Genomic DNA, 122065 nt, shown 5'->3' with positions numbered 1-122065 from the left:
GAAGCTTGCCGATATATTGCATCAGTTCAGCTTTTAAGAAGCTTTTAGCAACTGCACTTATTGAGGCATGCCGTTGAAGGATTGCATAAATGATATATCATACACCATCATTTATAAAAGACAGCCATGCTGTATCTAGATGACAAGTGTCTTCTAGTGGCACCTGTGATTGATGTTGAAAATAGGGTTAAGGGTTTTAAAGGCCATTCATCATCCTATTTGATGGTTAAATTGATTCTTATTTGATAGGCACATTGTTGTTTTAGATTATAATGTGTTTTAGACTTCTTAGTTTCAGTTCTCATGAAGTCCCAAACCACTTTCTGAGACATTAAAGTCTGAGCAAACACTGATGTGTGTTTGTTAGGATATTTTGTGGCATTCACACACACACACACAGGTGGAGCTGGTAGAACATTATGGTTGTGTGTCTGTGACAGGTATAGATGAAGCTTACTGACAGATGAATAAATGGGTGGCCATTTCAGTTTCTTTCAATCTCACAGGGCTTTTTTTAATGCTGATCGTGGTCTTCAGTCATCACAACACTCCAGAGTGCAATAACCCTGTTTAAACTAAAAGGTTTTTAAGGGATTATTGCGTACATTTTTACCTTTTCCTTGTGGTCTATTTTTTTATGTTTTGCACCAAAAATGGACAAGATTTACTGTAGTTTTTCCTTGATCATCAGACTTTAGTATTAAACATGCATTTTTTCGGTCTTGTGCCTTAAGGACTTATGTAAATGTGAAATCAGTAAAAAGACTTTCTTAAAGTAACACCCACTTTTTTAAATATTCAAATTTCCCAGCTCCCCTAGAGTTAAACATTTGATTTGTACCGTTTTGGAATCTATTCAGCTGATCTTTGGGTCTGGGAAACCACTTTTAGCATAGTTTAGCATAATCCATTGAATCTGATTAGACCATTAGCATCGTGCAAAAAAATTACCAAATAATTTCTATATTCTATAAATATATATTGGCCATATATAGAAAAAATATTAAAACTCTTTAGTTATTTTTAGCATGATGCTAATGGTCTAATCAGATTCAATGGATTGTGCTAAGCTATGCTAAAAGTGGTACCGCCAGACCTAAAGATCTGCTGAATGGATTCCAAAACTGTAAAAATCAAATGTTTAACTCTAGGGGAACTGGAAAATGAGTATATTCAGATAAGTCACAGCTAAGTAATTTGCAAAAAATACCACAATATTCCAAAACAAATTACAGTTTTTCATTTCAATTTCATTGCGACTTGAACAGCTGAAGAACCAATAGTTTCTATCCTTCAGTTTTATCCAAGTGTATAAAACGCAGTGTCATTCTCGCTCTTCTCTGTCTGTTATGCTTTTAAGGGCCTCAATGGGGCAGCGTGTTTCCCATTAATCTTAGCTGACAGCTTGACCAGAGATCTACTGTAGTGTGGTGATTAAGTTTGGAAAGGGTCTCGCTTGGGAAGTTAAAGCATTCCATTTTGCCTCCTCTCCGAATCACACAAGCTTCATCGTTTCACCGGTTCGAGTTTAAAATTTATTGAACATCTGGGACTTTTGACAGACAGCCGTGATTAGAGCCATTCCTTGAATTTCTGAGGTGAAGTTTTAAAAATGAATCAAAAGCTCTAGTGAGAGATGTTTCAAGGTTTTTAAGGTGCACTTCACAGTGTCTGTCAATGTATCGATTAAACAGCACACAAACCTGAGCAGGATAGATGGTTAAAGTGCTCATTCGTATGCAGAGTATGTCACATACATTTAAAGAGTGCCATAAATGTTGCCATCTCCTAATAAACTGACTGGTAATGGATTGCGTGTCATTAGACGTTCTGTTCATTTTTAGCATCTGGCCCATGAAAGCCATATTTCTATATTTTATTAAACCTTGGTTTATATTTAAAAATAGAGACGTCATTTTGTGAGAACATTATTAACAGTCTGCTCGAGAAAAATTGGAACAGTAAACATTGATGCAATGATCTAGATTTGATTTTAAATTAGGATATGTTGACATGGTGTCAGTCAATACACTAGGCTCGTTTTAGATGAGTAAATTATGTGCATCAATCACCGGTGTTCACCGCCAGATGCATGCTGGTTAGAAAAATTTTAGATTTACGTCAGACTTGCTCTGATGTCACGCTGACGTGTGCCAAAAAACTCTCGGGATGGCAAAAAGCATGGTCATCGGAATCTGGATGCAGGTGCAGTTGCTCTCTGCGTTGACACAAAGCACAATAGGAAACGACTTGACACCGCTTAATGCTCATTGGCCCGGGGATCTCAGCTGATGACTTCTTAATTCTAAAAACTCCACTTCCTGTAGTAGTTTAGATATTTAATATAAGTTGTTCTTGACGTATGACATTTATATTTTTAATGAATTCCTTTAAATTTTTGTATTGGTGTTGAATTATTTGTACTGGGAGCTGTTTATATTTCACACAGCAGAAAATCATTTGTATTACCACCAGACTTATACCAGATTTATACATGCCAACATTTACAAAGTAGCCTTTTCCAGTAATGAACAGTTCACCTTCATTGATTCTCCTTATAAACATCTTCATGTAAATGAATTTATTGGTATTTCAGTTGCATCTATTTCATCCGCGATAAAATACGTGAACGCTGACATTTGTGGCTGCCTTTAAAGATTTTTTTCACTCCTCCCCTCAATGCAGCCACCTGCTCTTGTCTAAATTTCAGGCGAGGCGAGCCGCATCTCAAACAAGCCTAAAGAATGGCCCCTAGCTGTCACTGGGGTGGTACCCTTTCCAAAAATACCTTACTCCTTTGCACCCAAAGATCTCAGAGTACTTATTGGTACCAAGGGGTGGATATTTCTACCTCAAAGAGTACATACTGATACCAAATGTTTGCACATACACTGTCAGAAAAAAAGGTACAAAACTACCTGTTTTTATGTCGCTGGGGTGGTACCCCAAGGTACCGTTTTGTACCTTTACAGATATATAAACATAATATAATGTTGTACCTTTTTAGGTACATTACTGTTCCTTAAGGATCTATTGTGTACCTTTAAATGTACAGTTAACTGTTTTGTACCCCTAAAGTTTTGACTGGTAAAAAAATGGTTCCTTAAGATACACAATTGGTCCTTAGGTCATAATATTGTACCTCATAAGGTACTACATTTTAATGTGTTGTATACCCATAAAGGTACAAAAAGGTACCTTTTAGGGTACCACCCCAGCGACAGAAAAAGAAACAACTTCGTACCTTTTTTCTGACATTGTATGTACCTAAATGGTAGAACATTTACAGGGGCGGAATGGGGGTGGCTTCTGTCCCGAATGTTTTTTCAAAAGCCCTGAATCTTTTCAGATTTGTAAAAAAAATTCATCCAGTACGCTAGGTGGTGGCATTCAGCTTTAAAGAGTAACTAAACCCCTGGTCAGAGCCTGACTCCACCCACTGGCAATATATGAAAAATGCAAGAAAAGTGGGCAGACCCCAACGGAGATAGAGGGGACGAACTGAGCTCGTACCAAAGGTGTGGTGAGATCGTAACAAGGGCGTGGTGAGCTTGAACCTGCTTACGTAGGGTCGTATCGCTTACATCACGCATTACCGTAACATCCAACAGGAAAATTTAACTGCAGTAGCCACAGTTCAACCTGAAGAAGGCAGCACTCAGATGTTTTACTAGGGTTTGCACTGAATCCAGATTTTTTGGGTGCGGCCTAATACCGAATCCACGTAAGATTCTGCTGAATACCGAATCCTACTCGCATCCTTATTCCATTAACACAGTAAAGCACATTAATGAAGTAAACAACGTCCACAGCAGTGTATATTTCATTTTATTTGATTTTAACTGTAAAAAAAAAGGATAACAAGTGGGTAAAACTATTTTGACAATTACCATAAGCCTATGAATAATGAAAGCGGTGCGATGCGCAAGTTTTTTCCAGGTCCGTCCACAAAATGTGAACCACCCCTTAGACTCACCAAAAAAAAAAACGCTTATCTCCACATCAGCACCAGATGTGGGTAATCAACGGCCACATGACGTCGACCAGCCTAGGGTTCGGTTCGGTAGAAAAAAAATCTACGATTCGGCCGAACCCCGTCAAAAGCCCAGTATTCGTCCGAATATGAATTCTGAATTCGGTGCATCCCTAGTTTTTACACCATATATTGTAGCATTGAAAGACTTTATACCCAAATGTAAAAAAGTTACTCAAATCAATAAACAGCACTAATAAAGCCCCATTCTTACAGATCATTAACTAAAAAAAGTTAGTTTGGGGTTTAGTTACTCTTTAAATTCTGCAGTCCCCACTACAGTAAAACGAATGAGACATTGAAGTTGAAACTAAGGTAAATTATAATGTGTGTAAATTAATATACTGAATCTCCCCACAGTAAATGCTGTTCATTATTACACTGCCTTCGTTATTACTGTAAAAGTGGATATTTATAGTTATGTGATGTAAATACTTTGTCTTTCAGTTTTTAAACAAAATCCATAGGGCCTATGGGACAAGCCATTATATTGCCATTAAAAGTTATTAAAGTATAGCCAAAAAGCTCTTTCTTTCTCACTGTTTCTTCTCTCTATACTTGAACCTTTTCTGAAAAGCCCCCATAGACTTCAATAGCTGCATGCTATTATTCTCTCTCTCTTTCTCTCTCTCTCTCTCTTTCTCTCTCTCTCTCTCTCTCGTGCTCGCTCGCTCGCTTTTGTAAGCTTCTATTGCTTCTATTGTAAATGCAATACTGTAAGGTGTTTTTGTTTTATCCTTACAAACGGGACTGTTTAAAACCGTTTAGTTTTTGAACTGTAATATATACTGTAAATAAAAGGTAGAAGGCTACAGAGTGCCTGGGGTTGAGCTTCTTTTTGTTCCTCAGGCTCTTATAAGCAAGTGTTTGGGCCATAAATGTGTCTTAGTCATATCATCAAATGAGCCACTTGTGTATAGAGTGTTCTGGTGAGGTCTGCCTGATGTTCAGCTCAGGTACAAAGTGTCTTTTTGTGTCCTTAGGAGATTAACCCCGATCTGTCCTGTTTTTTTCTGTACCAATACACTTAGTGTATTTGTATTGTGTGGTAAAAAATGCTGACTTTACTTTTGCTGTCTCTCTGTCTGACTTAACTTTTGCAGGCTATAATGAAACTCACTAAGCACACAGATGGTGTGTCTGCATTTAGTAGCCATCATCCAATCAACATCTGTTCTACCACATTGCTCTTTCAGAGGACATAGACAGTAGAGATGAAAATAGATGAAAGAGACAATGAATTATGCCAATAAATACTAGAAAGGAAACTGTTCAGTGTAATTACTGCTAAGTCAGTTCACTGCATTGCGACATCATTTTGGTAACTCATCTCTAGTGCTCTGGGAAATGCACAGATTAAAATACTAACATAGTGCTGATTATAAATCCTAGTATACATACAGGTCCACACAGCGTTTCAGCCATATTAAAATCTATAAAAATAGCAGATGGGTTGTAGGCCTATAGTAAGAGAAGACACTCAAGGCTGTGTTATATGGTAGATACATTTGTGACCCTCCCCTGTGAAATCCCGGCTCAAGTCTTATATCTCATAATAATGGCAGCAAAGTTTGATTTCCGTCATTGATTTTGCATTGATTCCAATCTTTGACATGGCCTTACTCAGTCAATATTAAAAAAAATCAAGGTTATATTTTCACAGAATGTTATTTACATTCTGTTGGATGATTTGTGTAGAAATCAATAAATCACAACAAATGACTTTATGTGGGTTTTCACTGACTGTGTCACATATAGTCATGGCTATATGAGTTTTACTGCACACTGTATGACTCATATCCTAAAAATGCTATTTAGTACTATATTCTCAATATAGCAAGGCATGACCCATGCCTCATTATGCTTACATATGCAAGATTTTATACGTCACACACTGAAAAATACACTGGTTCCAGATAATTGAATGAAGTTCTTAAAATTAAATAAAAAAACATTGTTGGATCTACGTAATTTAATTATGGACACCGGTTCAACATTATTGATTTAAGTTTTGTTAAAATGAAATTAATGTTAATTTTTCACAAGTTTTGTTTTCCAGCAGTATACAGTGTCTAATAAAAGTTGGCCAGCTTTATAGAATGTGCTAAATATTTAAAGCATAAAATGAAACTAAAATATGTAATAAAAATATAAGATAAAGCCAAACTGAAGTATGTAAGAAAATCTAAAATATAAATGAAAAATTATCATTTTTATTGTATATTTATACTTATATACTTATATTAAAATAGATACTTACAACTGAAGAAATAAAAATATATATACTAAATACATAAATATTTTTAATACATCATACATTACATATTATAAATTGATAATGTTTTATACAGTGCAATTCTTCACATGTGTTGCAAAACTGAGTTGTATTGCTTTTCAGCATTATTTTAAATCCAGTTTTGTGTAAAATGTTTTAACTTTTGCTGTCTGATTATTATAAATTATTTGACAGCAAAATCTGCTTTGGGAAGTGTACTTTTTTGTTTTAATGTCCATCCATACTGTATTTATTTTTCACTCTTTTTAAAGATACAAACAGAAATACAGAAAATACGTACACAAAATTAAAAACAAAACAATTTTCAGAACTAAATGTCTTCTTCAGGCATCAGTCAGTATTTAGTGTGACCTCTCTTGGCACGAAACACATCTTGAGTCATTCGATTAGAATTAGAAATTAGGATTTAATTTAATTTAGGTTTAAGAGATCCTGCAGCTGCCTGCTATTGCTCAAGTGGAAGGGGAGTTTAAATACTTGACACTTCTGCTTATACTTTTATACAGTTTTTAATACTACATACACATTTCCTGTATTTTCTGGTTGTATTCTAATAAAGAGACTGAGAAATAATTATATATGATGATCACTATACAATACAACAAAATCTAATCGTAGCATGGTGGCCTAAGACTTTTGCACAGTACTGTATTTAAAAAGTGCTGGGTTGTTTTTACTTAACCAGCATTGGGTCGTTTTTAACTCAGCTGTGTGTTCTATCCAATATTGATCCAGCCCTGGGTTCAAACAAAACAACCCAGTACTATTTATCATGTAAAATCCTGCAGAAAGATTGAGTACATCATTGCCATTCATGTCCATATATTATGTAATTTGTGTTCTCATAGACAGTGATCTGATTTACTTTAATGACTATAATGATTCAGATTTGTTCTGATGTGTTCTGCAGATGATGCTATTATCACAAATGAACAAAAGATCAAAGACAGACAGGTGAGAAGAGATGAAAGCTGTGCATGAAGAGGAAGTTAAGATGAAGCAGGTAGATAAAAGACTGATACAGGACACTAATGATTGCTGTCTTTAAGGGCCGGTTAATCATCTCATCAATGTGTGTAACTATTTTCAACTTCTAATGTCCTAGAACCGATCCATCAAAGCCCACCCTAAATAGCCAACAGACAGGGATGAGCTATTCCTGTGGCCATGGCGACCAGACCAAAGTAATGTCAGGGAAGGAAAAAATGTCCCTGAATCAGTCGTGCAACTGTAAATGTATTAATGAGCTTCATCCAACCTCACGAAGGGTGGTGATGAATCTATAACATGTCCATGGAGAAATGGTTTGATGAGTTCATTTATGATTTATAATCTTCTTACCGAGGTCTTGATTCACACACTCACAAATTCTCCAACCCTTTTTTCTCAGAAGCATACGATGAATCTTAAAAGGTAACGGGTTCGTTCATGAATATTAATTTTAGGATGTAGGACTATTCCTTCCAGATTTCCTGAAATGGCAATTGTAGGTAGAAAAGTTTTTGCATACTTGCAGGAAATTTTGCATGTTTGCAACAGCCCTGATTTTCAGACTTTCGGATGATGAATTTTACTGCTTTTGTAAAGCGGTTTCTACACAATATAAATATTAACTCTTTCCCTGCCATTGACAAGTTATCCCATCAATTAAGAAAAACCATTTGCATTAAAAGGTGTTCCTAATGAGGTTTTATGTTAATCTGTAATACCGCGATTACTTACCCAATTTATAAAAAAACTGAAGCAAAATTTTTTTTTACAATTTTAAACTCTCTGTATGTTTTGATAATCGTTCTAAATCGGATCCCTAACTTAATTCCTTAAAAAATGCAATTATTTACGCTTTTTGCAAAAAAAACAAAAAATATTTTTTAAGAAAAATACCCATATTTAAAAGTTTATAAGCAGGGAAAAAAATAAAGATATGATTTTCCCATTTGGTTAGTTTGTTTATTGTTTGTTTGAAAGCAGAGGGTCTGTTCTTTCATTTGATATATTTGTATGTTTATATAATTTTATTAAAAAAATAAATAAACAGTAGATGTGTTTTATTATAAAACACATCTACTGACCAATCATTATCAAGGACCGGACCTAACTATTTTAAATGACATGTTTAACAGTTTTACACAGGCAGTTTAATTTGGTCACGTTAGTCTGATGTCATGTTTGTAAAACTGGCTTTCATTTCCTCACCCTCATCTCTTCTGCTCAGCACCAGCAGATATCATCACTGCCACATGTTAGCTTACCTAAAACCAAGAAATCGATCATCCCAAAACAAGTACATTTGTCCACAGTGATCTCCATGTGTCACATGAATCAATCATGCCACCAATTTGACTGCCCCATGATTTAAATCCAATTGAAATTGGTCTTCTTTCTCCCTGCATGCCCACGCAGTATATTAGATATACAGTGTAATTTGGATCACTGCTGGGATAGAAAAATGGTACAAAAAAGTCTCTGTATCCTCTCAACTGTGGCAGGGCTGGATTGAGTCTTAATCAGCCAAACTATGAGCACAGACTGTGAATAAGCCCCTGATGGGCCCTTCATTTTGCTCGGCTGGAAATTCTGAGAAAACCATCATCTTGCGTTAGTCCCCCAGTGCATGCATATATGCATGTGTGTGTGCGCCGCACATACACACTCTTGACACTTTGATTGGCTATATGGTACATTTGGTGGTGACTAAATCACTCTGTGCTCTTGTAAATTAGACTGCCTCAGGCTTCAGATGCTATCTGTGCTGCTAAGCAGATGGTGAGGTTAAACTCGGGAGTGGTGAATCGATTGCAAAAATTTTGATTGATGAATCACTGCAGCTCAAGGGTTATATAAACAAAGAATTATAATAAATGATACCATTTTGAGCATTGACGTTTGATTTAATTGATTACATTATTATTTCAATTTTTGACATGACCTTACTCAGTCAATATTGAAGATATTTTTCACAAAATCTTTACAGTATGTATCTGTATCTATCTGTACTTTATGTAGGATTATTTTATAGAAAACAGTAATCACAAAAAATTACTTTAGCTGGTTTTTCACACACAGAGTCAGGCATATTTGGGTTTGGGTTGTGGTAGGGCATATCTGTCAACCCCTCTGTTTTTACTGTGAATCTCCTGTATTTTACCATTTTTTTCCCGCCATCATCCCGTTTAAATAATTTTCTGTATTTCTCCCGCATTTTTAGGCTTTCTATAAAAAATCTCATATTCGCATATTTGATGTTTGTTTCATTCACCTCCGGTAAAGCAGGCGGCAGTATATCTGTAACATATCACTCAAATGACACCCGCCAATCTAAAAAGAATCAGAAGCGAGGATGAGTAGAGGATGACGAGCCACCAGAAAGCTTCAACTTAATTAAATTGAGTGTGTTCAATACTTATTCCCTGTGTCATTTCACTTTATTTATTATGACTCAACTTGTATACTTAAATGTTCTGATTTCTTTGTATGAATTCAATATTTGGCTTGATGGCTACATCTGGTTGAAAGTTTGTGTCAATAGCCCACTTGGACATCCCATTACTGATAAAAATGCTGATGTCTATTTTCCCTGCTGTATTTTTTATAAAATTAAACTTGTTTCAAGATTTTTTTGTTACCCTGTTGGCAGTTGTTGTTGCTTGTATTAAGCACAAATTCACTTAAATTTGATATTTTTGTCCAAAAAGTAGACTTATTTTCTTAGGTCATTAGAAAATATATCTTGATTTAAGATTTGTTAGATATTTGTGCTGAAAACAAGACAACAGTACTAAGTAAAAAAGTCACTTTTTGCAATGTATTTATCCATTCCCTTGTGTAGTAATAAAATGGGGGGGGGGCTTTATTTTCAAATCCCAATGTTGACAGGTATTGGTTAGAGATGTAATTTACTGTATGACTACACATCACTTCATCATTATAAAGACATGCAAAAATATATGCTAACCTAAGCCTATACTTGTACTGTCAATTTAATTAATCTTTTATTGTTATTGTTAAGAGATATAGGATGAAATTATAAACTTTCCAACGTATACAATAAAAATAAATAAGTGATAGATGCAAAATAAAGTAGAGTTCACAGATGTTCTTATCATTAATGTATGCTCGTGAATGTGTTTTGGTGTATTTTTTTCTTCATTTCAGAGATCAGGTTGGTAACAGCTTTTGGATAAAATCTATTCATGAATCTTGCGGTGCAGGGTTTAATAGACCTGTTGGATTTTCCAGAAGGTAGCAGTTCAAACGTGAACGATGATGCATCACTTATTGTTATAAATATACAGCCATAATAACTCCCAGGTGATACAGTCTCATTTACATAAGCTCCACCCCTTCCATAGCTCTTTCTTTGTTTAAGCAGTGGAGTTTGACATCATCAAAGTAGACCAGAGGCTTAGTGCTACTGTCTGACCCTGAAGGTAAGAATTAATGTTTTTAGTTTACTATACTCTATTACAGTATATATAATGTGATGATGCACTGTTGCTCAATTTATAGGATCTTTATGGTTCCATAAGTTTGTAATGTTAAGCTGTAATAGACCAAGAGGAAGACATGTTTTTGGTGCTGTGACACCGGATCCTCTCGAGGACCCAAGTCGGTCACCATGGACACCTAAACATAACCATGACGATGTCAGGAAGGCACCTGCGGAGTCACACCTCAATGGTACAAATGACAAACTAGAATCAGTGCTAATAAGCACATGTGCAATACAATATTGTCAGCACCTTGCTAAAGTTTAAAATATCTTTCGGCAGTTTTATTCATTTTTAGAAGGAAAGAAAATGTATGCAAAGGGTGCTTTTAATTTTATAGGTTGGACTATGCATAAAAATGACTGAATTTAATTAGTTGCAAATTAAAAAAGCTAAACACAGTAACATAACAGGAAGTTTTATTATTCTAACCATTTTTTGACATGGTGACATTGTTGCTATAGGATGCTGATGTGTATTGAATTAGTAAGATTTGTGTACTGTAGGTACAAACAGATAATACATATTGTGTATATTTATATAAATATATAATAAAACAATTATAAATGTTTTCCGTATGGTATACACTGCATAAAATGACATTTTAACTTAGTATTTTTGTTTGTTTTCAGTAGAAATATATAAAAATTCTTAAATTAAGATGCTTTTTCTTGATGAGCAAAATGACCTAAGACAATAAGTATAGTTGTTAGACAAAAAACATACAATTTAAGTGAATTTGTGCTTAAAAAAAAAAAGAGAAAATCTGTCAATGAGATAAAAAAACGTGATTTTTTTTTTTAAACACTTAATTCAAGCAAAATTTTCTCACCCCATTGGCAAATATTTTTGCTTGTTTTAAGCACAAATTCATTTAAATTGTATAGTTTTTGTCTAAAAACTAGACTTGTTTTCTTAGGTCATTTTGCCCATCAAGAGAATACATCTTGATTTAAGAATTTTTTTGACATTTCAATACAAAAATACTAAGTAAGAAAGTCATTTTTGCAGTGTATAATTTTAGCTAGACCACTATGTATCCTCTGCTTCTATCTGTTTTAGAAAAATTTAAAACTAAAAAAACACTTTGGTTTGTCTCAGACGTTGCCCAATCGCTTCGTGAAAAATGGTAAACTGTGTCCATTTTATTATTCTGGATGAATGCGCATTGACAATACAAAGCCTTCTGAGAGTGCAATCCAACAGCAATTTCAGTGGCATTTTAATTTAGATGTTTTGTGTTCCAATATTTTTCTCTGATACCCAGGTTTTGCAATCAACAGCAAAGCCATCTGGGTAAGTGCAGAGACACCTGTGTTTTCTGGGTGATGGCCACCGATGTGGAAGGACTGCCAGAGGAGGACGCCCCTCTAGCAACGACAATGTAAACTTACTGCACTTAACCAGATGGCTTTATAGTTCAATGTCACAACATGTTATTCCGCTATGCACGTTAAGAGTCATAGGTCTATACCTTTTCAGAGCCAATATAAGGATTAATGCTTATCTTGGTCAGAGGTTACAGATATAGTTTGGCCAAACAGGAAATTTTTAAGAATATTCTGCATTTCCTATATACAGATCGTTTTTGATCATTTAATAAAGACAAATGGTGACAGGGGTTATCCATTTGTGACCCTGCCTGTGAAAACAAGCTCAAGTATTTTTTGTGATTTACTGTTTTCTACCAAAAACATAATGTAAAGAACATTTTGTAAATATATCCTTTATATTGATTTAAGGATATTAGATATACAGTGTAATTTGGATCACTGCTGGGATAGAAAAATAGTACAGAAACATCTCTGTATCCTTTCAACTGTAGCAGGGCTGGATTGAAACTTTATCCCGAACATTTAACTAACCCAAAATGTGTATTCTATAAGATGTGTTGCATTAATACAAGTCTTACATAAACAAGTTTCTGCTTTTTGGTCTTCATAATGGAAGCATTGAGGGACTTCAAGCAACATATTCTCCATATTGAGTTTTATAGACCCGCTGTGTCTTTCTATAATGAATTGTTTAGGTCCCTATCCAGGGGCCAAAAATTATAACCGTATGAATATGAAAATGGTTATTTTTATGCACATTTGACAGTTTAACCTCCCTTTAAGAAAAACACGCTACACTTTATATGCATAAAGGGTGAGAGAAGACATCAAATGAAACAAGTTCATTTTACTGGCCCCAGAGGTCATGTTACTATTCTGTCCTTTCGATTTGTTTTTCAAAATACTTTTTAGGTTTTTACCCCAAGCGGTGAAGATTAAACATCAAAGCAATTCAAATGACCTCCGTTAATCAATGAACTCGAGGCTGGGGCTGAACGATGAGATTGAGGCTCCGTTTCTCATTCTGAGGGCAGAGTATGTCCTTCCTTTAATGTTTATTTGAAGCCAAGGCTCAATAGTTCCAAAATCCAAGTCAACGAATGCGAGTTTGCATCTTTATCAAATGACTGTTTTTCAAAACAACCCCAAACTCACTCCTAAGTGCTTTTGCTTGTATAGGAGCATAACATGGTGTATAGATTTGTTTACCTAAATATCTTCAAAGCAAAATATCAGTTCAACCCAAAGCCCTCAACCCTGTTCTTAAAATCTTGAAGTTACACAACAAACAGTATAACAACAAATAAACAATGTTAGTTTGTCATAAACAGGCAAGCTGGGTTTTAGGTTTACAGTATTCAATGCATGTTGCAAGTGCTTTATCCAAAGCGACTCATTCGGTATACTCTGTATACATTTTATCGGGGATCGAAGCATGACCTTTTCAAGTTGCTTTTCCAATTGAGCTACAAAAACACAATTGGCAGATTAACCGTTTTTCAGTTACTTAAGTTGTAGTTACCATTTTTTTCCATTTTTTTCAAGGCCCTCTAGTTGCCCACAACAACATTTGAAAGCCCCCATATTCACTCAGTTTTTCCACATTAAATTAAATAGAACTTGGAATGACTAGACAGATGTATATTAGCTACTCAAATGGCCAAAAAAATAAGATACGTCTTGACTTTTGCGTGGTTTAGCTTTTTTAATGCTTGTTTTGTCCAATTTTGTATCATTTTAAGTCACCTTGAGGCCCCCTTGGAAATCTGCTGAGGCCCCCGTGTGGGCCCCGGCCCCCGGTTGGGAAATACTAGACAATTATTCATTTTCCAACCCACTGTAATTGTGCTATAACATATTACTGTCCAGAGTACAAATCCATTTACAAAACAAGCACATTTGGACCCAGGTCCAGAGATCAACTGCATGTTTGGAGGCTTTATCAAATATCGAGCAGAAAAGCAAGCTGGAATTTTTTTTGGTTTGTTTATATTTTATTGTATTGCATTAAATGCATTGTAGCTTATGAACTGGTTTGACCATAATTAATCCTAACTGTCTCTAATCTCTGCCTCGGTAAGAAACTGTTACCTCCCACTTTTTGTTTCGCTGTGTTAACCTTTGTATCTGTGTGAAGGATGGATACACAGTGTCATAGTGGATGAACAGAATGGGGTTTAAATCAGAAGACCATGTTATCTCATCATCTCGGTGGATGCTGTGTTTTAAAGAGACGTCCTTTCTACCTTCAGACATTATGAATGGTAAGTTCATATACAGTTTAAGCAATATAGTATAAGAGGTCTTGCTATGTTGTTATACTGATAATATTCTTACAATAATTGCATCATCATCAGGTCACCATCTTAAGCCATAAAAACTACAGTTTTTCTTTAATATAGATCATATAATATTCTTAGCAGAAATACAAGTTGTTGTACATTACATGATTATGCAATGATGTTGTGGTTAATATTTCTCCAGTTGTTTTGACACTCTGAGACAATAATTTATAATCTTTATCACTTGCTTGTATATTGTTGGGCTAAGAGAGAGGCAGTACTGACGAAGATGTGTCTGCTTTTGATTTCAGCATCATACGTTCAACCCTAAAATATGAAAGACATCAAATCAGATCTATAGGCTTTAGTTTAGGATATATGAGACATGATTATAAAACCTTTGGTAGACATAATAAATTATGCATTGTATTTCTTATTTTAGGTTGCAGATGATACTTTGAATCCTCTAATGGAGCTGCAAAGGAAAAGGCGAACAGTGCGCCCAACAGGTCCTCCTGATGGAGGCTATGGGTGGTTTATTGTACTCTCCACCTTCCTTGTCTTTGGGCTGACATTTGGTGTGATCAAATCATTTGGTGTGTTTTTCGTTGAGATCCACCACTACTTTGCTACCACAGTGACCGCAAGCTCGTGGATCACATCTATCGCTGTGGCAACTCTACATTTTGGGGGTATGTGCCAGTCTGTTTCTTTTAGCCAACAAATTATGTAGATCAGAGGATCAGGTAATACAACTCTGAGTGTATTTGATGTTTAATAAATTGCATTAGTGACTGCCAACATTTGTGATAGCGTTGTTCCTCAAGTATTTTGTTATTTTCAAAGTTTATTTGAATGATGCCAACTTGTTCACCGCATTACTGTACATTTTATACAGGCATTCAAACCCATGGACTTCAGTGCAATGATCTGCCAGCTATACCGATCAAAACACAAAGTAGTGCACATTTGGAGTTTACTCCAATTTTATACCAGTAGTCTTTCAAATAGTTTTTCAGAGAGTGCTAATTTTAATTTGTGTGTCATTGTCAAATTGAAAATGATACAAAAAATCTAGTTCATTATTATGTTATACGTGCTTAACATGAACAGGAGACAAAAATATCATTCCTAATTATTATTATAGTATAACATAAGCTGACAGTACATTTGGTTTCTTGGTTTCTGTTGCAGCCCCCATAGGCTCAGCGCTGAGCGCATACTTCAGTCACAGGTGTGTGGTGATAGTAGGTGGTCTGCTAAGCAGCATAGGGATGGTGGCGGGGTCACGTGCACAGGATCTGATGCAGCTGTACATCACTGTGGGGTTTCTTACAGGTGAGCACGCAGAGAGCATTGCAGCATATGGCTGTCCTCACCTGACTTTTACACAGTAGCCTACAGTCACGCTTCACATGTTACATCACTGAGTCACAACCAGAAAGGTCATTAGCCATTTATAGCAGGTGTATGAGGCCATGAACCTCTCAGGATCACACTGCAGGAGGAAAAACACATGGAAAGATGAAATTATGGGATAGAAAGAACAGACAGGAAGGAAGGAAGGAAGGAAAGAAGGAGGGAAGGAAATGAAAGACAGACAGACAGACAGACAGACAAAAAGAATGAAATCAAAGAAAGACAGACAGAAAAACGGAACATAGAGGAAAGAAACAAAGGAAGAAAGAAAGAAAGATAAATAAAAGACAGACAGACAGACAAAAAGAATGAAATCAAAGAAAGACAGACAGAAAAACGGAACATAGAGGAAAGAAACAAAGGAAGAAAGAAAGAAAGATAAATAAAAGACAGACAGACAGACAAAAAGAATGAAATCAAAGAAAGACAGACAGAAAAACGGAACATAGAGGAAAGAAACAAAGGAAGAAAGAAAGAAAGATAAATAAAAGACAGACAGACAGACAGACAGACAAAAAGAATGAAATCAAAGAAAGACAGACAGAAAAACGGAACATGGAGGAAAGAAACAAAGGAAGAAAGAAAGAAAGATAAATAAAAGACAGACAGACAGACAAAAAGAATGAAATCAAAGAAAGACAGACAGAAAAACGGAACATGGAGGAAAGAAACAAAGGAAGAAAGAAAGAAAGATAAATAAAAGACAGACAGACAGACAAAAAGAATGAAATCAAAGAAAGACAGACAGAAAAACGGAACATGGAGGAAATAAACAAAGGAAGAAAGAAAGAAAGATAAATAAAAGACAGACAGACAGACAATAAAGAAGGAAATCAAAGACAGACAGACAGACCGACAAACAGAGCATAGATGAGAGAAAGAAAGAAAGAAAGAAAGAAAGAAAGAAAGAAAGAAAGAAAGAAGATAAATTGATGGTTGAAAGGATGGACGGAAAGAAAAATGAATAAATGATTAATGAATGAAAAAGAAAGAGAAGGCAAGAAAGAAAGACAAAAAGAAGGAAAACAAAAACAGACAGATAGGCAGACAGAAAATAGAAGAAAGGAAGAAAGAAAGAAAGATATGATAAATAGATGGACAGAAGGATAAAGGAAAGAATGAATGAATGAATGAATGAATGAAAAAGAAAGAGAAAGCAATCAAGCAAAAAAAGAAAGACAAAAAGAAGGAAATCAAAAACAGACAAACAGAGCATAAAGGAAAGAAAGAAAGAAAGAAAGAAAGAAAGAAAGAAAGAAAGAAAGAAAGAAAGAAAGAAAGAAAGAAAGAAAGAAGAAAGAAAGAAAGAAAGAAATATGATAAATTGATGGCTTGAAGGATGGACGGAAAGATAGAATGTATAAATGAGTAAATTAATGAATGAATGAAAGAGAAGGCATGAAAGAAAGAAAAACAAAGACAGACAGACAGACAGAAAATAGAAGAAACAAAGAAAGATATGATAAATAGGTGGATGGAAGGATAAAGGAAAGAAATAATGAATGAATGAATGAATGTATGAAAAAGAAAGAGAAGGCAATCAAGCAAAAGAGAAAGACAAAAAGAAAAAAATCAAAAACAAACAAACTGAATGAATCAAAGAAAGAAGTAGATAGAAAGAAGAAGAAATCATAGATACTGTACATATATAGAAAGAAAGATAGATTGAAAGAAAGAAAGAAAGACAAAGACAGACAATAAAGAAGGAAATCAAATACAGACAGACAGACAAACAGAACATAAAGGAAAGAAAGAAAGAAAGATGATAAATTGATTGAAAGAAGGATGGATGGAAAGAAAAAACGAATAAATGATTGAATGAATTAATGAATCAATGAATGAATAAACAAGAAAAGAAAGAAAGAAAAGACAGACAGACAGGCAGGCAGACAGACAAATAAAAGGAAATTAAAGACAGTCAGACAAACAGAAAATAGAAGAAAGAAAGAAAGAAAGAAAGAAAGAAAGAAAGAAAGAAAGAAAGAAAGAAAGAAAGAAAGAAAGAAAGAAAGAAAGAAAGAAAGAAAGAAAGAAAGAAATATGATAAATTGATGGCTTGAAGGATGGACAGAAAGAAAGAATGTATAAATGAGTAAATTAATGAATGAATGAAAGAGAAGGCATGAAAGAAAGAAAGACAAAAAGAAGGAAAACAAAAACAGACAGACAGACAGAAAATAGAAGAAACAAAGAAAGATATGATAAATAGGTGGATGGAAGGATAAAGGAAAGAAATAATGAATGAATGAATGAATGAATGTATGAAAAAGAAAGAGAAGGCAATCAAGCAAAAGAGAAAGACAAAAAGAAGAAAATCAAAAACAAACAAACTGAATGAATCAAAGAAAGAAAGAAGTAGATAGAAAGAAGAAGAAATCATAGATACTGTACATATATAGAAAGAAAGATAGATTGAAAGAAAGAAAGAAAGAAAGAAAGAAAGAAAGAAAGAAAGACAAAGACAGACAATAAAGAAGGAAATCAAATACAGACAGACAGACAAACAGAACATAAAGGAAAGAAAGAAAGAAATGAATGAACAAATAAAAGGAAATTAAAGACAGTCAGACAAACAGAAAATAGAAGAAAGAAAGAAAGAAAGAAAGAAAGAAAGAAAGAAAGAAAGAAAGAAAGAAAGAAAGAAAGAAAGAAAGAAAGAAAGAAAGAAGGAAGATCTCAGCTAACAGGCCAAGCCCAGAACAAAAAATAAATAAATTGATTGAAAGAAGGATGGATGGAAAGAAAAAACGAATAAATGATTGAATGAATTAATGAGTCAATGAATGAATAAACAAGAAAAGAAAGAAAGAAAAGACAGACAGACAGACAGGCAGGCAGACAGACAAATAAAAGGAAATTAAAGACAGTCAGACAAACAGAAAATAGAAAGAAGAAAGAAAGAAAGAAAGAAGGAAAGAAAGAAAGAAAGAAAGAAAGACGAATAGAAAAAAGGAAAGAATGAATATGTGAATTAGAGCCTGCAAGCCCGTCAGGCTGAGCCCATTTGGGCAGGGCTCGGGCCGTTTTTTTTTTTACAGACCGGGTTCGGGTCGGGCTCGGGCTTTTTTTAGCATCTCTCCTCATTGTGTGTGTGTGTTTGCGTGTGTAGCAGAGACAGTGAGCATCTGAGAGTGCACGTCCGAGAGAGAGCTTAAAAGTGATTGATATTGGTCTCGGGTCAGGTCGGGTTCGGGCTGAAAAAATTGCAGGCATTGTAGGGATAAGGCTCGGGTAGGGCTGGAGTTTTTGGCCCGTGCAGGGCTCTAATGTGAATGAATGAATGAATACATGAAAGAGAAGGCAAGAAAGAAGGATAGACAGAAAGGAGAAAATCAAATACAGACAGATAGACAAGACAGATGGAAAATGAATGAATGAATAAAATAGAAGAAAAATAAAGAATCAAAGAAAGAAATAGATAGAAAGAAGAAGAAGAAATCATAGATACAAAGAAAGAAAGTATATTTTATTTTTTGTTTACCTGTCCAAATGACATAAGCAATTACATTTTAAGTATACATTTATTTAATTAAATTTTATTTTTTATGATGGAAGGAAGAAAGAAGAGATGAAAAATAAAGAAGAGTTTAAAAAATCTAAAGTCTTAAAGTAGGGCAGTAGGCCAATGTCATTAGTGATAGTTTATTACACATACTGTGATTATACATAGCAGATAATGAAAGGTCAAGTTTAATAATAGCAATGTTGTATAGCTGCTCTCAGCAAGATCTTTTGGCAAAAAAAACTGTATTACATAGATATTCATATCACAACAGTATAACCTTGCAGAACAGCCAGAAGGGTTTACACAATGTTTTACCCTTGAAATGAATTAATGACTAGTCAGAGAAATAAATGCTTGCTCAGTATATACCCACCTGCACTGTTCTCTGTATGTCCTTTTCAATTCTCTGCAGGATTCGGCTATGCCCTGACCTGGACTCCTACCGTCACCATGCTCGGCTGGTACTTTGAAAAGCGGCGGCCGGTGGCCAACGCTCTTGCCAGCACAGGAGAATGCATTCTGACCTTCATCCTAACTCCATCCTTTCAATTCCTCGTTGACCAGTTTTCCTGGAGGGGAGCGATGCTGATCCTTGGGGCTCTGCAGCTTAACCTTTGCTTGTGTGGAGCTCTGCTTAGGCCACTTGACAGAGAGGTTCCCGCTAAAGAGCTTGCAGCAAACGGGAAAGATTTAGAGCTGGAGACGTTGTCTCAGACTTACACTAGGAAGATCTCAGCTAACAGGCCAAGCCCAGAACAAAACTCTGAATTGCTAAAAACTAAAATCATTCGCTATGTGGACTACACGCTTATCGCTAACGGTCGCTTTATGGTCTACTCCATGTTTGGTGTCTTCGCCGCACTTGGCTTCTTTGCTCCATCGCTGTTCCTGGTACCATACGCACGTAGCAAGGGAGTGGAGGAGTACCAAGCGGCCTCTCTCATGTCCATCTCCTCGGCGCTGGACCTATCGGGCCGGTTGATTTTCGGATGGGTGGCTAATCTGCGTTTGGTGAAGACGATCCATCAGTTGTTCGTTTCTGTGATCCTTCTGGCTGTTATTCTGTTGCTCTGCCCGCTAGCTGCCACTTTCACCCACCTTGCGCTGTTCAGCGCCAGTTATGGGTTGGTGTTTGGAGCGACAGTGGCTATTCACATCACCGTACTTGCAGAAGTAGTCGGGGTGGAGAAGCTGGGAAGCGCTCTGGGGTTTTTTATGCTCATCCGCAGCAGCGGAGGACTTCTTGGACCACCGCTGGCAGGTAAGATCTGTAACTAATTTTGAGATCCTCCCATCACCTTTCTGTTGACCAATTCTGCATGTTTGTGATTGCTTAAAGACGTTGAAATGAAGTATTAATGCTGAAAACATTAAAGTCCTGTTCTCTAAATGCCGTAAGTGGTATGTCCAGATATAAAAAGTTCTTGTAGGTCACACTAAGCATACCATCAACCCATTGTGAAAAAGTTTCTCATTAATGTTAATAAGACTTCACAATATTACCCATAAAGCTTTGCCCATCAAAGAAATGCATCATTGCTATTGCGCTCTTGTTCTATTGCGTTCATTTCATGGATTATTGGTCACTGCATAAATGTTTTTTTTCTCATCTTTTCAAATAGCGGGCCACGGTTCGGCTGCCCTCGCCAAATTTAAACTAATGTTTCACTGCCCACTGCTCTCTGCTAATGCAGTGTATGCAGCACATCACAACCGGTACCGTGACAATACATCACAGGAACTGCACAAGATGAATAAACAACTAAAGAGGAAACGAAATGCACGACAGTGAATATAATAGCTGTAATTGATTGCCACCCGATAAGCTCTGATAGGGCACGTTTGAATAGATGGTTTTGAAATGTGGAGATGGAGGGGTTTGGCCCCGTGCTAAGGGATTTTTGTTTTGAACGTCTGCCAAACCGGGGCAAACATTGGAAGAGTCCTTACAGGACCTCAAGAAGCCAGAAATCTTTTCCCATGCCAAAAGCAGTTTAACTCTGAACCTGCCAAAAATACCTCAGCTGTCCGCTTAAGACACATCAGCTGCCAAATTGCATCACTTCCTGTGTTCTGAAGGGCTAATGGACTTCAGTCTGAATCTCTCAGGTTTGGATGCATAGACTAAGTTTGAGAAAAGCCCTTATTTGGGCACTGCAGGCTGAGAGTTTAGTCAGCAGGACTGTATAACCGTCTCTGTAATTACATCATAAATTAGTCCTGATATCTCTGCACCGCAGAAGCTTCTCTGAGTTTTAATGAGGCTGGAAAATCCAACACTCTTTTATTGGGGCTTTATAAAAGATGAGTCGAATATCCCTCTGTTCACTGACTTCACAGAAACTTTATATACCGGTGCTTTCATTGAATAATTGTTTAAAAGTATGTGCAGTGAAGCTCATTGCAAGTATAGGCAAAAGGGCTGAGATGGGATGTTGCCCAAAAAACTACAGGTGATTTACAATACTTTCATACAGCACTGAATTGCCTTTTGTGTGTATCCAAATGTGTGCCGGAATTAATCCGGAGATCGATCCTGGGATGGGGCCTACATTGCCGGAATCAGTTCAGAATGCACTTTGTGTAATGTGGTGATGATGCATTTGTCTTAATAATGACATACTGAAGTTATCATGTATCTCTTTGACTGGGGGTTGTAAATGCAGATCAACATTCTCAATGAAAAATGTCTGCAAACTGGATTCAGAGGAAGAAGAGATCAGTAAGCTCCTCACTATCCACCTTTTTGCAGAAATTTTTTGCAATCTTATTGGAACGGTGTGTGATGCTTGAATCGGTTTATCATAAAATAATAAGCAAACTTAAGATGCTGCGTGAATTATTCCACTACGTGCAGGATTTCAATTACATTACATCACATCCTGATGTCACGTGGGATGTGAAAATCACTGGCAGTGTAAATCAATCAAATCCTGGGAGACATTATCTGTGCATTTTCCAGAATCTCTGTTTGAAAAGGACTTTCGCAAGGCTAACGCTGCGTCCGAAACTGCCTACTTCCATATTATATAGTTAGTGAAAAGCTGTTGGCGAGCCAAGTAGTATGTCCGAATTCAAAGTAGCCTTTTTGAAAAACAGTAGACAAAAAGTACTCGGATGACCTATCCCGTGAGCACCCAGGAAAGAACTTATATAATGAAGAAGAAGAAGGAGGGTCTTTGTTTTATTCGAAAACTCTGAAAGCAGTAATGTGGCTCTATTCAAATCCCAATACAGATATTGAACAACTGTCCCTTGTGGTTAAATTGCGCTTGTTTAACATAATTTCAGTTAAAGGATTACTCCACTTTCTTAAAAGAAAAATCTAGATAATTTACTCACGCCCATGTCCTCCAAAATGTTGATGTCTTCATTTGTTCAGTCAAGAAGAAATTATTTTTTTGAGGAAACATTCCAGGATTTTTCTCGTTTTAATAGACTTTAGTGGACCCCAACAGTTTACAGTTTAAATGCAGTTTAAAATTGCAGTTTTAACACAGCTTCAAAAGGCTCTAAATTATGCCAAACGAGGCATAAGGGTCTTATCTAGCGCAACGATTGTCATTTACAGCGGGAAAATTAATAGTTTATTTATTATGACTCAACTTGTATACTTAAATGTTCTAATATTTGTATGAGTTCAATATTTGGCTTGATGGCTACATCTGGTGGAAATTGTGTCAATAGCCCACTTAGAAATAAAAATTACTTACTGATAAAAATGCTGATGTGTCAAATACTTATTTTACCCGGTGTAAACTGTAAAGTGTTGGGGTCCAATAAAGTCTTTTAAATTAAGATAAATCCTGGAATGTTTTTCTTAAAAAGCTTAATTTCTTCTCGACTGAATAAAGAAAGACATCAACACTTTAGAAGACATGGGGGTAAGTAAATTATTGGGATTTTCTTATGAAAGTGGAGTAATCCTTTAATAACGAACTTGTTGTAATGACGATGTGTCTCACGTGATGTTTCAACATGGCAGATCTAGTACATATACTATCCACATCCATACTATACAGTACATACTGTTTTAACAGTCGATGAGTAGTACTTCATCTAATTCAGTACCTACTGTCACAGTATGCGATTTTGGATGCAGGGCAAGTGTCAGTATCACCTAGCAAACACCCATAACAACCTAGCAACCGCATAGCAACAGTTCACTTAGATTATTATTTTTGTACTTATTCCAGGAGCTCATTGCATTAGCAGTGCAAAGTTCATCATGGGTTCAACTCCCAAATATAATGTATGGCTTAAATGCCCTGTAAGTAGCTTACAGGGCATTTAGTGTATGCTAATGTAATTTAAAAAAAATCTAGTTCTATTCACAATTCTAATTCTGGTATTGTTTCTGCAGGAATCTTTATAGATGAAATGAATGACTATGGTGTTGGTTTCCTGATGGCGGGCGTGGCTCTCATCGTCTCCGCCCTCTTTTTACTTCTGTTACATCAAATGAACAAGAAAGGACAGCACAAGAGAAAGGACAGTGCCATGGAGAACGAGAGTAGAAAAGTGGACATCTGAAGTTGAAAGTAAGAAGTTGTTAAAGCAGCTCTTTTGATCTGCTCAGTATTTGAAGTAGTCCCAACATTTATTTAACCCACTTTTATCTCTTTTGTGCGATATGAACGCATGCTTCACCACGCATGTTGTCATGATATCGTTAAATATGATTATCATCACTCGAAACTAAAGTAAATAGACCGTTCTCACTTAAATGATGCTTTTAATGGATTATAGAAAGCCTTAATCTCATAATGATGCAATGCAATCATATTTCATCAGATCTATTGCTGTAGTAAGTTTAAAAAATGGGCACGGCCTTAATGGATTAATGGAAGCTGACTCGGGGTTTAACAGATACCAAAGATGATGCATTCAATCAAACTAGCTGCTGATATTGCTTATCAATTAAAACAATATGAAGCTGCAGGCATTTTAATTTTTAGTTTGTCTGCCTAAAATTAAGTGAAATTTGTGTATTTTGTTTAAAGGCTTGGCCACAGGTGATGCATCAGTTTGAAAAAAATGTTCTCAATGGTCTCCCTCTACTGGTGATATAGGGGAAATGTAGGATGGGGCACAAACTAAAGTGGTTTTAAATGACTTTGGAGAAAGATAAATAGCATGAAATAAAAAATGGGGATTTCAGAACGTACTGCATGTGTATTATAAGAATGTCTACTATAGGGATAAACTTTTTTACTTTATTAACTTTTTGTATTTTTTATACAGGATTCAGCTTTTTTCTCTTCAGTTTGAAGCCATGTTTGCACATCATGACACAGATAGCCATGTGATTATTGGGTTTAGATAACACATTGATATAGAGATAGCAAAGTCTGTTATGTAGACCATCAAAGATATCAAAGCATATTTCTGATCCAGTCTTTTCTGGAAGTAATATCTCTTCCTAACATCTGCACTTTGATGTTGTTTTATGCATGCTGGTCTGTGTGGATCCTCCCCGAAGAATGAATTTCCTAACTGGAAATAACCAAAATGAATACAAATGTACATACTTCCTATAAATCTGAAAAGAAACAAACGTTACAAGACAGAGAGCATCTTTGTAAACATAAACCTTGGAGTCACCAACAGTTCATACATTTAAATCTTTCTCCCACTTATCTTGACCAGCACCATGATGCATACAGTATCATCAAAAAGATGTTTGCTTTTCAAGGAGGCCACCTACCATCAGATGAGGGATGTAAAATCAAAGCTTCACACTGTCCGCCCCCCATTTCCGTCCTCCAAAGTCACAACATCAATCAGGATTTAAAGCGGACTGTCTTTTGAATACCATTCATTCCTGTTAACACCCCCTGCTATTACAAACACTATATTCAGTTAAACATCTATTACAGCTCCAACACCTGATTTATGAAATAAACTACAGAGGGATTATAAGACACAACAGATTGGATTTTAGGATGTTTTGGATTAAAGGCTTCAGTCTGGCCTTTATGTTAGTTTTTATTATAGCATTAAATGAATACGTATGTGAATAAATGTTTTTTTTTTTTGCTATATAAACAAAATATTATTATAGGTAGGCCTATGTTTCTATACATTTAATAATGATTATTAAATGACTAAGGGGTGGTTTCCCGGACAGGGCTTATTCTAGTCCCAGCATGTTTGAGCTGCTTTAATTTTAAAACGGCTTTCCGTGACATATATATTTTAACATATATCAGTGCTATTGTTTTGTTTCAGAATGCACACCAGTATTGTTTTTTGTAAGGTATGATTATAAAAACTACTTAAATGTCCTAAAAAAGTAAGGCATAGTCCTGGATTACTACAAACCCTGGGGAAACTGCCCCTAAAAGTATGTAGATACATGTTTTATGCTAAATAAACTAAATAACATCATAAGTATGTTTTACAGTTAATTATGATTATTAAATTATGAAACTTATAGGAATAAATGAAGAGTGCAAAACCCTCTAAGTGCATCTGACATGTTTTCTTGTAAATAAATTTTTTATCAGGCTCTTGTGTTTAGATTCAGTAATTTCACTTTAATGACAATAAAAAAATTATTAGTCAGTAACTAAAACGCCTTATTTTCACGAATGTCACTTAAGTAATTTCATTGGTATTTAATACATTTGACAACAAAACCCTCTAAGTGCATGCAACCTCTTTTGGCAAAAACCTCCACTTGTAAAAAAAATCCACTACTTTGGATAAGACTTTGTTATAAAATTACTAAAGAAGCAACTAGAAACAACCCAACAAATTTGTGTTATAGTCACAAAATATTTGATTAATTTATTCTTGTTATTGAAATTATTTTCTGCTGTTTTTGGTGCCACTGGATCACGATTCATGTCTTTTTCGTGTTACTCAGCACGAATTCTTTAAATAGTTTTTCCTATGTGTGACACAAGCTTCTTACTATTGTTGCTTGGGGTTGAGGTTAGAATCACTTTCGGTGACACCCGAACCCCAACTCCAAAAGAGAATAGTTTTGAAAGCGGAAGAAAAACATGTAGAAACCAATGCATAAAATTACATTCTAAAGCAAATCCAAATCTAAATCTAACCCCAACCCCAAGCGACAATGATTTAAAAATAAGAAAAAACAATGAGGAAAAAATATAAAATGACATGATAGATAAAGTTGTGCCACAGACACGAAAAACTAGTACAATAACACAATTAAATTAATCGAATATTTTGAGACTTTAACACGACTTGCTGTGAGATAGGGTAGCTAGAAACATTGCAAATGATGAAAGTCAGAATTTAAACATACGGGACACACCATTTAGCCCATTCTGCCATCAAATCAGTACTTCTGAATGATCTGAGGCCGGTATTTATACGTATCATCTCATTTTTATCCAACCTGATCTCACAAAATCTGTGAAATAGTCACGCAATATTTTGCTCATTTTGCATGTCATTGTCACGTATTTGCACCATTTTACGTGCCCATGTTACGACTTTCTTTTTCATGTACGTTTTACGTATTGGTTACTCGACTGTTTTTACTATTTTCTTACCATTCTCGCTTCGGTTTGGGGTTAGAACGACTTTCTGTTACATAAAATGACATCCTCACCCAAACCCAACTCTAACCCTTACGTCAGGCGACAATGGTTTAAACAGGCATACGAAAAAATTGTATAAACCAATACTGTAAAGTGACATCCTAAGGCAAACAGCAAATCTAACCCCAAACCGAAGGGACAATGGTTTAAAAATAGGAAAAACAGTTGAGTAACCAATAAGTGAAACTTACACGAAAAAGAAAGTCGTGACACGGGCACGTAAAATGGTGGAAATACATAACAATGACACGCAAAAATTAGCAAAATATTTCGTGACTATTTCACGAGAATTTGTGAGATCAGGTTGTTTTTATCTGAAGCGACGTTTAGCGGGATTTTTACAGCATCGAGTCAAAAAAGGTTGAGCCCTTTGGTTTAAATAAACCCTGAAAATGTTTATATTTGACCCAACAATGGGTTAATGGGAAACACACAACCCAAGGCTCATCCTTTTTGACCCGACACTGGGTTGAAAATAACCCAGTATTTTTTAGTGTAGAGTTTAGATGCTTGTATAGTTCAATTTATAATTCCAGCCAGAAGCCCAACACAAGCTACAGTTAATTTCCGGACACTAGGCCCCTTCAAAAACTCCAAAAAGAAGAATTCACGCTTAAAATGAAGGAAAATGGGACACATGCTGTTTGGCTCTGACCTGAGCAGACAGCTCCTTTGAAGTCTGTAATTGGAAACAGTTGATTGAGGAAAGTGGAAGGAGTCTAAAGGCTCCCTGATTTATTTCCCTGCTCGTATCTCCCTCCACCCATTCCCCCAGGCCTCCTTACATTGACCTCAATGGTGTACTCCAGAAACAGGAATTTCATTCAGTCATACACGTATACAAACGACAATGCATACAAAAAATCATCCTACATAACGTAAAGAATATTCTGGGAAAATATAACCTTGATGTCTTTAATACTGCCTGAGTAAGATCATGTCAAAGACCATGAAATCAATGGTTGAAATCAAACTTTGATGCTCCTAATCTCAGAATTAGATTATGAGGCTTTTTTCACAGACATGAATGATACTGTAGATACAGCTGTGGAGCGGATGGGTATAATAAACTCCATTGAGAAAAGATTCAAAACTGTGTGGTTTCAAATATACACTCTGACTTCTGTTGTGCATTAGGGTGTATTTGAGGACACAAACTATAATTACTTCTACAAAAATGAATTTGACAGTTTAAATTGGCCACAGATATCAGTATAACACTCTTGCAGTTTCTAACAACACACACACAAGCCCACATCACTTACATGCACCTACATGCAAGAATCAAAGGTATTTGTTTCAAAGAGAGCGACACTGGGAGAGAGAGGGAGGCTGGACTGAGATGATTTTTCGTGCACGTCATGCCCTTTATCGTTCAGATTCATCTTCTTGCCAGAGCATATTGAGGTCAGACCCCTAATTTCTTTTATCAAAACATGAATCATAAAATTCAATTTTTTACCATACACCATTCATGTTTTTACTGATAATACAAGCTCACATACAAAATGTTTATTATACCATCAGTGGAAACATACCCAGTGACAGCAGTTTATCATTAAAACATTAGCGATGACGTGTGGGATGCACGAGTTTATGAGAATAATTTAAACAGACTGCTAGATTGCAGATATGACCCACTGTAAAAACAGAGAAAGCAGAAGAAAGTAAAATAAGTTATCATAAGTAAAATGTAATTGATCTACCAGATCATATTTAAGTAGATTTTATATCCATTTACAACCCTACACATGTATTATTATATTATGTTGTTTACTATATGAACTTGGCAGACGCTTTAATCCAAAGCAATTATTTCATGCATTCAATCTATACATTTTATCACTGGGAATCGAACCTAGGGCTATCACGATTATGAAATTTGGCTGGCGGTTAATTGTTTAATAAATTGTGACGATTATGATGATTGGCTGTTTTATTTTACATTTAATTCTCACATATTTTTTGTTTGTTCCAGAAATAATTTTCACACATTGTTGTGATTATTTAAATCTTTTGCAAGGTTTACCTGGCAGTTAATATTAATACACATAACACATATTTAAAAGTAATTATTTAATGAATATATCTTTCAGAAACTGAAAATTCTTCATAAGAAATAATCTGAAAAATAACTGAAAATAAAAATGCAATCAAAATACCAAAACAAGCCTTAAATAGAAGCCAATCCTACTAAGGTGTGAAGAACATTTCACACAATGATTATTTATTCATTGTGACAGCCTTAATCGAACCCATGATTCTTACATGTAGGTGCATGTAAGTGATATGGGCTTGTGTGTCTTAGTACTGGACCAATAGCATCCTTCACATCCCTAAATTTGGAACAGCTTTTTTGGATATATATGTTTTACCTGGCAGTTCATAGTACTTATCAAATATTTGCAGCATTTCTTTAAATGCTCTTTTTCCACTGTATTGAATGGCTTTGTAATCTATCGTGTTACACTGTCTGATTCTGTCTCATACAGGCACTGCAGCTCCCCCTTGTGTTTTAAGAGAGATGTGCAATCATTGCGGTGATCTGAAATCAGGCGATTATTTAATAATTGTGACAGCCCTAATCGAACCCATGCACTGCTAACCCAACGCTCTACCAATTAAGCTACAGTAACACTAGTATGTTATTTTAGCAAATTCAAAAACATTTATTTCACAGATATGCTTGCTAATAGTAAACGTTGTAGACAGCGATATGCTCTTAAAAATAAAAGTGTTTAAAATGTTCTTCACAGCAATCCTCATATTCCTTTTTAAAAGCACTACAAAGAGCCCTTTTTCAAGCAGAAATGTTCATTAAATGTAAAAGGTTCTTTTTGAAACCATTAAGTTAAAAATGGTTATTCAATGACATTGTGAAGCACCTTTATTTTATAAATGTAGGTTTAGCGGGTTGGAAGTATATGACTGAAGATCAGAAGTCGACCAAACCTCAGGCTAAAGTCAGAGTGCCCATCAAAACAACTCTACATGGCTACACATGCATTTACTTTATTTACTGTATGCCATACAAGAGATTTAAAAGTAATTCCATCTGTCCTTCATGTTCTGTTAATCTAATCCCAAGTTTACACTACAGGATTTTAAGCTTGATTTGCATGTCATCGAGCTCGTATCTGGCTGTGATCGTGGGCAAATCAGCGGGCGATCAGCATGCAATCAGCCCTCGCCAATCTTTGTGTGAACTGGTTAACAATGCATTAAAGAGGCTCGCAAGACAAATATCAAGCATGATAAAAATTTGGAGTCCCAGTGAGCTACAGCCAATGAGCAAATGCTGACTCATTCTTTCACCCATATTCTTTGTTTTTTACTTTTTCAAGGTTTTTCCAACAAAAAAAAACAATTTCTGTTTCATGTGATGTTTCCCATCGTTTCCCATTTAGTGTTTTGTGGCAAAATGTGGTTTGGGGACCAGATAGTTGTGGGGTGTCATGTGACCTTATGTTGAGGATCATTCACGTAAACTTCATTCATACAGCACTTTGATTCCATAAAATATTTGTAAAATTGGCAGAGAATGTCTGTATAAACACAAACACGTTCCGTGAATGTTCTGGGATCGATCCCTAAAGGGGACCTACACTCTTAAAACAAACGGTCATAAATAGCAATAAAAGTGGTTCACTGGCTCGTAATCATAGGGGAACCATTTTAATGTAGCACCTCTGTAGAACCATATTGTGCTATATAGAACCATATCTGGTGCTGTAGTGGTGCTATATCACCCCCGAATGGTTCTTCAAAGGTGCTTTATAGGTGCTATATAGCACTAAAAATGGTTTCTCTATGATTACGAGCCAGTTAACCACTTTTAGTGCTATTTAGTAACTCAGTGATTCTTGGGAATTTGGATAAAACAGGTTTAAATTTTGAAAATAAAAGTTAGTTAAATTACAAAATCTAAAGGGTATATCATTATAGACCAAGGTCTTGGCTGTTCAGCAATTTACTGGTGCAACCTCCCCTGTTCGTATTTTTTTCATAAAATAGGCGTTTTTCCAGTTATTACTCATACAACATTTACTTTAAGCCTAAATAGAAAAAGTAATGATTTTTTTATTTAACATATTTTTGTATTAATAGAGACTATTAATTTAATAACTCAACAGCATTGAAGAAACATATTGTAAGCATATTCATTTAAAACAAATAAAACTACGTCTGACGGTGGTGACAATAATCTGACGGTGGTGACATTGGCCTCATTATTCCAAAATGTACACCACTCAAGTCAATGGCTACTTGCTTAATGAAAAGCACCCCCATTCTGGCCCGAAACCATGAAAATACCTACTTTCACTAAAAGGGCTGTTTTTACTAAACCATTTATAGTATAAGCATAACTGTGGTATCATTAGATAGAAAACACTTTGAGCTTCGTTTTCCATTTTTCAAAATTATTTTAAGATTAAAAAAAAAAAAGTTAGAGAGGCTGAAGTACATTGTAATAAATTTTTTTTTGCATAACATCTTTTTTAACACTAAAAATCTTAATGATAAATATATGTGTGAAACCTATAAATGCAATGAGGCCAAAGCCACAAGTCTAAAGAAGTTATATTTCTAAAGAAGTTATGTTACGTTTGAAGTCAATAGACCCAAAAATGAGGTTCTTGCAAGAGTTTTTGTAAGACTAGTGCCTTTTCTAAGTGCCAGTCAGCCACAAAATAAAAGTCTTTTGTTTACATGCATACACGTTCGTTCTTTTTATTGTTTATCCTTATATAAGCGTATAAAATGCCGTATCCACACCAGGAAATAAAGCTTCACACAAAGATCGTTGAATTCGTGTTCTAATTGGCTACACGTTCTGTCTATCAATATTTTCCATGAAGTCATTGGAGGAACGCGCGGGTCAGATGACGTCACGATATTAGACAGCGCTGTTTGGATATTATGTATTATACTCCGCCTACTTGTACAATCATGTTTGAGCGCTGGTTTTGAACGCGAGTGTGCTCTCATATACAAGTGTTACGATGTAAATAGTCCTCAGATTGTATATTATAATCTATTACAAGACGTGCATCTGAAATCTGATGTAAACAATGGAAAATATATCCATATTTCACGGATTATACGCATTTGTGGACAAAAATGGTAATTGGATGTACTTTGTTGGAGAGTTTTTATGGGTTATTCACACATCTGAAACAGACTGGATTCGATTCGATCCAGCACAAAGGTAAGGAGTCAGTTTATATTATGCATGTTGTTATCTGGACTTCTGTAATAAAATACTATATTTATGATACTAGAGCAATTTAATCTCAAAACGGACACCATACACTGATGCTAAACCCTTAGACCTTTTAAACGATGTATAGTAGTGTTATTATTATTGTTGTTTGTACACAGTAGGCTTATATATATATATATATATATATATATATATATATATATATATATATATATATATATATATATATATATATATATATATATATATATATATATATATATATTGTTAGCAGCATTAAAAAAAAACTGACGTCCTTCCGTCCGCGAGCTAGTGCGCGTCGAGAGGTTAAAGGACAAGTTCGGTATTTTAGACTTAAAGCCCTGTTTTCAGATTGTTTATGGTGAAATAGAATGGTTTTGACTGAAATTTCGACATTTTCGGCTGCCCTGAGAATTTTCGCGTGTTTGTGTTTCAGCTCAGACCTCTATAATGGCTTTATAGGTGCACTGGAACAATCCTTCCTAAAATGCATTAAACTTTCGTTTACAAAGACGTAAAAACTCACCGAGTGGTCAGGGGTGTTCACTGATATGCTCACACAAAAATCGCTGCAAAAGACGCATTCCAACAGCTGTTTTAGCATTCGTTGTTAACTTGTGGACCTATTTCCCCAAACGCCTCACACCCGTACATTCTTCCGCTTAGAGCTTGAATAATAAACACTCCAGCCCAGGTGGTGGCGCTAATCCGCCTTTGCCAATTGCAAGAATAGAAACAAAGTTCCCGGCGCGGAGTAATACCGTACCTCACAGGACGTCTAATACAGTCAATGGAGTTGGTAAAAACTACGATAAAACCTGTTGGAATGCGTCTTTTGCAGCGATTTTTGTGTGAGCATACCAGTAAACAACCCTGACCACTCGGTGAGTTTCACGTCTTTGTAAACGAAAGTTTAATGCATTTTAGGAAGGATTGTTCCAGTGCACCTATAGACCCATTGTAGAGGTCTGAGCTGAAACACAAACACGCGAAAATTCTCAGGGCAGCCGAAAATGTCGAAATTTCAGTCAAAACCATTCTATTTGACCATAAACAATCTGAAAACAGGGCTTTAAGTCTAAAATACCGAACTTGTCCTTTAACCTCTTATGGAACGGCTGAAATTCCACAAGGGGTCGCATTTGTTCCTCAGACGTTGCACAATAAACATGACATCCGAATATATTCATTATAAATCATGAATGAAAAGTGAGATTCGAACGAATGTCTGTTAGGCAAGGCAAGGCAAGTTTATTTGTATAGCACATTTCATACACAGAGGTCATTCAAAGTGCTTTACACAGAAATGAGAAAACAATATATCAAAAAGAAAATGTAAAAATAAGATTTACACGATAAGATCACAATAAAGACAAAGATACATGAGAATTTAAAATAACAATTAAAGAAAATAAATGTGATTTTAATAAAACAGTTTAAAATGTTAAAAAGAATAAAACAGGAGTAAAAGTGACTTGAGTTAAAGGTGCAGTCAGTGTGAAGCAGCACAGTGCTCATTCAGTAAATGCAGAGTTAAACAGATGTGTTTTTAATCTAGATTTAAAAGTGTTTACTGTTGAAGCACATCTGATCTCTTCTGGAAGTTGATTCCAGCTAGAGGTGGCATAAAAGCTAAATGCTGACGCACCTTGTTTTGAGTTAACCCTTGGGATTTCTAACTGACCTGATCCTAATGATCTGAGTAATCTGTTAGGTTTATATTCAGTTAGCATATCTGTCATGTATTTGGGTCCTAAGCCATGAAGTGATTTATAAACGAGTAACAATACTTTAAAGTCTATTCTAAATGTAACAGGAAGCCAGTGTAAGGACCTGAGGACTGGAGTAATGTGCTCAGATTTTTTGGTTCTGGTCAGAATTCTGGCAGCAGCCTTCTGTATGAGCTGCAGCTGTCTAATGGTCTTTTGGGGGATCCCAGTAAGGAGTCCATTGCAGTAATCCACCCTGCTGGTGATGAAAGCATGAACAAGTTTCTCTAAGTCCTGTCTTGAGACAAAACATCTAATTCTGGCAATATTTCTGAGATGGTAGTAAGCTGATTTGCTTATCGCTTTCACGTGACTACTGAAATTAAGGTCAGACTCTAAAATTACACCAAGATTTCTGACTTTATTTTGTGTCTTTAGACCCCTAGAGTCAAGGTATGTGTTAACTTTGAGAGTTTCATCTTTATTTCCAAATACAATGACTTCGGTTTTGTCATTGTTTAACTGGAGGAAGTTTTGACGCATCCAACAGTTAATTTCATCAATGCATTTACATAGAGAGTCAATGGGGCTGTAGTCATTGGGTGACAGGGCTAAGTATATCTGGGTGTCATCTGCATAGCTGTGGTAAGCAATTTGGTTCTTTTTCATTATTTGACCAAGTGGGAGCATATACAAATTAAACAGAAGCGGTGCAAGAATTGAACCCTGTGGGACTCCACATGTCATGGATGTCCACTCAGATTTATGGTTACCTATGTTCACATAGTAACCTCTTCCTTGTAGGTATGTTTTAAACCATTTGAGAACCATACCAGAGAGCCCTACCCAGTTTTCCAGTCTATGTAAGAGTATGGTGTGATCTACTGTGTCAAAGGCAGCACTAAGATCTAGTAGCACCAGCACTGATATTTTACCTGAATCAGAGTTTAAGCGAATATCATTTATTATCTTTATGAGCACTGTCTCTGTGCTGTGATGCTGACGGAAACCAGATTGAAAATTGTCCAGATAGCCATTTGAGTTTAAGAATTTGTTCAGCTGATTGAAAACAACCTTTTCAATGATCTTGCTTATAAACGGAAGATTTGAGATAGGTCTGTAGTTGCTAAGTATGGTTTTGTCTAGGTTACTCTTTTTTAGGAGAGGCTTTACAACTGCTGTTTTTAATGACTCTGGAAAAGTGCCTGTGATCAGAGAGGTGTTTACTATTTTTAAGAGGTCAGTTTCTAAGCAGTTAAGCACCTTTTTGAGAAAAACTGTGGGGAGAGTGTCAAGGCTGCAAGTTGATGCTTTAAGATGTTGTACTGTTTCTTCCAAGGTTTTTATATCAATTATGTCAAATTCTGAGAGAATGGCTAATTTCTGAGGTTGTTGCAATGATATCTGACTGACCACAGTACAATTTGAGGCCGTATTGATTGCCATTCTGTCATTACTGATCTTCTCAGAGAAAAACTTAGCAAACTCATTGCATTTGTTGTCAGAGAGCATTTCACTAGGAACTTGATTTGGGGGGTTTGTTAGTCTCTCTACAGTAGCAAAAAGAGTGCGAGTGTGGTTTATGTTGTTATTTATAATATTGGAGAAGAAGGTCTGTCTAGCTGTGCCTAGTTCTACATTGAAAGCACGAAGACTGTCCTTATAGATGCTATAATGTACTTCAAGTTTTGTTTTCCGCCACATACGTTCAGCTTTTCTGCATGTTCTTTTCATGTGCTGTACTGCTGTTGTGTTTCTCCAGGGTGCTTTACGTCTGCCAGTGATCATCCTGACCTTTACTGGAGCTATATCATCAATAGCATCTTTAACTTTTATGTTAAAGTTTTCAAGGAGAACATCAACAGAGTCTGCGGATATGTTTGGCAACATTGACATAGCATTCATAAATACCTCACTAGTGTTCTCATTTATGAACCTTTTTTTGATATAGACAGATCTAGCATCAGTGGCAGGACAGATTAATAAATCAAAGTAAACACAGAAATGGTCAGATAGCGCTTCATCCTTGATTACAGTGGATGAAATGTTTAGACCCTTGCTAATGAGCAGATCAAGAGTGTGTCCCCGATTGTGTGTAGGACCTTGCACGTGCTGGGTCAGATCAAAAGTGTTTAAAACATTTAACAGTTAAATCGCAGTATTGTTTTCTGAATTGTCTATATGAATATTGAAATCTCCAGCAATAACAAAATAATCAAATTCAGAGGAAATTGTTGACAAAAGTTCTGTGAATTCATCAACAAATGCTGAGGTGTATTTGGGAGGTCTATAAATAATTGTAAACAGAATGCGTGGTGTACCTTTTAGAGCAATACACAAATATTCAAAAGACTGGTAATCACCAAGTAACATTTGCTTGCCTTGAAAGGCATCTTTGAATAAAGCAGCTATTCCTCCACCCCTTCTAACAGCTCTACAGACATTTATAAAGGTAAAGTTGGGTGGGGCTGATTCATTGAGGACTGTAGCACTGCAGCTGTCATCTAACCAAGTTTCATTTAGAAACATAAAGTCCAGGGGCCTCATTTATCAACAGTGCGTAGAAAATGTTCTATATTTGTACCTACGAATGAAATTTAGAATGTGCCTAAGTACAAAAAAATCGGGATTTATCAAACGTGCGCACGGGGTTCGTACGCACATCAGTAAGTAATCCTTGATGATAAATCCCACTTGTTCTTAAGCACCATGCTCGTGCACGTTCATGGTCATTTGCATTCCGAAACGCCTCCGATGAACCATATATGGTGACAACACCTCCCGTTATAAGTCACGTGGTTGTGCTTTTTCCCTCATCGCAATAATGGCAAAGAGAGCGAAAAAGAGGAACTTTACAGACACAGAAATTGAGTTACTGGTGGATGAGGTTATTAACACATTTGTTTGGTTCACTTAATACGGGGGAATGACTAACAAAAGAAAACAAATCTGCATGGGAACATGTTACCAGTGAGTTTAATTCCGTTGGGAGAACACTTCTAGAAATAAAAAAGTGGTTTGACATTAAATTATCAGCCAAAAAAAAAAAAAAAAACGCGTCACAGCACACCGACGTGACAATGACAGAACTTACCTTGGACAGCCGCATAACCAGCATCATCGGCGCGATCTCTGAAAACGCGCTCCAGGCGGAATGGATGATTTGCCAAGTCTTCCAATAATGCAAGATAAGCCACTGTTTTAAGCATTTGACGGAGCTTTCTAATATAGGGTTAGACACTAATTTCATTAATTAACTTCAACACTGATTTGCAGTTACTTTATTAACAGTAATCATTTTTAACACCTTGGGGTGGATAATAAATAGGCAAAGTGTTCTTTTAACGCTGGGGATGGACGGTCCTGAGTAGTAACGCTATTCTACCACTAGATGCTCTGCGTACGCATACTCCGAGGTGTGCGTATATTTACACACATTTCTACGTATAAGTGCAATTTGATAAATTCCACACTTTGCGTAAAACTGTTCCTACGCACACTTTACGCACACTTCTGTTCGTACGCACGCTTGATAAATGAGGCCCCTGGTTGTTAGTGGTGATAAGATCATTAACTAAAAAGGATTTGTTCTTTAGTGAACGGATGTTCAGAAGTGCTAACTTAACAGTAATTGGTTTTGGAACTGTATCAATCTCAGAATGACGTATAATAGGCAGTAGATTAGATAGAATTGCTGTGCGGCTGGAGACGGCCTTCATCTTTCTATCACATGTCAGGACAGAGATAGGGAAAGCTAAAGGGACATCGGGCGCCCGCTTGTTCTTAAAATATTTATGATTGTTACTGCTGACGTAGCGGGAACCCAACACACATCAGTTACCAGTGCTGTTTGCAGATGAGGGCTGGTTAGTGAACTTATTGTATACACTATTTATATCGTAATTCGGTCAGAAACTTCAAGATTGTGAGATGAACAAATCGTTTTGGATTAAAAGGCTTGGATATTCCATTTCCTTGGACTTTTGGGGATTTATGAACAATTTGTTTTGGACAATTTCACCGAAGCGGATAAAGGAAAGATTTTGAAGGTAAGTAAATATCCTAAATCGGCGCCGCCCGGTTCAGGTAACTAACAACTAGATTACAGTTTTATGACTGCTAAAAATCATATTATGCTTTCTGTGTGCGCTTATTGGAATCCCGAAAGTCTAAGCTTTTCAACGATGTGCCGCATGACCGTATATTTTGAAGATTTAATGCTTCAAAGTTACAATGACGTAATGCAGCCTCACGTGCAAGGGGGGGGGGGTGTGCCGTGTACGGCACAGTGTTCCTTATCAGGTTAAACTTTATGTAAATATTTGGTCCAAAAAATAACAATTCTGAGCACTGTGATGAACAAATATCAAATCATAACTTCCGAAAATACATAAACCTCAGAAAAGACAGAAAACCTGACGGTGGTAACATCTGACGGTGGTGACAAAAACCTAATATAGATAAAAAATAGATGAGTTGTTCACATTAGCCATCTTGTTTCCCCTCTGTTGCTAGCTTCTTCAGACCTCTTCTTAAAAATTATACATTTATTTCATAATCGAATCTAATATTATTTTTTACAAAGATGACGGTGTTGACATGTTATGGTTGTCACAGTAGCAGTGTCTAAAAATATGAAGAAGTTTAAGAGAAAATAGCAAACATAAAGGAGCTTGAGTGATCTTGAAGCATGCAGTAGAGCTGAAGGTTTGAAAATGGGGTCCTCAGGAATGCAGTTGACCCTGTAGTTGTCTGATTTTATTGCTTTTTATAAATATCTGACGGTGGTGTGGGACACATTTTGAGCAATCACAGAATAATAATAAATATTGTTCAAAATATTGTTTTTAATACATATTACAACATACTCTTTCATGTGGTAAATATATTATTCAATTCAATTATTACTTTTGGCTTTTTTAATCAAGTTGAAATGATTATCCCTTAACCGAGGACAGCTGATTTTGTAGGCAATGGGCCAGCATATAATCATTAAATTAATAAAAAATAAAAATAAACCTATAAAAGAACCTTACATATGTGCAAAGGACCCCCTGATTATAACGAGAGATACGGATAACAAGCAAACTTCGGACGCTGGGGAAAAAACTACGAAGTGCAGGACTTCAAATATGTCATGTGTCTTTACGGATTCGGGAAGTCATTGGCAGTGTGAACGAACCCAAATCAAATGATCTAGATACAATGTATTTTCCATAATCTGTGTGTGAACAGGGCTGAAGTGTCACACACAGTGTAAGCACTTTAACTTACGACTTCCAGACTTTACAGAGATGCAGAGTCATGGAGTCTGAACAGCACAGCGATCGTCCGGCATTTAAAGCCATGCAGTGTGAACTTGGCATAAGTGAATCAAGATGTGAAAGGAATGTTCTGAATCAAAAACAAGTTAAGCTCTGCCAACATCATGTGTGACAAGCTGTTGTTTACTTTACCCCAAACATTAGCTTTACACTCATGTGTAATAGTACACATTGACCACAATGTATAGTTACAAGATAAATGAACATGTAAAACAAACATCAGGGTGTCATCTGTGACCATGCTGGAGAAATCCAAGCTTAAAGGGCATGAAAGTTTGATTTCACTGATTGATTTCATTCTTTGACATGCCCTTACCCAGTCAATATTAAAGATATCAAGGTTATATTTTAACTGAATTATCTATACATTGTGTTGGGTGGTTTTAAACAGTACATCACAAAAAATACTTGAGCTGGGTTTTCACAGAGTCACATTTATTAACCTGTACTGAATATGTTTTAAAGGAAAACACCACCGTTTTTCAATATTTGACTATGTTCTTACCCCAACTTTAATACATTCCTATCTTTTTTCAATGCGTGCTCTTTTAATCTTTGCACAGCTCTTCTTAAATGTGCTGGCATTTAGCCTAGCCCCATTCATTTCTATGGCTCCAAACAAAAGTTTTATTTTGTGCCACCATACTTTAAAAAGGGAAAACATGGAAGTGTTTGGTGGCTTCTAAATTCATCCCTGTTTGGAGCCATAGGAATGAATGGGGCTAGGCTAAATGCTAACACATTAACGAGGCGCTGTACAGAGATTAAAAGTGCACACATTGAAAAAAAAGGTATGTATTCATTTGTCTAAATTGAGGTAAGAGCATAGTAAAATATAGGAAAATGGTGGTGTTTTCCTTTAACAAAAATACACATTTTTTTGCTTTAAATGCCTTCAGAAAGCTTTGACCCATAATCATTTGCCAAAAACGTTTTTGTCCATCCTGTTTTTAACCATTATAGTTTTATATCTGTTAAGGACTTGAAGAGTATCCAAGATAATCTGGTAAGCATATATTTCCCCTTTTAGTCTAGTAAAAATCACAGGTGGCTTTGTCTAGTAAAACTAGAGGTGATTGAAAGAGAGGTAAAATGGGCTTGGCATTCCTTGCTTTTTTCTGTCTCCATAAGGGGCACAGAAAGGTACAGAGAGTCTGCAGCTAGAGGCGGGATGTCCTACTTTAGCAGGGAACTTGAATTTTCAAAGACAAGTGGCCCCTTCCGTAGAATTCACCACATGCTTTCATTTCTTCTGCCTGATCAACCATTCTGATTTATCCCATGAAATAAGCACACACACACACACACACACACACACACACACACACACACACACACACATTTGTCTTTTCTATTATAAGGCAAATATAAACTGTTTTGAAATGTTGCAAAATTACAGAAGATAAAAGTGTAAAAAGTTTTTACACCCACCCCCTTACTTCACTCTCTCTCTCCCTTGCTCGCTCACTCCCTCCCTTTCTCATAGTAACCATGTGCTTTTCGTGTCAGTAGACACATTTCACCCTCTTCTCAGAATAACCAATGCACAGACAGCTGTCTCTCTCCCTCTATCTCTTTATCTTTCTGTTTCATTGACTTTTCTCTCTCTGTCCTTTTTTTCTTTCTGCGGTTCTGTCTATTCTTCCCTGGCAGCTTTTTAATGATCACTGGCGTTAGAAACACTCCTGCTGAAGAATTTGCTGTATTTAACCGCAAGAGGAGCGAGGCTTACAGCAGTGCCAACTGAGACAGGCATCTCACGACATCAACACATCCAGCAACAAAGAAAGAAGAGGACGTTTCAAACAGGGTGACTAACTTCAAAAGTCTGAGGATTATTGTTAGAGAGTGCAGGTACTAAACGGCAGACTTGAAAGAGTTGGATAATGCCGGTGTGTCAGATCTGGACCGGGTTTATGCCCATCTGTTTCGTGCTGCTCTTGGCATCTGGTTCAGGACTTGCACGCTTGTTGGTGAAGAGGGGACTTAATCAGAAGGTGAGGATTCAAGGAAAGATCTTTGAGTTTTTAGTGTTGTATGTTTGTATGTGTTAGACAGTGCAGGCCTGTCTGTCTGTCTATTATCATCTTTATGTGCAGATATCCATTTATATGACGTAAATGTAAATCCCTCTGTCTATTCGTTTGTCTGTCTGTCTGTCTGTCACTCTATGTACATCTTTTTAGGTACTGATATCCATTTATGTAATGTGAATGTAAATCTGTCTGTCTTCCCATCCATCAATTTATCTGTCTGTCTGTCTGTCTATCTATATATCTATCCTTCCGTCCGTCTATCTATCTATCTGTCTGTCTGTCTGTCTGTCTGTCTGTCTGCCTATCTGTCTATCTATCTATCTGTCTATCTATCTATCTGTCTATCTATCTATCTGTCTATCTATCTATCTATCTATCTATCTGTCTGTCTGTCTGTCTGCCTATCTGTCTATCTATCTATCTGTCTATCTATCTATCTGTCTATCTATCTATCTGTCTATCTATCTATCTGTCTGTCTGTCTGTCTGTCTGTCTGTCCGTCCGTCCGTCCGTCCGTCCGTCTGTCTATCTGTTTATCTATCAGTCTATCTATCCGTCCGTCTGTCTGTCTGTCTGTTTATCTGTCTGTCTATCTATCCATTTGTCCATCTGTCTATCAATCCGTCTGTCTATCTATCTATCTGTCTGTCTGTCTGTCTGTCTGTCTGTCTCTCTATCTATCTATCCGTCCGTCCATCTATCTATCTATCTATCTATCTATCTATCTATCTATCTATCTATCTATCTATCTATCTATCTATCTATCTATCTATCCGTCTGTCTGTCTGTCTGTTTATCTGTCTGTCTGTCTGTCTGTTTATCTGTCTGTCTATCTATCCATTTGTCCATCTATCTATCTATCTATCCATCTGTCTATCAATCCATCTGTCTATCTATCTGTCTGTCTGTCTCTCTATCTATCTATCCGTCCGTCTATCTATCTATCTATCTGTCTATCTATCTGTCTATCTATCTGTCTATCTATCCATCTGTCTGTCTGTCCGTCTGTCTGTCTGTCTGTCTGTTTATCTGTCCATCTATCTATCTATCCATCTGTCTATCAATCCGTCTGTCTATCTATCTATCTATCTATCTATCTATCTATCTATCTATCTATCTATCTATCTATCTATCTATCTATCTATCTATCTATCTATCCATCTATCCATCTATCCATCTATCCGTCCGTCCGTCCATCTATCTATCTATCTATCTGTCCGTCCGTCTATCTATCCATCTATCCATCTATCCGTCCGTCCGTCCATCTATCTATCTATCTATCTATCTGTCCGTCCGTCTATCTATCCATCTATCCATCTATCTATCTATCCATCTATCTATCTATCCATCCATCCATCCATCCATCCATCAATCTATCTCAGCATCTTTTTAGGTACAGATATTCATTTATGTCATGTAATTGTATCAAATGTTACATACATGTTACTCCAGGGTACATCAAGAGACTGCCCATGGTATATCTTTTTTTTTTTTTGCTAGTGAAAGGCAGTGTTAGTTTCAGTTGGCAACAGTGAGTCTAAGAAAGTTTTTTAGGTCCAGTAATTATTGAGAAGAAAAGGGGTAAATAAAATGTGTCTCCCAGACTTCAGTCGAGTTAGTTTGGTTACGGTTGGATGCATGCGTGGAAGTTAGTGTGTGGAGATTTCAGGTGGGAAGTCTCCAGAACCATTTCTTACATGCTGTTTCAGTAAAGAAGGAACCATACAGGAACCCTTCAGTAACCTTTTTATAAATTATATCCTTTACTGATCCACTAATTTCTAGTAATTCTTATCATAACTTTAATTTGGGATTTAAGATTAACGATAGCCTGACGTTTTAAACTGATCTGTTCACATGCATGTCACAGGAAATGAACCCTCATTAACCTCGTAGTAAATGATTTTGGCATCACTGTACTCAGGTATTGTCCTTAAAAGTTCCACCTGGTTAATTTTTTCCCATTTGGCAATGTGACATTTAACATCTGTTGCCTTCTCTAATTCCCTAACTTCCTAATGTCTTTCTCTTTCTGCAGAGTCACTGTACGGCCATGAATCATTGGTAGACGGAGTGCAGTGTTGTTATAGAAATAAATCATAATTAGGGTTGTATTGAGCGTAATTGAGATCATTTCGGTAAAGGTAACCTCTCTAAAAATAGCGTAATAAAACTAGATTTATTGCTCGCTTTCAGTATATTCACAGAAAAAAGTGAATTCTGAAGCAGAGGTTTGCTGAGTTGTTTTTTCTGGGTGGGCCTGAAGTGATCCAAAAAACATGTTTGTCCAACTGGCTCCCAACTCACCCGTGACTGGAAACAACCATGGCCAATCTTTACTTTTTAGACCATTTGTGGTTGGCGTGAATACTTGTGATTTAGCATTTTAGATTTATGCACTTGGCTGTTGCTTTTATCTGGAGGAACTTAAACCCAAGCTGGGAATTAAATCCCCTTGGGTCTTGAACCCATGGCCTTAGCGTTGCTAATGCATTGGTCTACCAGAGGAGCCCCCAGTTAGGCTGTTACAATACAGAAAAAACAGGAAGGATTCAAATAGTGTTATGGATTTTGCCAGATTTCTCATTGTTGTACTTAAAACCAATGCTTAAGAAAATACACTAGTCAACATTTGAAGTAAATTAAAAAAGTTAAACAAAGTTTAAGAACATGTACAAAATTCATGTATAAAACTTTATGTAAGGTTTTGATTCACTTTAAATGTTGTCTAGTGTATTTAAAGGTAAAAAATAAATGAGATCTTTGGAATGCAACATAAAAGCAGATTGTGGGTCTCCAACTACGTGATGCCGTGTGAGTGGTCCTCTCGTACCCCCATCAATCACAGAGATCAATGGTGATGATTAACAGGCCAAGGGAGAAGGCTTGAAAGCTAACCAAGATGACAGATGTTTTAGGACTACCTGTCAACAACCTCAAGGTGATATGAGGTGTCTGTCTGTTCTCATTTTCATAGTCTAAAACAAGACCAATATCTTCCTGCATTTTTAATCATTTTAATCCCAACTTTGAATTTATTTCAGTATTTAGACATTAGGCACTCAATAAAATGCTGGGTTGTTTTCAACCGTTGGGTCAAAAAGGGACAAAGTCAACCTATTTGATTGTTATTTAACCTTTGCTGGGTTGTTTCAACCCATTGTTAGGTCAAAATGAAACATTTTCTGGGTTAATTTAACCCAACGGTTGTGTTTGTCCCGTTTTTTAGAATATCAAAGCATTTGACTGTTGAGGTGTCTGAACTCTAAGACCCATTATGAGTTAATGCAGAAACAGCAGTCATGTGTCATCAGTGGGAGTTTAACAGCAGCTAATTCCAGTCAGCTGAGAAGACTATGGGGCGGTTTCCCGGACACGGTTTATCCTAGGCCTAGACTAAAATGCATGTTTGAGCTGCCTTCATTTAAAAACACCTGGTGCTGACTTAACATATATCAGTGCCATTGTTTTGTCTTAAGATGCACACCTGTATTGTTTTTTTTTTGTAAGGTTTGTTTGTAAAAACGACTTAAATGTCCCAATATAACTAAGGCCTAGTCAAAGTGCTGCAAACTAAGTGCTCTTCCGCCATACAATATAGTTCTCATTTTTTATCTGCTTGAAAAATCGGCACGCTTTATGTTGTGCAACCATACTTACTCATGTAAGAGCTTTTAAATAGGGAAAACATGGAGTGTTTGATAGCTTTTAAATTCATCCCTGTTTGGATCCTAAGGAATGAATGGGGCTAGGCTAAATGCTAACACATTCACGAAGCGCTGTACAAAGATTAAGTGCACACATTGAAAAAAGATAGGTTTGTATTAATTTGTAAAAGTTAAGGTAAGAACGTAGTAAAATATTGAAAAACTGTGGTGTTTTCCTTTAAAATTGCCACTTTGTAGAGCCCTTTTCACACAGACATTCCGGAAAATACACGGAAAATGCATCCTGGATTTTTCCGGCATTTTTTGATTTTTTGGTCATTCACATTGCCAATGATTTGCCGGCATCTGCAAGGTCCCGGAAAGACATGTGACCCTTTTAAAGTCCTGCACTATCTTCTATGCATCGTCTGAAGTCTCCAGAAACCACTCGCGTGCATTTTTGTTTATGATAAGACTATAAAAGAGCGAGCACCTGCTTTAATCCAGTTTGCAGACGTTTCTCATCATGATTGTTAATATGCATTTAAAACCCCTGTTTTATGGAGCTGAACAATATATCTTGTTGGGATGACGTGCGGGCATTTTTGTTTATTATAAGCTCAATTTTATGCTGAATGATCTCCGCTTCAGCGCAGTAAGTGAGGAGCTAACTTACCTGATATCTACGTCAGTCCATTTTGCTGACATTTCTCATCGTGAATGTTGTATTGCATGTAAATCCCTCATTTAAAAGAGTTGAATCAACTTCATGTTGCCATTCCTGATAACTGCTTCAATCTAGTTTGCGACATTTCTCGTCGTGAATGTTGATCTGCATGTAAATCTCTCGTTTTAAAAAGCACGCGTCCTCACTACGACACACCCATTGCAGCATTGTTTCAGCTTCTTGTTCACATAGAGGGTTTTCCGTGTATCTTACTAGGTCCTCTTTCCGGCAACGATCCCAGAAGATTTACGGGACGTGTTTGCGTTCACTCAGAAGCTGGCAATTTTACGGGTATTTTCTGGGACCAAAAGGTCTGTGTGAATTGGGTTTAGGTGTAACAAAAATGTGCCGTTTTGGGGTGTGTCCAAAATGCGAATGAGCAGATCTCTGCACTAAATTGCAGTGCCATGGTTGGATAGTGCAGATTAAGGAGGGTATAATCCCCTTCTGACGTCATAAGGGGAGCCAAATGTCAATGAATTGCAGAGAATGGTTAACCAAAATTAAGTTACTGGGTTGTTCTTTTTCACATTTTCTAGGTTGAAAGAAGCACGGGGGACGCAATAATAGCACTTAAATCAGATTTTCATGATATGTCCCCTTTAACCCTGGAGAACTCACAGGGTCGAATATGTTCAATAGAATAAATGGGTTTTTGGATTTTCCTGGGTTCTCCAGGGTTAAAGTTTATATATAATAATTTTACTACCTAGTGTTTCCACTACCCAGTGTTTCTATAAAATTATTTGATTTTATAGGCACTACAACAATGATCTGGGGTCTCATTTATAAAGCGTGCGTATGCACAAAGCGGGGCTTGAAACGTGCGGATGCCAGTTTTCAGGCAAAGGTTTTGATCTAAAAAATGGGAAAATGGGCTTTCATGGTGGGATCTGAGGATGATTCATGTACGCACACTTGCAGGTGAACTGTGATTTATAAAGGGAACATTGCTTTGTTTTATAAGTCTTAATTTCTTTGGCATATGCCGTATGCCATTTTTGGCTTTTATGCGTACATAGACTTTTAGTACTTAGTGCGTACGTAGACGTTTTATAAATGAGACCCCTGGTTAAGTATTTGTGCATGATGTGCATGAAATTTAATGGTTCTTATACTGAGTGATCACAGATTAAGGATAAAAGTTAAAGTTTCCAAACAAAATTAAGGGATTATAACTTCAAATCACAGACAGAGAGAAAGTTTATCAGTTTAAAACCTTTGCCTTGTCCGTTTTGAAGACATCTCCCAATCTTCTGCCCTGCTAATCATTTACAGACCCATTTATACTCATTCAACTCTTCACTGAGCCAAATCACCTAAATACCCAAGTAGCTGTAAAATCCCAGAAACTGCAAGAAAAAAACTTGTCTGTAACGCACTGCTGTCCAGACTTCAACCACAGCACACTTGTGGAAGGCAAGTGGGGCTTTTGGGTTTTCCTCCCATCATTATCCCAAATGACCATAATGCAGTGCTTAATACGTCAGCACACATTTACTTCAAACCTTATTGTCCTCTCCAACTGAGCTCTATAACCTGATGGATATGTATCATTAACAGGGTGATTTTGAATGACTTCTGTGGCACTTTTGTGGCATTGGTGATGTTAATACAACAGTTAATGCTGTTCACATCGGCCAAGAAATATCTAATTTGGTTAAATCATTTGCTACAAGGTACTTCAGTATTATGTCACTATACTGGACATTAAAGACATGGCCATTATGGCAACTGATGCATAATGATGATAGTACTGATATCTTCTAAGCAGGAAGAGAGAATCTGAGATAGATAAACAGAAATGACAGGAAGAACACACCATTGCTTCCTCTTTACGTAATCTAGAAACGTTTGAGAGATCATTAAAATGTTCCTATTAAAACTTTTTAGAAAAGGTAGTCTTGTCAGCAATTACATCTGTTAATTTTAATCACTAAAATACCATTGAGCAGAATCACTTTAGTGCTGAGATCATAAATCGAATGAGATATTGCTGTAAGCTCACTGGGCTATCTGACTTTCCTCTGATCCCTTGCTGTAATGACATTGATGTCATCAGTAATGTCTTAAGGAAGGAAGTGTTTTTCAGCTGTGGAGCCCAAGAACATCTATAAAAAAGGGTACAAATTAAGTCGTTGGCTATTTCCATGAACTCAGAATTTTGTTCGAGAGAAGTGCTGTTTTTTATTAGCAATGAGCCAGATAGATAGTTGATAATGCATGCACTCTTTTACACTAATACAGCTAAATGAACCTTGGGGTAAATGTTTACCTAATAACTGCTCCAGGCCAAATAATAAAAAATAATTAGTCTATTGTAACAGCTGCCACAACAACTCACGCCAGACATTTGCTTTTATTTAAATGTTTCGTTCAAAAGCATGCAAAGCTCCAAACATGCCGAGTTTTTAAGATGGTGTGCGGTTCACAAAGCCATGATCTAATTAGTAAACAAAATCACAGCCACATTTTGACTTGGACTCTTCATAAAAACCCTGTGAGAAGAAATGTAAAACAATGAATTCCAGCTATAAACTAGCACCATAGTGCCTGTATGCATGTTAAACAAATCTTGTATGGAGTTTTAACAGCAGAATGTAGTTTAATAGTTCAGTTTATACTTAGTTTTGGTCAAGAGAGAGAAATAGAGAGAGAGAGAGCACAGAAGTTTCTTCTCAGAATAAGAACCCCTTAACAGTACCCCAGCTGCAAATCGAAACCTGGCTCAGGCAGATCTATGAGTCCATTGAGGAACCCATGGAAAGAAGAAAAGTTAAACAACACAGACTTTGAATGATGCTTGTTGTACAGCATCTGCAGAAGTGGGATTTTGTTCCTGAATAGAATATCCATTTATATCTAAAAGGATTAGTGTTAACATGACTAAATCTTTCCTACACCTCCAAATATTTCCAATTATTGAGTCTGCGCTTGGACTTTGGTACAAAATACACAATCGAATACATGACTTACATCAATACCTTTATTCCAAATGGGTTTTGAATGCTTTGTTCTGATTGGCTGCTGAGAAATGTTCTATGGGTGTTGATAATTTTTTTGTAAACCGCACAACTAACTTGTCAAATGTCTTAAAAATAGACACCAGAGCAATGTTTTTTGGTATCCGTGGTGTAAGCGGAATAATTAAGTCCGGTCCTTTGAATTATTCGAAAATATTGCACACTCGCAGTGTAAAGGTGGTTTGCATCATGCCGCAATACCACCTTGGGTGTGCATTATTCTTTCTACAGTCCTGTTTTTTTTCTAAACGTCGATGCTGTTTTGATGAATGTCATTGCATTATTACATCAAGATGGGAACTTCATAAACCAACTTTACTAAGATTAATTGGAACCGAATGTAATGTACAGTAATAGAATAGAATGTGCAGCATACAATTCACCCAAGTTACCCACTTCTGTACATATGCTTGATAGAACCTTAAACATCTGAAGTGTTATTAATGTCTACATGCTTTTCCCCATTCTCAGGACTACGAGTACCCCAACCACCCTCAGACCACTCAGCACCAGAAAAACGATCGCTGCCCCCCACCACCCCAGATGCTACCCGAGCGGGCCTGTGAGGTTCCAGGCTGCCGATCGGATTCCGAGTGCGAGAGACACAAGCGGTGCTGTTACAATGGATGCATCTATGCCTGCCTGGAGTCAGTGCAGCCTCCACCTGGTAAGAAAATAGCAAACTTTTATTATAATGCAGCCATATCACCCTGTAGCCCAAGACTGAAGCTAAGTAAGGTTGAGCTTGGTCAGTACTTGGATGGGAGACCTCCTGAAAAAAACAGGTTGCTGTGGTGTTATTGGGACCAGTAGGGAGTGCTCATCCTGTGGTCTGTGGAGACTGTCCTCCAAAAATAAGGACCTCATAGACCTTTCTCACAACTTCCGTATTTATGACCGGAAATACGCAATCGTCGCGGAAATTTACTTCCTCCGCAGTCAAGGCAATGTAAAAAGCCGTATCTGTTCCATCAATTCCCTGTTGATGGTGAAGTTAGACAGAAGTGGATTCAGGCTATCCGGCGAGACTTATAATGTGTCGTTTTAGTTAACAGTTCAGTAACAGTTAGACTCGCTCTCTACTTACCTAGAAATGTATGGACAAATTCTTAATGGAAAAAGTTTTCCTCCATTAGTCGTGTCACATCAGCAAATGTAATATTTGTCAAATCCGTTAACGAAGTTGTGTAGACTCTTTGACACATTTTAAACTTGCCCGGTTTATGTTTTTCTAGTGTGTTGACGCTTGACAGGAACTCCGCTTACACGACGATTACGTATTTCCGGGTACTGTGAGAAAGGTCTATAGGTTGTTTGTGCAAGCACCTTATTACGACGTAAAATGACGTATTAAGGGATTAGTGTCCTCTAGTGGCAGTAGCTTATACAACCTGTTGTTACGTTTTAAGGTTTTTGCCTTATGCATCAGATTAGACACATTTAAATTTAAGTTTCATAAACATGTATGGTTTTAAAGATATTTTGGAGCATCTAACCCCACCCTCACCCTTACCCTAAACCCAACCACTTCTCAGCCATATAAAACACAACACCTAAGTAAAAGTACAGTCAGGTATTTATTGCATAAAACAGTATAAAAGTATTACAAACCGTTCGCGTTGCAAACCTTGCAAACTGAAGCCATACGATTACTTTATGAAGAACTCACAGTCAGATCTCATTCAAACATAAACCAGCATGACATATTCGGTCATAAGAGCCAATAGCGCTTTACATTCTTAGCTAACGTAATGATGCAATCGGTCACGAGACACACAAGAGCCAATGCCTTTTTACACTCATAAATGACGTATCATCGATTTTTCTGGTGGCAGTTTTTGAATCAGCGTACACCGGATCTGATATTTACAGTGGATTGTCATCACTTTTGCATCTTTTCTTCAAATAAATCGATCGTTTGACCTCGGTACACTTGGAATATTTTAAATACATTTAAGTACAAGTTGTGACTGTTTTGTATGCTGTGTTTATATCATAAATAAATGGGTACCTTATTTTCCCTAAATGTCTGAATAGTGTAATGTGTTATAAAATACAATTAATCCTGGTGGTTTAAATTGAAAATCTTATCCCAGTACATGTCATCATACAAAATTATACCCCAAAATATCATTTTATACCCTAATATTAAGGTTCAACTGCTGCTAGTAAAGGCGCTAATTTAGTAAATGCATCTGTTGGTTGTATTTGGTGAAATGGACAAGCGACCAAAGCAATCCTATGGGTTGGAGAATAGGTTGGGTTAAGAAGAATCCCACCTTTCATATGTAAAACACTTTGAGTGCTGCAGAAAAGCACCAGTGTTGGGGGTAACACATTACAAGTAACGTGCATTACGTAATAATATTACTTTTCGAGTAAAGTAACGCATTACTTTATAAATGTACACATTAATATTTGAGTTACTTTTTAATGCGAGTTACTTTTCAGTTTAATTGACTCAATTTAAAAATAAAATAATGTACTGAATTAAACTGAACATTTTAATGTAGAATTACGCAATCTATGCGCACCTCAGCGGGAACAGTTTGAGTCAGAAACGGAGATGGCAGGCCAGAGCTTGACATTTTTGCGATCATAAAAAACACCTGCAAGGCCTGAAAGAGATCAAGTAAGAAAAAGTAATGCAAAAGTAACTTAAAAGTAATGTAAGCAGCATTACTTTCCATGAAGATTAAGTAACGCAATTAGTTAATTTTTGGGGAGTAACTTAATATTGTAAAGCATTACTTTTAAAAGTAACTTTCCCCAAACCTGAAAAGCACTATATAAATGTAACAAACTATAAGTATAATCCATAGTCATGCTGCTAAATCACAATAGAAACCATCACGGACATTCTAATGGATTTAAAGGAGCAGTAAATCAAGAAAAAAATGATAACTTAAGCTTTGTTATATATGAGGTCACAATACTTGATAGAACATCCTGTGAGTGAAAACGTCCTTGTTATAATTATCTTATTATGTTGCTATTGACACCAAGCCCAGAAAACGGCAGATTCTGGAATGTGCCAAGTTAGGACGGTAATAAGCTGATAGTTCATAATAGTATTTGTAATGGAGACCAATAAAAAAATTCAATTTTGAGACTGAACAATCAGCTTATTGTTATTTTGCAGACTGTGGTAAATTGTGAGTTGTTTTGGGCATTCTGATGTTGTTGTGTTTTTTTTTTTTAATGATCAGTGCTGGACTGGTTGGTGCAGCCCAAGCCGCGCTGGTTGGGAGGGAATGGCTGGCTGTTAGATGGACCAGAGGAAGTTCTCCAGGGTGAGTTATAATCAATCAACATACATTAATACACAGAACGACAGCTAGCTGGCTCACACTGGTGCTGCATCATTAAATGTTCTCTTAAATGAAACTCCTTGCCCATTAATGTATGCACAAACATCTATCAAACATAATCAAATTTGCATTTCAGAGCATTTATATTCAATCAACATAATTAACTCTCAGTCTCTGTAACAGCAGCGACACTGCCACCTGTGGGTCAGTTGTTGGTACTACTGTATTAAATGAAAACTAGTAATCAAACACAGGCTGGAACTTATTCAAATGTGTTTCATTGTGTAGCTGAGGCTTGCAGTACCACAGAAGATGGAGATGAACCTTTGCTTTGCCCCACTGGTTATGAATGTCACATCATCAGTCCAGGAAAGCCCTCTGCTGGGATCCCAAATCGAGGCCAGTGCATCAAACAGCGAGGAAACTTGGGTCTGCAATCATCATTTATTCATACATTCATTACCGCAACACTCAGTCCACTCCATTACATTACTCCTACATTAGTATGGTGGTTTTATATAGCCTAACTAATCTGAACTAAAATCCATGTCGATTTAAAAAGCAATAGCCAGCAATTAATATGTATAAACAAAATATAAATTTAATATACACATTTATTGTAACCGTTCTCCCTCTAGATGGACGTAGCCTGAGACACAAGCACTTCAAAGATTACAAGGATTATTTAGGTTAGTATGACCACCAATGTTTTGTATCTGTCAGCTGTAGGGAGGAAAAATACACAAGTAGGCACCAATGAAAGAGTGAGTTTGGGTTTTAATCTGTAACATCTTTATTCAACAGGAACTAACTCCCACAATGCAGTGAGCTATGAGAAACAACAAAAACATTTAGGCTGAGACCAAGGTGATCATTTTCATCCATATACAGCACACATGAATCTTCATTTTTGTTGTGGTTGTTAAAACAGCCATCCTGTTTTCTCTTTAGGACCGAACATGGATTCTGTTTAAGGATTCTGTAACCTGGACATTACCACAGTGAAACTGGACAAGTCTTTATCCTCAGTTTGAACCAGAAATGGTACAAATTTGGTGCTCTGTGTTTTTTAGGTGCTTCAGAGAATTGCAAAGCTAATACTACCTCTTGCAAAAGCCAAAACATTACAGAAAGTGTCAAAGCCCTAATACAAGATCTCTCTTAACTGTGCCAAAATAAAGGGTTAAACCCCTCGAATACAGAACAACCATATACAGGTGTTGGTCATTTAATTAAAATATAATCAAAAAGTTGATTTATTTCACTAAATCCATTCAAAAAAGTGAAACTTGTATATTATATTCATTCATTACACACAGACTGATATATTTCAAATATTTATTGTTTTTATTTTGATGATTATAACTAACAACTAAGGAAAATCCTAAATTCAGTATCTTCGAAAATTAGAATATTACTTAAGACCACAAAAACAATCACCCACAAAGCAGGGGCTGGAGGGCTACGGCGTTCCAAACAGTATACAAAATGTCAAAAAATATATGTAAATCGAAGGTGCTCTTTGGGAAATAAACTAAATTTCAAAAACAACAAAAGGAAACCAAGGCACTCTTCTAAATATAAAACCGCTTTAATAAAGGTGCTAGTTATGTTGGCTTGAGAAAGCCAACATACTGTTGTTGCACTTAAACTTATTATTATTATTATTATTATTATTATTATTATTCTTTTTCTTCTGAGACTAAAATTTCTAACTCTAACTCCTCCTAGAGCTTTCAAGCTACAGCCATCAAACTTTGGACAGACTTTCGGTCTGATCTGACGAGGTGTGCTATATCTTTTCTAACTGATGGGACCTTCCGAATTCCTAAACGGGGCGCTGAAACACCCCAAAATTTCCATTGACTTAACATTGAGACAAACTTTGACGGGTCAAAGCTGCGAGTGAGAAACTTGTAGAAACTTGTGGCTTACCACATTTAAGGAGGCTGACAGGCTGTGTAAGAACATACCTCACAATGGGGTGTAAGCTGTACCCCTGGGGTGTAAGAGGCCCCCAAAATTTCCCATTGACTTATAATGGGGCAGGAAACATGCCCATAAAAGGGAATAAAAGCATCCCAGATGGAATATCTTCACTTTAGAGTGTCTTAGAGACATGGGGGTGGGCTCATTTTACTCAAGCATCCAATCAGTCTCTTAGGATCACCCCAGAGCTATTAAGCCACGCCCCTAGCAACAATTTTGGGTACCCTAGCAACATCTCCCATAGACTACCATTATAAAAAGCCCAGATGGATATCTTTGCACCAGAGTGTCATAGAGACATAGGGGTGGGCTCATTTTACTCAGGCATCCAATCAGTCTCTTAGGATTCTTATTGAGGTATTAAGCCACGCCCCTAGCAACAAAATATGAAGACCCTAGCAACATAATAAACAAAGCCTTATATCTCTGGATCTGAACATCGTAGAGACACAGGGGTTGGACCGTTTTACTTGTGGCTTGAAGTGTAATCATTATGGGATGCCAATTTTCTCCCTAGCAACCAAACTTAGTACCCTAGCAACGGAATAAACAAAGCCTTATATCTCCGCTTCAGAACATCATAGAGACACGGGGGTTGGACCGTTTTACTTGTGGCTTGAAGTGTGATCATTATGGGATGCCAATTTTCTCCCTAGCAACCAAACTTAGTACCCTAGTAACGGAATAAACAAAGCCTTATATCTCCGCATCAGAACATTGTAGAGACACGGGGGTTGGACCGTTTTACTTGTGGCTTGAAGGGTGATCATTATGGGATGCCAATTTTCTCCCTAGCAACCAAACTTAGTACCCTAGCAACGCAATAAATGTTAGCTTCATGCTAGCTTCCTGCTAATCATGCTAGCTTCATGCTAGCTTCCTGCTAATCATGCTAGCTTCATGCTAGCTTCATGCTAATCATGCTAACATCATGCTAGCTTCATGCTAATCATGCTAACTTCATGCTAGCTTCATGCTAATCATGCTAACTTCATGCTAGCTTCATGCTATTCATGCTAACATCATGCTAGCTTCATGCTAATCATGCTAGCATCATGCTATTCATGCTAATTCATGCTAACATCATGCTAGCTTCATGCTAATCATGCTAGCATCATGCTAGCTTCATGCTAATCATGCTAGCATCATGCTAGCTTCATGCTAGCTTCATGATAGCATCATGCTAGCTTCATGCTAGCTTCATGCTAATCATGCTAGCATCATGCTAGCTTCATGCTAATCATGCTAGCATCATGCTAGCTTCATGCTAATCATGCTAGCATCATGCTAGCTTCATGCTAATCATGCTACCATCATGCTAACTTCATGCTAATCATGCTAGCATCATGCTAGCTTCATGCTAATCATGCTAGCATCATGCTAGCTTCATGCTAATCATGCTAGCATCAAGCTAGCTTTATGCTAATCATGCTAGCATCATGCTAACTTCATGCTAATCATGCTAACTTCATGCTAATCATGCTAACTTCATGCTAATCATGCTAGCTTCATGCTAATCATGCTAGCATCATGCTAGCTTCATGCTAATCATGCTAGCTTCATGCTAATCATGCTAACATCATGCTAGCTTCATGGTTAATCATGCTAGCTTCATACTTAAACATACTAACAGCCAGATAGCCTACTAAACTAAACTTATGTCAAACCGTTGTAAACGTTCAGGCTACGCTTTCTCAAGCCAACATAAAGTTTGTCTTCAAACTTTACTATCTAGTTCATAATGGAACTTAAAAATACCACCAACTAAACCTAAATTCAGTATCTTCGAAAATTAGAATATTACTTAAGACCAATACAAAAAAAGGATTTTAAGAAATCTGGGCCAACTCAAAACTATGGACATGAAATGTATGAGCATCCACAGCGCTCAATACTTAGTTCAGTACTTAGGCTTGACACAAAAAATGCGACAGCTGAAATCCATGTCTTGCATACATCTGTGTGAAGTGGTTCTTGAAGCACTGACTCCAGCTGCAGTCCACTCTTTGTGAATCTCCCCCACATTTTCTAATGGGTTTTGTGTCACAAACCTCTCCAGGGTGTGTTTATCCCTATTGCTTGTAAAAAAAATTCTACCACATCTTTTCCTTCCCTTCGCCTCTGTATTAATTTGCTTGGACACAAAGCTCTGTGAACAGCCAGCCTCTTTTGCAATGACCTTTTGTGTCTTGCCCTCCTTGTGCAAAGTGTCAATGGTCATCTTTTGGACAACTGTCAAGTCAGCAATCTTCCCCATGATTGTGTAGCCCACAGAACTAGACTGAGAGACCACTTAAAGGCTCTCTAAGCGAATCTGCGAGACGTTAGTTATTGTTCTTTTGAACTGTTTTCAAACAGACGGAGCGTAGCTAACTCCTCCCCCTCCCTTCCGTGCTTTCATGAACGCGCCCAACCCCCACCCCCAAATCCTTTTTGTCGTTTATTGGCTGGAATACTTTGTTTTGTTTTGTGATGCTAGGTATGGCCACTATGTTGATATTGCAGTTTGTGAAGCCTGGGCTGTCTACAGAGATCGCGGTTTTTTACCGTTTGATCAGAAGACAGGCTGCAAGCAGATAGTGAGATGTTTCCGGTATGTAACAAAAAAATGTTTTATGGTCTAAAACGCTTCAATTCGCTTAGAGCGCCTTTAAAGGCCTTTGCAGATGTTTTGAGTTAATCAGCTGATTTTCAAATTTTTTGAGATACTGATTTTGGGATTTTCCTTAGTTGTCACTTATAATCATCAAAATTAAAAGAAAAAAACATTTATATACAAATAAATCAGTCTGTGTGTGATGAATGAATATAATATACAAGTTTCACCTTTTTAATGGAATTAGTTAAATAAATTAACTTTATGATATTCTAATTATATGACCAGCACCTTTATATACAAAATCATTTAGTGTCTTTGAAAGGACAGAGTTTAAATATTTTTTGGCAGATTGAAATTTACAGTGGACCCAAACACATGCCACATTTAAATGTATGGACATTTTACATGATTAAATCAAGGGGGTAACAGATAGTCAAGTACTGCCAAAATTGTAAAAAAACAAGGACATCTGAAAACAATTTACTAACATTTGGGTGTCACTATTTGACAGATGTTATTGATATCTAACTCTGTGATATTCGTGAATTTAGTAATGTTTGTATTTGTAAGTATACAGTACAAATAAATTTCAAGTATGTACAATGTCAGGATAAAATGGTCAAAATATGTTCCCCAGGTAACGCTTTGCACCAAAAGAGTTCATATTATCTCAGAGGTAAGTAATTGGATGCATATTAGTACCTCAAAGATACATATAAGGTACATATCTGTACCTAATGGTATGTATTAGGACCTGACTGGGGCACATATTTTGACCATTTCTTTCTAACAGTGAACATAACAGACAAATAGGGCCGTTCCTATGATCCGAACCGTTTTGATCCGTTCTTTTCAGAGCTATAAAACTTTTTGTTTAAATCCCAAAACCAGTTGAAGCCTGTAACTGTTTTCGGGGGCACACGATGCGAAGCTCGTTACAACATGTATTTAGCCTGACGCGTGTGGCGCTTCATGTGAACCATGTGCATCATGCATGCGTCTTGTTAAAATAAGTGCCTGCTGCACACGCGTCTAAAGGGTTTATGATGAAAGTAACTCTTTCGTTTGCCTAGATATTCGTTTAATCAGTTTAGTGTCTATTTGGTGAACGTGAGCATATCTTTTATCATAAACCCTTTCGACAGGTTTGCATCATGTACGACGTATTTTGACATGACGTATGATGCACATGGTTCACATGACGCAACAAAGACATATTTTGAAATGACGAACAACACAAGTTAGTACACATATTTCAAATATCTGTGCACCTCGGAAAAGAAGTCACCAGCTGCCACTGCCCAAAACCAAAGATTAATTTGTTTACCTCCTAGCTACCTGAATACAGGGATTGTAATAATAAAAGTTTTGGATTGTTGTAGTAGTATTCTGTTATGTCAATTTAAAAATGTAAACTCTTCAGGTTGGATTAAAAATTTAGGGGTGGTTTCCCAGACAGGGTTTATTAATCCAGGACTAGGCCTTAGTTATATTAGAAAATTTTTACAAATAAAAAACACCTTACAAAAACCAATATTGGTCTGCATCTTGCAAGTTTGACTCTGGGACTATGATAAGTGCTGCCCGGGAAACCACCCCAAAAATGTTTTTCTATTGTTGAACCCTAAACCTTGTAACAAAGCAACATACAGTATATACTTCCACTACTGTGCTGTCCATTACTGTGTAATATTTCATATGGTGCTCCAATCAATACCCATGTAAGCTGTTGACCAAAGTCAATCAATACAAAGCGAGTCTTACTCCATTTCTCTCTGATAAGCTATATAAGTTTGCTAGGTGCGAAAAAAAAACATAATACTACTTTAAATTCAAAGCTTAAACCATTGAACCGAATCCAATATCCAAACTGCTGTTGACATTTTACTGTCGTGTAAATCTAAATAAAACTGTTGACAAATGCATTTATAGACCATATGTTGTTGTTTTTTTAATATATAGAAAGCTGATTTTATGACGAGTCTCCCTGCAATGTATTATATTAAATGTTTTGCTAATGTCATATGACATTAAACACCACAAGACACTTTTAAGTGCCTGATTTAATAAAAATTTACATTAACATAACATTACTTAAGCCTGACACAGGTTGCAGAGTAAATATCTTTTAATACTGTCTACTGTCAGCCATTTTTTTTTTATACAAATGATGGGAAAACAGGGTCCACATTTTACATCTCTTAATAAAACACGCATCCTCATACACGGCACATATACACATTTCAAGGGATTTGTCCTTATGTGGCAAATTTCTTCTGTTTAATGGGCTTAGGCAACCGAGTGATTATATCTGACAAAGGACGCTCAACAACCACCAGAGACTGATCTGAAATCTGCTCTACACACAGGATCTCCTGAAACACACAAACAGCAAAGGTTCAAACACGTATAGTTTTTTTTATTCAACACTGAATATTCACGGGAATTTTATCAGTTGGCATTGGTATGAATCGTACAAAAACACGATTATTAAAAATCCGCCCCTAAACCCAATGTCACAGGGGTGAAAGCATATCATACAAATTTGGTTGTATGAATAAAAATTTGAATGAAAATTAGCCACCTGTACAATATGTAGAAATTGCCATGAGATTGTGTTGGAATATTTTATGTATGTATGCGTATATGTATGTGTTTGTCTTACACACCTTGAAGGCTTTGCAGACTTTGAAAGCATGAGTGTAAAGTTTTCTCTGTTCTTCTGGAAGGCTCCTCAGGGTAAGTTGGTTATAAAACTGGGTGCTGTTATCAGGGAGTGGCTAAAAAAGACAAAAATTGTGGCAAAATATTTTGTAAATTTATCAATACCTGCATTAGAATCAGTGTTACATGACAGTGTTATTTTGTGTGTTATTTTATGCGACCAGCTTATGATCATTACTCCGACAGATCTACGTAATACATTCATCTTTTTGAATTTCTAATTACTTAAACAGAATGTGGACACTTAAGCCACAATGTATATATGTATTGCATTGGATAACTATAAACCAACATATTCAAATAAATGATACCTGACTTTTCTTAAAACCTTTTTAGCCATTTTTGCAATTGGTCCCAAGACGATTTTTACTAGATGTTTGCTCCAGACTTTGAAAACCAGGTAGTGTCCAAATTGTGTTCTTGAAGTTTTTGTTGTATGCATAAACATTTTTTCTAGTGTGACTTTAAGTCGGTCTTACCAGGCTTTGGTCAATGATGCAGAGCATGTATGAATCATGTAGGATGATGTGGGATGGATTTGAAGGGTTAAACATCACATTGGTGACCGGTGTGTCCCTGTCTAGCCAGACACGATGGAGCCCAGTCCTCTGCACTGATCTGCTCCAATCCGAGTACTGTTTTTGCTCTATAGAATACTCAAACATCTGTGGTGAGCGAAAAACACACAAGACAAAATCCCATGTCACAATCGTGCCATGTTGTGGTTTAAAAGAGCATATTTTTTATTTTTCTTGTCAAAAATGACAATCGTTTCGCTAGATAAGACCCTTGTGCCTCGTTTATAGTCCTTTGAAACTCAGTTGAAAAAAACTATTAAGTGTTGAGTTATGTATTAAATGTTGGGCTCTATTAAAGTCCATTAAAATGAGAAAAATCCTGCAATGTTTTCCTCAAAAAACAATTTCTTCTCGACTAAACAAAGAAAGACATCAACATTTTGGATGACATGGTGGTGAGTAAATTATCTGGATTTTTCTTTTAAGAAAATGAAATATTCCTTTAAATACATCTATAGTTACGCATTTGTCAGATGCTTTTATCCAAAGCATTCAATGTATACATAGTTTCTGAGACTTGTATTTATTTTGTTCCCTGGGATTTAAATCTTTGCACTGCTACTGCAATGCTCCAACATTTATAGAAAAGCTGCTTACAATGGCTGCAACTGAAAGTCACATAAAAAAGATAGGCATTGTTAAGGCCTACGTTTTTCGCCCCAATGGTAAAAAGGTCAAAACTGATGCCTTTGTAAAGCATTCACTCTATGAATATTACGATGGTGTCTTAGAAGACAGACTACCATGTAGGCAGTAGGCATCTCAGTAGGTTTTGAAAGTGATTTAATGCTCAAATCTTCCAGATGGATGGATAGAAACACACATTACCTGTTGATCTGCATGTGTTATGAACAGACAGTTAGTGGTCGGATGGATGGCCATTGCGCTGACAGCAGAACTGTATGTAGGCACTGTACAATGAGGCTGAAATATAAAAGGTACAGTAAATCACTGTATACCACCATCTATAATCAACAATAGACACAAAGTGTGTGCAATGTAAAAAGGTCAAAGCACCTTCCGGATTTGCAAGTCATAGATTTGAACTTCATGATCACTGTTTGCAGAGGCCAACCATTTGCCATCTTCACTAGGTGCTAACAAGTGAATAGGCTGCTTTGAACCTGGAGACACATGACAATATTTTTAAGAAAAACCCAGAAGCAAAACAGCTACATAGAACATTTATCATTCTGATATAGATTATATACAGACTGGCCTGTTAAGGAAACTACTCGTGTCTATACGTTTCTCACCTGATTTAGGTTTAAGGGTGCCCATAAACTTGCACCCCGCTTTGTTAAGAGACACCATGTGGACTGATGACTGTGTGGAGGCTGAAAACAAATGGGAGGAGTCTGATGAGAAGCAAAGCTGACTGGCTGAGCTGAGAACCTTTGGGAGCTTGGATATCTAAAAGATAAGAAAAAACTGGATTAATACTTAATTAACATTTTAACAGACCTGATTTTTTTATTCATTTCGCATGCTTTTTATGTATGTAAAGCTATGGAAAATCTACCTTGGTGATGCTGACGTTGCTATTGTCACAGTGTAGTTTGTACAGTCGTAAACTGCTGGCTGTGGAGTAAACAATCCATTCTCCACATGGAGAGACGGAGCTGCAACGGATGTGCTCCTCACCCTACAGGTAAACATCACAGCTTAAAAATCAATTTTATGTCCAATGTTTCCTCTACTTTATGTAATATATCATAAACGTTTCGTGAAGCAACCACAATACCTTAACTTTCAAATGAAGCAATTTCTCTGGTTTCCTACTTATAGGTAAGCTCATATCTGGTTCAGCTGAAAATAAAAGACCAAACACAATCCTTAAGCCTATGAAAACAAAACACGGCATCAGATGCCTAAAGGATGATTTAATTTTTACCTATTCCTTCACTCTCTCCAAGTCTCCACAGCTCCAGATGTCCAGAGTACTGGAACAGCATCAGATTGGCTTTCCTCGCACAGGATACCAGTTTTCTCTATAAACCAATATAAGCCACTCGTATCTAGAATCCATACAGACATGATGTCGACTTGAAAGGTAAAGGTGCATGTACTCACATGTGGAAAGAGAACCTTGCGCAGGGCTGACTTCACTTCTGCCTTGTCAAACAGAGGTGTCACGACCAGCTGCGTGTCAATACCTGATAAAGCATGAATGCAAACCATCAAAAATGAAAATACTTTATCCATTCCACCAATTCGTCACATGACTAAGGTATTCCTTGCAAATTTTATTTTAAAGGGATAGTTCACCCAAAAATGAAAATTTTGTCATATGCAAAGTTTTAGCTCAAAATATCATATAGATAATTTATTATAGCAATTCAAAATTGTCACTTTGTAGGTGTGTGCAAAAATTTGCCGTTTTGGGTGTGTCATTTAACATGCAAATGAGTTGATCTCTGCACTAAATGGCAGTGGCGTGGTTGGATAGTGCAGATTAAGGGTCACATACTTAAAAATGTATAACTTGTAATGCGTAAAATAATAATGGATAAAGGTGTCTGCCAAATGTAACCTTATTTATTATGAGAATAAACTCACCTCCAGACACAACGCCAGTCGTGATCTCTGCCACAGCTCTGACATCATGTGTGTGGCTCTTAAATATCCGGGTTCTGACCCATTCTTTCTCATCTTTGCCTAAAACCACAGATAGGAACTGGAACTGTACCACAGTTCCCTCTGATGTCCCAGCGACAAGGCTGTCCCCACTCTGTTATTCAAGAGAGTACAGTTTAACCTTTTGGGAAAAGTATGCGTTCTTGTAGTATGTCATGTTATGCATACTAAAAGCAGCAATTAAAGATGTCACCATAAGCATGCCATTACTGTGCCTGTAAACTAACTTCTCAGTCGTCTCACCTGTGAAACTGATAACGCCAACACGTCGCATTTGGTGACATTGTGGCTTTTAATCAGTGTACCGGTTTGATCATCCCACATTTTGACCATTCCCACAGAGTCTCCGCTGATGATGGTCCCATCTGAGAGGTAGACCACACTCCACACAACACATTCCTTACTGCGGGACTTCCCGACTCCTTTATCCACAAGCATCCGGTGTATGGAGTGGCCTAAAAAAATAACGATTCAGATTTTATAACATGCACCCATACTGTAGCCAGTGACGTAAAACTGTATTTTGCAAATGCTTATGAAAAAGATTGACTGCATGCAATAATACATTCTAGGGGAAAGACACGTTGTTTACCTTTTTCTACATTTAAAACTTGAATAATGTCCATCATCCCTGCTGCTATTCTAGAGCCTGATGGGTGCCAGGACAGGGAAATGATTCGACCTGTGAATTAGAGAACTTAAGCGGTCAGACAAAGTTTGTGATAAGTTCTGAAAGTTTTAAACATAAGCAATAATTTTACCTTTTTGCCGGGCCAGATTTCTCTCAAACTGTATTTTGTCTTCGGTCACCTCAAAAAGTTTCACATTTCCATCTTCACAACCAACCTGCAAACATTGAAAATATACACATTAAATTATAATAAAAAAATAAAGGAGGGGTGCATGATCTCAATGTTGATATTTGAAATCACCTAAACAAACACCCCCCTACCCCAATAGAATCTGGACCTTCTTTTGAAAGACCCGTCCCACACATACGCAACGATGTCGGTTAGTAGACACATCTTACTGCTGATTGGCTACATGTGTGTTTTGGTACTCGGCCCGAACAAAGTGTTTTTCAAAAATCATGCACCCTGCCTTTAAGTGGCTAATGATATATAGATACTATATTAGAGTAACCAACTCACCGCCAAGTGTGTTCCTTGTTTGTTGCCAGTAATGGACCAGATTGGCCCTCCATATGCATCTATGGTGTACTTAATTTTCTGGTTTGTTAGATCGTATTCTGTAATTTCACCATTTAGTCCTGCACTAAACAGACGGTCTCCCACCCAGGACAGAGCCTCTATGCCACACTGTTCTCGTCCAGGAATGACCTGTGGATATTGTAAAAATCTATAGGTTAATACATCTAAAACTCTTTAAGTCAGCATAGCTGATTTACCCACAACCTGACACAAATATATCATCTTTTAATCGTTTATAAGCACTGAATGTGTACCTTTTCTTGGTAAAATCTGTCTGAACAATGGCAAATCTCCACAGAGCCGTCCATCCTCGCCACTGCCATCCTTTCTTTTTTTGGGTGGAAAGCTAAAGCTCGGATTCCCGAGGGCATGTATTCAAAGAATCGGACCTGGTGAACTTTAAATTCCCCCATTTTTGATCTCTGGACATGAGAAGAAGATGGTTAAAGATAAGTGACGAAGAACATAACCTTTTGACTTCAATGATTTTATAAACAGTATTTTATTGATTTATATTAGTCTTCCTATATTGTAATTTGTTACATTATATATTATATATACTGTAATTATGTTCTGAAATGTATTTTCTGTAAAGCTGCTGAAATTCTCAAATCTTAAAATGAAACTAACGTTAAATCAAATAACTGTTAGCTGCTCATTACAGAGATCATAGACGCCATATTAAAATCTTTAAATATCTGCAAACATTATTTAGTAAATATAAAAAAATAAGTTATTTATTTGGAAACCTGGGCGATCATATGCTGGTCTGATTTACTTTAAATTACTAAAGTACATAATCCAACTAGTTTTTTTAGCAGGCACGCCACACGTAAATCTGTACGGCAATAAAAACATATAATGCAGATATAGAAATAAAGACATACCTGTCGTTCTTATCCTAGTTTCGTATATATTTAATTCACTTTGAGATGTTTCTACCACTACAAGTGGTGCACACGTTGGGCTGCGAGATGCACCACGTTAGTCACCCTCGACCCGGAACTGAAACCTCAATTGTGTACAAATTAAAAGTTGGATGTTTAATATAACGGAAAAATATAAAATTAAAACAAGGCTCAGAATATAATGCCAAACAAATATAATACGTTTTAATTTGTTTAAAAAAATGAAATATAGCTGGTAAATATTATCCATCCATCCGTGGGGGACTGAAGAAGCCTGTCTTAGAATCTTGAGCCACCGGCAGGGACAGGGTGCACTGCACACTGGCCGTTCATTGCAGACGTCAAATTGTTACATTACAAAGAAATACAGAATGACAGTATATTAAATGCCAAGGAGCAACCAAATAATGAATCCTTTATCAAATGGTTTACAACTTTTTTTAGAAATCAAATACAAGAAAATTTTAAAGAAAGGCTTATTAAACTAAATTGACACTAGTGTGTAAAAGAATTAGTCACAAACAAAAGGATGTTGATTAAATCTGTCTCTTCTATATCATAATGTGTAACATTTTTATATTTTACAAAATTACTTAAATGTTTTTCCAGGGATTTTTAATATATTAACAATACCAAAGCTATTTCTGGAGATCACAGAATAAATGTAAATTTTATTTACAATTTAAATGTACATCAAAGTCAACAGAAATAAACCTTGTGTGAAAAGATTGTGACTTTTATTTTGAAACTATGAGATTTCTGTCGTGTTGTTGCGGACAGACTCCCTCATTGTTTTGGAAGGATGGCCGCCTCTCAGAGTGACAGTTTTCAGAGACCACTGCAAAATGCTATGAGACTTGTCAAAGTGGCCATTCAGCTGGATACCGGCAACAAACACAAGGTACAAACATTTGAATCTTTAACCCCTCTTTGTTTGGTAGAGACATGACCCAAAGCCAATAACTGTACGCGAGATGGATGTCATTTATCTGCTGATGGATCCTGAGAACCGCAATGTTTTCCTTGTACTCCAGAACAAGTCGATTACGCCCCAAACGCGAACTTCATCCAAAATGTATTCCAGTAAAAGTAAATAAACACTAGTATCAGTTCATAAAATCTTATCAGCACTGACATGCACTGTTGACTCTTTGATATTAACTAAATCTAACGTTTGTCATTATCACCTGAAATTTGAGATTGTGGTTAAAGATTTTTCTGTTGTGCTTGGTGTACGTTTGTGTTAGAATTAGAAAAAATAATTTAAATCATCCTGTCATTCTTCACCAATGGGAGGTGGATGTGTCATTTCAAGAAATGCCCAAGCAGTTCACTGGGAACCCAGCAAAGACTATAAATGTCTGGCACTGTGTTCAACAAAATATTTCTGCCCCTCACTCACTTATGTTTTAACCATATAGGAGGCATACTGTGAATACTTGAGAAGTATTAACTACATCTCGCATGCTTTGCTCGAGGATGCAGAAATCAAACGTAAGTGTGACCTCACACCTTTATTTTGTGAAGTCATTGATACACTTGACCCAGTGTTTTCAGCTTTTTCAGACTGATTACTTCACAATAAATTTCACTTCCTTTAAGTTGTTGTTATGTGTGATGAAGCTTCTTGCTTTTAAGAAGAGTTTTAAGGAAGCGATCTTATATGTGCTTATGCCTTAGGCTTTGTATTTTGGCTTAGTCATGATGATCTTCTAGTTTGTATATCTGCTCTTGTTCACTTAAAAGGCCCTTCATAATACTACGGTAAATTTAATTAACTGAAGATGCAATTAGTACGTTAAACACATGATAATACATGATCACACATATATCTCTTGAAGAAAAGATTACATTAAATGATTCTTTAAACTCCTATTTAGATTAGACTACATCTTATCACATTGGCACGTGATTACCTTTGCAGGTGTTTTAACTGCCAGATTCATTAGACATGATAGGATTCTACCTGCAAAGCTATTGTTGTGTTGAAAAGGTAATAACTATTCAAAGTAACTTATTTTTATGTGTATCTTCTATCAGAGGAGAGTGAGATGGTGTCAGTGGAAGTGGAGAAGATGGTTAAACTGGCAGAGCAATGTTTAGAAAGAGTCAAATCATGCTTAGATAGAAGGGATGAATTGTCAGCACCAGCATCCTACTCCACACCAAACCCACTGTCATCTCTCAAAAAGACCACCGGTCCAGCCATTAATGTCAAAAATGATTCACAAATGACAGGTGAGCCATAATGTTTTTATATTTTAGGTTAAAACGGTGACACATTTTTATAAAACTGGTATCAGTCTCAATGTACTGCATGGATATTTGAAACAAATTTTTCTGTAGAAGCAGTAAATGAGGCAGCAGTGGTTTCTGAGACTCAAAGTAAACAGCAGGCCAACCTTCAACCCACCAGACACCGTAGGGTCCTTTCAGAGGGAGAGATGGGCTCCCCCTTTCTGCCCCCTGAAGTCTTCCAGAAGTTTCAGATGGTGGTTTCACAAGACAACAGAAAGTGAGTCAATGAGTTTCATAACAGTTGTTTGTATACAGAATGCAGATGAACTCTATGTAATGATGAGTGAAGAGTCTGATAATAAATTGATTATAGGGTTCAAAGCTGGCCTCTCATTGACCCTAAAAGACACTGTTTCATACAAAGGGAAATGCCAGATAACAAGCCAAAACAATATATAAATCAAAGTGAAAATATAAAACAGATAAATGTATTTCATAAATGTTAATGTCGCATTAGAGTTATTTCTGTTTTTTGACTTTTTTTTGTGTTTACTTATTGATCCATTTTGTAATCGACCCAGAAGCACTTAAAACATGCCGCTCTGTTTCAGACATTAGGTCTATATGTTAACAGAGTTATGTGAATGTTGCAATTTCAGATAGGGATCAGAAAAAGAAATGATATGTTAATATTTCAAATAAAGCATTAGGGCACATACAGTTTTAAAGGTTGGTTTTTAATCACTGTCATTTGTTTTCTTTGATGCTTCACATGACACATCATGTTTAACAACAGTTTGTTACATTCACTTCCACTAACCCAAACAATTGATCTTTCAAGGCTATCAGTTCTGAGATAATGAGTGAATCTGTTCTGCATCCATGTGAATGACGTCAATTGTACTATATGTTAATCTCTACAGCTCTATTTAAGAGCTAGTCCTACTGTCCAAAATGTTAACCATAAGATTGTACACTGTTCCTGGAACTCAGTTGGAAGAGCCTTGCACTGGCATAACAAGGCCATGGGTGAATTTCCCAGGAAACACACCTGGATTTTGTGTAAAAAGAAATGTTTTTGATAAAAGCGTTTGTCACATGCATAAATAAAATGCATAGCTCAGTTTTATACTTACATGTGTGTGACAGGGAATTAACACCTATTGAGGAGGCATCCCGTTTAAATCAGAAACTTAAGGCTAACTATGAAGCACGGCTGGCAAGACTTACTCCTGGTCAGGCCACTCAAAAGACCTCATTGGTAAGTCATAAAAAGCAAATGGGAGACAAAGTTGTGGAAAATACACTTATTAAAATGCATTTACCAAATTTACATGCTGACAGTTCCCTCCTTCAGCCCTAATAGGATTAATTTAAGGTGTGTCGGACTTCATGCGACATATGACATCAAAGCATCGTGAGATTGAGTGATCTGTGCAGCTGTAGAACCACTCTCGCGGTACTTCAATGTCATACGCAAAGCGGTCTGCGCAGTCCTGCAACGTCGAACGATCCATGCTAGCGTACCTAATTGTACGCATGCGCAGAACACTATTGACGCCACACCTCTCGTTTTAAATGGCTTTGCGCGATTCACTCAAGTTTACACGCTGTTCCAAAGGGACAGCTGTTGTTCATGTGGAATTTAGTCGGAATCGATATTAGATTCACACAAATAATATTTTATTTAGTTCCACAATCGCTTTTTTAATGAGCAACGTTGCATTTAAATATATGGTAAGCGCTTGTAATTTGGTGGAGCTTCGGTTTTGGACACACTTTTTTTTAGTTGGGACGCGAACATTGTTTGTTGTTCAGTTTTCGAGAATGATCCGGAGACGCAGAGAAACGCCAGTGGATCTCAGATTATGGAAAAAACTCAAGACATTTTGGAAGGTATAAGTTCAAACGTTACGTGTTAGTTTAACGCGACGTGAATGGTAACTAGTGACCTAAACATTATTATTGTTGTTGTTGGATATAAAATTAAAACATAAAGAAAACGAGTGACTCGTTGATTCAGACCAAGTTTGATTTTCAGAAACGCTGAGAGCTCGCAGGGTGCCGTTACAGCTGAATAGGATGTTGAAATGAATCTTCATATGAAATTAAATAAAGTTGCTTTATGGGTTTTTAAAGTGCAACGTTTAAAGCCCAAAATATATTATTTTTGGATGGATATTTGCAAAATGCATACCAAAAAAGTCCTGAGTTCATTATATCATAATTAAGCCTGTACATGAAGTAGATAAAATGTCTGCCATAAAAACTGTGTGTTTCTTTATTCAAGTTCATTATTAGACAAAATTCAGTTGTTGCTTTTTTACATTTTTTTTTCTTCCAGCTAATTGATGTTAAGCTTAAACTGAAATTATAACTTGCTTAATTTTCCTTTAATACAGACCCTCTCACTCCAAAGACAGATGATGGAGAATCTGATCATTGCCAAAGCCAGACAAGATGCTGTATCCTTCACCACCTTATGATGAGGTTTCCAGTGCCTCTCCTAAAAAAATCAGTTTTCAAGTTTCGGAAGTTGATTCGTAAAATCTATGTAAATCTATCTGATCAGGTCAGGAATGAAAAATATTAGTTTGAGGCTGTTTACACATGGTATTTTTGACTACCTCTAAATGTGGTCGAAAGTGGATATGCTCAAAACGTTTCATACATTTACACCTGTATTTAACGTCATCCACTTGTGATCCAATCGACCAAAATGCATGACGTAAACAGCCTCTTTGATGTCCTTGTGATTTGTAACTGGATTGTTTTCGTAAACTTGGTTTTTGCTTAACATCAATAACTTTATCAATATGTCCTGTGACTGTGAAAGATGTTACATAAGTATGTAAATTCAGCAAAGGGTTCGGAAGTTTATTTTGAGAATCTGGGTTCAATGTTTCACCTTTGAGATACATTTTAGGTCAGGACTGTCTTGAAAGAAAAGAGTGAAAATCTTTAGGAAAAAATTAGGAACGTCACCAAATCTGACCTTTGGTACTTTCTATGCAAAGCAAATTATTTATGCTTTTATAGTTTTATGGTTCATTTATCAATCATGGTTGATTTATCAGTCATGGGTCATTTATCAATCATGGTTCGTTATTTATGTAGGTTTAATGCACTACCCCTATTAAATTCTAGTAGAATGTGGACTTTTTTGGGGGGAATGTGGATTTTGAGAAACTATTGCATATGTTATTTATTCTTTATTTGAGTAAAATGAGAACTTTTCAGACCACGAGGAGTTTTCCTAAATGTTAACAGCTTCAAAGAAAAATGGAGGAGAGGAGACTTCGCCTTCAGGAAGAAGCAAACAGGTAAGTTTTAGGTCTTATGCCAAATGCATAAGTTAGTTGCTTATTCATAGTGTCATGCTGAATATTTCATAGTTGTCATTTGTGTTGTATGTGACATTTTTAAGCAGTTATATAAGAAGTCAACGGTCAATAAAACTGCTGTTTTTACACATCCAGGCTTTCACAATCGAACTTATATTATAAAATGTCCTGGCTGTTTCAAGCTTTATTAATGGTAGTAAATGGTGCTTCTGATTTGAAGCCCAAAAAAGTCCATCCATCCTTCACAGAAGTAATCCACACGTCTCCAATGTCTTAATAAAGGTCTTCTGAGGGCAATTGATGCAATTTTATAAGAAAAAAAATCAATATTTAAAATATTTCAAACTAAATTAACTAGCTCCATTGCTTATGCAATGGTCTGTGCATAGTAAGGATAAATTTAACATCTATAACTTTGGTTCATATGATCAGTAAGAAAGTATGTGCTCAATTAAAGCTGTGTTTCTGCCTCCAGGCGATTTGCAAACTGTAACATAATGACGCCCGAGGAAGAAGAGCAGAGAGTTTTATATGCAAGTGTGCTTGAATACGAGCAGGATAATGTGAGTATGTTACCACTGTAACCATTTGGGCTTCGTTTTTTCTTGCATCAGTATCATTCTTTATTGCTTCATTTTTAGGAATGGCCCAAAGTTTGGAAAGCTAGATTGAAAAAGAGCCCGAATGATCCAACACTTGTTTCAGGTCTTATCAGCTGTCTTCTTGGGTAAGTTTTTGTATCGGTCTGTGCATTCAAAAATGTGCATTAAAAACTTTTTAATCTCTTATCAAGTCACTCCTTTCTTTACTGGTCACAGCTGCCCAGATCACCCAGTCATGCAACTACTGAAAAAACTTCAATACAGCGTGTATAACCGACTGTACCCCATTGTGAATCAGCGTGTTCCTCTAAGCCCAATGCCTGGTCGCTCACTACATTTAAAACCTTCACAAAGTGCCCAGAGCTTGCTTCTCTCCGACAGATCGTTGTCCCCACAGCAGCAACCGAGCCCACTTAAATCTGCTCTAACACACAGCTTATCCGACGCCTCCATCTCCCTTTCCCCGTCCCATGATCTCAACGCAAATGACACGAAGTCAGAGACGGAGCTTGAGTACAACCCATCTCAAGTTCCCACGGATCGGGAAAACTCTTTTGAGGATCTGGAGCAGTTTCTTACTCAGCTGGACTGGGTTCCTTCTCACAGCTGTGATGACATGGACCCTGATGTGACCTTTGACTCGCAGCTGGACATAGAGTCTCATGTTCAAGATCTTGAGGAGCGTGCTCTGAAAGAACATCTAAAATCCATAGTCAAGGATATCCACAATGCCATTGGTAATTTTATGTTTGAGTTTTATTGCATTGCTGTAGAAACACTGGCTGCAGTTACTGTATATACACAATGTCTTGTTTGTTCTGGGCTGTTGTGATTTGCTGCTTTCTATAGGTGAGACTCTAGATGGTTTATGTAATGTGATTTTAGCATTCATAGAATCCCTTGTCATATGCAGTTGGGATTTATATGGTTTTATCATGCGTGTATCTTGCGCCATCACTGGCATCTCTATGCCTTAACTCATCACGTTTGTCAAAAGAGTCCTTTTATGATATACTAGATTACTAATGTTCAATATGTTAATGGATTTATCTGTGTGTGAAACAGATCGCCTGTTGTCTTTATGTCTTCTTTCATTTGAATGTCTCAACACTGCAACTTCAAAGGACCATTGTGTGGCGAGTATAGAGGAAGTCTTCTTCACCCCCATTTGGCACCCTCTGTTTGCACTTTTCAGGTACTGTCACATCAGTTCTTATTAAAGGTCCCGTTCTTTCTGTGTTTTTGCTTTGATTGTATTTACAGTGCGCAATAAAACATGTTTATGTTTCGCGTGTAAAAAAACGTGGTATTTTTCACACAATTTATTTATCTGTTTTCACTGTCCTCAAAATGGGCTGATGTCTTCCTTGTTCTATGAAGTCCCTCCTTCAGAAATACATATGGAGTTCTGATTGTGTAGTTTGTTTAGTGTGTTGTGATTCGATAGCAGCTTAGCTTGCCGTTAGCTTAGCTGGTGACTGACGTATTCCTGTGGGTGGAGGTTAGTCAAAAAACTAAGCAGGAAGTAAAGGACTGTAGTCCAAACCGGCCGTTCTCTGTAGGCTTTGAAAGGCGAATCCTGTTAAAGAAAATATATATCGCCTGGCAGTGAACTTTGAGCTTTATCATTTTACAGGTATTATTTATGCTTTTATAGCAACATTACACACTACTAGGGTTTAAAAAATAGGATCAGAAAGAACGTGACCTTTTAATATTTGTGTGCATGTATATTCATATTGCATTCGAGTCATGGTTTTATTTGCTGCAAAGTTTTGGTGGCAAGGTAATGGCGTATGTCATCTTTTAAATGGGTATGACTTTACATAACCACTGGTTTTAGATTGTCTGAATAGACATTTGTTCCAAGCTAGCTTTTAATTAAATTGTTGAATTTAATGGTAGATATTCGAGGGTTATGATTATATGCATTCACACACTGAGCAGTAGATGGCACTCTTAAACTAAAAGCAGCAGTCATAACTTTGAATTATAGAAATGTTTCTCAGTTTTGGGATGTTTTTTTACAGCCATCACTTCTTTTACAACTGCTTTCCAAAGCATTTTATACATGATATTAGTTGTAGCATATTCATTGAATAGGTGGCATTCAATGCGTATGTGACCCTGTCACTAAAATCGAGGATAAAGTCTTATAATCTAATGAAATTTGGTGCATCAAATTTGAATGTTATTTGCATTGTTTATATAAAATGATTTTATGTAGAAACCGTAAATCACAAAAAATGACTTTAGCTGAGTTATGTACAACTGTTCTAAAGGAGAAAATCTGACTTTTTTTCTGTTTAAGTGCTATATTTGGGTCCCCAGTGCTTCTATCAACCTAGAAAATGTGAAATGAACAGTTTTTGTAAACAATTCTCTGCAAGCATGTGAAAAAAATAGGTCACATCAATTTGTCTCCCCTTGTGAGGTCAGAAGGGGATAATACTGCCCCTTTATCTGACCTATCCAACCAGGGCACTGTCATTTAGTGCAGAGATCAGCTCATTTTAAAACTGCAAATTTTTGCTCACACCTACAAAAGTGGCAATTTTAACATGCTATAATAAATTATCTATATGGTATTTTGAGCTAAAACTTAATGCGTACTTTGGGGACATCAAAGATTTATTTGACATCTTAAAAAAGTCTTGATTTGGTTTTATATATTTGTTTTATATACGTTATTATGATTTCTTTGTTAGACAAGTGCATAGGGAACGGGAGATGACTGTTGAGAGCAGCATGCGTCTTCATCGCAATGTTTCACCTGGTGATGTTGGTATAGCATCCAAATTGTTCCCCAGAGATCCAGCTGTGCTGCCTGGCTCCTACCCATATGAAACGGCTGTGCATGAGTTGAAACTTGTATGTAGAGACTGTTGTCCTCAGAAAAAACTGGAATGTATAGGTAAGCCATCTAATTTACTTGACGTGTTATCAGAGACGCTTTTTGTTTGTTATTGCAGTGCTTTATGTACAAAGATGCTTTGTTCACAGGTCACAAATGTTATGCTATGTTTTTGTTTAAATAACTTGTTTCTTTGCAGTTCGCACCTTACGAATTATCTGCGCCTGTGCAGAAGAGTATCACCTACTTCAAGAAAGTGACCTTGCACATAGATCGGCAGCAATGTGAGTATAAACATCATATTTTGCTCTGTTTTTATAAAAAGTTTGTTCAAGTTCAGACTTTAAAATGACCTCCTGCGTATGTGCTGATCCTGTGTCAGACTTCATCAGACACCACAGGGGCCAAAGCGTGACAAGGGGTTGCGTCTCGACCGCCTCATCCCTGCAGGGTGCCCAGGGCTAACTTTCTTTCTAAGTGGGTCGCCCTGTCTGGATTTTGGAACACACTTTGGCTTTTATGCGCATTGAGAGGGGGTCAGTGTGTCAAACTCCTGCGGGACAGTGAGAGTTGAGTTCCAAAGTAATTGATCTATTTATTCCAACCAAAACTTTGGCTGACACGATGCATCTTTCTTTCCAAGAAATTGAGATATGTCCTTGAATGTGTTTTGAAGTGGTGATCATTTGCATCACAGTAGCTACTGACCAATATATTGATGTCTGTCCAGCTTGCATCCGATTTTTTTATTTAGTTTTTTGCAGGTGTTTTTGGCTGTTACATCATCTTGCTATTTTTTTATCATGATCGCCACATTTGTGACTTAATATCTAGAAAATAAATACTGTGAGAATAGTGGCACAGTAGGGGAAAGCAGGGGTGAAAGTACAATTTTTCAGAAAAACTTAAAGTAGCACACAGGTGAGTCAAAGGTTACACAACAAAACAAGAGAGATTTTTGTGTTACACTTATTTTTATTAAATATACATGACTATGACCTCGTTAATATGTAACTGCAAACATATTTTGTAATTTATCTTTGTAAAAAAGAATGAAATTACATTACATTTTAATTTAAATTTTCAGTTTTATCAAATGTTTCAAAAGCAACCAACAGTACAAACTTAAATTGTTGAGAATAAAAAAAAATCAACAGTTTGAACATTATGAAAATCATTGATAATATAAAAAATTGATAATATAAATAAATAAATGATGCCATTTTGGACAAGCTGGTGGGTCTGCAGAGTTTAAGTACGGTAGTTTAATTTAAAGGAACATGCCAACTTTTGGGGGTTTTAGCTAATTCACCATATCCCCCAGAATTAGATAAGTCCATACATAACTTTTTCATTTCCATGTGTGCCGTAACTCTATCTGACAAACCCACTGCTAGCCTAGCTTAGCACAAAGACTAGAAGTAAATGGCTCCAGCTATCATACTGCTCCCAATGACAATATAACGCCAACATTTTCCCATTTATATGCCCAAGTAGCAGTGCTTCACCTTCTGAGAATACAGTTCCCAGTATGTATACGGTTAAAAGATGGCCGTGGCTCTATGACCTTGTTATTTGTACACGCGGTGACTATAGAAAAAATTGCAACATATAAATGGAAAATGTTGGTGTTATATTGTCACTTATTGGGAGCAGTTTGCTAGCTGGAGCCATTTACTTCCAGTCTTTGTGCTAAGCTAGTGGTGGGTGCATAAGACTGAGTTACAGCATCTAACTAGGACATATCTAACTATGGGGGACATGATGAATAAGCTAAAATCCCAAAAAGTTAAACACACAAAAGGTGTTCCTTTAAGACTGAGCACTGGGTTGAAAATAGCATTTATTTAGAGTGGATATCCCAGCTTACATCCTGCCGCAAAAACACGGTTTTTGTGTGTTGATTTCTTCAGTTTAGGTATATCAGAGTGATTGTACTTGGCTCAGAGGCAGAGAGGATCTGTTCATCGCGTGCTGCTAGGCCTGTCTAGCAGCTCCATAATCTCCCACAGAGACCTCCGTGTCAGCTTCACTTACTTTGTGTTGGAAATTTAAGATGTTTCCACCCCACTCAACTGTGATAGTAAAAGCACAAGCACACGCCAGCATCTTGTAAATGGAAAAACCGGGGGCCGTTATGATGTCTGTAACCTCTTGTTTTCGCCACACCCCGCCAAACCCATCAAACAATCTCCAGCTGTCCTGTGCAATGGTCACATTTATACGTTGGTCCCCAGTGTCATGTACATTCAGTAATATAGGCCATAAGACCTTATTTGACTTTACTGTGCAGGCGTATTACTGTGGGGACTGGCATACGTAATGTGATTGTATTGGCAACGAAAAGGAAAACTCAGAGTATGCTATAGTTTGGCATTTGAGAGTGCATACCGTGTTGCAGATGTGTTGATTTGTAATAGAAGCGATTTTATCGCGTCGTAACCTGCCACTCATCTAGTGGAGAAATTGTAGGTTGTTTATGGTTGGCAAGCTATGACGCAACTTGGCATGTAATTATAGAAATGGTTCTTACTTTGAAATGTTAAATTGATGTGATGTCACACACTGCTTTTTAAAAGTCACTCATTCAATCATATTTAGAAAGTTTGTTTTTATGTTGAGATTTAAAATGAAATTTACTTTTCTCTAATTTTATTTATTTAAAAGCACTATTACCTAATTAAAAAAGTTGATAGTTTTTTTTTTGCAGAATAACAACAATGATGTCCTCTAACAATAAAATTAAATACTTATTGTGCAAGATTTTGGTTATACTGCCCACCCCCAACACTCATGTTGGTTCTTGCCAGAGCAAGGTTGATTGGTGAATCTGATGGCGTGGGTTCATATATTTGGGTGTTTCCCGCTCCCTGCTTGAACTTGGGTTCAAAAATGATTAGGGATCCCAGTAGAAGCGTTGCTTCGTGAGACTTGCCCTGGTTTCGCCCCGGTTGCAAGGCCAAGCGCATATTGTCTTTGTTTTACTTTAAAGTTTGTGTTTGGTTGTGAAGGAAAATGTGAATGTTCTCATGCATGCGTGAACATGAACAATTTAACCATTCTCACCATTTCTTTCGGTTGCTCTGTTCTATTGTCTCTTTTTTTCCATTTCGGGATTGCATTTGCACACAGGATTCATATTGCTTTTCCCCTCTGTACAGCGATAGCGATCAGTTGATGTGATTGTATTTCTTAGTTTGATTCTTTTGTCTTGCACAAAGGGAGCATATTTGTCTTCATCATAGGCATCCTCTCTTTTATGCACTTGCTTGCATATTTTGCTATACTGTCTCCCATGTGTCATTTTACCGCTCACTGCTTCAAGGAAAACATTTTGGCTGGTTTGCATTTGCACGGATTGTGCCATCATTTAACAGGCTTCAACAAGCTGATGACTGTGTCATCCCCAGCACGCCTTTGGTTTGCGTGAGTCTTATTTTTGATAAACCTATATTAGCAGAGAGGATTGTGATAAAATACCGAACTATTCTCACCTGTGTGAAACATATCGGGTGTCCCGCAGGAAAGGGGACACCCAGCTACTTTCTCACGCAAGTGCACTCGCTGTTACGTGATCCATTAATGTAATCTGTCACTTTTTGTGAGGGCAGATGCCATATTAATTTGAAGCAAAGAAAAGTACATCTTTGGGGGATGATTAAACAAAGGTACTACCTCATACTATGTCGCGTGACTTGGTTACCTGGATACTTTTTGGTGATGCGTTGGCTAAATAATCAAGATCAAGTTACGCACTGGTACAATTCATTGATTCCTTGCTGGATTGTGTTTTTTATATTAGGTTAAAGTCCAAGATCAAGGTCCACCTGGGTGTAGTAATTGTGATAACTGTGTATAAATTGCTTGGTTTATAAGATTTCTAATTTCTGTCTCTCTCTCTTTCTCAGAGGTGCTGATGACCTGCTGCCCATCCTGGCGTTTGTGGCTTTAAAGAGCGAAATGCCTCAGCTGGTGTCTGAATGTGCTGCGCTGGAGGAGTTTATTCATGAGGGGTGCGTCCTCAACATCATTAACATCCATCTATATTAACTGAGATTGAATGTTGATATTTGCCAAAAAAATCATTGGTTTGATTCCCAGGGAATGCAGGTGCAAATCTGTAGCTTGAATGCACAGTCTTAAAGCGATAGTTCACCCAAAAATAAAAATTCTTTCATTTATTCACTCTCATTTTGTTACAAACCTGTATACATTTATTTTTTCTGATGAACACAAAGGAAGAAATTTTGAGAAATGGTTGTAACCAAACCTTACCTGGACCCCATTTACATCCATAGTATTCTTTTTTCCTACTATAGTAGTGAATGGGGTCCACGAACGGTTTGGTTACAAACATTTTTCAAAATATCTTCCTTTCCCTTCTTATCCCTTTAACTCTTTCACCGCCAGCGTTTTAAAAAAAAGTTGCCAGCCAGCACCAGCGTTTTTCATGATTTTCACCAAAGTTTAATGCCTTCCAGAAAATGTTTTTCTTTAAATATATAAACATACAATATACCAAATGAAAGAACAGCCCCTCTGCTTTCAAAAAAAAAAACGTTTCATCCTACCTTCAGTGGTTCTTTTGTAATCAGCTTTTGAATATGGGTAGGTTTCTGCAAAAACACTACATTTTGAGCAAAAAGCAGAGATAATTAAATGTTTGTGACGGACTTTTCATAGAGATCCCATTCAGAGCGATCTTTAACTCTTTCCCCGCCATTGACGAGATATCTCGTCAATTAAGAGAAAACGCTTCCCCGCCAATGACGAGATTTTCCGTCTTTCCGCAATACCGCTATTATCCACCAGGTGGCGCCCTTCCGCAACTTTTTAAAACCGGAAGTATTGCCCTATGGCAAGCTGCTGCATGTCCGTGTCTGTTTTAACTCTTTCACCGCCAGCGTTTTAAATGGGATCTCTATGAAAAGTCCGTCACAAAAATGGAATTATCTCTGCTTTTTACTCAAAATATGGTGTTTTTGCAAAAACCTACCCATATTCAAAAGCTGATTGCAAAAGAACCACTAAAGGTAGGATGAAACGGTTTTTTTTGTTTGAAAGCAGAGGGTCTGTTCTTTCATTTGGTATATTGTATGTTTATTTATTTAAAGAAGAACATTTTCTGGAAGGCCTTAAACTTTGGTGAAAATCATGAAAAACGCTGGCGCTGGCTGGCAACTTTTTTTAAAACGCTGGCGGTGAAAGAGTTAAAACAGACACGGACATGCAGCCGCTTGCCATAGGGCAATACTTCCAGGTTTAAAAAGTTGCGGAAGGGCGCCACCTGGTGGATAATAGCGGTATTGTGGAAAGACGGAAAATCTCGTCATTGGCGGGGAAGCGTTTTCTCTTAATTTACGAGATATCTCGTCAATGGCGGTGAAAGAGTTAAGTAGCATGGTATATTTGTAGCAAAAGCCAAAAATACATTATGGGTCAAAATGATATTCTTTTATTCAAAAAATTATTACGATATTATTGTAAAGATCATATTCCATAAAGATATTTTGGAAATTTCCTACTGTAAATGTATCAAACCTTTATTGGTGTGGTTTGCTAAAGATTTCATTTGGACAACTTTAAAGGATATTTTCTCTATTTTCCCTCAGATTTACAGTAATTTGTATCTCGGCCAAATGTTGTCCTATTTTAACACTTACTTAATCAGCTTTCAGATGATGTATAAATCTCTATTTGAATTTGGTTTTGTGGTTCAGGGTCACAAATGCATAATGTAAAAAAATTAGTAGTTTGACAACTATCATGTACACATTGTCATAAGTATACAATAAGGGTGTCACGATTTTGATTTGATTTCGAACTTTGAATTAAAAAACGGAATCGCTGATGCTACGCCCCCATGTCACTTCCAGTCGGCTTGCCAAGCGAGGAAAAAACACCTGTTGAGTGCTGCAAGTCAACCTCCTCTAACTTAGCTAGCTACAGCCAGTTAAAAGATAGCATGGCAGATGCAGGAGACACCATGTGAGCTGCTCTTTACATGGGAATCTTAGAACAGCACGCGCGTGCACAACATTTAAACATGACTTATTGGGGTATAGTCTCACAATCTCATCTGACAGTAATAAAAACACATTTTTAACTCTTTCACCGCCAGCGTTTTTAAAAAAAGTTGCCAGCCAGCGCCAGCGTTTTTCATGATTTTCACCAAAGTTTAATGCCTTCCAGAAAATGTTTTTCTTTAAATAAATAAATAAACATACAATATACCAAATGAAAGAACAGACCCTCTGCTTTCAAACAAAAAAAAACGTTTCATCCTACCTTTAGTGGTTCTTTTGCAATCAGCTTTTGAATATGGGTAGGTTTTTGCAAAAACACCATATTTTGAGTAAAAAGCAAAAATAATTCCATATTTGTGACGGACTTTTCATAGAGATCCCATTCAGAGCGATCTTTAAAACAGACACGGACATGCAGCAGCTTGCCATAGGGCAATACTTCCCGTTTTAAAAAGTTGCGGAAGGGCGCCACCTGGTGGATAATAGCGGTATTGCGGAAAGACGGAAAATCTCGTCAGTGGCGGGGAAGCGTTTTCTCTTAATTGACGAGATATCTCGTCAATGGCGGGGAAAGAGTTAAGATGCAAAGTACAGATGTTCATCTGACAGGAATTTATGTTTTATCAGGTATATGCGTGAACCATATTTTTCCACTGGCAGCATGACTAACATGGCAGGGCATCTCCGGGTTCAATGTCAGATATTATATTTTTCATAAAAGTCTAGTCTAAAAATGGCATAGCATTTTTTGTGCTTTCAAAAAGAATGTAAAAATCGAGAATCGAATCGTGATTTATCGAAAATGTAATCGAATCAAGGATTTGTACAATCATGACGCCCCTAGTTTACAATAATTGCTATCTGATATAAGAAGTTTTCTAGAGTAATGGGAGCAAAAAAATTTCATTTGGGATATTTAACATACAGGGTAACCAATCAGATATCTTTCCAGACATGTTATTTAAAATAAACTGGCCAATAGTGGAGGTGCCAATCAACAAAACTGAATATTTTTGATAAAGTCCATTCTATGATTTATGTGATATAGTTTACTCAAATTTAATTTCTGTCATGTACTGTATGTTTTTCCTACTATGGAAATCACTGGGTACCATCAACAGTGTAGTTGCCATCATTTATCAAAATTCTTCTTTTGTGTTCAATATAAAAAGAAACTCACAAATGTTGAGGCTGAGTAAATAATGACATTTTTTTGGGGGGGGTGAACTATCCCTTTACGAAATGTAAATACTTTCAAAGAAACTTACTGTAGTCTGTTTGATATAATGCAATTGCTAGTGGCATCTTCAGTCACTCTTAGACTCTCAAACTTTTGGCTTATTTTGCTTCAAGCTGTTAAAATAAAAACCTGGCTTGTCAAATTTCATCTCATGCCCTGATGTTAATTTGGCTAATTCAAGCCATTGGGGCATCCATCAAGCATCGACAGTACAAGCCGCGCCCTGTGCCAATAATCAAAATGTGTCATCTTTCGCACCCTCTGATTCTGTTCACACATATTTTATTTGGCTACCGAGAAGAAAAATCCCCTCCAGTCTGAACTTGTTTTAATAAAAAAAACTTAAAACAAACAAAGTGCTTATTTGTAAAGTGAATCCAATTTTGATGGCAACATTGAAGGATTTTGAAACGCCAGATCTCAGCGTGTGAGGGCGACCTTTCGACCCGTTTCCTGAGCGGCGTTGTGGGTATTCGTGCCACCCCTCCTGCCCTGTATCCTTGCGTGTCTACAACTACCACAGCCCTGAGCTCTGTTTATCAGTGTAAAACCAGACATTTTTACAGGCTGGTTAGATTGGCACTTAACAGGGAATGTTGCGATATTCTGGTTTGGGTTTCCCTGTCAATAAAAATACGAATAAAATCTCGTTAGATGTTTATGCTGCTCAGTGGCTTGGAAGCCTGTGCGGACCTCTCCTCGTAAAAAATAAAGTTGTGATAGGGTTTTATTTCTTGCTGAGGCACAGTCAGACAGGATCTTTATATATTAGCATAGCCCCGTGTAAAGGTGTCTAACAAACCTTTGAACCGAATTGTATTATTATATCTTTGACTCTTTCACTGCATTCTTCTCTCTTCTTTTTCTTGGGTTCAGCTTGATTTCGTGTCTTGGTCTCATTAGCAGATGAGTTCACTCGAAGTTGACCCTTTATGGGGGTGGTATTGTTTTCCCTTGTGAGACGAATCCCCAGTCATGTTTGTTTATGTCTACAGGTATCTGATCGGAGAAGAGGGTTACTGCTTGACTTCAATGCAGAGTGCGCTGACTTATGTGGAGTCACTGCTTTTGGGTGGAGCCCCACCGCCGGCTACCAAACCTACGTGAGGCAGGTGAGCCAGTAACAGTTTCAGATTAATACTTTAGGTTCCGTGCATCACGTGTGGCTCTGTTTCTAAACCTAGTGTGCTATGTAGTGCCTACATGGGTAGCCTGTAGCAGCATCCATTAAAAGAAGTAATTCATTTGTTGTCGAACTTTCCCTCAACTTTCAGTTGGGTATGGATTTTTAATCACACGGTGGTGTTTTTTCTTGGCCATACTCCCAACTAGGAAAAGAGAAATTTGATCAAGTTCAATCAGTTATATAATTCCTGTGTTACTGGTTGAGCATTAAGTTATTAGTGCAAAAGGTTGTGGGTTCGATCCCATGCATACAATGCATTACAAGGTATACATTTTATCAGTGAGAAGTCGATAAAAGCATATGCTGCATGCATTAATGTAAACACAAATCATTCTAACATCAAAACCCGTGATGTGATTATCCAATTTTTTTTTTCAAACATTTAACTTACCAGAAGACGCCTGTTTAGCAGTCGCTTACACCAGGGGTTTTCAAACTGTGGTCCGGGGACCAACATTTTTTTATTACAATTATTTTTATTATATATACATTCCAGAATCCTTTTATATTTTCTTTGTATGTAGTGTGTATCTATTTGCAGTCCCCTTTAGGGATGCACCGATACCGATACTGGTATCGGGTATCGGCCTCGATACCACATTTTTTAAAGTACTCGTTAAAAGTCCCCCGATACCAGGGATCGATACCACGGTCTGAGAAATGTCTATGTTTGAGCGGCGTGTAAGGGGTTAATGCCTCTTGTCCAAAGAGGCAGAGTTTACAACAAACTGGAAAACAAGTGCCTTGTTTTTTTGTTAAATTATATGACTAAAGCTGTTACCTGTAAATTTAAATCATGTTTTTTATTAAGTACTCTGTATCGGTATCGGCAAGTACTCGTTCTCGTATTCCAAAAAAGTGGTATCGGTGCATCCCTAGTCCCCTTTATTTCACTTATTGGGGTTTGTAAGGCAGGATTTCAAGATTTATTATGAAAGTTGCTGCTCTACAAATACATTTGAATAAAAGATGTATCTCTTAATATTTATACATCCAACATTACTGTAGCCAATTATATATTCATTAAACATAAGGCAAAAATCCATTTGGACTAATTTGGGTAAAAATGTGATGAAAACCACTATTTTCTGTTACAAACTTTCACATAGCATCTTTAGGTTATAATGACATAAATTCTAATCCATGATTTGATTTTCAACAATTTATTATAAAAACTGATTATTTTAAACGCAAAATGCAATAAATCCATGACAAGTTTTTTTTTTCAAAATGCTATAAATCTATTGAATCAATATATATACATGTGCATTCATCTTTGCCATGTTATATTCATTTAGTTAACTAGTGGTATACATTGATTAAAAAATAAACATTAATGGCATTAATATAACACTTTGTCATATTAATAACACTGTCATTGCTGCTGTCATCCTTAGGACGTCGTCGCTGAACTTTTTGAAAGCAATCAGCTGTAAAATGTTTTGGTCCTGCGCGATTTTTCCTCTTCGCTTAAAATAATGGAAAGTTTTTCTTAAGATCCCCTGGCGTAAATGGTATACTGATTAAAGGTATACCTTGTAATGCATTGTATGCATGGGATCGAACCCACAACCTTTTGCACCAATAACGTAATGCTTAACCAGTAACATGGGAATTATGTAACTGATTGAACTTGATCAAATTTCTCTTTTTGTTAGCATGACTGAAGCTTGGTGCATTTTTCCGTCTCCCGAGTGCCTCTCACGTAAATTTAAATTTTGATGGCTTAGGTTTCTTCCTCGCCACAGAAAACCACCACAGGTTTATCAATGCCATCAAAATTACTATTTTGTTTTTGTTTGTTTGTTGATCACGAAGTACAAAGTAGATGAGGAAAACTAGGACTCTGTGTGTATTCAAAGCTCCTCCATTGTTGTTTACAATGCGTGTTGAATGGTGCGCTGTGATTTCTTGAGCGGATTTATTGCATTCTGCAGAGGAGGACGTTTGTCGGGTTTTGGGGAAAAAAGGGAGAAAAGATGGCAGAATAACACGACGGATATCGGATTTTGCATAAAATTAAGAATTTGCTTTTTAATACGGACTTTGTCGGTAACTAATTGTTTTTTTTTTAAATCCCATTTATTGCGTTTTGGAACCAAACTCTTCATATATATATTTTAAGTAGGCAATCCCTCACAAAATGTTTGTCTTATTTGGGGTCCTTGGCATCAGAAAGTTTAAAAACCCTTGGCTTATACTAGCGTGCCTCACATTAAGACACACTCCTGCTGCCATCCGCTTAAGTCCTATCATCCATTCATCACAGAGGTTCTTAAATGAAACAATAGGAGAGGGAGTTACTGGGTGGTACTTTTGAATAACATCCAATTTGCTGCTCTCTTACCTTCATGGATTGATTACATTGACCTTACTGAACTTTGAACTAAACTTGAGAAAGGCAAAGTTTCAATTTGAGGTCGAGTTACTGAAATAATGATAGCCTACGGTGGCTTAAGTCTTAATTAGATTACCCAATGGAGACTGTTATACATGCCAAAATGTCAAACAAAACTTTTTGACTGACGATGCTTTTTAGTCACACTTTAACAGTATTGTCTGTTACACAGAAACTAAAGTAGCTGGCTGGCTTACATTCTTCTTATTAATTAGAACCATTTGTTTTCCGGTTCTAGGTGTCCAGCCAGCGGTAAGGTCTTATCTTGTTTTGACGGTGCTCAGGAGATGCTGACCACAGAGATCTCCTCTGCACAGCCTGTTTAATCCCAAGTAAAATCTTCTTCGGATGCTGCTCTCGCGCTCGGGAAGCCGAAGGTCGCACGCGTTTCAATGCATTACGGGCACCACCGTGCGAATTCATGAGAATGTGATTAGAAATGAGATCTGTGTGACAAAATCTCATTTATTTGTAATGAAATGAGGCAGATGTTATAAAGGGACTTTGCTTTGTTATTCGAAATGAATTCCAGTATCCTGCTTTTTATATACCAGTCTTGGTGATTTTTATATTTGTCCGAGCATTTCATATAGTGAATTTTATGAATTAAGGAGCACTAAAGCACTACTGGCATTTGGCATTCTGTAACCTATTTATGACAAGAACCATAAGCAAATTGCCATTGATGTTGTTTTAGCTCAGAATTTTAGCTTTTGGAGGAAAAGTTGCGCTTGTTAGTCCAAAATTATTGAAATATTGCCTTTTTTTGTAGCCTGAGCTGTGCAATTCTCTTGCAAGTCAATATACCACTATACATATATGCATCATGTTCGTGTATGATTCTTGTTCAGCAACAGTAATAGATTTTAGAATTTTAAAATGTTTAAATGCCTTTTCACTCTGAAAGGAGTCTGAAATCAATGTGAAAAAAATATCCAAAAAACTAATGCTGCTGTACCATCTATCAGTCTCCTCGTGCTGTGAGGGGATTTAGTATAAAATCCACAATCTCTGATTTCAGGGGATTTGGTATAAGATCTGTAATGTTTGTGTACAAATTTATTAATATATCTCTAAATAAATATATATTTATATGTTGTGTTTTAATGCAGATCGTTTTAGATACTGCTGTTGCCATATGTTTTGTTGTGGGAATATTAATAGCTTGAATGTTAACAAAATCGTCTCTTGTGCTTGAGAGACGGCGACCATGTATTTTTACTAAACCTTCCCAGGGTTCTTTGTCTCGGATCACATCAATTCTCAAGAGATGAAGAATGCACGTGGGCATGGTTTAGAAGTGCATGGCATGTAATTATGAAACAATAAAGACTCTTTAACCCTTTCCCCTGCTTCCCTTTCTTCTATATTGTAAATGCAAAATGGGGTTAAAAAAATAAATAAATCTGATGCTGCACAAAAACTAAAAATGCATGCAAGCAAATGTTTTTGCTAATCTTTGACATGCCCAAGACTGTGAAAGAAGAAAAAAAATCCAGTTAACAAATATTTTTAAATTGAAAATCTGTTATTTTGTGTGTGTTCACTTATGATCTTGGCAATTAAAAAGTAAAAATCCTGGAATTTTTGTAAACATTTGGTAGTTTTAGGTTAATTAACAGATTTATGCAAAAAAATAAAAAATTAAATTAATCTGATACATTTTAAAGTTTGTACCGAAAGGGTTAAAACACAAAACAATCTTAAATTTTAAACTTGAATTAATCAAAACATTGTATAATTTAATCTTGTTTACTACTAAAGTTAAATTAGACAGAATTTATGATGCATGTATTTTATAAAATCATAAAAGTGGGCCCCCGGCACCATCTCACGCCCCAGTTTGAGAACCACTGGTCTAGACATGATCGAACTGTGTTAGGCTTCCATGTTTTAATAAAACTGATGTGTCATTGTTTTATGCAAGATACCATTGACTATTACGCATATTTCATTGACCTACTTTTTATCTCTCATAGCCTTTATTGTAGAGTTAAAGAAGCGTATTTGTTCGCTTCCACTTTAATTTTAAACTTGTCATAAAAATGTTCTTCAATGTGGATATGGCAATAAAAATAAATTAGATTGACAAGGCCGGTCGGGGTAGCTATAGTTTAGATCTGGGTGTTCCTGAGAACGCAAGGGATGAGAAGCCAAGCCACTGCACAAAGGGTGGTAGAGCGGCCTGATGGGCAGATGGCTGGATTGCTCTGAACGTTTCCGGGCTAAAGGAGAAAACATGCCACTCTGAATCAGCAGGCTTAACTCTTGTCCTAAAATACCCTCTGTGTGTGTAAAGATTAGTCTAATGGCTTCGCTGTGCGATCCTTTGTCTTCGCTGCCTTTTCTTTCCCTTCCAGTCGACTTGTCTTGTCCCTCTGTATAAACACCTCGATTCATGTCTGCGTTTTTGGAATTGGCCCCCATAGGGTCCATAACATTCTGCGACAAGCTTTGCAGTAAACTAAAAGCGGCGATTCTGTGATCGTTTACGGCCTTGTGCTGTTCCAAATCTTGTGACACTTTGCTGTGAAACATGAAGTATATTAGATTTTGTCAGGGACAGCTTAAGTCATTATTTACTTTTATTATATTTTGTTTCCATGTGATGAAAATAACTAGTGACTGAGGCAATCAGTCCCTTACAATCTGTTAAACATCTCCGTTCCATGTAAGAAAGTAATTTGGGTTTGAAATAACATGACCGCAAATAAATAATCACAACAAACAAAAGTAGTCAGGCAATGTTTGCCAACCATATAATTTTTTCTTGTTTCATTTAAATTGATAGTTCACCCAAAAATCATTTATTCACCCTTGTGTTGTTACATACCTTTATAAATGTCAATAAAGGAACACAAAGGAAGATATTCGTAATGAAGCAGGAAACTGATGCACCATAGACTTCCACAGTAGGAAAAATATTACTATGGAAGTCAACTGTGCTCAAAAACGGTTTGGTTGCTCAAAATATCTTAAAACAAAACATTGAAGGGACACTCCACTTTTTTTGAAAATATGCTCATTTTCCAGCTCCCCTGCAGTTAAAAATTTGATTCTTACGGTTTTGGAATCCATTCAGCTGATCTCCGGGTCTGGTGCTACCACTTTTAGCATAGCTTAGCATAATCCATTGAATCTGATTAGACATTAGCATCACGCTAAACAAGAACCAAAGAGTTTCGATATTTTTCATATTTAAAACTTGACTCTTCTATAGTTACATTGTGTACTAAAACCGACAGAAAATTAAAAGTTGTGATTTTCTAGGCAGATATGTCTAGGAACTATACTCTCATTCTGGCATAATAATCAAGGATTTTGCTGTAGTAACATGCCTGCAGCAGGCGTAGTGATATTACGTACCACCCGAAAATAGTCCTCTTTGTTACTTTCAATAGCAGGGGACTATTTTTGGGCACTGCGTAATATCACATCGCCTGCTGCCGCCATGTTACATCAAAAAATCCTTGATTATTAGGCCAGTTTGAGAGTATAGTTCCTAGCCATATCTGCCTAGAAAATCACAACTTTTAATTTTCCATCGGCCTTAGTACACAATGTAACTACAGAAGAGTGAAGTTTTAAATAGAAATAATATCAATACTCTTAGGTTATTTTTTTAGGGCGATGCTAATGGTCTAATCAGATTCAATGGATTGTGCTAAGCTATGCTAAAAGTGCTAGCGCCAGACCCAGAGATCAGCTGAATAGATTCCAAAAAGGTAAAAATCAAATGTTTAACTTGGGGAGCTGAAAAATGAGCATATTTTCAAAAAAAGTGGAATGTCTCTTTAATACTTGGTTTGTTACAATGATGACAGAATTTTCTTTTTTGGGTGAACTATCCCTTTAAGTAATAGATGACACAAGTTTATATATATAATATAATCATTTGATCTGAAAATGTGAATTATTCATAATTGTTTGTTTTCAATGGCAGCTTGTAGGTCTCTGGTCTCTCAGCATGACTTGTTCACCCTCACACATGTTGAGGTTTCTATTTGTGTCAGTGTTGGTCTGGCACTGAGATTTGTGTTGATGTTTCTTCCTTTTAAATGTTCACACACTATAGTTTATTTCGGGTATTTGTTTTAAAATATTGATGAGAAATGTTGCAGTTTTGGCGCTTTACAGCCTCGTCTCACGAACAGGGATGCTTTATTTCCCATTGTTTGAGAAATTTCAATTCCCAAATATAATTAAAAAGTGGCTACGAGACAGTTTTTAATACAATCCAGTGGACTGAAGTCATGTCACACCCTCAGTTTCTGACTCATTTTTCAATTGTTAATACTTTAGGCGCAGGTGGTCAGCCTCCGGAAAGCTAAACAAACAAGGACTGTGGGAGATGCTTGTTTAAACAAAACCTTGTTATGATTTTTTTCACGCAAACACTTACTAAACGGAAAAATGAAGAATATTATGTTTAGGTTTAAGTTTAGAGAGAACCATAAATTTTACAATTCCATGAAACTTACCATGAAAAATGTTTTACCAAAGGTTTGAAACCATTGATATCTCAAATGTCAATATTTGTTGGCTTAAATTTCAGTGCAAGGTCTCTGTTTAGGTTTTCAAACATATGTAAGTGCTACTTTCATAAGTGTCACATTCATAATGGAGAACACACACATTGAAAATGTGTAAAAAAAAATATTATTTGTTTTTTGAAGAGCAATCCTTCTTTGTTTGTTGGGTATTATTGCTTTTGGTATGTGCATTTATTTTAATTTACAGATTTCCTAAGTATGCTGTCTCAAAGACTTTAGTACATTAGTATAGACTGACATTTTCCTGCGGTCTGGACTCTTCGGGGGGTAGGAAAAAATAAATGCATGGTTCAATATATTTGGTAATAAATACATTCTCTGAGAAATTATGTTATTTTTATTTTTGACTAAAAATAATATCCATAACACTGGAATTGCTCCTACATAATTCAGATTTAATATGACAACACAAACATTTTTTACAAAGCTTTCGCACCTGCTTCATGATGGAACAGACCTACACATACACACACTTCACTTATTTTAAATGTTTAATGGCACATTTACATTCATGTTGTTTAAGCCTTTACACAAATACTACAACAGTAATTAAGAATAACAAAGATAATCCTCTCAAGTTCTTTCCTGTTTAGGTGACAGTCGTTTCTGAACCCCTTGACCCCTAACATGCTCTTTATATGGACCACACAGTCAGGAATAATTGGAGCCGTTTAAGAGTCAGATAAGTTTTGGGTGAACGAGGGCAAGAAGTCACGCTAGGTGGACCAAGTGTGCGAAAGACCTGCCAATTTTTTTCACTGAGGAAAAGTACAGTTTGTTTTCACATCCTGTCCTCACACATTTTAACTTCAACTTTAAGCTCTGCATTCAGACTCGACTACGCTCCAAAGTCTCTATACAGTTTTACTGAATATCATGCTTACTTGTTTAAAAGACGGTGAATTTTCATAGGCTACTAAAACAACTTTGTTGACATGCAATTAAACAATACACGCATAATGACAACAAGACAAAGTGTATACAGAGATGTAGCTTTCAATCTGGGCTTGACTGCTTACAGATTGCCCTCCAAGATAACAGTTTTTAGATCAGCAGGACAGTTCACGGGATAAATTGTGTGAGATTTGTTTCGGCGCTCCACCAATGCAGCCACAGCCTCGCCTAAATCCAAATGGTTCAGGTAACCAGGGGCCATTCGTTCTGGGACCGCCACACCTGTGTTGATTTTCACCTGTAAAAAGGGTAACGGAGATCAACATCTTCAAAAACTTTAATGACCTTAAATTAAGCCAATAAACGTAAGCCAATGTCATCGCAAAATTATAACTTTGCGAGCTTGGACATTTTTGGGAGAGGTTAATGGGATTTTAATGAAGTACATAGCAGACCTGGTTGAGTTTACATTTCACCTCCGGGTACTCTTCACGAAGAACCTGACAGAAAGCCAGGGCACTTGCTGCACCTATGGTCAGAAACCCTGTGCCAGGCATTAACAATTTCTCTCCAGCACCTCCTGTTGAACATAAAATATGTATTTTTCCTGTTATTTGTGACCTTGTCTGTGAAATTTAGGCTAGGAGTATCAAAGTTTGATTTTACTTATTGATTCAAGTTGATTTAAATTTTTGTCATGACCTTACTCAGTCAATATTAAAAATATCAAGGGTACACAAAATTTCTGTAGAAGTTACAGTATTACTTGCAGCCAATTGCCAATAACTTACTGTGGATTTAAATGTAATCAATTTATTTCTAAATAAAATCATCTTACGAACATTCAAAATTTGTATATAGTTTTGCAGCTGTTTGCCAGTAACTTACTGTAAATTTTAAATGTATGTTATTTACTGGCAAAAGTTTGTTCAAAGTTAAATGAACATTAAATATTAACAAGTCTTTATATAATTTAAATAACAGCCTCGTGCAAAGCATTCTGGGAACCAAAATCTGAAGGAAGAAACAGAAAAATGTTTGATGAGGATTTCTGCCAGCAGCATCAACCTTTATCTGTTTTTTTTTTCTTAAGATTTTGGTTCCCAGAATGCTGCATGAGGCTGTTATTTGATAGTTTTATTCTTTAAAATGTAATGTTCATTTAATGTTGAACAAACTGTTGTCAGTAGCCTTAATAACATACATTTAAAATTTACAGTAAGTTACTGGCAAACAGCTGCATAACTACAGCAAATTTTGAATGTTAACCGTTAATCACAATAAATGACATCATGAACCTCGAATGACCCACCTGTAATGAAAGTGTAGGTGCTGTTTGGATCATCTCTCACCAGAGGAAAGAAAGCTTTCCATGACACAAATGTGCTATATAGCAGAGTCTCAATAACCTGTTCATAAGAAAGTTACATTTAAATTTTAGGAATCCACAGGGAAAATGCAGCAAAAAAACATGAAAAGTATTGTGAAGTTCAAGTACTACTAAAAAGTGGTCATTTTTAATATTCTAAAATGTTCATGTTTTGATTCAAAGCCCTACATTGTAAAAAAATTCAGTAGAAATTTGCAGCTTGTTTGCCGGTAACTTACCGTAGATTTAAACTTATGTTATTTACTGGCAAATTTTGTTCAAAGTTAAATGAACATTAAACATTTACAAGTCTTTGTCTTTTCAGAATAAAACTAGAAAAACAGCATCAAGCAAAACATTCTGGGAAACAAAATCTGAAGCAAAAAACTGAAAAAGGTGATGATGATTTCTTGTTCCCAGAATGCTTTGCATGAGGTGGTTATTGTATAGTTTTATTCTGTAAAGATAAAACTTGTTAATATTTAATATTCATTTAACTTTGAACAAACTGTTGTCAGTAAATAACATAAATTTAAATCTACGGTAATTTACCGGCAACCCAGCTGCAATACCATTGTAATTTCAACAGATTTTCTTACAGTGTAGATAATCTCACCCACTGCAGTTCTTTAAGGGGCTGAGTGTGTGGTGGACCTCCCTGCCACCAGCTGAAGCCCAGAGAAGACACCACATCTGTGATCTTCCCCACTGACTTGATCAAAGCCTGTTTTACATCTTCCACTGCATCCTCTGAGCCTGATGAAATCATCAGTAACAAATCATTCAACTAATAGTCTATAACAAAAAAGTAAGGTTAAAGATACTTACCAACATTCCCGACTATAGTGGTCAGGTTAGTTTTTGTGTTTGGTGAAACAAACCCTTTGAGTTTTTCCAACTTGCTGTTGTCTCTGGAAATCACAGCAACCTTAAAACCTGCACGTATATATTTGAATAGTTACCAGACGTGCAATGCAAAACGTTCAAGAAAAGAGTAAACTTATGCAAAGAGGCATATTTTGGCAATTATAAGAAAACAATCTTTAATTGATGCCAAATCAACGTTGGGAACCGGACATGAGGGTGAAATCTGAATTTAACTGTCTTTTTGGTTACATTCATCTCCTTGTGCAACTGTAAGCAGTTCATCTTGTATATATTATTAAGTAATAATAATGATAATGAATAATCATATCTCTACTATATATATTTTATTAATAGTATCATTATTATTTTTCCAGTCATATACAATTTATATGTAATGTATTGGTGTACGTCCAGATAAATATGATATGACAGCTGATCTTACCTTTATCCAGGAGTGCTTTCACTATTCCTGAACCAACTGTTCCTGCTCCTCCAAGCACTAAAACCAGCCTGTCCCCGTTTGACATTGCGTAGACAGATGCAGCAGTGCAGACGTCTGATTATGCTTTTTGGGATACATGTCGCCTGTTGTTTAAGATCTTTAAATCAAACCGCAGCAGAAGAGCCACGCCCACATCCACGCCCCTTTCACAATTTCACTCTTTTCTATGCATATTTTATCTTCTGTCACAGTTAACCTACACTAAGTTTTTCTTTCGGTTTTTAGGGGGAAACAAAAATATTTGATCATACTAGGAGAATTATGTAATATCTGTAAACATTAAGGTTAATAATTTAATGATAATAATAGACGGTAAATATGATGGGCAGCTCTGATCATCTCAATCGTAGATGATAGCGTCCTCTCGTGGACAATAACTGTTATGTGGACTGACTTAAATCACAGCAATTTTGGTAAGTGTGATTGAAATAGCTAAAACATTTATTTTAAAGCACAATATTGTAGACGCAGATCTGATAGCTAAATTAATTTGACAAACATCATACGCTGTCATCACATCACGCTGTCAAATTATAAGTTGTTAAAGAAACATTTTTTCTGTAAAAAAACTATTCTTAGTTTTTCCTGAATATACATAAAAATTAATATAATTTTTCTAGGTGTGTTTACATGACGGTAGTGGCGGTTGTTGCATAAATTCTGTTCGACTTCATGCAGCGCTGCGCAGACTGATCATAGTGATATCAATGACATCACATCAAACTTCAAACTGACACTAAAGTACCGCGAGAGCTATTAAAAACTACGCCTTTGAACCGTTCTCGTGTTACTTAAGTGTCATGTGGACGGTCTGCGCAGCGCCTCGTGACTGTTTGTGGAGCTGAACACGGAAATGATGTCAAAAAGTTTCTCCGACTGCCAGTGTGCTGCTGAAACACGGAGATCTTCGATAAGGTAACAGTTTTATGTAATTGTTATACATCTGGTTGATGTTAACAGCGTTAAAGATTTTCCTTTTGTGTGTCTTTACTAATGTGAATGTATCGATCGAGTTCCAAAAATACTACTGTCGGCTTTGTTTTGGGTAGACAACAAACACAAACTTTAACACAAACTCCCATTTAATGCTGAATTTTAAATTAAATAAGTGAAATTAGAGGTAAATAACTAAATAAGTGTGTGAATTAATCTCTCTAATCGTTGGTAACGTGACTAAGCCGTTTTTTAACCTTCACTTTCATTTCAACCTGTTGAGGAATGGGAAAACTGTGAAAAGCTATTTAATCAAATATATTGGATCTGAATATTTTATTTTTAGGTAGTGTCATACTTATGGAAAAGTTTATTTTGTTATAAAGTCTTCATTAATGTAATTCTGTTAGTAATTCTTATATTGTTTTTCATTAGAATGACTTCTGTTAGTCGTAATAACAGAGGGCATGACTTCGTCAAAAAGTACCAGAGTCACTTGGAGAGCCGAATTGAGAAGGGGGATCCGAGTTTGGTATGCAGAGATGAGAAGATCTGTAAGGAAGCGGAGGCGCTCCTTACCAAAGGCAATGCCCAGAAGATCCTTAAACTAGATAGTTTCGATTTACTGACAGTAATGGAAAACTCACTCCAAGCATTTCCTTTCAAAACTGGCCTTTTGGGTCTTGAAAAAATGTCCAAGGCCTTTGAAGTGTTGGAGCTTGCTGCATTAAATCTCTATTTGTACCCATGGAGAAAGGAATACAAATTTGTAAAGGTATGTTTTGGCGGTACTGGTATTACACCTTGGTCTTCGATATCTGTAATGAAATTGTCTTCTTGTTGCTCTTTCTAGATGTTTTCAGGCATGTTCACACATTTTATCAAACCTGCACTAACCCTAACGCAGGCCAGAGAGCTGTTTGGGCTACTTGGATATCAGCCTGCAAGCCATAATGAGGAAGAAGAGTTGGAACTAGAATCCAAACCAGTTCCTGCGGCTTTTATACTTTGCCTGGCAAGTGCCTTCTTCGCTGCTCGTATAGAGTGTCAGCTGCTCCTTTCCAACTTAGGCTCGGTGGACACAAGTGTAGAGTCGATTCTTCAGATAGTTAAAGAGAGGCAGGAAGGCCACAGCCTTTCTGTAGCATTATATAACACTAAGAGAAAGTTGGAGGCTATTTATGCTTCAGATGGAAAACAGACAGAGCTGGATCTGTACACAGATGAGAACTTGCCACAGGCAAATGCTAATCACATGGCATCTACTTCTTCGCCACCTCGCCCTTTCTATATGCAATCAAACGAAACCCTCCCAAATGAGAATTTACACATAGACCCTTTCCAATCAGATGGGTTGAATAATAAAAGCAGTGGTCAGGAAGCAACACTTTATGCCTCAGGGTTTCAGTGCCAGATCAACAACAGTGTCTCGCTTTCACAGAATTCAGGACCACTGGAAAGCATTGGTAAAGAACAAATGGCGGGTGATCCTGAGAGACAAACAGCAGAAGTGGGAGGGGTTATGTGCAGCTGTTCCACTACAACATCTTTGTATATGTACTTATGTGAAAATTGCAGTAACATTCACAGAGGGGATTGTGAGTATTACAAGAGTTGTAAAGCCAGAGGACATACATTAGCACTGTGCTCAGACGAAGTTGGACAGCAACAAGAAAAGAATGCGCCACTTTCAAAAGATTTACTGAAGAACCATCAATGTATGGAAAAACCAACTTCTGATACCTTTCTGGTATGCCGCAGCTGTCAGTTAATCCATGACCATAGCTGTACAAGCAATAAGTTTTGCCAATTGCTGCAACACTTTGTTCAGCCTACAGGTAGATTACTGACTGTAGTTAATGCTCCAGAGAGGCACACCTGTCTTACTCCAGAGGCTCCAGTATACGTAATATGCTCCACCTGTAACAACGCCCATGATTGTATATGTACACAAGTGAAAAATTGCATCGATAATCAGCATGAGGTAAAATTCCTCCAGGTTTCTGGTGATTCAGAAACACACAACACACCAATGGAATTTCACCACTGCTGCATTGCTAACCCATTGTTGCTAACCAAATATGCATGCCTAACTTGTAAAGTATTTCATGGTTCTTTCTGTTCAGATTTATGCCAATACTCTCCAACACACAAAATACATGAACTCAGGAACACTTGCGTGATTTGTTTCCATCATGATGTTTCAGTCTTATGTAGGTATTGCTGCCATCAGTATTGCAGAAATTGTTGGCTTAAAAATCCCATGTCATGTAAGTGTGGGAATCCTTTTCAAAACTTTTCTTCAGTTTAACAACATCCACACTTGTTAACAATTATCCAGATAAAGACACTGTTTATTTTATTCATGTACCTTTATCACATTAAGCCAAATTAAGCCTATTCTTATTGTATGCATGTGTTAATTTGCACAACAAGTCTAATAAATCTCTTAATTTTTGTTCTTTCATGTGGTCTTGGTTGCATCAACTCCTAACATATTCTGGTGTAGAAATTAATTTTAAAACTGATGGTCCTAGCCACAACTTGTATTTTACATATCTCTGTTGCTTGGATTGATATCCTTAAATATTATCAGTAAATATAATTCACAGATTCTGTTGTTGTGATAGTTTAATGCAATTTATATAACAATAAAAGCACTAAAAAGAACCTCTGTTTGTACCTTATTTAAGATTAATATTGTTACAACAAATCACATTTTACCATTCATAAAAAGTGTTTCTTTTGTGTGCCTCAGTAAACAAAAAATGAGAGATTTAAAAAAAGAGAAAAAATGAAGAAAAAAAATCTGTATAATTAGCATATGTAACCCAGTCTGCAAAAAAACAGCTAAAGTAATTATTTTGTGATTTACTGTTTTCAAAATAAAATCATCCTACATAATGTGAAAATATAACCTTGATATCTTTAATATTAAGAGTTAAGGCCATGTTAAATATTGAAATCAATGCTTATAATAAAACTTTGATGCACCTAATCTCATAATTACATTGTATAACTTCAAACTGGATTTCACAGACAGGGTCACATATGGTTGTTTACTGTTCTCAAATAAAACATGAGAAAAATAACCTGATTGCCCATTAATATAAACCAATAAGAAATTATTTTATTAAGTCTATTGTAATTCAGGATTGATGTCAAATGTGAGGAGAAAAAACTTGCAAGGTTTGGAAAGATTTATTCATTAAACTCTTCCCAGTTGACATTTATAAATGTTTTACAGTCCATGTGATCAATATATAGCACTCCATTGAGATGATCCATTTCATGTTGTAGTATCCTGGCTGGCCATCCACTTGCTTGCCAGGTGACAGGCTCTGCTTTCTCATTGAGACCTTTGGAAAGAGGACAAACATCTGAGTTTAGACTTCATCTGTCGGTTTGTTCACTATTTCAAGCTTTTAAATCGATGTAACCATGTAACAAAACAGATAGATGCCTGTCAGATGTATCACGGCAGATACAATGTTAGATTATCAAACAAGTGACTAGAGAGATCAATGATGTGGTCCCAGTTGTTATTTTTATGTAATATATCTGTACAACTGTTACTTTCTTAACAGCTACCCTAAGTATTGACGAATGACAATAAATTGAACCTGCAGAGTGATAAACAAGATGATCTTTTACCTGTGACCTCTACAGATACATAGCGTGGAACTGATGCCGAGTACCCACAGATGCTCTCACAAGCCTCCTGGAACACAACAGTGCGTCCATCCAATACACGCAATTGTGGGTTCACAAAAATCTTTAGTGGGAATGCCACCAGACCCCGAGCTTCAATAGAAGCTTGTGAACTGTCCTCCAGCATTTTCTTTGGATACTCCAGGGCTAATATTCGCAAAGGAACACCAATCTGGGGTGCACTTAAACCAACACACTCAAGTTTTCTCATGACTTTAACCAGGGTCTTTATGATCTTCTGAACTTCTGGTCCCTGAATAGCTTCAGGTTCAACAATTGCAGCCTGTGAACGCAACACTGGATCTCCAACCTGGCACACGTGATTGTATGGAGGAGCTGGTGCACCTTTGATTTTCCTTTTCATGAACTGTAAGTATGAGCGCATCTTAATGCTACTTGAATTAGTACGTGAGGGTGCAGTGGATGGGAATGGCAACCATGGCAAAAAGCTCCTAAATGGTGATGAGAGTATATGATGTGTTTGAGTTTTAAAGATACAGTGTGAAAATGTCCTCCAGTGTCTGTTCATGGCTGGTTGAAAAGCTGGTTCAGCAGCTCTGGTCTGAGAGAAGACAAAATACAAAAAGTCTTATTTGAAATGTAATGAACGTTCATGTCAGATCTTTTGAGTGACATTGAACTCAAATTCATTTTCACATAGGTTAACTGTAATTAACTAGTTACAACCAACATGAAATCAAAATAAAAACTCCAAACTATATATATTCACTTAAATATAAAAATAAAAAGAATAATTTGACGTGGTAAGTTAATTTAAAGATTTTTAATGTATTAAAGTCGTAGTCACTTTCATGAATTTAAGCCATTTTTATCAGCCATAACTTACCTAAACTGAAATAATTGCTTACACGTAATTAAAGTGTAACATTTGAGAATGTCTTTCTAGCGTTACAAAATACACAAAAGCATGGGGACAACCAAAGACGATTCCGAAAACGACATGAGACCGGCGGATACGCTTGATCTTTTCAAAATAAAAGTGTACAAGTGAATGATTAGTTGTGAGAAAGGCGAACATGATGATACTAATCTTAAAAAAATGTTTACTTAATTCAAAATGAATACCTCAACGTTTATGTAACATGACGCGTCAAAGACAAAAATCACATAAAAGCTTTTATTTTGACGTAATTTCGTTTACAACTTCACGTGTTATTTCAAGACGTGAGAGTTGTTTACCCATACGTGACACGCCCCCTTTCATATCAAGACATGAATAAAGGATCGACACGATTTTAATAAGTGAATTTATTAAAAGATAATGTGTCACAATTATTACAATTAAATAAGGAAGTTTATTCTCGTTTTGCAACTTCCAGTCTATTTTGTTGTCAGTGTAATAATAACATTATAGTCTTATTTCAGTCATCTAATTATTTTAATTTATATATCTTATTAATAAAGACATGTTTTTTTTAACTCTGTATTATTTTAAATCCCTAACTGAAAGTGAAATTATGTGACGAAAATGTTGCGTCACGTGCTTTATTCAAGGGAGAGGATTTACCCAGACTACATCCGTGCGATCTAGTGATGCAAAGTCCGATTCATATTCGCGAACGGCTCTTTTCGGACAGTTCGGCTCATTGAACCGGTTCAAAAAGCCGATTCACCGGTTCCTGACGTCATCAAGAAATGACATTACTATACGCATTTATTGTATCAATGAAACATTCAAATAAAGTCGTTTGTGTCAACACATTAAAACATTTAAATAAACAGTTGTTTTTGTGAAGGCATAGGTCATTTATTGCCTTGCATTCACAAGTTAGTAATGTTTGTGGTCACAGTTTAAATCGCGGATCATAAATAATAAATAAATATTAAATGCCAGATATAACTGACCAGTTTTGACAAGCCTACAACTTGAATAAGATTCCTTAAAGACACTGATGCACTATTGCGGATGTGTGTAAGTATAAATAATAAATAAACTTGTGTGTTAAACTCATTGGTCTTCCTTAAACAACTACAATATGATTTGCATGCTAAATAAATCGTATCAAAACCAATAAAACAAGCATATCAAGAAACTAATAAAACAAAAAACTTCGCGAATCAGGCTCGTTCAAATCCTTGGTGATTCACACGCAGTGTCAGCAACTCATTCATGAGAATCGTCGGCAATCCTCGCCTCGGCAATCATCGACAAACTTCGTTCGGTTCTATGAGTCCGACGTGCTATTTCGGCTGTGCGTCCTGCGTCATCAACCCGGAACCTGTGCCCAAAACTAAAGTTTGATTCAGTTCGATTTGCGAACCGGCTCGACCGGTTACTTTTTGAGAACCGGCTCAAAAGAACGATTCGTTCAAGAACCTAACATCACTAGTGCGATCAGATCAGATGAACATGGCGCAGGGCGATCAGGCCATCGTTGGATTGTAAACAAGAGGAAATTTTGGGATAGGATCGACATCGTGTCATGCACGTGTGAAATGGTCTCAGTCTCGATATACTGGATCACTTCTGCTTCATTGATGACTACGAAGCGACCAATTGAGTGCAGCACATCGAATTGCATTCATAAACATTTCTATAGGACTTCAAACCCCTGAGCATTCATTGTTTCGGATATCTGAAAGAAAAATCCTTGTTTTTTAACCGTGGATTACATCTGCGCATGACCAAATGGCTGCAAGTGTGAAAACGAAAAGGAGTAATGAGCTGCCTCGAGGCGTTGAGAGGTTAAAAGAGGAGCACAGGAAGGTCAGGAGTAACGTTTATTTCAAATATTGTTTGCAAACTCGATGCTCGTGCATTGTTCATGCACGTCTCCCATATTGTATTTCATCGACGCCGAGTCGTTTATTGTCGATGCACGATGCTTTTGCAATGTAAATGCAAAAAGCGTTTTATTCTCTGGAAGTTTCCTTGAGTATCACGTGTTGCTTCTGCTACTGCTGGCTAGCTGACTGCAAACACTGGTGCTTTGGTTTCTGTTTCTTTGCTAGAAAAATATACAAAGTATTGTCTATCTTCAATATATCTCAATTGTGTTGAAATAAAGTATACACTTGTACAATTATACATTGCAGAGAGTTTGTAAGATAAACTCTATCCAAATCCAACTCATCCAGGTACATAAATGGCAAGTACAATCTATTTTAAGGTCAAATATAAATTGTGTACCTCTTTTAAGTAATTTGAGTTAGGCAAACAAAACTGGGTTAAAACTGTTTTACCCTGGTGGCATTGACATACTTATATACGGTTAGTGTTAACCATATAATAATACATATTAAAAGTATATTATAGTATTTAATAAAGCAGTATATACTACAGCTATAATAGGTAATACTCCAGAATACTTTAGTAATTACAACAGTAAACTGTACTATTGCATTATATTGTCGTAATTACTACAGTTTGTTAAAGCATATCAAAAGTATACCACAGTATTTTTCATATAGGAGGAAGGTAAATCTAAAGAAATGCTACATTTGTACTGCTGGATGTACTGTCAGCAAAACTTTTTCCTTGTAATTATTATTTTTTCGTTATTTGGTGGGTGTGACATTGAATTGTATTAATTTCAACAGGTGGTGAAAGATTGCAGAGCTAAAATTGAGCACTGGTGAGTTTCCCTTAAACACTTAAATTAACTACCTACTCACTTCACAGCTAAAACTGAGTTTGTTGCTTGTTTGATATGGAATAAATTAGGGATGTGACGATAAATGCCGATATACACTAATAATACTTGGCCGATAACTATTCTGAATCGCACAGCCGATATTATTCATGGCTATTTCATGTACTAGGGCTTTTGATCAGCAAGTCCTTATGGATCTGAAATCTCTGCTAGTTTGAGTCGTTTATAACATGCATTTGAAAAAGCAACACTCATCAAAAATAATCATTATACATATTCTTTATTATCAGGAAAATACCTGAAAAAGGTTTGAAGAACAGCAATATAAATATATATGCTTAAGCCTTGAGGTGCGTGTGTAATAGTTCTTCTTGATGGCCCATATTGAGTTTCTGCACGAGAGCGCCCTCTGGCTTTTGGATGTAGCGGCATTTCACCGTAATTCACTGAGAAGCATTGCAAGCATCATTGGCCAATTACTCTGTGCACCCCTAAAATAAATAAAGCCTTATGTAGTACAAATCACTGTTCAGATTTTTGGTGTTTATAACAATAATTCACAAATGCACTATTTGTGATTGTCAGGAAAAAAGTGGAGAAAGACTATGAATGTCTTCAGGACCGCCTAAGGACCTTGCCTGACAAGTTGTCTTATGATATTATGGTATAAAGCAACCTTTCAATTGATAATAAATCTTACCTTTACTTCTAGATATTTCAACATGTTTCCCAAGAATAAAATATATGAATGTTGATTTAAATGTTGTTATAATTAATCTATAATCATTTTAGCATGCCATACCTGTCATGGGAATGTTCATAAATAGTATGTAGACCTTGCTTATGAAATCTACTAATATGTGTGGCACTTTAGGGGCTGATTTGTTATTTGATTTTCTTTTCTACATAATAGGTACCATTTGGTTCCTTGGCTTTCATGCCAGGAAAGCTGGTTCACACTAATGAATTAACAGTGCTCCTTGGTGATAACTGGTTTGCAAAGTGTTCTGCCAAACAGGCAGACACTCTTGTGGAACACAGGAAGAAACGTGAGTTGAAAGAGCAATAAGACACACAAGTTGTAATGAATGTACCCAACTTGACCTGATTTGCTTTCACTTTTTCAGATGTAAACAAAGCACTAGAAGATTTAGAGAAAGTAATGAAGAACTTTCAGAATAAAGCAAACTTCACAGATGATCTTGAAAAATTGGCCGGTGTAAGTCCTGACGCTGGGTGATGCCAAATAAAGGCTATACAATGTTGTGTTATTTAAAAGGTACATGTAACCTTTTTTTTTCTTTGACAGGTGGCTGATGGTACTGGAGATTTTGTAGACATTAGAGAAGAGCTGATAAATGAGAAAGAAGTTACTAAAGGTACATTTACTGAGGTCTAATTTTTAGCTCATTCTTGAGCTGTATCATCTCCGTATCAACTTGCTTTCGTGCTTCCTTAGGTAAGCATCGACTGGCCCATAAACCCAACTCAAAACCCAAGCAGGAGTATATGCTGGGGCCTGTGCAGAAAGACAATGGAGAGGAGGATGGAGTGCTAAACAAAGGGCTGCTGTCTGAGGAAGAGTTGTGGGCTCGACTTGATGAATTGGAGCATATGGAGGAAATGCAAGATGAAAGATACCGGTAAAAGACTTACTTCCTGTTCTGTTCAGTTAAACAAGGTTTTGGTTATAAGGTAAATGAAGTTTAAAAAATATGATAAAACAATAAGAGCTTAGATTTTGCTAACACAGTTCACATCTAGTAGAATGAACAGTCGGATATTTTTTGTTGCTAGTTTTAAACCCTTTTTCGTTTGTTATCTCATGCCAGATTGGACAGCACAGACACTAATGGAGAAGACACCACTTCCTCTTCGTCAGAAGAAGAGAAGGAAGCAGATGGTGGGAGCAGTGTCCAGCTCAATGGTCATCAGGAGGAAATGAACTGGTTACCTGCATCTCAGGTGAATGGTACTAGCGGCTCACATCCTGAGGTGGAGGAAGAGGAAGATGGGGAGGTAGAAATAGGAAACGGTCTTCCAACAATCTACTTTTCTCACACTGTGGAGCCCAAAAAGGTAAATGGCTAGTTGTTGACTTCATAAACCTTCATTAGTTTAGATTACACACACACACACACACACACACACACACACACACACACACACACACACTTAAAAAAAAGATAAACGATGTGTCTGTATGTACTTACATTGTGGAAAAAAGTCCCAAAAATGGATGCTACGATGATGTGATTCGGAGCGCAGTACTGTGCATTTGTGATCGTGAAGTGGAGCCGCGGTATCAATGTCCTTCCCATATTCCTGTTTGACTCAATCCCAAACACACACATCATGTCATCATACCAATTTTTAAAAGCATCTTAAAAACTAAAACCAAACTTTAAAAAAACACACTTAAAGGTGCAACGTGGGACTTCGATGGGAAGGATCTTTGGACAAAAATGCAATATAATATACATATTTTATATACCTATATTATCAGTGCTGTATAAAGACTTTACAAAATGAATGGGATTGTTTTTTTATTACTTTAGAATGAGCTGTTTATTCAACATACACTGTGGGTCCCATTACATAAGTCGCCATTTTGCACCGCCCATGTTTTACAGTAGCCCTAAACGGACAAACTGCTTTATCAAACATGTTTTGTTACTACATTGTCTCAGACGATGACGTGTTTGTCCTGTGGTGGCTACCGTAGCTTCACTACGCGTTTCTAAAGGGAGGGATGTTGAGCTCTGGAATCAGTCATTGGTTGCAATTCACAGTCTCGCCTCTAGATGTCACTAAAATTCCCACATTGCGCCTTTAAAAGTACATTAGTGTGATGATAAATATCTAAAATAACAGAAAACATATTTGGGGGAAAATGATTTAAAGTGTAATTATTTTTTTTACTTGCGTCCAATTCGTTTACATGGAGAGGGTGGGTGGGCTTTATGACCTGGTTTTACTTTTCAGGACGTGTGTGGCATGCCTGGTTTAGATAAGCAGGGCTCATGTTTTAAGTACTTTTTGTTCGGATGTTTAAGAGTTACTGTAAACACTGCACTGAATTACTGCGTTGTCTGTTTTGTGTAACTTGTGTAACAGGCCTTTTATATCTTCTGTTTCAAGGTAAGAATAAACACAGGGAAGAACACCATGCTGAAGTTCAGCGAGAGAAAAGAACAAAAGGAACAAGCCAAACGGAAAAAGAAAAATGGCAAAAGTAATGGCCATGAAAATTACAAGATCACAACACCAGCAGACATTTATAGGTAACCACAAACATACCACTAAAATTATAATTAAGAGTAAATGTATACATTTGCATGTGTTTCTGTCAGATTATTACTGAATTATTAGACAATCCTGTAACCATAGATGGTTTGTTTTTAGGGTGTTTGTGGACTTGGTGAATGGAGAACTCATGCCACGGAAGTCTATTTTGAAGTCACGCAGTCGTGAGAACAGCGTATGCAGTGACACCAGCGAGAGCAGTGCAGCTGATTTTGAAGAGCGTCGGACCACATTCGGTCGCACAATGAGCCATGATGACGCCACACACAGTGACACCAGCGATGGCATTACAGAGGAGGATAGCCCTACTGGCATCAGCCCTCACATCAATGGACGCTTTGAGGTACAGAATGTTTGGTTACTATTTGAACCTTTGGTTGTAAACTTCAGATCAGTCAAATCATATCACCTTTCAAATCAAATCTGGAGTTGGGCTCTTTTGACTGAGGTAGTAGGCATCTACCAAGAACCAACTTAGTAAACAGCATGTTAATATTGGGTACAACATACGGCAAGACATTTTTGTCGTCCTGAATATGTCATTCTCTTTCAATAAAATGATTACATTCTTTCATTTTTTTAGGCTTTTACAGGCACAGTAATTGAAAAGGATCCCATGCCAACCTCCATTCCACACTTGACAATCTCGCCTCCTGCTTTACCCACAATCCCAGAGAGAAAGCTGGAGGAGCTGTGCCCAGAGGTGCCTCAGGAGCCACCCAAGAGGATGTCCAAGTTTAAAGCTACACGTTTGCAACAGAAATGACAGCTAATCTTGCCCGATCCCGGCTCTAGTGTTTTTCAAGTCCCTCTTTTTGTACAGTCGTAACACTTTTGGACGTCTGATTTTCAGCCTTCTTGCTAACTGTCCTCTGCCTGTCAAGTTACACTTTCTCATCTGAATAATGTGTTTTTCATTCTGATATGCATCCATGACAATTAATTCAGTCTGTAAGTGCAATAACAAAATAATATGAATTGTTTTTCAGTTTGCTTCCTGTTATTTTAGACAAGTAAGGACAAGCTGCATAGTTTATCTTTTGTGTTTATTACTTAAAATAAAAAAATGGTTAAATTAAGCTAAAATGAAAGCAACCAAAAGTAGGTTGAGTGAAATCATGGGTTTACCCTACTTTTTATCTCATTGTTGTGATCTATGATGTGTGACATATTTGAAAAATGCAGCTTTTTCAGTGTTCATCGTGATAATTCATGAAATGGACTTCCTTTTACCCACCTTGGCATTGATACAGCTGGTAATTTCTGTCAGGTTTAAGAAGTATTTTTATCTTGTAGAAGCTTTTTCTTTGACTCTTCTGTCTGTTTTTCTAAGGTTTTTTCTATTGGTTTCTGTCCAGTGTTTTGGCTTTAAGACCCTATAGATGTACAACAGCTTTAGTAGCTGCCAGAAAAATGTTGTAAATGAGTATTAAAAAAATAAACTGTTTTGACGTTAATTTCACTGTCTGTCAATGTCTTGTTTGAAGCTACACTAGGCATTAGCTTGTGGTTTTATATGTTCCCTAAAGGGAACATATCATGAAAATCTTGACTTTTTCCATGTTTAAGTGTTATTTTTCGGTCTGGTGCTTCTATCAACCTAGAAAATGTGAAAAAGATCAACCCAGTGACTTCGTTTTGGTAAACCATTCTCTGCAAGCATGTGAAAAAAATACTTATTGGAATTTGGCTCCCCTTGTGATGTCAGAAGGGGATAATACCACCCTCTTAATCTGCACTATCCAACAACAGCACTGCCATTTAGTGCAGAGATCAGCTCATTTGCATTTTGAAGGACACCCAAACCAACAAATTTTTGTTCACACCTACAAAGTGCAATTTTAACATGCTATAATAAATGATCTATGGTATTCTGAGCTAAACTTTCACATACGCACTCTGGGGACACCAACGTTTTATTTGACATTTTTTAAAAGTCTTGTAAAATGTCCCTTTTAAAACAATGGTTCTCAAACTTTTCTGAGTGTGCCCCACTTTGTGAAGGGTTCATCACTTTGTGCCCCCCCCCACAAATGAAGATTCACGACATAAAGCTTAAACTTTAAATGTGAATTAAACTGTTTTAAATGAAACCATTTAGTGCTGTTGATATACAGCTATATTTTTGTATATCAGGTTTTTTCTATAAGGTTTGATTTCACAGAATTTATGATAAAGTATGTATTTTATAAAATGGCATAAAACATGGGCCCTGAACCATCTCACGCCCCCCAGTTTGGGAGCCAACAATTTCCATTGTTGTGTTGTTCAGTCTAAGCCACTGTGAGGCGCTGCTTACATTAAGCTTTAAATGCAAATAAGCCATTAAAGTGTTTAACAACAGTATGGAATGACGAATGTTCAAAAGCTTACTAAAAACAACTGTTCGTTGTATCGAGAAATTGCCCTAGATGTAACAACCGTTTTATGGGTATATATTTAGTTTAAACAAGATTACTTAAAACTACAGAAGAGTATACATCTAAATCGTAAAAAGGCTTCAGTTATTTTAATGTAAGTATAATAATAATAATAAACAAATATTATTTCAGATTTAGGTCATATTAAAATTATTTTCTCAAATTCGTTTATTGTGCTGTAAGGCTAGTGAATGCGGAGCTGCACAGACCTTTATATATATGACATCAAAGTACCGCGAGAGCAACTCGAAAGCCTACAGCCGTCTGGTCTCGAATCTCTTCCGCGATACTTTGATGTCATAGGACGATTGCTCTGCGCAGTGCACATGGGTTCGAAACGAACAAATCTGTTTATTTCTCCAAGACCACGCCACTGCTTTCCAAGTCCAAAACCCGCCAAATTAAACACGTTTGGCGATGGTCAGTTGTAGCGAAGGAACAATAGAACAACAGGGCATTGTTTCAGTTTCAGGTAAGAAAAGCAAAATTATAAACAAACCCTGACGCTTTCATCTTCCTGTGTCCTCGTGTAACCTAAAAATAACTGACAGGCAGCAACGCCACAAAATTCACAGCAGCAGAGTCCAGCGTTGTACCAAAGACATTTGGCTGTTTCAGGATGCCTGTTTAATTTTTTTTAATAATAATGTGGTTTCCCGGATCTTAAGCAAGGACTATGCCTAAGTTTAATAAGGAAATATAACTAGTTTTAAAAACATTACTTGTGTTCATTTTGAGGCAAAACAAAGGGCACTGCCTGGTGTATTTTAAGATATGTCAGTGCAAGTTTTCAGTTTGGACAGCTCTTACATTTATTTTAGTCTAGGACTAGTCTAAACCCTGTCCGGGAAACCCCCCGATACGTTTTTTTAATAATATTTCCTAAGCTCAAGGTCGCTGTACAAAAAAAGCAAGCATAAGGACATCAACAGACTTTATATTTATACAAAACATACATGTATACACACAGATACGAATGATGACACAACAAAACACTAGGCAGAAGAGGGGTGAAAATAGTTGATGAAAAGATATAAGTGTATGTATGAGTATCAGCAGAAGGCAGTTCTATAGTGTTGGTGCCAACGCTCTGAATAATCTACCGCCCATTGAGGAAAGACAGAAATGAGGTGTAGTAAGCAGTTTTGCATCTAAAGACCTAAGGGGGCGAGGCGGTAAATAAGGGTGCAAAAGCTCAGAGAGATTGTTGTGCAATACAGGGATTCGATTTATTGCGTCAAATGGGAGAGTATAAATTAAATGTGCAGATATGAACATTTAAAGGTCATCAGCATAGTAACGATAGCTGAGCCAATGACTACGGATAAAATGATCAAGTGGTATGAGAGCTGGACCAAGAACAGATCCTTGAGGGACACCTTGAGAAAAAGAACAGTGGGACGATTTGAAATTTTGGAGTGTATCAAAGAATTGTCTGTCAGTGAGGTAGGATGATAACCCAGAAATAAATATGTTGTGCATATACTGTATCAAAAGCATCAGTTAAATCCAAAAAGATCAGGACAGAGATACAGCCAGAGTCAGGAGAGGTGAGGAGATCATTAATGACTTTAACAGGACTGTTAAAAACCAGATTGATAGTGATATAGAAGATTATTAGCAGAAAGATGAGTGTGTAGCTATAAGGCAACAACTTTTTTAAGTATTATAGAAATTAAAGGAAGATTAGATATAGTTATAGATAAAGTTGTTCAGAGTAAAAGAGTCTAACACAGGGACAGCCCCAGAGGAAAAGGAGCAGTTGATCCAATGAGCAATAGGGGCCTGATCCAGCTGATAGGTAGATGAGCTAGATTGTGCAATTAGGTCATTAACCAGGGAACGGGTGGTGGGGTTGAAGCTATACATGTTTAATGGGTTGATGGTGACCAATTAGAGGAAACACAAGGAGGGTTCGAAGGAATTGTCTCATAAATAAATTTAATTGTATCCTTAAGGAAGTGAAGGAATGAGTCACAGAGGTCTGATGAATCATTTGAAGATTGATTAATTTATTAATAACTGTTTAAAATAAGGTCTTAGGTCTACATTTTATATTCGTCAGTTAATATTAGTAGCCACTCACATTAAAAAAATACTTTGGTATATATTATAGTATATTTTAGTGTTATTGAGCCTACTATAGCAAACAGCATACTATTAATTACTTATATTTATACTGTACTATGTTCTATATTATGTATAGTTAGGATACTATAATATACTATAGTATTATACAGATAACTATATTAAATACTATAGTATGCAATGTTCTGCATGTCATTCCATTAAAAAAAATGTAACTTTCAAACTTAAGCTCACAGGCCTGTGAGTTGAGTTAAAGGAGACATATCATGCTAAATCCACTTTCTTGGCTCTTAAATGCATTTTGTTGTATATTTGTAGTGTTTATAAGTACATAAAAGTTGAAATTAGTCTCTTCAGGTGCTTTGTTGATATCTTTATATTCTGTTTTGGTCATATTTTCCAACCGGTTCTGATTTTTCTATTATCTATTACGTTTTTTGAACAATTACGTCACAGTATTTGCAGCGGAACTGCTAAATAAGGACATCGACTTCCAGCCCAACACTACGAGCAATCCGCCATTTTATATTTCTCGCTGCGATATTGTAGTCCAAGCTCAAGGATGCAGAAGTTACGAGAGCGTAAGAAATGTACTCACATCTGTGGGTAAAGTCATTTTTGTGTGCCCGAGGCACTTTAAGGATAACTACTTCACCAATCTCCGCCAGTATAAAGAAGGATTTGCCGATAGACTTCGTCTGATTGAGGGGTCAATTACTTCTTTCTTTGGAGACGACGAGCAGAGCACTTCGGTAAGCAGTTTATAACTTAAAGTAAAAAAGTAAAGTACACGGTGGTCATGGTTTAGCAGTGCTGTTTCTCACTCCGAAGGCTGCAGCCTGCGGAGATCGCTTTTGGGCATCAAGCCTGGTTTAAGTTAACTGAGCATCACATTTGCAAGTCATGAGCATATTACAACAACTTACGATTAACTAAGAATAATAGTAAACTTTATAATTGTTAATATTCTGAAATAAGACCGTCTTGGTGACGTATCCAGCCTAGATATGCGACCTCCGGAGGCTGCAGCCTCACACCATTGCGATATCTCCATATGAAGACGTTGTTCTGCAGGTTCGTCGTCTTCATTTTCCTCTCAGTCCGTTTCCGACTCTGGCGCGAACATATAAGGCTGGATCGACAAGTCTTCCGTTGTTGACATTTTGTGAATAACGAGTAAATAAAAAGTTTCTGTGCAGCTAGATAATCGTATCTCTGCTATAAAACTACAAAAATGGCCGAACGGGGTGGAGTTTAACCGAGTGTCACCTCTGCAACCTGGAGAGGGGGCAGGGTATGACGTGCATTTAAAAAGACAGTACCAAAACGAGTTGCTCTCAGATGCACATCAGAAAAGGGGTAGAAAGGGGGCCTGTGGGGCTATAATAATGAGGAATTCAGACCCAAGCATTGCAGTTTCGCTTTACATAGACCACAAATAGATGATTTATATGTAAAAAGGACAGATTTAAAAGCATGATATGTCTGCTTTAAAGGAATATTCCATTTTCTTAAAAGAAAAATCCAGATAATTTACTCACCATGTCATCCAAAATGTTGATGTCTTTCTTTGTTCAGTCCAGAAGAAATTATGTGTTTTGAGGAAAACATTGCAGGATTTTTCTCATTTTAATGGACTTTAATAGAGCCCAACATTTAATACTTAAAGGGATAGTTCGGCCAAAAACGATATTAAACCCATGATTTACTCACCCCCAAGCTGTCCGAGTTGCATATGTCCATCGTTTTTCAGACAAACACAGTTTCGGATATTTTAGAAAATATTTTAGATCTTTCTGTTGATTAAATGTAATGTTACGGGGTCCAGCAATAGTCCACGACCTTCAAGTCCAAAAAAGTGCGTCCATCCTTCACAAATTAAATCCAAACGGCTCCAGGATGATAAACAAAGGTCTTCTGAGGGTAATCCGTGCGGTGTTGTTGTAGAAATATCCATATTTAAAATGTTATTAACGTAATTAACTACCTTCCGGTTTCGCCGCCATCTTAGACTCAGGAGAGAGTATTAGCGTAGTGTACGCACTTTTCTTAGTGACGTATGACAAATTCGGAGGGCGGGGGACAGAGCAGCAACAGAGAAACCGCTGTATGCTGCGTAAGCGCTCATCCTGAATGCGGATGACTCTAAGATGGCGGCGAAACCGGAAGGTAGTTAATTACATTAATAACATTTTAAATATGGATATTTCTACAACAACACCGCACGGATTACCCTCAGAAGACCTTTGTTTATCATCCTGGAGCCGTTTGGATTTAATTTGTGAAGGATGGACGCACTTTTTTTGGACTTGAAGGTCGTGGACTATTGCTGGACCCCGTAACATTACATTTAATCAACAGAAAGATCTAAAATATTTTCTAAAATATCCGAAAATGTGTTTGTCTGAAAAACGATGGACATATGCAACTCGGACAGCTTGGGGGTGAGTAAATCATGGGTTTAATATCGTTTTTGGCCGAACTATCCCTTTAACTCAACACTTAACAGTTTTTTTCAACGGAGTTTCATAGGTCTATAAACGATCCCAAACGAGGCATAAGGGTCTTATCTAGCAATACGATTGTCATTTTTGACAAGAAAAATAAAAAATATGTACTTTTAAACCACAACTTTTCGTCAAGGTCCGGTCCAGCGCGACCTAACGTAAATGCGTAGTGATGTAGGGACGTCACGTGTTACATATATAAAACGCACATTTGCGAACCATTTTAAACAATAAACTGACACAAAGACATTAATTAGTATCAGTTGAAATACAACAACGTAGGAACGGTCCTCTTTCAAGACGCTTGTAAACACTGGGGCGGAGTTTCGCGTTCGTCCTCTGTGACCTCTTGACGTCATGACGTATTGCGTGGGGTCAGCTGGCGCATCACGACCGGATCTACATGACGAGAAGTTGTGGTTTAAAAGTGTATATTTGTTATTTTTATTGTCAAAAATGACAATTGTTTTGCTAGATAAGACCCTTATGCCTCGTTTGGGATTGTTTATAGTCTTTTGAAACTCTGTTGAAAAAAAACGTTAAGTGTTGAGTTAAGTATTAAATGTTGGGCTCTATTAAAGTCCATTAAAATTAGAAAAATCCTGTAATGTTTTCCTCAAAAAACATAATTTCTTCTCGACTGAACAAATAAAGACAGCAACATATTGGATGACATGGTGTTGAGTAAATTATCTGGATTTTTCTTTTAAGAAAATTGACTAATCCTTTAAATTGTGTATTTGTTTAAATTTGTGTGATATGTAATGCAAAATCAATCAGAGACACACATCTGTGAAGTAATTTATGCTTTCCATCACTGTGGCATTTCAATGAAAGTAGCTTTGCCTTAATGGCGAAAATTTAAATAGTCAAAGTACAAGGTAGGTGACTCAAAATGGCACATTATTACTTTTAGCAATTATAAGCAAGGATTGAGAACTGTTGAGGAGCACTGCCTCCATCAATGCCTTTGGTTGTTCCCGGATCAGTCACTTGAGTTTGACTGCAGACTTATCCATCAGCACATTGACATTTGGACTTGGACAGGTTCTGAGTCAGCAGCTGGACTGATCACGGCATAGTCCATTCAATTAATTTCTGTCCAAGAAGATGGAATGTTAAACTCCAACATTTGTTAAAGCATGATCTTCATGGAGAAAACTATCACTTAGCATTCCCATTCATCTCGATAGCAGTTGTTTGGCTACTGTTGGACCCCTTTGGATGTACAGAGTTTGAAATCTATCTGCCATTTAAGGTATGATGATCACACTTGTTTTTTGGTTCTCTTGGTTTTATTTGTCCAGACTAAAACTAAAAGGGTGCACCAGTTTTGCTTTTGATACCTTTACCAACTAATGTGCAACAAAGCTTTGTTAAAGCTGTTTACACCTTGTATTAAGTTGTGTTTGGGTCAGTCAGATAACAAGTGGACGATGCCAAACACAGGTGTGAACAGGGTTTAAAACGTTTTAAGCTTGTCCACTTTCGAGCACATTCAGAGGTAGTCGAAAACTCATTCGACTGGATTGCCTTTGTGGTGTAGACGTGTTTGAGCAGCCGAAAAAGACTATTGCCACCTAATGTGTAATGTACCTAGCACAATGTTTTAACTGTGGTCCTGACTTTTACTACGAACCCACTGCATTCAGCACTGTCTTTATGCTATCGCTGATAGCGACTGCTACCAGCCTCTTTCATTTCGGTTTCTTTTTGCTAGCGCGTGGAAGATCTGCATGCTTATTTCATCAATTGCTCTAAAGTATTTTAGAAATCCTTATTACACGGCTCTCTGGAATGCTTGATTCTGATTGGTCAGTTGAGACATTTGCAGGTTCGTTCTTTTCAAATAATAACCGCTCCAAAGTAATAACGCATAGCCGGTACTACTTGTATGTTTAAAATCCCTCCGCACCAACAAAGATTAATGTTTGGCGCCATCTTGTGACAAACACTGGACAACCACAATTAAGAATGGAAAATGTTGACATTAATTTTAACATGTACGGAAAAAACAAACATTAAAACAGTGGATAGAAGAACGAACAACAACAAGACACAGAGAGCTTACTGAGACTGAACTTGACAAAATAGAGCATGACAGCTACGAAGCCAACACACAAAAAAATACAGGATGGGCATTAAAACTTCTCAAAGACTGGCTAAAACAGAAAAAAAATGAGACAGACAAGTATGAGCAGAGGATCTTAATAAGGTATTGCGATCATTTTATGCATCTGTGTAAAGTTTCGCGGAAGGATAAAAATGTTAATTTAGAACAAATATGCCAATAAAATGTTTCATATTCATGTCCATTTTTTTTCTTATGTGGCAAGTAGCCGTGTAATAAACGGGATAATGTAGAGGCAGCCTGTAGTTATCGCAAAATAAGCCCCTTAAGTGTGATACAAGACCCTCCTCTTCGCGTCAGGTCCTGATCACATGTCTGGGCTTATTTCCCGATAACCACCGGCTGCCTCTACATTATCCCTTACCTAACATATGCATGTACAAAACGTTGTGCAGCATGTTTAATAATACTGCTATGCCAATGCTGATTGGCCGATTGCACCATAAGAAGATAAGAACATGTTAAGTTTCATTAGTAACTATGAGCTTTGATATTTTTGGCAAAGGGTTGGCAGTTAAAGAAATGTTGGAGTGTTTGTGGTTTATATGTTGCTTGCAAAAATTTGTCAGACTACATAGCTGCTTGAATGGCTGTCAAAGGAAGAAGATGCCCTCTAGGTCCAGATGGTGCAGATACAGCATCTAACAGCAGGGTCTAACTGGCACATGCCAACCAGTCACAATTTAACCCCAGTATGCAGTTGATTTTTTTAAGTGATTTATCAGGACAGCTGTGCAAAACACCCTGATGTGCCAAAAAATATAGATTTAAAAAAAGTACATTTAGCAGGATGTAAATTTTCGCAGACTTCAATCTGTCTGTGTTTATTGAATATTTTGTACTGAACAGCAAAATCGACATTTTCAGAAGTCTCAAGCATGGTGGAGCTTGTGCAGTGTTGTGTTATTCAATCTGTCAGTGATAAAGATCGCACTAATAATCTCTTCTGTGCCTGTGAGCACCAAAATGTCCAGCTGTTTTCTAATGCTGATCCATTGTTTTACGGGTATGGATGTCATCATTAAAGCCAACGTATCGACTGTACCCAGCAATGGTGCCTCAGAGTGGCCATTTCACCCATAATTGAAACATCTGATACCCATTTCAAAGCAACAGTTATTAAAGGCAATTACACACCAATTAGTTGTGTAGTTAACGCATCTAATAGAGCCAGATGGAGAGTATCAATTTATGCCTAAATGACAAACCTGCCCTGGATTTTGCTTGGGTGCAATTAGCCGTATGAATGACACCGGAAAATAGAGAGGGAGCAGTGTTGCTCTTTTTACGTACGTGTAGCTGATACATGTTTTTTATATTACAGTGCATGTTATGCATATTATATTACATTTTACAAACCATATTAAATTCTGGAGACAAAATGGGTGCAGCTTGGAATGCCAGAAGCAAGAGATAATAACGTTACGTTGATTTTGTAGTTTTATTTTAGTGAAAGTGTTTCACCATGCATGTGTTTGACTGGTTAAACAATAGATCACCATAGGCAGCTGTGTTACCTCCTCTGTTTCCATGGCGATATGGCTGATTGACAGTTGCCCTGACAACTCCATTCAGCCACCACCTGCTAGCTGTCAATCAGACCTGCCATCCTGGGGCTATTGACAGAGCTGTCAGACTACGTGAGATGTGCCTGTCAAAGCTTTCAAACACTGGTGGTGGCAGGGAAACATCTTTCTCCTCCATTTACACTGTCGTCTCCTTCCAGCCTTTTTATTGCATATCCTTTTAGGTTTATATGCTTGGCACACAATTTTATTAACAAAGTGAGAGAAGATGTTTAACAGAGAGTACTTTCACAGTAAAACGCTAGTTATTGCTGTTTGTTGCTAACCAAGCAAATAAAAGATGTTTAATAGCCGTACAAACACAGCAAAGCTATCTAGGCTAAAACAAGGCTAAATTTAGTCTGTCAATAAAAAACATTTAGTAGATGTCTAACCTTAGCCCAAAACTAGATGAAAATAAATTAATGAAACAAAACACATTGTTATCATTAGCAAAAACAACCACATTTAAGTTTATTTTGGCTAGAAGTAGGTTACTCATAGTCAGACTTTTTCGAGTCTATAGTTAAAGGCAGGGTGCATGATTTCTGAAAAACACTTTGGAAAAGGGAGTCGGGCCGAGTACCAAAACACGAGGGGCATGTCTACTAACCTACATCGTTGCCTGGGTTGCGTATGTGTGGGGTGGGTCTATCAAATGAAGGTCCAGATTCTAGTGGGGTAGTGGCGTGTTTGTTAAGGTGATTTTAAATGTCAACATTGGCTTTCAGAGATCATGCACCCCACCTTTAACCTTCACAGTGAAATGTGAATATTATTATACGTTTATCAAATACTTTTACTTCAAATCCACATGCAGCCATTCAGAAATACCGGTTTGTTGGCAGAATCCATTAAGAGTGAAAAAACAATGCTAATTTACAAGAAATCATGTTGGACGCACTTATGGGTTTTGCATCCAAGCTCTTAAATTGTTGACTTAAATTCTTTTACAAGATTAAGGGCAAGGTGCATGATCTCTTAAAGCCTATGTTGACATTTCAAATCACCTAAACAAACACACCCCTACCCCAAAAGAATCTTCTTTTGATAGACCCGCCCCACACTGGCTACAAGTGTGTTTTGGTACTCGGCCCGACTCCCAAACACTCCAAAGTGTTTTTCAAAAATCATGCACCCCGCCTTTAAATTTAAAATATGCCTGTTTAATGCATAGGCTATACATATACATGTTACTGATAACATACTAATAATATAGCTAACTTTTTTTGGATACGATTCTAAAAACTACACCTTTACTGCAGTCGATGAAGTGAAAATTAACTTTTTTTTACAATGTGTAGTAAAAGGAAATATCTCTCACAATCTCATATCAATTTGTAACAAAGTGACTAATTTGATCTCATCTGATCTCCTAGTAGGATCCGTTGTCACCGCATGCTCCATTGAATCAAGGAAGGGATGGGGTAGGGTGGGGCTTCCTTTTAGGCTTTTTGTACGATCGTATGAATTTATACAAGTTAACCATCTTGTAAAAATAGTTGCACATTCCTGTGAAATCAGGCTGAAATATCACACAAACAAGATGTCGTATAACAGATCAATGGACAACAAATGTAATGTATGTAAATCATTAGACTGCATATTAATCACTATTCTGATGTGTTTTGGTTGACTCCAGTCATTAACACCGAAAACATTATAGAGATGTTTTAATGATTGTGAAATATTCACAATCTTCTGCTCTTTTTTTCTACTTTGTCTGTTTTTGCCATTTATGTTTGTAAGTGTCATCAGCCTAGCAGAGCTTTGCTCACACCTGACAGATGACAAGCCACAGCTCAGAGGCTGACGCTGCAATCAAAGTTCTGTCACACCTGTCAATATCCCACTGTCATAGCAACACTTCTTTTGAATGATGATGTGAGAGACAGTGGTGGTGGGATGGGGGCTAACTTTGCATAAAAGACACCCCAACTTCCAATTGAAACGTGGCTTTGAAAGCAAATTGAATGCAAGGAATTTACTTTTCATATGTTTTTCTCTTACCACAGGAAGTGCATGCTCAGTTATAATACATTTTTGGTGTGCATAATTAAAATAGGCACGATTTTACAAAATATAAGTAGTTTTTGGTATTAAGGTCTGTGTTTGCTAAAGATAAAATGGCAATATTTATATCAATAAAAAATGTTCTCAGGCCTTTGGTAACCCAAAAAACATATAAATAAAACAGCTAATAATGTCAATTTAGTCATACACCAGTGCATGTGTAAATGTTGCTGTAATGCAGTTCAAATCAATATACAGTATATTTATAACCAACTGTAATAAATTGCAGAAAAGAACAATTTATTAAATCACTATGACAGAATAACGGCTATAGCGGCAATAAGTAGGCCTATACTGTAAATTCACATACAATTTTTTCATTTTGCTTATTAACTTGCAAACTAGCCAATTTCCCATGATTGGGTCAATACAGGGAAGGAGACTTTTATTACTGTAAACTATTTTAAGGAGTTTACAATATCCTGACCATATTTCAAAGCATATCATCGCTTTTAGATTAAAGCTGACGCTGATGTCTGCCAACTCGCATTAATCTAACAGTGTCACAATGTGTTTTGCAATCTAATGCTGTCTGTCGTTCATGGTTCCTCTGCAGTGAATTATTAATCATAAGCTATGATATTTGTTGTCGAATTTGGATAATACACCAGCCATCCAAATAGTTTCCGTTGTTTTTTCTTACTCTCTGGACATCTTTGACAAAAGAGATAAAGCTTTGATTTCTGCCATGCCGAAGTCCAGTGAAAGGAAACTCTTGTGTCTTGTGCACTTACATGAAGTGCAATCGAAAGAGACAGGCCCGTCCTTGACAAGTACACCTGTCACAGGGTCAAGTCAGATCACATTGGCAGAGTCAAGCATGTTGTGCTCAGTGTCTGTGTTTGTGTGTTTATTTCAAGATTCATTTGTTGAAGTCTTAACCAGTTGGCAAGTAAAATAACAATGATAAAATGATGCAAAATGTATTGTTATTCTGACTTAATGCTTATGCATTAAAGTGTCACACAGCCTTATGAGCTTTATGGGAAATTGATGATAATGACCATATTATTATTTCTAAGAAAACAATTCAGGTTCAGTTTAGATTAAGTTAATAATAGCATAAACAGGTGGTGGGCTGTATTCTTTTTTTATACATTAGTGCTGCTTCACGATTAGTCGCGACTAATCGTTTGCAGAATACGTTTTTTTGTTTACATAATATATGTGTGTTAACTGTGTGTAATAATTATGTATATATAAATTCACACACACATACATGTATAATTTTAAGAAAAAATATTTTTATTATATATATTTATACAATATAAATTATATATAAATATAAACATGTATATACACATGCAAATGTTTCTAAATTGTATACGTGTGTGTGTGTGTGTGTGTGTGTGTGTGTGTGTGTGTGTGTGTGTGTGTGTGTTTATACATATTTATTATACACAGTACACCCACAAATATTATGTAAACAAAAACGTTTATTCTGCAAACGATTAGTCGCGACTAATCATGAAACGGCACTACATTTTAAATACACTACTCATATAGTGTTAGAAAAGGACAGCATTCACAGTTCAAATTGCGAAAAAAGAGTTGTGGGACGGCTTTAAAGATAGGGGATATAAGAATCCTATACTACAACATCTTAGTAGAGTAAGACAGATAAAAAGAACGGATTTATTACAGCCTAAACAGAAGGATTTGGTCCAACAGAGCTTACCGCTGGTCTCTACGTACAGTCCTATTTCAGAGTCTTTAAAACATATAGTAAGAAAACACTGGCACATCTTAGTGACAGATCCACAGATTGCAACTTGCTTCACCATTCCACCCAGACACTTCTATAAGAGATCTTACGTGATGTTTTAGTAAAAACAGATCTATCTACTAAACGTTCTCATTTTTTATCACACATTCCTAGTGGCAATTTTCCATGCCATAACTGTGTTCATTGTTACGCTATGATAAAAGGACAAATTTTTAAGCAAACCACCTTGGATAAAACCATTCATGTTAGAGGTAGGATTACTTGTAACACAAAGTATGTGGTATACTTGTTAAAATGTCCATGCGATTTGTACTATGTTGGTAAGACCAAGCGTGAATTGAAGACTAGGATATGTGAGCACAAGTGTTCCATTCGTAAAAATGATGAGAAATCACCGGTGGCGAGACATTTCAACAGTTTAAAACATGATGTCAGAGAGTTAACATTTATGGGTATTGAGGTCGTGCATATGCCACGTAGGGGTGGTGATCAAGACAAATTGTTACTACAGAGAGAAGCGTATTGGATTCATTATTTGGGTACAATAATTCCCTCTGGGATGAATGAAGAATTGGTCCTTAGCTGTTTTCTGTAACTTTGTTAATATGATACAACTTTAAGAATGTTTTTTTCTCTCTTCCGGTCTTCCTTCTTCTCTTTTTTGTAATTTTTTTGTAATTTTATTTCAATATTTTTGTATTTTTTATTATAATTTTTTTCATTTGTGTATTGCATATCAGTGTATTTGTACAATATGTACATTTTGAGAAATGTATTTTGATGAATTTCGATGGTTGCTTGTAACTTGAGCTCCCTCTTTTGGAGAGGAATTGTATACAGGTCAGAGGTGAACACCCTATTTAAGGGAACACCTGTGATTAATCTGTGAAATCGCCATTACACGCTGAAGAAGGGCGTTCAGCCCGAAACGTTTGTTGTGGGCGATTAAACTCTTTTTTCGCAATTTGAACTGTGAGTGCTGTCCTTTTCTAACACTATGGGCTCTATCTTACACCCGGCGCAATGCAGCGCAGCGCGACGCAAGTGTCTTTCGCTAGTTTCCACCCTAATTTTCACGTTTAGCGCCGCGTTGTTTAAATAGCAAATGCATTTGCGCCCCCTTTTGCGCCCATGGGCGTTCTGGTCTGAAAACGAGGTGTGTTCAGGCGCATTGCTATTTTGAGGCAACTAAAATAGACTTCGCCATTGACCAACAAAAACCTGGTCTAAAGTCAATGGCGCAATGTGTTTTATGTTATTTAAAGAGTGCATTAGTAAAATGCGCCTATACACGGGAGGACAACGGGGGTTTGCTTATCACAAGGTACATGAATGCGCAGCAGCACAAAAATGCTTTTAAATATGAAAGATTAAAGGATTGAAATGTAAAAGATTATTATTGAGTCTCTTAGACATAAATGAGGACTAATTATGAGACGTTAGAAGGCGCAAAGAGCTGCTTTACCTGCAGCCTGGTAAGTAAATAAATGCTTTGCTTTGAACAAATGCGTCTGTTTTTAAATGTTTTTTTTATGCTACCTCACGGATTTATTGTATATGATGACTCTGTACCTGTGGATATGGTGAGATGAAAAAAAACATTTTTAAGTAATGCTTAAAAAAACTCTTTGCTAAAAAAAAACGCTGTCCAAATTGCTGAAACGTGAGGAGAGCCGTTTGTAAATTCTTTATCTCCTGATTGTTACAAATAAAGTATTTTTAGAGTACAAACCTTATCTTACATACTTGTAAATTATTTTTTGGTGATATTGGATAGCCATACATTTAAAGCAATTAAAAGCCTGCTTTTTACTTCCATGACTAAAAGAAAACGGGTTTTAAAGGTTTTAATAAAAAATAACAATTTCAATACAAGTGAAAAAACAACATAATTATTTAACATTAATCTTAAACTGGGGATCTTCTTCCTCCGCTTAGTTTTTCAGTTTACAAAGTCCGTCATCTAAATAGGGATTAGACATAGCGCCAGAGCAACTGGCTTTTAAAGGGGATGAGAGCTGTGACTCTCATTGGTTTACTGCACGTTACGCCCAAAATACTCCCATTACAATAGGACCTACCCTTTTCGACCATGCGCTCGGCGCAAAAACCATTTTTCCCGTCGTTAAATTAGCAAAAGTGGATTCGGACACGCCCATTTAGACGTTGCGCTGTGCCCTTTAGACAATGCGCGTAGATCGTTAAAATAGGGCCCTATATGACATTATTTACATTAAGGGATTCAGCACCCAGTTAAATTTATATCAATTATCAGTAAGTGTGAGCGTGTTGTTGCATAGAAGAATATACACTACTCAACATTTAAAGTTGATCAAAAAGGTTCATCAAAGTTGTCCTAAGACAAGAATGGGTATTGGTATTAAGACAACTTTTATAAAGTTTTGATCCACTTCGAATGTTGACTATACAGTATATATACAGTTTTGTGCAAAAATCTTAGGCCACCTTCAGCTCTGTTGTTTTTGCAAAGTTTTATTGTCAGTCCATGTATTTAATGCTCTCTTTATTAAATTACAACCAGAAAATACAGGAAAAAATGTACATAAAAAGGCTTTTGGCACAGGTCAATATTTAGTGTGACCTATCCAGCTTATAATTTTATTCAGTTTTTTATACTGCATACAAATGTCTTGTATTTTCTGGTTCTATTTCAATAAAGAGACATAAATAATTTTATATTATGGTCATTATACAATTGCAAAAACAAATGTAATAGTCGCATGGTGGCCTTAGACTTTTACGCAGTACTGTAAAGTCATCCATATTTATTTTTCAGTCTTTTTATTAAGATACAAACAGAAAATACAGGAAATATGTACACAAAATGAATAACAAAACAATTTTCAGAACTAAATGTCGTCTTCAGGCATCAGTCAGTATTTATTGTGACCTCTCTCGTCACAAAACACATCTTGAGCTTTTTTGAGGAGACTGAAGTCATTCGATTAGATATTAGGATTTCATTTAGGTTTAAAAGATCCTGCAGCTGCCTGCTGTTGCTCAAGGGGAGTTTACCCTAAATACTTCAGCTTACAGGCTACTTTTATACTGTTTTTAATATTACATACACGTTTCCTGTATTTTCTGGTTGCATTCTAATAAAGAGACTGTGAAATAATTATATATGGTCACTATACAATTGCAAAAACAACAACTCTAATGGTAGCATGGTGACCTAAGACTTTTAAACAGTACTGTATAAAGTTTATGCCGACATTTTATCTGATAACTGAATGTTCTGCGGTTAAAAACAGATACTGTTAAATCCGTTGTATTAACACGATTTTAAATGC

At 36.7% G+C, this 122065-nt stretch overlaps 8 protein-coding genes across 13 annotated transcripts; 5 read left to right on the top strand and 3 right to left on the bottom strand.

Moving 5' to 3' along the window:
• Positions 1-13818: 13818 nt before the first annotated feature.
• Positions 13819-25815, top strand: LOC135773713 (monocarboxylate transporter 13). Of its 3 annotated transcripts, none has more exons than XM_065283451.2 (7): positions 13819-14134; positions 14291-14417; positions 14878-15127; positions 15630-15773; positions 19772-20620; positions 23723-23900; positions 25009-25815. In XM_065283451.2, the coding sequence occupies exons 2-6, from the start codon at positions 14415-14417 to the stop codon at positions 23890-23892; spliced, it is 1416 nt and encodes a 471-aa protein (XP_065139523.1). In that variant the 5' UTR covers positions 13819-14134; positions 14291-14414; the 3' UTR covers positions 23893-23900; positions 25009-25815. The 3 variants fall into 3 exon arrangements, with proteins under 3 accessions (XP_065139523.1, XP_065139522.1, XP_065139521.1); XM_065283450.2 differs by having other exon boundaries at positions 24604-25815; XM_065283449.2 differs by having other exon boundaries at positions 23723-25815.
• Positions 25816-40738: 14923 nt separating this feature from the next.
• Positions 40739-53219, top strand: wfdc1 (WAP four-disulfide core domain 1). 2 transcript variants are annotated; one of them, XM_065282722.2, is made up of 7 exons: positions 40739-41211; positions 49119-49314; positions 51857-51940; positions 52247-52387; positions 52597-52647; positions 52763-52825; positions 52910-53219. In XM_065282722.2, exons 1-6 carry the CDS (start codon positions 41101-41103, stop codon positions 52816-52818), a joined length of 639 nt encoding a protein of 212 aa, XP_065138794.1. In that variant the 5' UTR covers positions 40739-41100; the 3' UTR covers positions 52819-52825; positions 52910-53219. The 2 variants fall into 2 exon arrangements, with proteins under 2 accessions (XP_065138794.1, XP_065138795.1); XM_065282723.2 differs by lacking the exon at positions 52597-52647.
• Positions 53220-58656: 5437 nt separating this feature from the next.
• Positions 58657-64703, bottom strand: utp4 (UTP4 small subunit processome component). The gene is made up of 17 exons (XM_065283448.1): positions 64584-64703; positions 63951-64118; positions 63637-63825; positions 63247-63331; positions 63078-63167; positions 62729-62940; positions 62408-62579; positions 61922-62004; positions 61743-61839; positions 61593-61657; positions 61371-61493; positions 61105-61261; positions 60866-60972; positions 60677-60772; positions 59750-59935; positions 59216-59326; positions 58657-58921 (listed from the first exon to the last, which is right to left on the bottom strand). The coding sequence occupies exons 2-17, from the start codon at positions 64107-64109 to the stop codon at positions 58805-58807; spliced, it is 2049 nt and encodes a 682-aa protein (XP_065139520.1). The 5' UTR covers positions 64110-64118; positions 64584-64703; the 3' UTR covers positions 58657-58804.
• Positions 64704-65387: 684 nt separating this feature from the next.
• vps9d1 (VPS9 domain containing 1) lies at positions 65388-85837 on the top strand. 2 transcript variants are annotated; one of them, XM_065283447.1, is made up of 16 exons: positions 65388-65505; positions 66026-66098; positions 66645-66842; positions 66951-67119; positions 67992-68103; positions 69245-69307; positions 70113-70165; positions 70662-70749; positions 70828-70913; positions 71005-71525; positions 71854-71983; positions 73497-73702; positions 73842-73926; positions 77551-77655; positions 81904-82016; positions 84731-85837. In XM_065283447.1, exons 1-15 carry the CDS (start codon positions 65407-65409, stop codon positions 82013-82015), a joined length of 2100 nt encoding a protein of 699 aa, XP_065139519.1. In that variant the 5' UTR covers positions 65388-65406; the 3' UTR covers position 82016; positions 84731-85837. The 2 variants fall into 2 exon arrangements, with proteins under 2 accessions (XP_065139519.1, XP_065139518.1); XM_065283446.1 differs by having other exon boundaries at positions 81904-82020.
• A 3629-nt stretch (positions 85838-89466) lies between these two features.
• LOC135769240 (uncharacterized) lies at positions 89467-92766 on the bottom strand. The gene is made up of 6 exons (XM_065278596.2): positions 92618-92766; positions 92137-92244; positions 91925-92064; positions 91252-91348; positions 90395-90519; positions 89467-90237 (listed from the first exon to the last, which is right to left on the bottom strand). Exons 1-6 carry the CDS (start codon positions 92700-92702, stop codon positions 90061-90063), a joined length of 732 nt encoding a protein of 243 aa, XP_065134668.2. The 5' UTR covers positions 92703-92766; the 3' UTR covers positions 89467-90060.
• A 733-nt stretch (positions 92767-93499) lies between these two features.
• On the top strand, positions 93500-96075 carry spata2l (spermatogenesis associated 2-like). Its single transcript, XM_065283443.2, has 3 exons — positions 93500-93592; positions 94046-94385; positions 94464-96075. Exons 1-3 carry the CDS (start codon positions 93531-93533, stop codon positions 95919-95921), a joined length of 1860 nt encoding a protein of 619 aa, XP_065139515.1. The 5' UTR covers positions 93500-93530; the 3' UTR covers positions 95922-96075.
• A 721-nt stretch (positions 96076-96796) lies between these two features.
• pdf (peptide deformylase, mitochondrial) lies at positions 96797-98321 on the bottom strand. Its single transcript, XM_065283444.2, has 3 exons — positions 98169-98321; positions 97265-97883; positions 96797-96969 (listed from the first exon to the last, which is right to left on the bottom strand). Exons 2-3 carry the CDS (start codon positions 97848-97850, stop codon positions 96812-96814), a joined length of 744 nt encoding a protein of 247 aa, XP_065139516.1. The 5' UTR covers positions 97851-97883; positions 98169-98321; the 3' UTR covers positions 96797-96811.
• A 1340-nt stretch (positions 98322-99661) lies between these two features.
• On the top strand, positions 99662-105698 carry uri1 (URI1 prefoldin like chaperone). 2 transcript variants are annotated; one of them, XM_065283442.2, is made up of 11 exons: positions 99662-100049; positions 100883-100917; positions 101521-101599; positions 101849-101984; positions 102063-102154; positions 102245-102314; positions 102395-102578; positions 102768-103014; positions 104077-104219; positions 104341-104584; positions 104825-105698. In XM_065283442.2, the coding sequence occupies exons 1-11, from the start codon at positions 99972-99974 to the stop codon at positions 105005-105007; spliced, it is 1491 nt and encodes a 496-aa protein (XP_065139514.1). In that variant the 5' UTR covers positions 99662-99971; the 3' UTR covers positions 105008-105698. The 2 variants fall into 2 exon arrangements, with proteins under 2 accessions (XP_065139514.1, XP_073671878.1); XM_073815777.1 differs by lacking the exon at positions 99662-100049 and adding an exon at positions 100064-100431.
• The last annotated feature ends 16367 nt before the right edge of the window (positions 105699-122065 follow it).

This window comes from Paramisgurnus dabryanus, chromosome 9 (assembly GCF_030506205.2).
Source record: "Paramisgurnus dabryanus chromosome 9, PD_genome_1.1, whole genome shotgun sequence".
In the NCBI taxonomy this organism is placed as follows: Eukaryota; Metazoa; Chordata; class Actinopteri; order Cypriniformes; family Cobitidae; genus Paramisgurnus; species Paramisgurnus dabryanus.
The sequence above is the reverse complement of the archived record's forward strand: the minus strand, read 5'-3'. Positions and strand labels throughout refer to the sequence as shown.

Bases quoted from the DNA above. Each gene is read 5' to 3' on its own strand.
- LOC135773713 (XM_065283451.2), top strand. The intron at 15,128-15,629 runs GTATGTGCCAGT...TTTCTGTTGCAG, and splicing joins GGCAACTCTACATTTTGGGG to CCCCCATAGGCTCAGCGCTG. The intron at 20,621-23,722 runs GTAAGATCTGTA...TTGTTTCTGCAG, and splicing joins TCTTGGACCACCGCTGGCAG to GAATCTTTATAGATGAAATG.
- wfdc1 (XM_065282722.2), top strand. From the start codon at position 41,101: ATGCCGGTGTGTCAGATCTGGACCGGGTTTATGCCCATCTGTTTCGTG. The intron at 41,212-49,118 runs GTGAGGATTCAA...CCCCATTCTCAG, and splicing joins AGAGGGGACTTAATCAGAAG to GACTACGAGTACCCCAACCA. The intron at 52,648-52,762 runs GTTAGTATGACC...TTTATTCAACAG, and splicing joins AGATTACAAGGATTATTTAG to GAACTAACTCCCACAATGCA.
- utp4 (XM_065283448.1), bottom strand. From the start codon at position 64,109: ATGGGGGAATTTAAAGTTCACCAGGTCCGATTCTTTGAATACATGCCC. The intron at 63,826-63,950 runs GTACACATTCAG...CAATATCCACAG, and splicing joins ACAGATTTTACCAAGAAAAG to GTCATTCCTGGACGAGAACA. The intron at 62,580-62,728 runs GTGAGACGACTG...CTTGAATAACAG, and splicing joins TGGCGTTATCAGTTTCACAG to AGTGGGGACAGCCTTGTCGC.
- vps9d1 (XM_065283447.1), top strand. From the start codon at position 65,407: ATGGCCGCCTCTCAGAGTGACAGTTTTCAGAGACCACTGCAAAATGCT. The intron at 69,308-70,112 runs GTATCCTTCACC...AAATGTTAACAG, and splicing joins CCAAAGCCAGACAAGATGCT to CTTCAAAGAAAAATGGAGGA. The intron at 73,927-77,550 runs GTGAGTATAAAC...TCTCTTTCTCAG, and splicing joins GCACATAGATCGGCAGCAAT to AGGTGCTGATGACCTGCTGC.
- LOC135769240 (XM_065278596.2), bottom strand. From the start codon at position 92,702: ATGTCAAACGGGGACAGGCTGGTTTTAGTGCTTGGAGGAGCAGGAACA. The intron at 92,245-92,617 runs GTAAGATCAGCT...ATATACGTGCAG, and splicing joins GAAAGCACTCCTGGATAAAG to GTTTTAAGGTTGCTGTGATT. The intron at 91,349-91,924 runs GTGAGATTATCT...TCTTATGAACAG, and splicing joins CCCTTAAAGAACTGCAGTGG to GTTATTGAGACTCTGCTATA.
- spata2l (XM_065283443.2), top strand. From the start codon at position 93,531: ATGATGTCAAAAAGTTTCTCCGACTGCCAGTGTGCTGCTGAAACACGG. The intron at 93,593-94,045 runs GTAACAGTTTTA...GTTTTTCATTAG, and splicing joins ACACGGAGATCTTCGATAAG to AATGACTTCTGTTAGTCGTA. The intron at 94,386-94,463 runs GTATGTTTTGGC...TGCTCTTTCTAG, and splicing joins AGGAATACAAATTTGTAAAG to ATGTTTTCAGGCATGTTCAC.
- pdf (XM_065283444.2), bottom strand. From the start codon at position 97,850: ATGAACAGACACTGGAGGACATTTTCACACTGTATCTTTAAAACTCAA. The intron at 96,970-97,264 runs GTAAAAGATCAT...CTCTTTCCAAAG, and splicing joins TGTATCTGTAGAGGTCACAG to GTCTCAATGAGAAAGCAGAG.
- uri1 (XM_065283442.2), top strand. From the start codon at position 99,972: ATGGCTGCAAGTGTGAAAACGAAAAGGAGTAATGAGCTGCCTCGAGGC. The intron at 100,050-100,882 runs GTCAGGAGTAAC...TAATTTCAACAG, and splicing joins TAAAAGAGGAGCACAGGAAG to GTGGTGAAAGATTGCAGAGC. The intron at 103,015-104,076 runs GTAAATGGCTAG...TTCTGTTTCAAG, and splicing joins ACACTGTGGAGCCCAAAAAG to GTAAGAATAAACACAGGGAA.